Raw genomic sequence first — 115,471 nt, forward strand, 5'->3', positions numbered from 1 at the left:
GCTAGGTGTTTGGAAGGGGCCTTGGAGGTCTTCTAGTCCAACCTTGGCAACTTTTAAGACTTGTGGACTTCAACTCCCAGAGTTCCTCAGCCAGCAAAGCTGGCTGAGGAACTCTGGGAGTTGAAGTCCACAAGTCTTAAAAGTTGCCAAGGTTAGAGACCCCAAGTTGACAAGGTTGGAGACCCCTATTCTAGTCCAACCCACCCTGCTCAGGCAGGACACCCTGTACAGGTAGTCCTCGACTGACAACAGTTCCCTTTAGTGACCAAAGTTACACTGAAAAAAAGGGATGTGACCCTTTTCCACACTTAACGACCGTGGCAGGATCCCCGCCGTCGTGCGATTCACATTGGGATGCTCGACAACCGACTCTCACATTTATTTATTTATTTATTTATTTATTTATTACATGTATTTATATGCCGCCATTCTCCCGAAGGACTCAGGGCGGAGAACACAAGTTAAGAAAGAAGTACAGTAAAATCCCATTTTAAACCAAATAACTAATTAATAGTAAACAATAAAACCCGGAATCAGAGTCAGATTTATGACAGTTTTCGGGGTTCCCCAACACCACCCACCCCGGGGGTCCTGTGATCATCACCTTTTGCGACCTTCCGACCAGCAGAAAAATCGATGGGGGAAAAGCAGATTCGCTTAACAACCAAGTGTGACTTAAGGCAGTGATGGCTAGAGCCTTGGTGGCGCAGCAGACTAAAGCGCTGTTAACACCAGCTGCCTGCAATTACTGCGAGTTCAAATCTCACCAGGCTCAAGGTTGGCTCAGCCTTTTCCATCCTTCCGAGGGAGGTAAAATGAGGACCCGGATTGTGGGGGCAATAAGATGACTTTGTATAAAAAAAGAACACCACTTAGGGGGGCCCCCGAAAGCCCTACTAAGCAGGTATATACAAAACGTATGAAGGCTATTGCTTAACGCATTGTAAGCCGCCCTGAGTCTCTGGAGAAGGGTGGCATATAAATCGAACCAATAAATAAATAAATAACCTTTTCTGGACTGAGTGCCCAAAGCACGCGTGCGCGCAAATGCACACTCAACCCCCCAAAATGCAATGCACACAAGGCCCCCATGCATACGCCCCGCCCCCAGGCGCATGCACATGTGGGGACCCCCGCATGTGCCCCGCCCCTGCCCCTTGCTCGTGCATACCCCTTGCATGTCCTCCACCCCCATGCATGCGTGGCAGAGACCTGAAGACCAGCTGGCCAGTGGGAGGTAACCGTGTATGTGCAGTGGAACTGAACTGGGGCGACGGCTTGCGTGCCATCAGAGAGGGCGCTGCGTGACACCTCTGGCATGCGTGCCATCAGAGAGGGCGCTGCGTGACACCTCTGGCATGCGTGCCATAGGTTCGCCATCACGGGACTAAGATTAACAGCTGCCATGATTCACTTAACAAATTGTGTTTGAGAAAAAATCGTAAAACGGGGTTTTTAATTTCTCGGCCACTTAAATGATGGGCTCGGTTGTGGTTGTTAGTTGAGGATTTCCGGTACCATCTCAAATCTGGACATTCTCTCCTTAAAAAAAAAAATTATGTTTTGAAGACAGGCCACGAACATGATGGAATGAATCCCATTGTGGTGCTTCTCAACCTTGGGAAGCTCAAGAATTCCCCAAGCATTGAAGTCTAGACAAGATGTCTCCCAACTTTCAACAGTTCATTTAGTGATCTATGCACCTACAGCGGCACTGAAAAAAATGACTTGTGACTGTTTTTCATACTTATGACCATTGTAGCATCCCCATGGTCCCAGGATGGTCATTCATGACTTATGGACTGTTCTTTGGAAGGACAGATCCTGAAACTGAAGCGCAAATATTGTGGCCACCAAATGAGAAGAGGGAGCTCCTTGGAAAGGATCCTGATGTTGGAAAAGACAGAAGGCAGAAGGAGAAGGGGGCGGCAGAGGATGGGATGTTTTTAAGAGCCTCGGTGGTGCAGCGGACTAAGTGCTGTTAAGTGCTAGCACTTAGCTGCCTGCAATTAGTGCGAGTTCAAATCTCACCAGGCTCAAGATTTGACTCAGCCTTCCATCCTTTCGAGGTAGGTAAATTGAGGACCCGGATTGTGGGGGCAATAAGCCAGCTTTGTATTGAACAACACCGCTAAGGGGGGGTGCGAAAGCCCTAATAAGCAGGTATATACATAAAAGTATGCAGGCTATTGCTATAATGCATTGTAAGCCGCCCTGAGTCTACGGAGAAGGGTGGCATATCAATTGGACTAATAAATAAATAATAATAATAAAATAAATAAATAGTGTCATCGGTGGAATGAACGTGAATTTGGGCAAACTGGGAGACAGAGGAGGACATGGGGGACCCTGGAGTGCTATGGTCCATGGGATTTCGAAGAGTCAGACTGAACAACAACAGTATAAGAAACTCCATGCATCATGTACATTTTCTAATCCATTGTAATTTAAATAAATACTTTTGCATGTAGAAAACATAAGCACCACCTTTACATACATACATACATACATACACACACATACATACATACATACATACATACACACACACACACACACACATACATATATATATGGAAGGGACCTTGGAGGTCTTCTAGTCCATCCCCATGCTCAAGCAGGAGACCCTATACCCGTGATGGTGAACCTATGGCATGCATGCCACAGATGGCACTTGGAGGCATATTGGTGGACATGTGAGCTCAGCTCCACCAGCTGATTTTCGGGCCATCTGGGCCCACCGGAAGTAGGGAAACAAGCTGTTTCCTGCCTCCGGAGGGCCTGGGGGATGGGTGGGGAAGGCCCGTATTTCACTTTCCCCAGGCTCGAGAACCTTTCTAGGAGCCTGGGGAGGGCACCTTCCCCAGCCCCCTGGAAGCCCTCCAGAGGCCAGAAATGGCCCATTTGCCGGGAGAGCAAAAAACGGACCTACTAGGCCCACCGTGCCCTCACATGCCAAAAGCAGAGTGCGGGGGGGGGGGGTCGCATGCACATGCACAGGGGGCAGGGCACATGGAATTATGTGTGTGGGCACACGCGTGCGCAACCCCCCCTCCCCCGTGTTCACCTTGCTTTTGGCACATGATGGCAAAAAGCTTATAGCCATCACTGCCCTATACCATTTCAGAGAAGTGGCTGGCCAGTCTCTTAAAAACCTCCAGTGATGAAGCACCTACAACTTCTGAAGGCAACTTCCGTTCCACTGGTCAATCGTTCTCACTATTCTGAAGTTTCTCCTTAATTCCAGGTTGGTTTTCTCCTTGATTAGTTTCCATCCGTTGCTTCTTGTCCTGCTTTTAGGTCCTTTGGAGAAAAGGTTGAACCCCCCCCCCCTTTGTGGCAGCCTCTCAAATACTGAAATACTGTTGTCATGTCTCCCATAGTCCTTTTCTCTAAACCAGCCAAAGCCAAATCCTGCATCTGTCCCTCATATGTTTTAGTCTCCAGGCCTTTAATCATTTTATTTGATCATCTTGCACTTTTTCCAATATCTCAACATCCTTTTTGTAGCATGGTGACCAAAACTGGATGCATTATTCAAGGTGTGGCCTTACTAAGGCTGGTACAACTTAATTCTAGGCTCAATGATGGTCCTAAGTTGAAGTTTACCTGTATTGTATAAATAGTTGTATGCAAAAAAGGGAGAGAATCACTTCCCAGATTGCAGGATCCAGAAGGATGGTTTAATCTACGTGTAGCAAGATTTTACTTGAACAATGGAAAGATTTAACTAAGGACTTAGTAAATCTGTTTTTTTCCCCCCTTTTCTTTGATAATGTACGCATTTTTATTTTTGCACTTTATTCTTTTTGTGTTTTTTAAAATCACTCTTTAAAAAACAAATAATAAATTTAAAAACCTTATGGATTAAATGTACCGTGAAGGCCAGGTTCAATTTTCATGCAAAGCACTAAGCAAGAAACTTTTTTAGGAAACTGCAACGCAGCATGCTAAATAAAACAAAATAAGCTATCAAGGTTAACTGGATTCAGTCCTGGATTCCTAAATTATGGCTGATTAAATAGCAACGGCACCCAACTCACCCCAGCTGCTTCGTGGGAGAAAACTCAACACTGCTCCACAATGAAAGGGCAACACACGTCTTTACAAAAACCAAAATAATTTTTATTCACTTTTGCAGATGTCTGTCTCGACACGACAATTTGCAAACATGCTAAGGCTATAAAATGTCCAGCTGGACAAAAACCAACAAACATGCAGTGCTGACCGATCGAAACAGCTATTACAAGACTTGACCATGCCCGTCTGGGCTACCAGTCCCATACAACACAGATGGTGTACAGTAACCATGGTAACGTACAACACAGGACCAGCAACCTGAGGTAGGCCTCTTTACAATTAGAAAATGAAATTTCCTACACCAGTGTCAAAACCTGATCAGGTGCCTGCTAAAAGCTGCAAGATGCTGAGGATGTAATAATTCCATTAACGAGTATGCAAGAGCAACATTTTGTGCACATACAGTCGGGTGAATGAATAACGATTTAAAAAATATCAAAGTGTCTGGAGAACTTTCCAAAATAAACGCTAATATCTCAAAAGTCTGCATCTCGGCAGAGAAACGCCGTAGGAAGTAGCAGGGGCCAGTCTAAAAAAAAAGATTTAGCTGCTACAGCTTGGGAATAATGCTGTACGCCAGGGGAAAAGGATCTGTGGACTTTAAAACTCCCAGAATTCCCCAGGCGATACGGCTGGCTGAGGAATTCTGGGAGTTTGAAAGTCCACAAGTCTGAAAAGTTGCCCACTTTGGAGATCCCTGCTGTAGGCCTGCTTAGCAAAATGGGAGTGGCTTGACTGCGTCGGATGAATTAACAGCCGGCCACTGACCGTGTCATTGTGTGAACCCAGGTGAATGCACTGGGTTCAAAGGTACCTGAGTTTTGTGATGGCCCTTCACTTCCTGATAAAGTATTTGCTAACGAAATCACCCCAAGCGAGTGGAATGTTAAACCCCTCCAGGGCACAGTACCATGAGAAACCGTGTCTCCTATCTAACGATTGTCAAGGATCTTGACTGCTGTCTTGTCGGGGCCCACATGCCTTACGTAGGAATGATGAAAATGGGAGAGGGAGGGAGAGTCACACAAAACTTTCATTTCCGCCCAGAAGTTGGGATGGGAGTGGGGAACAGCACCAGGGAGAGTCCAGTGCAGCCTGGCCCAAAGCCAGGTTCCCAACCCCAATAAAACGGTACAAAAAAAAAAAAAATTAGGATAGAAAAGAATATGCACTGGTTATTAACCACAGCGCTCATTTTAATATAAAATAAACAGCTTACATTTCCACTGTAAATATAGGCTATGTACAGAATTCTGTATAGATATAGCTACATGTATAAAGCTTCAATATAGGCCTCTGGATACATTTATAACGTGGCTCCCTGAGCCATCTTGTAGAGTGCATTTAATAGCAAAAAAATTAATAAGAAGAGTACGAAATAAATACCGTAATAAAAACTATGAAAAATCTTCCTTACAGTGCTTTTTTTTCTTTTCAAAAAAAAAAAAAAAGAAAACTCAATCCTGACTCACGATCCTAAACAAAAAAAAAAAAATATTGAAAGGTGAAAAGACAACCTGCTTGAAAGACATGAAAATGGAGGGAGGAACGTCCCTGCCACAGGCAGAGAAGGATTACACTCCATATTAAAGTGACTTTGCCCTGAATTTTAGCCCTTTACAGCAACCTTGTTTTCTGCAGCAGCAAACATGGCGTAGAAGCGGGAATTGTCATTGGACAGAAGAGCAGCCGGAGTGTCGAATTCCATCACCTGAAACAAATGGGAAGAGGAAGTGCATGAAATGCAGTACCCTGTAGGAGTAAATACATTTTAGAAAGATCCTGGTTAAGACCTTGTTGACAAGGAAGACTGCTTCAGTGCTGACTATGAATTGAACCAAATTATCTTGAAAGAAATTTCATGAGAGCGGAAGAGTTTTGCCACCCATTGAGTGTCTCCTGGGTCCCAGTTTCTATGGTAATTTGTAGAAGAAAAAGAAGTTCGCAACTCGCTCACCTGTCCTTGCATCAGTACCATGATCCGGTCAGAGCCCAGAACCGTATGCAAACGATGAGCGATGGTCAGCATGGTGCAGTTTGCAAAGGCTTCTCTGATCGTCTCTTGGATCAGCGAATCGGTCTCGGAGTCCATAGCAGCCGTCGCTTCATCCAGGATTAAGATCTGTGGAACACAGCATGAGCCTCATTAAAAACATAGCAACCAACCCTTTTCCTGGGCTTCTTCCACTATGACTAAAAGATAGTAGAATACAAAATGAAAGGCTTAAAATGTTGAAAGTATGCAAAGGGGCTGAGTGGGGGCATCATAGAATACAGTTCCTCTCGTTTATCTAATGAAAGCTTAATTGTGCTCAGTTGTCCGGCATCGATCTTGGCCATCCAGTTAAGACCTGGATTCTTTGTTTCAAACCTGATTGCGATAATTACTCAATTCATCACTCACCTTACAACGTCGCAACAAGGCTCTGGCGATGCAAAGCAATTGCCTCTCCCCAACAGAGAAATTTTCCCCATTTTCCATCACTTCGGATTCAAGTTTCATGGGCAGCTGAGAAATCTAAGTTGAGAACAAAGCAACAGAACAAGGTCAAATGGTGTGGTTCTAAACCAGAGGTGGGGAACGATGTCCCATTCATGACTTATGGACTTCAACTCCCAGAATTCCTGAGCCAGCCATACGGGAGTTACAAGTCCACAAGTCATAAAAGAGTCATCGTTCGTTCCCCACTCCTGTTCTAAACCAAGGTCTCCAAACTTCGCAGCTTTAAGACTTGTGGACTTAAATTCCCACAATTCCCCAGCCAACATGACTGGCTGAGGAATTCTGGGAGTTGAAGTCCACAAATTTTAAAAGTTCCCAAGTTTGGAGAGCCCTGCTCTAAACGCTTCCAGATGCTCCATCATCTTTTCGGAATCCACCCATTACGAACTTGCGCCAAAGACAAAATGAACTTCCAAGAGATAAAATCCTTTCCACCAGTGGTGGGAACAGCATACATGCTGATTTGTCAACAAGAATCAAAACAACAAGACACCTAAAGCCCCCTTATAGACGCTCAGAATCACCATATAGGATGGTAGACATAGAGATAAAAGTTTAATAACTATAAATAAATAAATAAATAAAAATTAATTAATTAAAATAATAATTAAAAACAACTATCCCAGAAACTTGAATATACGGATTCTTCTTTCTGTCCCCTCCTTGTCCTCTTCCAACCTGTGGAAATTACAGACAGTCCTCAATGTACGACCACAGTCAAGACTTGCAACTCCCATAGCTAAGTGATTCAGTCATTAAGTGAGTCATGCCCAGGGGTGAAATGCTACCGGTTCGCTCCTTTATTTTACTACCGGATGAACCGGTAGTAAAATAAAGCTACCGGTTTGGGCAAACCCGTAGTTTAAAAAAGCTACCGGTTCGTCTGAACCGGTATTTCCGATGATCAGCTGTGCCGCGCGGTTCTAGCGAAGCTAAATCGCACGGCACAGCTGTTCCCCTCCCCCCGTTTTACTTATCTAGTGAAGTCTTCTTTTTCCGCACTAAGCGTGCATTTGGTGTGTAGTGTGCATGTGCGCGCAGTGTGCTTTTGGTGCGCACCAAACATGCGTGGGTAGCAAACCGGTGGCGATCTGAGGGGGATTTTTCACCACAGGTCATGCCTATTTTACAATCTTTTTCCCGTGATTGTTAAGCGAATCATGCAGTTGTTAAGCAAATCCGACTTCTTCCATTGATTTTGCCTATCAGAAACAGGCTGGAAAGGTTGCAAATTGTGATCATGGGGCCCAGGGACCCTGAAAACATTGTAAATACCTGCCAATTGCCAAACACCCAAATCACAATCACGCTGTTGTGACTCTGACCCCCGACCTGTCTTATCGGAGGGAAAAGGCTCCGAAAGTGAAGGAGAGGAGTTGGTCAGGCCTCCCTCTCCAGGACCCTCCTCTCTGGCAATGCCTCAGGTGTCTCCCGAAGGAGAAGAGATTGGCCAGGAGCCAGGTATCGCCGAGCAGATGCAGTCAGACAGTGACGAAGATAAGTCTTGGCTGGATCCACGCCAGCGTCGGAGAGACAAGTGCACGCAGCAGAAAAGGAGGCATGCCAGAGATTAAGCTGAGTCACTGGACCACACCCCACAGGGGATAAAAGGGGGTGTGGTGGCCATTCAGGCTCTGTGACGGACAAAACTAAACAACTAGCAAGTCGCATTGTATCTCTGAAACTACATTATCTGCCTGCCTTGGATTTAATACGGACTGGACTTGACAATTCTGTGGCTTTGTGTATTTGTTTTGGTTCTCTGTGAGTAAAGTTCTTGGCAAGCAGCTACTAGGTTGCTGCCAATCCTGTTATCGAAGGAATTTATTGTCTGCAAGTTTTATTTAACTCCTGGCTGACTGTTTGTGTGCGTATGTGAGACGGGGACAGAACACACACGACCTTGAGGATGCTGTGGAGGTCATAAGTACAAGGCCCAGTCATAAGCCACTTTTTTTCAGCTCCACTGTAACTTCAGATAGTTACTAAATGAATTGTCATAAATCAAGGACTACCTGTATTCCCTGATTAGCCCAGCAGTTTTCTGTGAAAAGTTGGGCAAGAACTTGCAGTTATGAAACAGTGGAGTACTGGAACAGAAAGGAATTTAACTATCAATCCTTGTTACTTACACAGTCTTTCATGTGAGTCCTTTCCAAAGTCTCCCAGATTTGCTCTTCGCTGTATTGCGCGAAAGGATCCAAATTGGATCTAAAGAAGCCAAAATATAATAGCAAATCATTACCCATTTCCATCAAAATATAATCCATGGAAACGAAACATTCTTCAAGGGCAATTCTATCTTCGTAGGGAGCAGCAAAAAGGAGGAGGAGGAGAAGCAAGTACAGAATGGTTAGTTAAATCATGAAGTTACTTTGACTGGAATTGCACACTCTGAGCACACGTTGGCTAGGGAGTCCTGGGAATGGAAGTCCACACACCTTAAAAGTTGTCAAGGTTGAGAAACACCCTTATCAGCCTGTTGCACGAACAGTTTATAAACAAGAACAACTAATGGTCAATAAAGTGAATCTATTCTGGTCTAGCAAATTGTGGCTTAGCACGGATCTGTGAAGCCAGTTTCTGAATTACTTTTCCCAGTAAACTCATTTTCATAATGACTAACAAGAGGCAGTCCCTTCTCTCTCTCTTTCTCTCTCTCTCTCTTCCTTTCTATCTCTCTCTCCTTCTTTCTCTCTCTCTCTTTCTCCCTCCCTCTCACTTTTCTGTTATACCAACCCAGTGGTGAAATCCAATTTTTTTTACTACTGGTTCTGTGGACGTGGTGTGGCTTGGTGGGTATGGCAGGGGAAGGATACTGCAAAATCTCCATTCCCACCCCACTCCAGGGGAAGGATACTGCAAAATCCCCATTCGCTCCCCACTCCTGGGGGAAGGATATTGCAAAATCTCCATTCCCATTCCACTCTGGGGCCAGCCAGAGGTGGTATTTGCTGGTTCTCCTAACTACTCAAAATTTCCGCTACCAGTTCTCTGAACTGCTCAAACTTTCCGCTACCTGACAGAACCTGTCAGAACCTGCTGGATTTCACCCCTGTACCAACCTCACAGTGCCACTGAAGAGGACTGGCTCCTGGGGGATTATGGAAAGCTTGCTCCGAAGATCTGCCAAGCCAATGTCACTGATTTTCACTCCATCAATTTTAATGCAGCCCCCTGACAGTTCCACCAAGCGAAAGAGAGCCATTCCTAAAGAGGATTTTCCTGGGGGGGGGGGAGGGGGGGAAACCAAGGAAGATCGTAGTTAGCCGTCATGTTGAGGAACATGCAAGATTAGCCTATATACACCGTGAGTGGAAAACAATGGCCAGTTTTATGACTTGTGGACTTCAACTCCCAGAATTCCTGAGCCAGTATGGCTGGCTCAGGAATTCTGGGAGTTGAAGTCCACAACTCATAAAACTGGCCATCGTTCCCCACCCCTTCTATATAATCTTTAGCAACTCTTTAGCAGCTGTTTCAAAAAAGAAGGTTAAAGAGAGATCCAACCTAGAAATAAAGAGGAATTTTCTGACAGTGAGAACGGATGCTACAAAGATTTTAACTCTGAAAAATGGTCACAAGTCACTTTTTTCAGTGCCGTTGTACTTTTGAACAGTCACTAAATGGGACTGTTGTAAGTTGAGGACTACCTGTCTTGATCATGTTGCCTTCTAGAACCTCGCTCACCTTTCTTAAAGACCAATTCTGTAGTAATCGTTAAGCAAATACCACAGTCATTAAACATATTGTTTGTTGATGGCCAGTTTTGCCAAAAACTGGAAGTAAATGCCGTTTTTTGCCAAAAACACTGTAAAACATGGCCACGTGACCAAACAATCATAAATGTGGACCAGTTGAGTGCCTAAAAGTGGTCACATGATCACAATGGGGGAGGGGGTTTTAGCTGTCAGAAATTCAGAACCAGATTGTAAATACCCTTGGGGAAGTCTGTCATAACTTGACAGTCACAACTCAAGGACTGTCTGTATTCACACTGAAGGCCCATCTGCTCACTGGATAAATGCCCCGTCACATCAAGACTACCAAACCAAGGAATGTTTTTAAGGATATACTTCAATGAGGAATCTTAAGCAATACTTGTGCACTGACTGAACAGACATATACCCTTGCTAAGTCACCCCCATCTTCGTAAAACCTACTTTGGCACAGAAAATATAGTTTCAATTTGGAAATTAGGTGGTGTTTTTTTTTTTACTTCTAATCCCCACAAGGTGGCTCCAGCGAGCTTTTAAAACATCTAAACAGGAGCAGCTAGAGCAGTGATGGCTAACCTTTTTGTCATTGCGTGCCAGGAGAGAGGGGGCGGGGGAGGGTCGCGTGCGCACGTGCCCACGTGCATGTGCACGCAACCCCACCCACCCACGCTCCTGGCACGATGGCCTCGTAGGCCCGTTTTTCTTTCTTACCTGGTTCCAGATCCTCTCTATGCATCTGGGAAGGGAGAAAACAGCCTTTCCCACTCCCTTGAAGGCCCTACGGAGGCTGAAAGGGCCCATTTCCCAACTCTTGGTGGGACAGGAAGTGACATTTTTTGCTGTCCCCAGCCTCCAGAACCTCTCTAGGAGTCTCTGGAGGCTGGGAACAGGAAAAAACATCACTTCCTGTCCCCCCGGGAGTCGGGAAATGGGCCCTTTCAGCCTCCGTAGGGCCTCCAAGGAAGTGGGAAAGGCTGTTTTTGCCCTTCCCAGATGCATAGAAAGGATCTGGAGCCAGGTAAGAAAGAAAAACGGGCCTTCCCCAGGCCCTCCAGAGGCAGGAAACAGCCTGTTTCCCTACTTCTGGTGGGCCCAGAAGGCCCAAAAATCAGCTGGCCGGCGCGCGCATGCGCCCCAGAGCTGAGCTGGCGTGCCCACTAATATGGCTCCGCGTGCCACCTGTGGCACACGTGCCATAGGTTCGCCATCACGGAGCTAGAACAAGGGTCTCCAACCTTGGCAACTTTTAAGACTTGTGGACTTCAACTCCCAGAATTCCTCAGCCAGCTGAGGAGTTGAAGCCCACAAGTCTTAAAAGTTGCCAAGGTTGGAGACCCCTGAGCTAGAGCAACCCGAGCCTTACCTGAGCCAGTTCTCCCCACAATTCCGATCTTCTCCTTGGGTTTGATGGTGAAGCATACTTTTTTGAGGACAAGTGGAAGGTTCTCGCGATACCGCATTTCTGCATTTTCAAAGCGAATTTCTCCTTCGTGGGGCCAGTCTGGAAGGGGAGCCTTATTCTTGATGCGAGCTGGAGCCTCCAGGGAAAGAGTCTTGGAATCACAAGAGAGAGAAGAGAAAAGATGTCAACTACGGGCAGCATTCTAGGAACAATTAACAGACTTGGAAGGGGCCCTGGAAGTCTTTTAGTCCTGCTCAGTAGGAAACCCTATATCCTTTCAGACAAAAGATTGTGCAATCTCTTCTTAAAAACCTCCAGTGATGGAGCATCCACAAATTCTGGTGGCAAGCTGTTCCACTGATTAATTGTCCTCACTGGAAATTTCTTCTTAATTCTAGGTTGCTTCTCTCCTTGATTAGTTTCCATCTGTTGCTTCTTGTCCTGCCTTCAGGTACTTTGGAGAATAAGTTGGGCCCCTCTTCTCTGGGACAACTATTGGAAGACTGCTACCATATCACCCCTAGTCCTTCTTTTCACTAAGCCATATCTAATTCCTGCATCTGTTCCTCATATGTTTTATCCTCCAGCCCCCTAATCATCTTTGTTGCTCTTCTCTGCACTCTTTCTAGAGTCTCAACATCTTTTTTTATATTGTGGTAACTGGATGCAATATTCCAAGTGTGGTCTTATAAAGTGGTGCGTAACAGTTCACGTGATCTTGCTTCTATCCCTCTATTAATGCAGTCTAGAACCACGTTGGCTTTTTGGGCAGCTGCCACACACTGCTGGCTCATACTTAAATGATTGTCCGCTAAGGACTCCAAGATCCCTCTCACAGCTACTGCTATTGAGTCAGGTACCACCTTCTTAACAGACTAAAGTTAGAAGTCTTATACAATCAACATCAGGAAGCCTCAAAGGGAACTAACGTTTACAGATTAGGCAGCTATTTATGGAATGCTTCAGGGGAGAAGTGGGGAGAAGTTGCCCTAGAGCAGTGCCCCCCAATCTTGGGCACCAGGAACCAATTCCATGGAGAAAGTTTTTCCACAGACCAGAGGGGGCAGGGCTTTGCATGCTGCCTGCATCCCGCGGATGGGGTTTCACTTGTTTATGCGGACCGGCTGCTGACATGGTGCTGGTCCATGGATCGGGGGCAAGGGGGTGGGGTTGGAGACCGCTACCTAGAGCAACATCCTAGCTATCACCTTGCTGGACGAACCAGCATGTATTGGGAGCCAACTACTGATTATTTCTCATTATTTCTTGATTTTTTTTTTCAGCACAGTTAACCCCACACATTGTCAACTTGCAAAGCTTTCAAGTTGCCATGAGCAGGAGGGAGGGAGAACTGATAGAGCTGATTGATTTCCCTAACTGAAGCTACATTCCATACATACTTTCTTACCGCAACCAGAAGGAGGGTGTTGGATTTCACAGCCAGCCAAAGTGGTTAATTGGAGAATGTGATTTATGACATGGCCAGAGAGGAGGGGAGAGACAGGGTCATAGGGGAACGTAAATCTACGTGGGATTAGTTCTAACTGCATCCGAATATTGCCGAAATGGTGCTCCTAAATGACTGTATTTCTTTTGAAGTTTGGCTCATAGCTCATGAATTAATTAGGGCATCTTTTGAAAACTTCACACACATAATAGCCCAAACTATCTTTCTCTCACAAAAGGTATCCATCTTGTCGATCATTGTCTCATCTGTGAGATGTTAGCCTAGTATTAAGATTATGGGAGTAAATTCTTTTAGGAATTTGAGGAACATTTCAGATTTTTACACCATAACTGTTGATGGTACTCATTGTCTTTTTGATTTTTTATCTTTAATTTTGTGCACTGCTGGAGACTTCTATTATTGGACGGTTTAAGAATATACTGCAGAAATCCAATGGAACTCAGCAGCAGGAACAGGGGGCATCTTTCTAGAGGCAGGACACCAGAGAAAATATTGGGCAATGGGCAGAATGTTTAAATACCTTGATGTAGTGGTCAATTCTTTCCACAGATGTAAAGCGGGCCTCCGTCTCTGAAGCCAGCCTGACGGTAAACTGGAACAGTCCCGTTAACTGAGAAGGAGACAAATCGCTGTTACTTGCAGCACTACAATACATTAACCAATTTATTAGCTGTGAAAACTTCAGAGTGATTCTCTATGGCAGGAGTCCCCAACCCTCAACCCCCCAGCCTGTGGATCAGCATCGGGCCACGGCATGCCAGAAACCGGTCCGCGCAAACAAGCGAAGCCCCATCCCCAGGATCCAGGCAGCATACGAAACCACGGCCCCCTCCAATCCGTGGAAAAACCTCTTTCCACACAACCGGTGCCCAAAAGGTTGGCAGCCTCTGCTCTATAGAATAACTTGATCCCAGTGAGGGCGGTTAAGTGAGGCTTTCTCATGAACCACACCGCTATAGGAAGGAAAGGAGTGCCATAAAATTCAAGGCTTTCCATTCCTTGTTAGTGGTCCAGTTCCATTAAGTTACCTCCATGCAGAAAAACAAGCACCAACAAAAACCATTATTAATTGTATTCAGTTTACCGCCTCCTGTGACACACCATTATCTCTCCAGTTGTAAGTGCCAATTCTCTTCCAAAGAAGCCATTTTAATAAGCGATGCTCATAAATGTTCCACAGTATTATCACTACATATTTTCAGTGTCATACGACTTGGGTGGACAGAGGAGCAAGCAGACTGGTGCTACTTGTTAGTCTCTTTAGGTAGTCCTCACTTTATGACCATGACCACTTTATGCCATAACCATAACGGGCAGACCAAGCCTGCCCATTATGATTGTAAATTGTAAAGATTACGTCTATTATTGGACAGATTAAGAATACTGCAGAAATCTATAAAGTTGTTGTTAAAAGTATATAACATAACATTGTAAAGATTTTATGACCTTTTTTGTGAGCGAACCCATAGCTTGCCATGGGTTTGTTTCCGCTGAAAACTGGCAGTGAATTGTGAATTGTCAGTTTTCAGCCAGTTGTTAAAACGTGGTCACATGATCACAAGAAACTGCAAATGGTTGTAAATGCTGCCCGTTTGCCAAGTGCCCGGTGCAGTCCTACGACTGCCGGTGTGCGTTTGTGTGGAGCTCCAACCGTCATAAGTACCCCCTAGGTAAGTCCATCATAACTTTAACCGGTTGCTAAGCGACTGGTCATAAGTCAAGGACTATTGTAATATAAAATCAATTCAACTATCTATTTTGGATTGGGCCTGGCTGCTCTGTTCTTCCAAAACAGAGTACCAAAATGCAACTTTGCTTTGACATACAAGAGATTTTATTTATTTATTTATTTATTTATTTATTTATTCATTCATTCATTCATTCATTCATTCATTCATTCATTCATTCATTCATTCATTCATTCATTCATTCATTCAATTTATATGCCGCCCCTCTCCGAAGACCCAGGGCAGCTCACAATACACTCAAAAAATCACTATAAAAAGACATTGAAAGATTAAAACCATTAAAAACATTAAAAACTCATTCACACCATTCATGGCCAGATCTCGCCGGATTGCAAGAATGAGATCAACGGCCCCAGGCCTGCTGGAAAAGCCAGGTCTTCACCGCTTTTCGGAAGGCCAATAGGGTGGGGATGGTCTGGACCTCAGGAGGTAACTGGTTCCAGAGAGCCGGGGCCGCCACAGAGAAGGCCCTCCCCCGCGGGCCCACCAGCCGGCATTGTTTAGCTGACGGGACCCGGAGGAGACCAACTCTGTGGGATCTTACCGGTCGCTGGGAGCTATGCGGTAGAAGGCGGTCTCGAAGATAACCTGGCCCTGAGCCATGTAGGGCTTTAAAGGTAATAACCAACACCTTGAATTGTGACTGGAGACCAATAGGGAGCCAGTGCAGCTCGCGGAGAATTGGTGTAATGTGGGTGTATCTAGGTGAACCCACGACAGCTCGCGCAGCTGCGTTCTGGACCAACTGTAGTCTCCAAACACTTTTCAAGGGTAGCCCCATGTAGAGCGCGTTGCAATAATCTAACCGTGAGGTGACAAGGGCAATTGAGGCACGGTGGCATGGTGCAGTACTGCAAGTTACTTCTGCTGACTTTCAGCTGTCTGCAATTTGGCAGTTCAAATCTCACCAGGCTCAAGGCTGATTCAGCCTACCACCCTTCCAAGGTGGGTAAAATGAGGATCCAGATTTTTGGGGGCAAGAGGCTGGCTCTGAAAACCGTTTAGAGAGGGCTGTAATAGCACTGTGAAGTGGTATATAAGTCTAAGTGTTATGGCTTATTCACCTGAACAGCATAGGAGATGGCGAGCCCAGCGTAAGCCGGCGGGATCTGGCCGTGCATGAAGACGATCATTAAGCCAGTGACTGTGATGAGGGCAATGCTGACAATATCCAGCCTGACAGCCAGCCAGCGCATCGCACAGCTGAACAAGTAGACGGGCGCCTGGTTATTATCCAGCAGTTGCTGGTATCTACAAGAAAGAGAAAATATTTACAATTAAAATACAGATTGTCTTTGACTTATAAGATTTTGTTGAGTGACAACACCGGAAAAAGCGACCTACAACCATTTTTCACATTCAATGATTGTTGCAGCATTCCCCGTGGTCACGTGATCAAAATTGCTTGGCAACCAGCCTGTATTTACGACGGTTGCAGTGTCCCGGGGTTATGTGATCACTTTTGTGACCTTCTGACAAGCAAAGTCAATGGGGAAAGCCAGAGTCACTCAACAACCGTTATCACTAACTTAACAACTGTAGTGATTCACTTAACAAAAAAGAAAGGTCGTAAAATGGGGCCGAACTCACTTAACAACTGTCTTACTTAGCAATGGAAGTTTTGGCCTCAATTGTGATCGTAAGTTGAGGACAACCTGTATTTCATTTTTAGCCTGAATTGGAGGAGAAATTTCACAAAACACGATTCAGGTGACTGCTAGCAAGTTCAGATAGCAGCATGTGAACCAATTCATCTGAAATATTAAACCCAAATTGTAGCTTACTATTTCTGGATCGGTGTGGTACATGAACTTGCATTCTGAGTGAATTCAGCCACTAAGGCTTGTGCAGTAAACCCAACCTTAAAAAAAAATCCTGGTGTTCTGCCCCAGCTACGGACCCCAAAGAACGCAGCACACACAAAGTTTGTACAAAACTTAATTTACTAAAATAACTCAGTCTTTTTCAAAACAAAGGCTGTTAATAAACTTTCTTAACAGCCTACAAGAAACCAAAGATAAAGTAATCACAATCTTACGAAGGTTGGCAGAAAGCCCAGAAGCAATTTGCAGAGAATCCAGACGCGAAGTAGAGTGAACTAAAGTTGTTCCCTACAACTTGCTTCAGTCGTCATCCTTCCTTAAATAGGCTAGGGGAGTGGCCAATTACCCCCAAGCCTTACTCTCAAGGAGACCTCCTCCTGAGGAGCCACTCCTGCCTTTTGGCAGCTCTACACGCCCGTGCATCGAGAAGAGGCTCCTCCTCTTCGTCGTCTTCACTTAAAGGAGCTTCTGGAGGTTCTGAAGGCCCTGGATGAATCCCTGCCTCTGGCACCACATCTTCTCCAGCCTCCTCATTGTCTGACTCGGGTGCCAGCTGCACAGGCTGCTGGCGCAACACCACACCAGCCTCCTTGCTGTCAGAATCAGCTACAATCCGCACAGGCCGCTGACAGGCCACAACACCTGGCTTATCTGTCTTGTAGCAGCTCAGACTGAATGTCAGAGAAGAAACAGAGTACTAACTTGTATAGGAATTCCTCTCCTTTATTGTAGGCATGGATGGTAGAGAGACCTTGAATGCTTGAAGTGATGTGAGAAAGAAATGGAGACTGCGTTATGTTGTCCAGTCGTTTCAACTCCCGAATGAAGACTCTGCGTACAAAAAATATACAACCAGCTTACAGTAAAGAGGTCTAACAAAATGATGAGAATAACAAGCCCTTTGATGCTTTTAGGCAGCCCGAATTGGGTTTAGAAGCAGTTTCCACCAACTTATGGAAGACGCTCAAGGCTAACGATGCCTTAAAATGATGCAGAACAATTGCTGCTCTTACCTAGACACAACATGGAGAATGGTGAAAAGAACGACGAGGGGCCCCACTGCCATTAGGAACCAGGGGAAGACACCAGAGATCACTCCCACACAGAAGAACACTAGGATGACATTCTGGATGAACATTTCAGCTTGAAAAGGCAGGCGGACATCGACTGAAAGAGATGGACAGACACATCAGATTAGGATAGACTTGTTCTGTCCCCGTCTCACACGCACACACACCAACAGACGTCCAAGAGTTAAAAACCAAACCAGCCGACAAAATCGTTTTCCTTATGATAACGGAACTTGGCAGCAACCTAGTGGCTGCCTGCCAAGAGTTTATTACTCACGAAGAGATAATGTCTCTCCGCTTCTGGTACATCAAAGTAAAATGTTCAATAATTACAGAGTAAATCAAGTCCAAATATAATCCAGCAAAGTCTATAGCAAGTCCGGCAATGCAGAATGGCGTGGAAGCTTTCAGCTTTCAGCTTTGTTCGTCACAAGGCTTGACAGGCCACCACGCTCCCTTTTATACCCTGTGGGGTGTGGTCCAGTGACTCAGCCTAATCTCAGGCACACCTTTTCTTCTGTTGCGCGCGCTTATCTCTGCGACGCTGTCGAGGATCCAGCCAAGACTCATTACTCTCATCACTGTCCACCTGTGGCTGTGTGGATGTGCTTGGCCCCGGCCCTATCTCTTGCCCTTCGGCGGACACCGAAGGCATTGCCAGAGAGGAGGGTCCTGGAGAGGGAGGCCTTGCCAACTCCTCTCCTTCACTCTCGGAGTCCTCACCTGCCGATGACACAGGCTCAGGTAATGGAGCCACAACAAGACTAAAATTCTCACCAACGTGAACAACAGAGAGAGCGAGGTTAAGTGCAATGGTGAAGATGCTGGCCTAGAAACCAGGAGTCTTTGAAATCTAGGTCTCCCCTAGACCTGAAAACCACTGGGTGACTTTGGGGCAATCACCAGGAGAGTCTTGAGTTCTAGTTCTAGTCCCACCTTAGCCATGAAAGCTGGTTAGGTAACTTTGGACCAATCACTAGGAAACTTTGAGTTCTAGTCCCGCCTTAGACATGAGAGCCAGTCACTCTCTCTCAGCTCAACCCACATCACAAGGTTGTTGTTGTGGGGAAAAAGGAGTATTAGGTATGTTTCCCATCTTTAGTTACGTATATAAAAGTGGGATAAAATATAACAGTAATATTTATTTATTTTATTATTTATTTTATTAATTTAATTTGTATACCGCCCTTCTCCCAAAAGGGACTCAGGGCGATGAACAGCCAAAATTAAAAATACATACAATACAAAAGTTAAGATAATTAAAAAGAATTAATTCATTGGCTTCCCAATTTAAAACCCCCAAGTCTATAAAATTTAAAATCCCAATTAAGAACCATTTAGGCTAGGCCGGCTTGGTGGAATAAAAACGTCTTCAGGGCCTTACGGAAGGTCCGGAGGTCCGGGATCAGTCGTATTCCGGGAGGCAGCTCGTTCCATAGGGCGGGTGCCCACACAGAGAAGGCTCTCCCCCTGGGGGCCGCCAGCCGACATTGCCTGACCGACAGCACCCTGAGGAGGCCCTCTCTGTGAGAGCGTATTGGCCGGTGGGAGGTTATCGGTAGCAGCAGGCGGTCTCGCAAATATCCTGGCCCTAAGCCATGGAGCGCTTTAAAGATAATATCCTATACATATACACAATACGGGCTGGTGGGGATGGACAATACCTTGTCATGGTCTCTCCTGTCCAGCCCAGGAGAGATTCAGGTAAGGCCAGCACAGGTAACATTCACTCAGGGCTCTCCTACTCGATAACAGCAGTTATCAATTTGTCTGTTCAGAACTGTAAATGAGTCGTGTTCCATTCTGTGGCCCTTTTTGACATTGTTAAGTCAATCACTGAAATGAATTATGCAGCCATGAAAGGAAATCTGGTTTCCCCCACTGACTTTGCTTGTAAGAAGCTCCCTTCCATATGCGTCCTGCAACCATCCGCACGTATTTACAATGGCTGCAGCATCCTGCAATTATCGTAAATATATGCCTGTTGTCAAGCATTCAAAGTTTGATCACCCGACTGTGGCAGGGGTGAAATGCTACTGGTTCCCTCCAGTTCGGGCAAACCGATAGTGATAAAAACCACCGGTTCAGGTGAACCGGTAGTAAAAAAAGCTACTGGTTTGGTTGAATTTCGGGAGAACCGGTAGTTTAAAAAAGTTACGATCCAACAATCAGCTGTGCCGGGCGGTTTAGTTTTGCTAGAAACTAAACCTTGCTTTCTAGCTAAGCTAAACTATGTGGCACAGCTGATCCCCCCCCCACCCCCCGCTGTTCTACTTACCTTCCCAAGCCTCCTTTTGGCGCGTACTGCCCATGCTAATTACCGAACTGGTAGATTTTTAAACATGCAGCGCACATTTGGTGCACATGCATACACACTTGGCACGTGGCGCACATGCGCAGCCAGCAAACCGGTTAAGATTTCACCACTGGATTGTGGGGATGCCACGATGGTCATAAGTGTGAAAATCAGTCATAAGTAGTCAGTCACTTTTTTCAGTGCTGTTATAACTTTGAAGTCATTAAATGAATAAGTCAAAGACTACCTGTGTAAGCACCAACAGGTTATTAAATGAGAGTTTATTACCTTCATCCATATCTTTAGAGAACCTATTGAGAATCCGCCCCGTAGGTGTGGTGTCAAAAAACTTCATTGGACTACGAAGAATCCGCCGGAAGAGTTCGTCGTGCAGCCTGGACGAGGCCCGCAATGTCCCCTGTAATGATCATAGAAGAGGACCGTTGGAACCAGGCACTCAAGAGTTTTAAGAGAAAGTTCACAAATGACTAGAAGGGACTGCAGGCCCCAGGAAGGATTACTACACTACAAATGTCTTTCACCATATTTCTGAGATATGAAACTATGTCTATTGTCCGGAATAAAAGAGTGGGAACAAGAGATAAGAATTATTTTGTTAACAGAATAACAGAGTTGGAAGGGCCCTTGGAAGTCTTCTTGTCCAACTCCCTGCTCAACAGGAAACCTTATAGCATTGCAGACAAAAGGGCTGTCCAATTTCTTCTTAAAAACCTCCAGTGTTGGAGCAGCCACAACTTCTGGAGATAAGTCATTCCACTGATCAATTGTTCCAACCGTCAGGAAATTTCTCCTTAGTTCTCGGTTGCTTCTCTCCTTGATGAGTTTCCATCTATTGCTTCTTGTCCTGCCTTCAGGTGCTTTGGAGAATAGGTTGACTCCCTCTTCTTTGTGGCAGTTCCTTAGATATTGGAAGACTGCTTTCATGTCACCCCCTAGTCCTTCTTTTCACTAGACTAGACTTACCCCATTCCTGCAACCGTTCTTCGTGTTTTATCCTCCAGTCCCCTAATCATCTTTTTTGCTCTTCTCTGCACTTTATCATAGAGCCTTAACATCTTTTTGACATTGGGGCGACCAAAACTGGATGCAGTAATTACAAATGTGGTCTTACCAAGGCATTAAAAAGCAGTACCAACACTTCACGTGATCTTGATTCTATCCCTCTGTTAATGCAGCCTGGGACTGTGTCGTTCTCTCCTCTTTACACAAATACCTACTGTCAGATCTGTGTATTCTGCCATTCTTCAGGGGAAGGGGATTTTTAATTACCTTCTTTACTTATTACTTTCTTTTCTATGTATCCTGTATCCTGCAATATATTGATTTATAACCTTTAGCCTGGCACCTAAGCGCCCTGGCATTTTCTGCACTTTTTGGGGAATGTAAGGAGAGGGAGGGCCACGTGGGATGCATTGCTCGAGAGCCAGCAGAGGATGACCCTGAGAAAATTCCCTTATCATTTTCTCAGAGCAATAACATCTTCGCACCTGTGGATTGGCTGAATCCACACTGGACTGTTGGGAGGGGTTTCCAATTCCTTTATTCTAACTGTACGGTCTGAGGGCCCCTCAGAGCCTGCTTTCTTTTTTGCCCTGCTATCACCTCTATTCAATAAAAGGTTTCTTTTGAAATGCCAAGTTTCAAGAGCCTTTACTTTCTTGAATAAGAGGGAGAGGCCGGGCCTTACACCTACCTTGACAAAGGCAATGCCACGAACCGCCTTCAGAATCAGCATGACTCCCATGGAGAGTGCATAAATGCCAGCATAGTAACGCATATGAGGGTTATCCTTCATACTGTCGCTCACCACGGTTTCATTCCCCAACAACAAAGTAGTGTTCTGAGTTTGTTTAAAAAAAAAAAAAGTGAGTTTCACGATTAAGATAGAAATGGGATACACATTGGCCCAGTTCATAGATACAGCTAAGGAATCCTCACATACCTTGTTCATGATTTTGCCTGAATAGAGGTGGTCCTTGGCTTACAACCATTTGTTTAGTGAACGTTCGAAGTTACAACAAAACTGAAAAAAAGTGACTTACGGCTGCTTTTCACACAACCACTGCAGAATCCCCAGGGTTATCGGATCAAAAATTTAGGCGCTTGGCAACTGACTCATATTTATGAGGATTGCAGTGTCTCGGGATCACATGATCTCCTTTTGTGACCTTCTCACAAGCAAAGTCTTTTGGGGGTTTTTAAAGGGATTTTATTGGGTTTTTTTATATTTGTATATTTATTTATTTATTTTTATTTATTTATTTATTTTCAATTTATATACCGCCCTTCTCCCTGAGGACTCAGGGCGGTGCACAGCCAGAATTAAAAACATGAAATACAAATATTAAAAACAATTAAAATCTATATAAATTTGGCCCAAAATTTAAAAAACCACAAACCAATTAAACATTTAAAAATTTAAAAAATTTCTTCCTAAGCCAACCCGGCTTTATTAAGGTCATAAAAAGGGGCAAAACTCCTTGGTAGTACAGTGGTCTAAAGCACCCTGTTATTAAGACCAGCTGCCTGCAATTACTGCAGGTTCGAATCTCGCCAAGGCTCAAGGTTGACTCAGCCTTCCATCCTTTCTAAGGTAGGTGAAATGAGGACCCAGTTTGTGGGGGCAATAAGCTGACTTTGTATAAATATACAAAAGGATGAAGACTATTGCTTAACGCACTGTAAGCCACCCTGAGTCTCCGGAGAAGGGCGGCATATAAATCATATTAAAAAAATAAAATAAAATAGGAAAAGCAGATTCGCTTAATAAAGCTTTTTCTTGTTTGTTTAAAATGCTTTTTAAATTTTTAATGGTAATATATTTTATGAACAGTAAGCTGCCCAGAGTCATTGACAAGAGATGGGCGGCCACAGAAATCGAATAAATAAATAAATGTGACTATAATATTGCCCTATCTTACAAGGTTGATGCAAATATTACAACATTTACAGCATGTTTTGAAGGTCAAAACATGCTGTAAATGCAAAGAAAACTCTGTCACGCTGAGCAGCAGTAAAGTTTGCTACACATTTGTAACATTACTAACATTCCTGTGCAACCTACTTTTCCTGACACCTATTCATGTTTATTTGTTCAGTTGGAATGAAGACATCATGACAGGGATGAGGAGGTGGGGGCATCAAGTTGCAGAGATAAATAAAAACAGATCGTCAAGAGCCCACTGCCTTGTGCAGAAAATGAATGTGACTGTTTAAGTGAACAACATGGTACACACTGTTCCTGTGCACAGCATGGCACACACTAATTGTCCCCGTGTAAATGTGACCAGACCACATGATACCAGCATATTCTACAGGCGATGTGCAGATGGCCTTACTGTTCAGGCCATCTTCCAGCTGAGGACGCAACCTATTACCAGGGCTATAAAAAGGAAGCTTAGCTTTCATCTTGGGTGTTTGTTCGAATGATTTGCAAAGCAAAATAGCCCTTGCAAAATAGCAAGGGAAAAAAAATTTCTGAAAGATTGCTTTAAGCAATAATGACGAGGAAATTTCTACCACTGGGCTTTGCCTGTTTGGTCAGGGAACATTTAATTAGTCAATAAAATTTACTGGGTCTGTTACGCAGTACTCTCAGTTTTCTTAGGAAGGGGGGTTTTTTTGGATCACAAAGAGAAATCTTTACAGATGGTCCTTGATTTATGAGCACAATTGGGGCCAGAATTTTGTTGTAAGTTGTTGTAGTTGTAAATCAAGTTGGACACTGCTTATGGCAGTCATTAAATGAATCACTTGGTCACTGAGCAAATTGCGCAGTTGTTATACAAATCCAACTTCCCCAATGCCTTTTGCCAGAAATCAGCAAAAAAGATCACAATTCGTGATCACATGATCTCAAGATTCTACAACCTGTCATAAAACACGAATTGGCTGCCAAGCATCAGAATTGTGACCATGAGACCTCAGTGGTGGTGTAACAATTGTAAATGTGAGTACAAGGCCTTAAGACACTGTAACTTCCCTTGTTAAATGAGCAGTCGTAAATCGAGAACTGCCTGTAAAGCATTCACTTATAGGCTTTTTTGTCCTGATGTTCACTGATGTGCACTGAACCAGAATAACAGCGGGAAGGGATCCTGAAAGTCTTCTAGTCCTACCACCTGCTGAAGCAGAAAACCCTACACAGGTGTCCTCAACGTACAATCACAACTGAGCCCAAAATTTCTGTTGCTAAGTGAGACATTGTGAGTTTTGCCCCTTTTTAATGACCTTTCTTGATACAGCTCTTAAGTGATGCAGTTATTAAATTAGTAACAAGTTAAGTGAATCTGGTTTCCTTCATTGACTTAGCTTGTTAGAAGGTAGGAGGCCTGGGGACAATGCAGCTGTCATAAGTATGAGTCAGTTGCCAAGTGTCTCAATTTTGATCAAGTGACCATGGGGATGCTGCAAACGATTGCAAGTGTTTAAAATGGTCATAAGTTACTTTTTCAGTGCCGTTGTAATGTCAAACGGTCACTAAACGAACTGTTTTAAGTTGAGGACTACTGGTACCATTTCAGACAAATGATTGTCCAATCTCTTCTTAAAAACCTCAAGTGTTGGGGCACCCACAACTTCTGGAGGCAAGTTGTTCCACTGATTACTAGCTCCAGAATATCAGAATCATTAGAACCAGAATACTAGCTTGGGCATACTGTTAACTTTTGCACTGTTTGTTTGTTTATTATTTATTTATTTATTGGTTCGATTTATATGCCGCCCTTCTCTGGAGACTCAGGGCGGCTTACAATGCGTTAAGCAATAGCCTTCATACTTTTGTATATACCTGCTTAGTAGGGTTTTTGGCCCCCCCAAGCAGTGTTCTTTTTTATACAAAGTCAGCTTATTGCCCCCACAATCCGGGTCCTCATTTTACCTCCCTCGGAAGGATGGAAGGCTGAGTCAACCTTGAGCCTGGTGAGATCTGAACTCGCAGTAATTGCAGGCAGCTGGCAGCTAAGGGCTAGAACCAAGGCTCTTTTCTCTTTGTTGAATGACAGTTAACACACGTGAATAATAATAATAATATCAATATTATTTGCTTCCTTATTTACAAACAGAACAATGATCTTGGAACTTCCCTTAAACCAAGAGCCACTCTTTTTCTGCAGCAGCCCCTGCTCTATGGAACATCCTCCCTTCGGAGATTGGGATTATCCCGACCCTGTTCGCCTTTCGTAAACATGGCTGTGCTCCCGAGCCTGGGAAGCCACATGCGCCAAGGGCCCCTCCCACTGGCTATAGTCTTAACGGGCCAGATGTCTTACTCCTGTGTGTACTTCGAATTAGATACTTTAATGTTTTCTTACTGATCTTAATGGTTTTTTTTTACTGTTTTATTGGTTTAAATGTTTGAATTTTTAATAGTAATATAGCGGTACCGGTAAAGGTAAAGGTTCCCCTCGCACATATGTGCAAGTCGTTCCTGACTCTAGGGGGCGGTGATCATCTCCGTTTCAAAGCCAAAGAGCCAGTGCTGTCCGAAGACGTCTCCGTGGTCATGTGTCCGGCATGACTCAACGCCAAAGGCGCACGGAACGCTGTTACCTTCCTGCCAAAGGTGGTCCCTATTTTACTACCTGCATTTTTTACATGCTTTAAAACTGCTAGGTTGGCAGAAGCTGGGACAAGTAACGGGAGCTCACCCCGTTACGCGGCACTCAGGATTGGAATCGCTGAACTGTTGACCTTTTGATTGACAAGCTCAGCGTCTTAGCCACTGAGCCACCATGTCCCTTGTGGTATCAGTACTTATCCTTAATTGGTTCCAGGAGGTGCAATGTGTACTAAAAAGGACGAGTACCAAACAAACCATGTGACTTCCCATGTGACCCTCTGTTTCCGCCAGGAAGGGCTTCCTATATATCCCTTTTCTTATGTCAGCAACCTTCCCCGCATGGCCGATTTCCTATCCGCCCTCTGCGGCTGTTCCCCACATCAAGTGCCAAACCAATGAGGAGTACCGGGACAACATTTTCACGTCAAAATGCGTCGAGTACCAAATTCGACGAATTTTGAAACAGCCGAGTACTGAGGTCCCACTGTATATGTTTTGAATTGTAAGCCACCTGGAGTCTTTTACTGAGGTGGACAGCTATAGGAATCAAAGTAATAAATAAATTCGAAGATACTGGTTGCTCTTACCCCACTGCCTTCCTTGATCCAGTAGCTCAGCCACCAGTTGCTGAAGGCCGTACTGCCCACATTCAATATGAAGAGCGTCATGATGGTCAGGAAAGCGACGGGGCCTCCAGCTGCTTGGATGTAGACCCAATAAACGGACCAGGGGACAGAGCCTTTGCCTTTCTCTTCCATCTGCATCAGCTGAACTAAAGCACAGGGATGGGCAGAGGAGGAGGTTAAGCAGAGAGAATTCAACAAATCCAATCTATACTAAATACAGGTATTCCTCGACTTAGGACCAAAATTTCCACTGCTAAGCAAGCCAGTTGCTAAAAGAGCTTTGTTCCCATTTTACAACCCTTCTTGCCACAGTCACTGCAGTTGTTAGGTGAATCATGTGGTCACTAAATAAATCTGGCTTCTCCCATTGACTCTGCATGTCGGAAGCCAGCTGGGAAGGTCCCAAATGATGATCATATGACTTTGGGACAGTGACACCATCATAAATACAATGCCAGGTGCCCAAATTTTGATCATATGGCCACGGGGATGCTCCAACAGTTGCAAGTGTGAAAACCCATCATAAGTCACTTTTTTCAATGCCGTTGTAACTTTGAATAATCATTAAATGAATGATTGTAAGTCGAAGACTACCTGTACACAGCTAAATAATGACAGGTAGTCCTTGACTGACGACCTCAATTGAGCCCAACATTTTTATTGCTAAGCGAGACATTCGTTAAGTGAGTTTTGCCCCATTTTATGACCTTTCTTGCCACAGTTGTTAAGTGGATCACTGCAGTTGTTCAATTAATAACATGGTTGTTAAGTGAATCTGGATTCCCCATTGACTTTGCTTGTTAGAAGGTTGCAAAAGGGTATGACCCCGGGACACTGCAGCCGTCATAAATATGAGCCAAGCATCTGCATTTTGATCACATGACTATGGGGATGCTACAGTGGTTCATAAGTGTGAAAAACGGTCATAAGTCACTTTTTTCAGTGCCGTTATAACTTTGAATGATCACTAATTGAACCGTTGTAAGTTGAGGACTACCTGTATTATGCAAAGTTCCCTGAGAACATTTTAGGTACCTAGGCAGCATTCAAATGTAGCCAACCAAAATCTGTAAATAGGCTAGAATTAAACTCTGGTTAAATTTTCCTACACGTGACTTAAATTATCCTAAACTCTTGCCTAGATTACTTTGCTCAACTTGAAGACAAAAATGCACGCCATTTCAAAATTAGCACTGGTCTTTGTGGCTAAAGGAAAGGCAAGAACTAATGTAAGCTTAGACCCACGAAGATCATCTGGAACCTAAGGCCTTGTTAACAGAATACCTGCATGCACACAAGTTGGGTAGGAGTTAAATTTGTATTTTTTTTGGATGACAAGCTGTACCTTCTTCCTTCTTAACTACTTTCTCTTTCTTCACAGATCCCGTCTTGGTGCCTTTCTCTGGGAGTCTTTTCAATGAACTGTTTGCAGTCTTCTTTAGGTTAACCTGCAAAAAGAGTCAGGAGGTAAATCAGATTCAGCCTACCTCACCTTTGCAAGGAAAATATCATAAGCACGTTCGCCCAGGAAAGGGAAAAAAAGCCCTGGTTAAAGTCTCCATAAAGGGATGTCCCATATGCTAGGTGTTTCTTCTTCAGGTTCTGACCAGCTCTGGAGAACCAGTAGCGGAAATTTTGAGTAGTTCGGAGAACCGGTAAATACCACCTCTGACTGGCCCCACCCCCATCTATTCTCTGCCTCCCGAGTCCCAGCTGATCAGGAGGAAATGGGGATTTTGCAGTAACCTTCCCCTGCCACGCCCACCAAGCCATGCCATGCCCACAGAACCAGTAATAAAAAATTTTGAATCCCACCACTGGGACCTGTATGCTAGGATTGGACAACCATTTCTCTGAAATGATATAATGGGTCTCTCGCTTGAGCAGGGGGTTGGACTAGAACAGGGGTGGGCAATTGTGGCTCTTTTACAACCTGTGGACTTCAACTCCCTGTGGAATTCTGGGAGTTGAAGTCCACAGGTTGGAAAAGGGTCACAATTGCCCACCCCTGGACTAGAAGACTTCCAAGGTCCATTCCAACTCTATTATTCTGTTATTCTAACCACCATTTTAAAGACTGACGTCAATAGAAACTTCCCTCTTTCTGCCAGCCACCAAGTAGAAACATGAATCATGTTATATATATATATATATATTTTTAAATTTGATTTATATGCCGCCCTTCTCTGGAGACTCAGGGCAGCTTACAATGCGTTAAGCAATAGCCTTCATCCTTTTCTATATTTTTATACAAAGTCATCTTATTGCCCCCACAAACTGGGTCCTCATTTAACCTACCTTAGAAAGGATGGAAGGCTGAGTCAACCTTGAGCCTGGTAAGATTCGAACCTGCAGTAATTGCAGGCAGCTGTGTTAATAACAGGGTGCTTTAAACCACTGTACTACCAAGGCTCTTAAGTAGTTGTTTATTGTAAATTTGTACTGCGAGGTGCACGACAGCAGGAACTAAGTAAAGGAGTAAAACAAAGAAGTCAATATCATTACCCAAACTAGGTAACATCAGTCTGATGATGTTATCTAGGTTGGGTAATGAAACATCTGAAAACATCTGCAAGAAAACAACCAAGCTCAGAGAGCACCTCATGTCAACCCTGAGCTACGAATATTCTCCTTTATTGAGATTAATATCAGGAATCTGGCTGGTGATTCACAGAAGTCAGAAGTTTACCCAGCCTTCATCTTGGCAGATTGTCCTAGTATGTGGAGACCTACGTGGTTCAGAAGACATATTACAAGCTGACACAATAATTTTGCTATTACATGAATGGCTTGTAACAAATAATAAGTTATTTGGTCTTTAGGATAATTTACACACGACTTTATTTTTCCTTAGGGCAAGAACCGTAGCACCGAAATAAATACCTCAATGTGTGGCGTTTCTCCCAGCTGCAAGCTATTGAAGATGGCTGCATAGTCGCCGTTCAGATTCATCAAGTCTTCATGGCTACCCCTCTCAGTGATGCAACCTTCCTTCATGAAAATCACCTCATCGCAATCCACAAGATACTAATAAAAAAGAAGAGGAACACTCATGGTGAGGTGGAGAGATCATTCGACCAAAAATTTAAAAAAATAAAAATAAATTAAAAATTCATAAATAAATAAAAGAAAACAGGAAAAAAAACTCTCAAAGGGCAGACTCAAGAGGCCAGTAAGTCTTCTTCTGCCGTCAGTTTTCTCCGTTTCTATTCATTTGTTCATTTGCCACCCATTCATCATGCAAGTCTTGACAGTACAGTGGTTTAGTGCACCCTGTCATTAACACAGCTGCCTGCAATTTCTGCTGGTTCGAATCTCTCCAAGGCTCAAGGTTGACTCAGCCTTCCATCCTTTCTAAGGTAGGTGAAATGAGGACCCAGTTTGTGGGGGCAATAAGCTGACTTTGTATAAATATATACAAAAGAATGAAGGCTATTGCTTAATGCATTGTAAGCCGCCCTGAGTCTCCGGAGAAGGGCGGCATATAAATCAAATTTAAAAAAAAAAAAAAAAGTCTCATGAGCCATGATATTTCCTCTTCCTAAATTCCCTCCATTTTCATTTTTCTTTACACTAGTCACTATCACAACCCTGTAAGGCAGATGAGATTAATCACACATTTGATTATGTGCAGAAGCAATGATTGCTTCAATTTATCTTGGGCCAGCTTTCTGTCTCTTTAGCAGAGAATCTCAGGCCTCTTAAATAAGCCATTAGATTTGTCTAAACATGGAAGCACCCAGTCCTGTAACCTCTCTTCACGTGGAAAAATTATTTCCACCCCATAGTAATTTGGATATAAGCCGTCCATACAGGTAGACTTCAACGTACAACCACAATTGAGCCCAGAATTTCCACTAAGCAAGGCAGTCATTAAATGAGTACAGCCCCATTTTACAACCTTTCTTGCCACAGTTGTCAAGTGAATCATTGGGGATAAAGCAAATCTAGTTTCCCTCACTGACTTTGCTTGTCAGAAGCCAGCTGGGAAGGTTAAAAATGGTGATCACAGTACTCCAGGACACTGCAACTGTCATAAATAGATGCCAGTTGGAAAGCATTCAAATTTTGATCACATGACCATGGGGATGCTGTAACAGTCATAAGTATGAAAACTGATTGTAAGTCACTTTTTATCAGTGTCGTAACTTCAAATGGTCACTAAATGAATAGCTGTAAGTGGAGGACTACCTGTACGAAGTGAAAATGCGGGATATACACTTTTATATATCAGTTAACAAATTGCTTGCTTTTCCTTCTCACTCTTGGCTGCTGTTGACTCTCAAATACACTTAGGCTAAAATCCTCTGTATTTTTATTTCTTCTGTGAGGTTGAAACCCAATGAGGTTGATTAAATTAAGAGTTACTCTGGACACTCTCAGCGTACCTGGAGCTGGTGTGTGATGAAAAGAACTGTTTTGGACTTCAGGTGCTTCCGGATTGCACTGTTGAAGATGTGGTTTCCAACATGGGCATCCAAGGCACTCAAAGGATCATCGAGGATGAAAATGCTCTTGTGGCTGTACAGCGCACGGGCAAGGCTGATCCGTTGGCGCTGCCCCCCACTCAAGTTTGCACCCCGGTCACCAATCTAAATAAAACATGCCTTGTTCAAATATTTGTTTGGCCATCGGTTAAGGCACAGTAGACCTTCTTCATTCCTTATTTATCAATTCTGTCCTTTGTCCAAAACTCAAAGCAGGATTCCAATAATTCAGCAGAATTCAAATAGCTGTAACTTACCGGAAACCATTTACTGAATTTGATAGCAAAGATTCAAAGCTAAAACTCCTACAGAATCAAACTATCTAGCACTGTAACCTATTGTTTACTTAAGGAATGTGTGTTTAGGGAATTTTTGAGACAAATATATTTGAAAACAACAGAAACATAAAATATAATTGACAGAAACAGCAGATGCCTATTTAAAAAACAGCAACTATAATCACTGGATGGGCATCCAACTCATTTCAATGCAGTTACATAATTTTGCAATTCAACTGAAATGAGAAGCAAGAAGTGCATCCAAGGCAACATTCAGTAGTATTTGACCAATTATTAGAAAGTCTCTTCGACTACCTTCTGACCCTAAGAAATTAGCAAATGAAATGGAAACCACCCTTCTAAAAAAGCAGAAAGGAATAAAATGAAGATTTCAAACACATTTAGGGCAGGAATGTTTTTTACTACCCAAAATCTCCAAAGATGGAGTTGGCCCTTGCTTCTTTGGGAGAAAATTGTACAATTTGGGTGCTGCCATTCAAAAAGTGCTTTATAATATTTCCATCAATTGAATTCAACTTGAAACAACAAACAGAACCTGCTCTTTCCAGAAAATAATCTTTCCTTAGCAGTAAATACCTTACCAAACTCACCCCTCATTTAAGGTACCTACCTTTTTGTATCAAGAGAAACATAATTTATTTACGAATTTGGAAATCAGCCATCTCTCACACACAGCAGTTGACAAAGCACTTAATTTTGAGATTCCTCTCCTCAAAGTGCAACAGGACATGCCCTAATTATTATTTTGTGAAATAACTCTAAGAGAAAGAGTGGCAAAACCTGGGGGTGGCGTTAAAAGAGGGATCAGTCTAGAATCCCTACATAGCCACAAACCAATTAGACCTGTTTACCTTGCCATGTCATTAATGGTTTCGTGTGTTAATGTGGGGCAGGAAAGACCAAATCCACACGTGAAGGTCCAATTAAATTAATGTATAGTTAGTCATGCCTGTGTGCTAAAATCTTCTCAACTAATGGTCACTACCTGCTTGGAGTCAAATAAGAGTCAAGGGAATTAACTTCCCTTGAATTCCCTTGACTCTTATTTGACTCCAAGCAGGTACTGACCATTAGTTGAGAAGATTTCAGCACACAGGTATGACTAGCTAGACGTTAATTTCATTGGGCCTTCACGTGTGGACTTGGTCTTTCCTGCCCCACATTAACACATGAAACCATTAATGACATGGCAAGGTAAACAGGTCTCATATTTTAGAGTCTGATTACATATTGAGTAGTTAAGGTGTAATGAAGTTAACAAGCAAAGCTGTTTATCAACCCCTAAGCCTGTCAGACATTTTCCCTCTACAGAGGGGTCTCCTAGAATTGGGCAGCTGATGCATTCAAGCAAGGTTCTTACCTCAGTCAGATCCCCATTTGGCAGGATAGCCAGATCAGGTCGGAGACAGCAATCATTCAACACCATATTGTACCTAAATATATATATATATATGTATATGTATAGATGGCTATACGTATTTTTAAAAAGCAGTGAACAGACCCCTTCCAAGTTAATTGGGACTAAGTCTGCCCCCATAGCATTTTCCCAGGGTCTGTTTAAAGAAAGACATATTTAGGAAATCTATCTCAGACACATGTCAGCCCGATTGGGACATTTAGAAATTTATCTGGTTTTGCCCCAGGTTGAATTGTGACTGTTAGGCCAATTAACTAATTGCTTTGAAATAGATACATGACTGGCGAGCACAACAATGGGCAACAAAGACAGTGATTGGCTCAAAACTGACTTGTAACATCAGTTGCATTTTCGATGATGTAATATCAGGCTGGCTCTTACATAATGCTGTATTATAATTTTGTATAACGTGCATTTCTCCTCCATCCACTTTAAGTGGCCGGAGAGGAAAATTCCTGCCAAGTTTCACTCTGACTTTTGTGTGGGGGTGTGTGTTAATGTCATCTCCTGCCGACTGCCTGGACAGCTCTCTGCAGTTTCTCTTGGCAAAACTTTTTCAAGAAGCTTGCCCTTACCTTCTTTCTAGGCTGAGGGAGAGGGACTGGCCAAGGTCACCCAAAAGAGGCCTGGAACTCAACAGTCTCATGGTTTCTAGCCAGTTGTCTTAACTATCGCACCAAACTCTTTCTCATTGGATTCTAATTTAATATTTACTCTTTTTATTTCTTAGGGGCTTATATTAAACATGGCAACAATTCTGCAAGGCAGGCTGGGCTGAGAGAGAATGACTGAGCCACAGTCAGGGGTTTCTGTGGTTCAGAGTCAGGGTGGATTTGATTTAAATCGAGCTGATTTAAATCACAATTTAAATCATGATTAAATCACTAGTAAAAAGGCTTGATTTAAATCAACTCGATTTAAATCATAATTTTTAAAGAGCAGCTGTCATCTCTGCTACTCCTTTGACCCACTGTTGACTCACCAATAGTCCCAGTGTTGCCGAATATACAGCCTCATGCTACATAACTCAGCTCCGTTTCATGCTGAATAAACTAAATTATTTATGTATCTTAAATAGAAAACTATCTTACGATAGATTTTTACCCCAAAAGTTTTTTATTAAAATAAATTCGATAAAAATAAAAAAAATCCAATTTAAATTAAAAAAATCCAATTTAAATTTTAAAAAATCTGATTTTTTTGATTTTTTAAAAAAAGTCATTGATTTTTATCCACCCTGTTCAGAGTCCACTTCACCCTCAATTTCCTTGCTCCCAATCCAATACCTCTACACTACATTATTTCTCACTGATTTTTCAGTGATTCCTACCAAGTTCTTATCTGTGCCCAAAAAATAATGTTTGAAAAGCACTCTCCATTTTGTGAAGAGGTTCTGGCTTAGTAAGCAGGCTAAAACCACAACTCCTGTGATGTAGTGAAATAATAAGCCAGGGGTTAGGGAAAACCGGGGTTTAAAGACTTTCTCCCAGTTGGGAAGAACGGAAGATATGTGGCTCCAGTGCTCAGTTCAAGCTCACCAGGTCTCACGTAAAGGTAAAGGATTCCCCTGCCAGTTGTGTCCGACTCTAAAGGGCAGTGCTCATCCCTGTTTCTTAGTTGAGGGAACCAGTGTTGTCCGAAGACACTTCCGTGGTCATGTGGCCAGCATGATTATACACCAAGGTGCACGGAACATTGTTATCTTCCCACTGAAGTGGTACCTACTTATCTATTCGCATTTGCATGCTTTCAAATTGCTAGGTGGGCAGGAGCTGGGGCAAGGAACAGGAGCTCACCCCGTCCTGGAGGCTCGGGGCTCGAACCCAGGCTGTCAGCTTTCCAGTGGACAGGTTCAGCGTTTGTAACCACTGAGCTATCATACCCCTAAGTCTCATGTACTTAATACTAAATCATAGCTTTGTGTTATAAAAGGCCTGGACCAATGGTGAAATGTAAAATTTGTTACTACCGGTTCTGTGGGCGTGGCTTGGTGGGGGAGGGGGTAATGTGACTGGGTGGGTGTGGCCAACTTTTTTTTTTTTTACTTTTAAAAGCATTTTTACTACAACCTTAAGAGGTTGCAGGAAAAAGTGCTTTTAGAAGCCTCTGACGATCAGGCAACTCAGCTGGGATCGCCAGAGGCTTTTAAAGGCATTTTTTTTTTTCCAGAACCTCTTCGGCCATAAAATGCTTTTAAAAGCCTCTGATGATCCCAGCTGAGCCACGCGATCATCAGAGGCTTTTTTTTTTTTTACTTTTAAAAGCATTTTTTCGGCCAAAGAGGTTGTAGAAAAAATGCTTTTAAAAGTAAAAAAAAAAAGGTCTCTGATGATCGCGTGGCTCAGCTGGGATCATCAGAGGCTTTTAAAAGCATTTTTTCGGCCGAAGAGGTTGTAGAAAAAATGCTTTTAAAAGTAAAAAAAAAAAAGTCTCTGATGATCGCGTGGCTCAGCTGGGCATGGGGGGGGAGGGCAGGGATTTTTACTACCGGTTCTCCGAACCACCCGCCTCCCATCGCTACCGGATCGGGCGATCCAGTCCGAACCGGGAGCATTTCACCCCTGGCCTGGACCAATGTTTTATTTCAGTGCAACCAATGAAGATTACTTCCCACAGTAAGGGAAGTGCGGACAGGAAATCACAGGCTTGTTACCAGTTGTAAACTATCCAACCAGAACAGCTGCGAGGCCGGTTCAGGACTAGCCTCCACCCATCAGCCTTTCCCCACCTGTATCCCGAGAGAAACCCCAGCAGACTGACCTTTCTTCTTCAAGCTCCTTCCCAAAAAGGATGTTGTCTCTAAGCGTGGAATTTAGAATCCAGGCCTGTTGGGCCACATAAGCAAAGTTGCCATCCACAGCAATGCTGCCTTCCAATAATGTCATCTGAAACAACAGCAACAGGCCTGTCAAAGATACTGCCTTATCAACAAAGGATACGAGCAGTGGTGAAATCCAATTTTTTTTACTACCGGTTCTGTGGGCGTGGCTTGGTGGGGCTTGGTGGGCGTGGCAGGGGAAGGATACTGCAAAATCTCCATTCCCTCCCTACTCCAGGGGAAGGATACTGCAAAATCCCCATTCCCTCCCCACTCTTGGGTGAAGGATATTACAAAATCTCCATTCCCACCCCATTCTGGGGCCAGCCAGAGGTGGTATTTGCCGGTTCTCCGAACTGCTCAAAATTTCCGCTACCAGTTCTCCAGAACCTGTCAGAACCTGCTGGATTTCACCCCTGGATACAAGCCTTATCATCAATAAAGGAGAATATTTGTAGCTCAGAGGGCTCCTTGGTGCTCTCTGAGCTAGGTTGTCTTCTTGTTTCATTACCAAACTAATAATGAAGTGCTAAAAAAACATCCGCAAGAAAACAACCAAGCTCAGAGAGCACCAAGGACCCCTCAAAGTCTTCTAAATTCCCGCCCCTCCCTCTCAAGACTCTTCTTTCCCTCACCCACCTCCCACTTCTGGAGATAGGCCAAACTGTCACATCCCGGAAGACATTCTTGCAAAGCCTCATCTTTACAGCCCACTCTAAGCCCAATAAAACGGTGGAGGATTAGATATCTGGGGATAGGTTGTTCCACTGAAGGAGGCCGTCACAAATAAAGCCTACATATTGTCTCCTGCACATGGCCTTCCTTCAAAGAAATGATTGGTGAAGCCCTGTCTCAGCCCAAAGAGCAAGCTTGGAGATGCTCTAAAACTTGCACCACAGGCCAAGAAGACATCCAGTTCCCTGTATATGGTACTATCAGGCACCTCCTCTGCCTGGACAGAGACTTCCCCAATCAAGATGAGGGATAGCAATGGATGAGCCACCTGAGCCTTCGGTTGATGCTCCCACACTTGTGTGAATGACTCGCAAGAAAGCAAGAAGTCATGGCTTGGGACCAGGTTGTTTGAAGGATCAGTTACATCTACTCAACACACCGGAGAGGAGGGCCAGGGTATGTTATGGGTCCCTTCTCTTAAGAAGGTCCATCTAGTGGGACCAGGAAGAAAGGCCTTCTCCATGGTGGCTCCCTCCTTGAGGAACGTCATCCCTGTGGAAAGAAGCCTGGCCTCCAACTTGATACTCTTTCAAAAGGCCCCGAAGACACAATTTTGGACCCAAGGGTGATAGGGGAGCCAATCAAGGGGTTGGTTTTATTGTTGTCACCAGGGGGAATGAGACTTTCTTGGATTTTGTTTTGGGGTTTTTATTTCTGTAAAAGACCTGGAGTCACCACAAGGGAGTTGGGAAGCCATATAAGTGTTCTTCATAAATAAAGCCTCTCCTAGAGTAGAGTAGGCGGGCTGGTCACATGCCAGGTGTAACTGTGCACACTAAGACAGTAGAATTTTAAATAATGTTGCTACCAGATGCTGGAAACTGCTGGAAACCCCTTTGCAATCTGGTCTTTACAATTTAAAGGGAAGGTAACTTCTCTGTGCTATCAAGTCTTGGAAGAAGGGAGAATTTCACAACGGAATGCAATCGGTTATGCCTGCCAAACAGCACGGGGGGGGGGGGGAGGAAAGCAAACTGATTTGCTGTCCACTTTAACAAAAGGATAACAACAAATCTAAAGTAGATTTTTTTTAAATGTCATTTTCTATCAAGTCCTGAGAACCCAAAAGACACTCCGGTCGCAATGTCTCTTCCTGATTTCACTGGACAGGAAAATTCAATCCAGAAAAAGATGGTCAATGAGCGTAACATTTTTGTCACAGTCAATGGGATAACAAAAGAAAGAAGAACCAACAACTTAGAAAAATAGGTTTTTAAAAGACCAGTGGTATCTCACCTGTCCCAAAATGGCTGAAATGAGTGAGGTTTTCCCACTCCCCACGCTGCCACATATCCCAACAAGTTTCCCCTGGATTGGATCAGCAAAAGGAGAAGAAAAATTAGTACATGACAAAGCACCACAAGAAAGTAATGCTATTTACCACCCAATTATTTAATAAACATTAAACAAAATCCAATTATTATACATAATATTAATGGATGAGGGTATTGTTTCCTGCAGCCCTGAGCATAAAGTGTTTTTCCCCCCCTCAGATGACCAGCAGCCAATGTCTCTTTGAAAGAAAAAATGCACTAAATGGATAGCAAAATACTGTGGAGATTTCCTCAGTCTTCTTGCCCTCAAGCAAGCTGATTGCCAAAGGAATCGATTTGAACTTTTCCTTTATCAAACTTGTGACTTGAGTTTTTTGAAGTCACGTAGAACAGCCATCTTTGCATAAATAAATACATGAAAATGCAGCTGCCGAATATTATCAGAACTAATCTGAGGTAAAATTGTTGCTCCAGCGTATCTCTGCTGCGTGCCCAACGTTCCAGAAGATTATTTAGTTCATGTATTTATATGCCGCCCTTCTCCAGAAGGACTTAGTTTTTAAGTCCTTCTGGAGAAGGACAAGTTAAAAACATGTACAACAAAATCCCATTTTAAACCAAATTAACTAATAAATAATCAGAGTCAGCCAAGCCTTGAACAGCCAAGATAAATATTTCATTGTGCTGAAAATAGTTTCACAACACAAAAAGGGCAAACTTGTCCTTAGATAACCTAGGATTATGTGTCTCTGCCAGTCTTTCCTTCAGCTGGCAAATAGCTGGCTCTGGTTAGTTTAGGCCATAGTACACGTAGTTCTCGACTTACGACCACAACTGATCGTGAAATTTCTCTTGCTAAGCGAGACAGTTGACAAGTGAGTTTTGCCCCATTTTATGACCTTTCTTGCCACGGTTCTTCAGCGAATCTCTGCAATTAACTTAGGAACACGGTTGTTAAGTGAATCTAGCTTCCGCATGACCCCATCCTAAATATGAGCCAGTTATCACGCATTGTTGTGGCCCGTCAGTGGCCTGTGCAGCTAATAGCTGATTCCGACAGCGAGGAGGCTGGTGTGGTGCTGCACCAGCAGCCTGTGCAGCTGGCACTTGAGTCGGACAATGAGGAGGCTGGAGAAGATGTGGTGCCAGAGGTAGGGATTCAGCCAAGGCCTTCAGAACCTCCAGAAGCTCCCTTAAGTGAAGAGGACGAAGAGGAGGAGCCTCTTCTCGATGCACAGGTGCACAGAGTTGCCAAAAGGCAGGAGTGGCTCTTCAGGAGGAGGTCTCCTCAAGAGTAAGGCTTGGGGCTAATTGGCCACTCCCTTAGCCTATTCTTAAGGAGGAAGGCCGACTGAAGCAATTTGCAGGGAACAACTTCGTTCACATACCTTTGTGTCTTGTCTTGCTTATCTTATCAGCTTCCTGCAAATTGCTTCTGGGCATTCTGCCAACCACAGTAAGTTTTCAGTTATTATTCTTTGAATTCTTGGCGGCTGTTAATGCAGTTAATTAACAGCCGTTGTTGTAAAACACTGGTTTATTTAGCAAACTAAGGTTTGAACGGACTTTGTATGTGCTGCGTTCTTTGGGATCCGTAGCTGGGGCAGAACAAGCATCTGATTTTTGATCACCTGGCTGTGCAAATGTTGCAATGATTCTAAGTCTGGAAAATGGTGATAAGTCACTTTTTCAGTGCTGCTGTAACTGTGAACAGTCATTAAATGAATAATAGTGTATCATGCAATGCCCACCATTACTTCCAGAGGCATCCATTCATAAACAACCCATTCAAAGGCTGACAATAAGCAAGTGTATCCGTGTTTAGGCACTAAATAGAAGTCCTTGACAGTTCATTTAGTGACCATTCAAAGTTAAAACAGCACTGAAAAAAGTGGCTTATGACCATTCTTCACACTTACGACCATTGCAGCAACCCCACGATCACATGATCAACATAAGGATGCTTGGCAACTGATTCATATTTATGACGGTTGCAGTGTCGCAGGGTCATTTGATCACTTTTTGTGACCTTCTGACAAGCCAAGTCAATGGGAAAGCCAGATTCATTTAACGACCGTGTTACTAACTTAACAACTGCAGCAATTCACTTAACAACTGTGGCAAGAAAGATCGTAAATTGGGGCAAAATTCACTTAACGAATGTTTCTCTTCACAACAAATATTTTGGGTTCAATTGTGGTCGTATGGCAAAGACTACCGGTACGTTAACAGTTGTCTATGGCTGCAACTGGCCAGGGAAGGGAAGGAGTCAGCGGGGTCATTCCACCCTTAGCAAGAAGTCCAAGCGAACACAATGTGCTAATGCACTGCAGTGCGTATCAAATGACTCTCATTACTCTCTTTAAATACATAGCAGTCAACAGAACACTAAAAATAAAAGAGGAACACAGCAACAAAAATCAATTCAAACAGAACCAGAAAAGGAAAACAAAACTGCTCCTCTCAACACAAAATACGTAATTTGGATACAGGTAGTCCTCAAATTACAACCATTTGTTTAGCAAGTGTTCAAATTACAACAGAAAAATTGAAAAATGTGACTTACCACCCGTCCTTGCAATTACGAGCATTGCTAGCATCCCAATGATCACATGAACAAAATTTGAGCCCTTGGCAACCAACATGTTATTTACGACAGGTGGAGCATCCCGCAGTCATGTGATCGACATTTGCGACCTATCCAGGCTTCTGACATGCAAATTGAATTGGGGAAGCCGGATTCACTTAATAACCACGATTCACTTAACTGCAATGATTCGCTTAACAACTGTGACAAAAAACGGTTGTAAAATCTGGCACACCTCAATAACCACCTTGGTTAACAATGGAAATTCTGGCCCCAATTGTGGTTGTAAGTCGAGGACTACCTGCATATACAAATGCCTTTGTAATTTGAATGCAATATCTTAAAATTTCATATCCAACTTGATATTCCGAAGACCTTTGTAGAGGAAGGAATCTATTTTGTTCACATTAAAAAAATGGAAGACAAATGGTTATAAAACAATATTTAACTATTTGTTTCATTGCTTTGAAATACCAGTGATTTCCTACCGGTCCCCAATGGGTAGGAAATTTCTAGCATTTCTTACAGTTCATAAATCTAGCAGCTAGCAAAACAAATTGGAATTGATCTCTTGCATTATTGATTTGATTTGATTTGATTTGATTTGATTTGATTTGATTTGATTTGATTTGATTTGATTTGTATACCACCCTTCTCCAGCAGGACTCAGGGCGGTGAACAGCCGAGATAAAACAGAGCATAAAAAATTTAAAAAACAGTTTAAAAGGTAATTAAATAATTTCCGCCCAGAATTTAAAACAACCCAATTTAAAACCAATTTCAAATTAAAACCGAAACGGTTTTTCTCTAGACTGTTGCTTTTTCAACATATCAATAGAAGGAAATGGCATTCCTTTAGTTTATATGACTCCCTTGGGTTATGGAGAGTCCTAGAATCATCCCACAAGATCCTCTGTGCGGCAACGGTCTGCAGATAGCTTCAGGAGCTGTGCTTCGAAGCAGCTTGTGAGCCGACAGCTGGGGATCGGGGCTGCAATCACTTCGTTGTTGAAAAAGCAGCCATTTTGGGGGGGAGGGTGGAATTAGCACCATGCCACTTTCTAACTGAGAGAGAGAGAGAGGGAGGGAGGGAGGGAGGGAGGGAGGGAGGGAGGGAGGGAGGGAGGAAGGAAGGAAGGAAAGAAAGAAAGAAAGAAAGAAAGAAAGGAAAGGGAAGGAAGGAAGGAAGGAAGGAAGGAAGGAAGGAAGGAAGGAAGGAAGGAAGGAAAGAAAGAAAGAAAGAAAGAAAGAAAGAAAGAAAGAAAGAAAGAAAGAAAGAAAGAAAGAAAGAAAGAAAGAAAGAGGTACAGGGAGAGAGAGAGAGAGAGATAGGGAGAGGAGGGAAGTACTTCCTCACCTTCTCAATTTCCAGGTCAATGTTGTAAAGGACCTTCTGCAGCCGGACATTCGCAAGCTGGATGCGCTGGTTCTCCTCCTCGGGGCTCGGGGGGTCATCGCTGTCCACCAAAAGATGGCCCTTTTGCTCAGTGAACACGGTCTGCCGTCCCTCGCGTTGCTGCAGCTTCCTCTTGTCTTTCGTGCTCATGGCCGTCTTGCCTTTTTTCATTTTAGGGGTCATCTTGGGTGAGCTCTGGACACTAGCATGGGAGGATTCCCAGGCTAAGGTGGCATTTGTCATCTGTATGGCTGCGTGAGGACTGGCTGGTTTTTTCTTTACCATATGAACCTCTTCCATTAGAAACAAACTCTGATAGGAGTTGTGAGAGAGGTGCAAAGATGAGACACCTGGTCAAGACTGAGGGGGGGACAAAGTCTACGGCACACTCACGCAGCAAAACACATCAGGCTATACAGTGCGAGGAAGCTGAAGAGCAAAAGGTAGCTCATTAGTGAAAACTAACGCCAGATCCTTCAGAAGGATCTGGTTGACCCACGAATGCAGTGGTCCTCAGACAGAGAGACGCCAAGACTCATTTGGCAGGTGAGAAAATTTTGCTCGCCAGAAACGCCACCAGCTTAAACGGGTGAGAGCGTTGCTCAACCCAGGTTCAAAAAAAAAAAAAAAAAGCTCAATTCTCTGCTGTACAAAAAGCAGGCACTTTTGGACTCGGACTGTGTGTTATCACTGATGACCAAACAGCATCGTAATTAAAACCAGAGCCTCTATGTCACGTTTTCCACTGCATCCGTCTTTCAAAAATATTCTGCAGTATTTGTTCAACAGTTTACACAGAAAAACCAAAATACAGTTTGAGTTAGTTAAACAAGTATTTCCAAAGAGATTTATTTCTTTAATGACTTCCATCCCCTCCCCCCACCACCCCAGAATAATTATGGGACTGGCACTGAAATGATCCACCGATAAGCAAACTATAAGCCTATGTCTTAAGAGATAACATTACTGCTTTTCTCTGAAGGATTCCTCTTTCCAAACCTTCTTTTAACTAAGATTTAGCATCCTGCATATTTCAAAATGATAGTGCTGTTGTCGCCAAGAATAATAAAATTATTCCACTGGCCTAAAGATTTGCTTGCTTGATGGAATTCCTGGGTATTCAAATGACAGACCTAAAAGCAATTTACAGTTCAAAGCATATATACAATGCCTTCATGCAACCTCAGGTAGATACTTCTGCTGAGAACATAGTTCTATGGTGAAAAAAAGTTGGACATTAGCTAGTTTAAGCACAGTAATAGAGGAACTGCAAACATTCAGAAACCGAGAGAGAGAGAGAAAATGAAAATTAAAGAACGCATCTCAGTTGGGCTGCTCTCAATATTTTCCAGGTTACGTTTTGAAATGCACTTTAAAAGTAACTGTGACAAGAATGAAGCCCAACAGCCAGACTAGCTTTCCATCTGAATGAACTATACATGCTAAAATCTTCAGCAATTCACAAGAGTTCTCTTGTAGACAAGCAAATATGGAAAACTTAAAAAAAGAAAGAAAATCACTGCCAAGGAATTTGACACTGTAAGCTATCATAAGACATGCTGTAGGTTGCATTCTATGAGTTTCTGCATGCGTGTGTATCATGCTTATTATCATGCTCTAAATTTATTTAAATCCTGCAATCCTATTCTCTCTTTGACTTGGCAGTCAACGGAATGCAATTAATGACTAACGTTAGCGATGTTAGTATTATACAGCTAAATGGGCACTTTGGCAAACTTTCACCAAGTAAAATTTCAGGGTGTTTAGCTCATGCTCCTTGTGGTGAGAATAGAGCGATGAAGGTAGCAAGAGATTTAATATGTATTTTAGAATATGCAAAAGGACCCAACCAAGTAGTAAAATACGGCAAGGCAAAGATGACTTACTTTAAATCTATCAGCCGCAACAGAAGCTTCAGACAAGGACTTCACAGAAAACGGGGTGACTTTCAAAGCAAAAGTCATGGAATTGAACACTGTCACCACTGTAAACGCCTGAAACACAGGTGGAAAGAAGCATTTTTGACTGCAGCAGCAATAAGAAGCCCTGTGTAAATCCAAGAATTTATAGCTAATCGGCAACCGTGACAGCATTCTTTCAGGTTTAAATTACCTGGGCTGCTGTGAGATCATAGCCGAGGATCATATGAACAGAGAAAGTTACCACACTAGCTATTACTACAACGATAGGTGCCACTCCCACAGTGATGCTCTGGAAGTATCCTGCACGCTCCAGAATTTTGTGTTCTTCCTCTCTGATTTCTAGGAAGAGGAGACAAAGTGATTAGCAGAAGATTAAGTTAATTACCAAGTTAACTGTGGTTTTGTCATCTGCAGGAACCACACACTTACAGCAGACTAAAATGAAAATGCAAAAGGGAGCATGATTTATACATTTTAAAAGATTGGCCCTCCCTGGCTACAAAAATGCAAGCTCAGTTTTATCCTATGATTAGTTATGCAAATGTAACAACAGTAGAAAAGCCAAAGAAATCTTGATGAGGATTCTGTCATCCAGGTAGAATTGTCTGAAAGTTGACTCATGGCAACTGGATTCATTTTCTTGTTGGTTTGAGATGTTTCACTGCCCGTCCAAGAAGTAAAACTTCTCAAACCAACAAGAAAATACTGGTAGTCCTTCGCTTACAACAGTTCATTTAGTGACTGTTCACAGTTGCAACGGCACTGAAAAAAAAATGACGTATGACCATTTTTCACATTTTCACACTTTTTCATGACCATTGCAGCATCCCCATAATCACGTGATTTAAAAAAAAGGAGGCAACTGGCTCATATTTATGACGGTTGCAGAATCCATGGGTCACATGATCACATTTTGTAACAAGCAAAGTCAAAAGGGAAGCCAGATTCACAGCCCTGTTGCTAACTTAGCAACTGCAGTGATTCACTTAACGGTGGCAAGAAAGGTCATAAAATGGGGCAAAATCCAATAACGATCATGCTTAGCCACAAAAACTTTGGGGTCAATTGTGGTCGTAAGTCAAGGACTACCTGTACGTCCAGTTGCCATGACTCAACTTTTAGACAATTCTACCTAGATGACTTGAGAATCTTCATTGACATATTGCCAAGCACTTTGGGAAAGAAACCATGAAGTTGGTGAAAAAACATTCCTAAGAATTTTAGGAACTGGCGCATTGCAAGAATTCTCTGCCTACTCAAGATTCCCCTAACCAACTTGTTGAGACGGAAGAAGCTACTTGGATGGCCAGCAAAACATCTCAAACCAGCCAGAAAATAAGTCCAGTTGCCATGACTCAACTTTCACACAAACAAATCTCCCTTGTGCATACCCAGTATCTGCAGCAGCAACTTTTATATGCCATTTCACTGTTCAAAGAGGAAGCAAAAGAAAGACTTGTGGATGAGACAGTAAAGAAATAATTAAAAACTCACTTTGAACGGTCTGTGAGAAGGCTTTCACCCAAGCATACATTTTAATGAATTTAATATAGTTAAGCACTTCATTCATTTTCTGGACCCGTTCATCAGTTACAGCCACACATTTCCTTCTGAAATAAGCTGTAAAGCGGGATGCAAACATCTGGAATCGAAAGAAAGATAGTATCAGCATACAGAAGGTGCAGACTCCTTCAGCCAACACTCCACTAAACAACTAATTCCCACAACACTGTCAAACTATTTACTAAGACTGTATTACTATTATTCTTCTCATCCTTCCTATTACCTATCTCTTCCCAGTTATGACTATAACCATGTTGCTTGTATTTTTACGATTTATATTGCTATTTGTTTCCTAGTATGATTTGATTGCTTATTAGTAACCTATGACTATCACTAAGTGTTGTTTCTTTTTTTCTTTTCTTTTCTTTTTTTTTTTTGATCTTTTTATTTTATTGGTTTTTTTCAAACAACTTTTTTTTTGGTTTTATTTATTAAACAAACCAGCTCGACCACCTTTTAAAAACTTAACGCTTCCTATTTCAAACTCAGGGGAGCAGACAGACAGGAGAGGAGGCAGGCTGCCAGGCACGCCTCCCCCTACTCCCATAAATAGAAGAGGGGAGAGGCAAGACCTCACATGTTCATATTTATATATATTTACACTCCACACTTTAGAGCAGCTCCCTCCCCACTTCGGATCAAGAGGCAACGCAGCCCCTCCTAGAAAAATATAAACTCAGGTGAAACCAAAGGAAATAAGCAAAAATACATTCAGCTGGGAGCCTCCCCAAATCCTGATCCTTGCCCCCCCAAATTACACTCCGAGTATCCCACTAAGAGTCTAAACACCCCTAACAGAGAGGACAAATGCAGTGTGCCCCCTCCCCACATAAACAGAAAAGGAGTTAAGGAGACACCTCCATCTTTAGGATACATCAACCGAGAGGAGGGAGGAGCTCCAGCAAAGAGCCCTTCCCTTCCCCCACCAAAAAAATCATTCTGAGGAGAGGATGTCAAAACCAAATCCAAAGGGGAGGGAGAAGTATTCTGGGCTAGATGAACGTATTTTTTTTTTCCTTTTATGTATACTGAGAGCATATGCACCAAAGACAAATTCTTTGTGTGTCCAATCACACTTGGCCAATAAAGAACTCAAAAGCATCCTCTATCTAATGAATTAGCTAATAGCTTAGAACGGTGTTTCTCATCCACATTCTCAATCACAATAATTTTTGTATGGACTTCAACTCCCAGAATTCCTCAGCCAGCATCCTAGTTAGGGAAGTTTGAAATATTCAAATATTTCATATACCGTATTTTTCGGAGTATAAAATGCACTGTCCCGTCCCCCCACAAAAGAGGGTGGAAATGTTGGTGCGTCTTATACACCGAATACAGCCATTTTTGGCCTTCCAAAGCTCCACCTCGCTCATCCCATTTTTGCAAAAAAATTGGCCCATTTTTCGCAAAAACGGGGCACGCAGAGGGTTTGGGAGGCCTGCAGAGTGCTCTTGGGGGCTGGGGAGGGCAAAAATGTTTTTATTTTTTCTTACTTACTTCTTCGAAATCTTGGTGGGTCTTATACACTGGTGCGTCTTATAGTCCGAAAAATACAGTATTCACAATATATTAGCCCCTGTTTCAATACTCAACAGAGTTGCAATCCAATAGTGATTTGGCTTTTAAGCGGATAGTTTTCTACTCACCATTGCGGGATAGAAGAGGATGAAAACAGCTGAACCTAGGAAGCCTGTTGGTCCAAGAATTACAACGTTGTAAACCATGCCAAGAATGGCAATGATAGGACCTCCAGCCAACAAGCTACCCACAGCTGCAGCTTCGAACATTCGCTGGCCATCATTGGAGCACATATTTATGAGCTGAAATATACACAGTGCAAATCAGAAATGATCAAGGGCATAGGACAGAAAGCAATCATAGATTGGCTGTCATCTCTGTTGTTTTGACTGAACAGATACAGGAAAGAGAAGCAGTGTACAGGTAGTCCTCAACTTACAACCACAACTGAGCCCAAAATTTCTCTTGTTAAGCGAGACAGTCGGCAAGTGAATTTTGCCCCATTTTACAACCTTTCTTGCCATGAATCACTGCAGTTGTTAAATTAGAGACACAGCTGTTAAGTGAATCTGGCTTCCCTCTTGACTTTGCTTGTCAGAAGTTTGCAAAAGGTGATCACATGACCCCAGGACACTGCAACCGACATAAATAGGAGCCAGTTGCCAAGCGTCCAAATTTTGATCATGTGGCCGTGAGGATGTTGCAATGGTTGTGAGTGTGAAAAATGGTCATAAGCCACTTTTTTCAGTGTTGTAACTTCGAACGGTCATTAAACGAACTGTTGTAGGTCAAGGACTATCTGTATGCCGTTGTATTTGTATATGGCCCCTTGAGAGCTAATATGCAATGGAAAGGTAGGGTATCAATTTAACCATTGATAAAACGAGACCCACTGTCAGGAGCATTCATTGGGTTTGAAACACAGAAGTCTCTATCATTGCTACTGAAGGAAATGAATAATAAGGTTACTCTTTTATAAAAGTGTTTTAATGTATTAAAAAGCTGTGATGTCCTTACTGTTGGAAACTGACCACAAATTGTAATTAGTAGAGACAACGTGTTATGACTTGCTAAAAGCTCCCTTGGAGACAGGAACCTACGCCTTGGGCAAAACCACTATCAGTAAATGTAAACATGATAAGATTAGTTGTTATGGGGCAGGAAATGTCAAGATGACCCTTTAAAGTGTAAAACGACTTGAAGAATGATTTAGGAGAATAAAGGGGAGTTGGGAGGGATTCTTAGGCATGGCGTGCATTGTGTAGGAGTATAAAATGTGTAGCTTGAAAACTGCTTTTTGCGCTCTTTGAACTCAACCCATTTGGGAAGGGTCTAAGAGGCCGCGCTTGCAACCGCTTTTTATTTCTCTTCATTTTATCTCCAATCAACCTTTGATTTTGTGAACCAGACTTGTTTATGAATTGTGAGGATTAAAATATCTGGGTCTTGTATCTCACACTACTTTTAATAGAAGAATCATGTCAACTAATGACCAAAACTCTACATGGGCTCCCCTTGAAGAGCACCCGGAGGCTCCAACTGGTCCAGAATGCGGCCGCGGGGTGATTACGGGAGCGACATGGTGCTCCCATATAAACCTCTCCTGCGCGAGCTGCACTGGCTCCCGGTGGTCTTCCGGGTGCGCTTCAAGGTGTTGGTTCTCACCTTTAAAGCGCTCCATGGCTTAGGGCCAGGGTATTTACGAGACCGCCTTCTGCTACCGATAGCCTCCCACCGGCCAATACGCTCTCACAGAGAGGGCCTCCTCAGGGTGCCGTCAATCAAGCAATATCGGCTGGCGGCCGTCAGGGGGAGAGCCTTCTCTGTGGGGGCACCCACCCTCTGGAATGAGCTTCCTCCCGGAATACGACTGATCCCGGATCTCCGCACTTTCCGTAAGACTCTGAAGACGTTTTTATTTCAGCGAGCCGACCTAGCCTAATTAGGTTTTTTATGGGTTAGTTTTTAATTGTATAGCTTTGGGATTTTAAATTGGGGGCCGATTGATTTAATTTATTTTAGCTATCTTAACTTTTATATTGTATGTATTTTAATTTCGGCTGTTCACCGCCCTGAGTCCCTAGGGGGAGAAGGGCGGTATATAAATTCAAATATATATAAATAAATAAATAAATAAATAAATAAATAAATAAATAAATAAATAAATAAATAAAACTAAATTGGCACTAGATAAGGGTCAATGGAATTCACAGGGGTCTGAATTTAAGTCTTTGGTGGCAACGCAATAACTCCAAACTGATGACACCTTTAATCCTGCCTTCCAGTTCAGCCTGTCCTTCTCCTACATCCACCACCATTTCAACTTACCTCGCCCAAAGATTTCTCCTTGATATTTTTCAGTCTGAGTATTTTCTTGAAAACCATTGTAAGGATAGCTCCACGCAGCCTGACCCCAGTGCGATAGTTTAAAGCCCACGTTAACGCCAAAGACCAGGAACGCACTACTTCTGTTATTAAGAGGCCCAAAATTAACAACAGGCTGTACTGTAGGTTGGGTTCCATTTGCTGAGTGTATTCAAGAAGATGTTTCACCATAAACGCCTACAGGGAGAAAGGCAATACTGCATGAGCATCCTAGCGTGTCAGGGGCACCATTCAATTTTTTTTATGTTAAGTTAGAAAAAAGGAGCTATTTGACTTTCAGGTTGGAATTTTTATCATTAATCAGAAGATTTCCAAGAAGTAGGAACAGCAGGTATTAACAGCCTGCTGAGTCTCCAAAAGGGAATCAAATTTATCAGGCAATGCGCAATAATTTGAAATCTCCCAATTCTTTACGCTGCCCCATTGCTGCTCCTTCACACATTGTCTAACTTAACATAAACCTTAGAGTTAGCTGAAACAATTCATCATCGCTGTCAATTTTATAATGTGTACTTTATGAAAAAACTGAGCATATTACAAACATAACACCTTTTTATTCTTTCTTTCAAACGTGCTTATTTGAGAAAAAGGAACAAATGTACCTACAGTTGAACTGGGGAAGAGTGTGAGAAGGACATTTTGCAAAACATTCCTGAAAATTAAACATCAGCAGTTTAAAAGTAAAGAAAAGGACAAGCAGAAAAAGAAAAATCAAATTAGGCGATACCAATTTTAAAAAATAAAAAACCCACCAGCCCTCAACCCTTATTCCCCCCTCCCACCTCAGCCTCCCTCCTTTTAAAGACAAAAACAATTTTACCTCAGGAATCACAATTTCAAACCACCACCTGCAAAAAGAGAAAAACAGCTCCCAAGCCACAAACCCTCCATTCATGTGCATTGGCCAAAAGGACAGTGCAGTCCATTACGACTCAGATTCATGAGCAATATTAAGTACTAATAAATGGGAAGCAGAAAACTTTTTATTTGCAAAAAAACCCAGTAGCATCTTATGAAAAGTGAGTAGTAGCATGTCACAAACACTGTACAAAAGAAAAGAAAGGTACGGTGGAAGAACGTACAATCGGCATGCACAACAAAAGATTACACAAGGCCTGAATCCAATTCGAGCTTCCAACACAAAATTGAGCTCACATTTTGCAAAGACACAAAAAAACTAAATATTACAAGAAAAAGCAGGACCAGTGTTTGTTCACAAAGTCCAGGGAACAGGGAAACATTGGAGGAGTTGATGATCTCCAAGGCCAGATGTGTTTCCTCCTTTTGGTTTAACACGGCTTTGCTAGGTGGAAGATTTTTCAGCTGGGCATTTCCAACAATAAAGACATCTACACATTCCGGAGCTTAAGGTTCTTTAATCAAAGGCAAGAAGGACCGTCGCCCACCACAAAAATACGAAAGGATGGAGACGCTTGGGGTGGATTTCCGGAGTCTGTAGGAAGTCCCCACGGCTACAACTGGCTTTGCAAATCAATGTTCTGGACAATAATGGGTGCGAGCCCAGGCTTCTCAAGCAAGGAGCAGAAGCTCAGGATCAAGTTAAAAAGTGAAGGCAAGGACCACAAACAAGTCCCAAAGTGGCCAATTCTGAATTTCCAACTGAGAACTTTCTCGGTAGGATTCCTCCCCCGAGTTTTCATGTGCACATGTCAACAGCCGGACGTCCATCATGTGCCAAAAGAGGTCCAAAAAAGGACAAAACAAGCAAAAAAATAAAATAAAAAGGACCTCAAGCAAATCTCTGATCACAGTACAGGAGGCTCAGATTCCACGGTCACACTATGCCAGCTTGTTCCTCCGTTGCTTGACTTTACTTTCTCTCCATGCGAGACACAACTGGCTATTTTGTATGGTCGATGCTATTTAGCAACAAGATAGTCGGCTTCGGGATCCAATCCATCAACTGAAATCAAGTCACTGGCAGCGTGAATAACCTTCTGGTGCTCTACTTTCATAACCTATGACCCCACATGCTGACAAGGGCTGCCAATGTTTTCTCCCAAACCCACTTGATACAGGAAGAAATAGGGATAATATTTGCACACTCTCTTCTACCATAATAACTAGAAAGTAAGAGATTTCCAGGGAAGGACAACAAGGTGGCTTAGGGGTTTTTTTGTTTTGTTTTGTTATAGATGAAAAAAAAAAAAAAGTAGTGGCAGAAAGATTAAAAGGGAAAAAGAAACAATATATGCAATCTTAAAAACATTGTTCTGGTTAAAATCATGAAGAGAACAACCGGCATATTGTTTCCATTTAAAAACATACAGTATCCCCAAGTTAGCAGAAGCGTAGGAAATTCTCCCTGAAAACTATTCCTGAAATTATTCATGAAAACTACGTATTAATGGTAGTAGCTGCCCTAAGTTAGCCTGGCTGTCGTAAACATTCCCACAAATAAACATCACCTTACCTTCCATCTTGGCGTTTTGGATTCTGCCCAGCTTGACTGTCTCATTCTGATCGCAGAATACAGCCATCCTGGAAATTCTAAAGAACAGCTTCTGTCATTGGCTCCACTACAGAGAAAACTCTCCCCGATTCACATCCAGCCTTTTAGAGCCGAAAACAAGCTGCGGCTGGAATGAACTTGGGAAGAGTGGGAGGCTTGCCTTAAATGGCTCTCCCCACCAGTCCCCCCCACCCCCAGCCCACTTCTCCCATTCCACAATGCCCCCTGCAAAAGAGACCTTGGAGCATCCTTCACTCAATGCTTTTCAACGATAAATTCAGTGTCCCATGGAAGCCAAGGCAAGGTTTGAAAAAGGTTGCCCTGCTTGACCTGTTCAGCAAATCTATGGGGGTGTCTCCTTTTTTCTTTTTCTTTTTTTTTTATGAACCTCATGCTGATTCTGAGGGCTGTTTAAAAAAAAAAAAATCTAAGTTGCCTCGGTAGGTTGTAGGGCAAACCAGATAGCAGACAAGAAGTTCCTGAAGCTACTTTACTTAAAAAAGGGGACAGAATGTTTTGCAAGTATGGCTACACAAGGAGCTTATGAACACTTTGGGCTTTAGGCATTATTAACACCAAGGATTTCAAGAACCTCACTAGAACTACAGGTTTTTGGACCTTCAGGTGTGAATGGTGGTTTGGGGGGAAAAAAAACCACCCTAAAAAATTAATTTTTATTTATGAATGCAGAGGTAAGTCAAATTTCTTCTTTGATCCATTCCACATGCATCCAGTGGAGGATGCATACAAATAACTGCACGTATCCCAATTCAGGACAGACTGCCTGCTACTTCTTCCTTCTTGTCCTGTGTTTCAGATGGGTTGAAACTGTGCAAAACAAAGATGACAATTCAGTTGCCTGCTCACTCTCTCTGCTAGGCGTTAAGGGAGCATCCACGGGGCTCTGTAGTGAAACAATGACAGAAGCTCTTCTTGGGGGAACTGGTTCTGTTAAAACCTCATTCTTATTAATAGCATATCCAGTGAAACGGCTCGTGAGAGCTTTCATTCCCATTACAACAACAGTAACAAAGACTGAGAAACACAATTTACTTCCTTCTTAAATAAGAAATGCAAGCAAACGTTTCAGATTTAAGGATGGGATAGGATTGGGTGTTTTTTTTTTTTAAGAGACAGAAGACAAAACTGTTTCAACATTAACCTCAGCTGTACTTACCCACAGCACTGAACCTTCCCGTTTATCAGCAAACTGAAATGTGTACTACAAAGCAATAACACTGCTCCTACTCCTCAAGGGAAATTTGTAGAGAATAGATTTAGTCAAGATGTCAAAGAGTAAATTTGGCACAGCAGGTGCAACAAACAGGCGAAAAGAAAATGCTGTGAATATGAAGACCTAGGTTACACGCTCTTCCTCATCAACCAACATTGCTAGAAGCAGATCTAATCATGCCACTGGTACCTGCCCAACTGTGTTTTCACACGTTGAACAACGCTAGCTCTATAAACTCCTACGAACCCTGGTTCCTAAGGACCTTAAAACGTAACGTGTCACCACCATTCAGTTCCACTTCTTCGAAAGAGAGAGCCAAACAAATAACATGACTTTATTCATAGATAACTGTAGATGTAGCCCAGGAAAGTTCTTTGCCCTCCCCTCTCCAACTATAGCCATTGAAAACAAGCAATAAAACTTTAGGCCGCACAAAAAGCAATAAAAAGAGAGAAAGGGGCAGAAGGGAGGGAGGGAAAGAGAAGTAGAATGGGAGGGAGGGAGGGAGGGAGGGAGGGAGGGAGGGAGGGAGGAAGGAAGGAAGGAAGGAAGGAAGGAAGGAAGGAAGGAAGGAAGGAAGGAAGGAAGGAAGGAAAGGAGGGCTTGAAAGTCTTAGGATTCCTGCAGCTGGAAGACCTATTTCTTCTCTGCAAGCTGCAAGGCATGGTTCTAACTAATCACAACATCTAGGAAATTCTCTGCGATGTAACCTGAACACATTAGCACTGGCTGCAGGATAGAGGCCAGTCTGGATGCAAGATAAAGGATGGATTGTACTTACTGGTCCACTGAAGCCGGCAAGTTGTGTGATCATTAAACACGCAATGGAAATGATGAGCCTAGTGCGACAGAAGTTCCAGATGACTTTACAAAGGGAGGCATCGTCTGGCCCACACTCATGTACCTCTTGGTGCCAAAGTCTTTCCAATCTGGAAGAACATAAAACCACGTATTTTATTTGTTTTATTGGTTCGATTTATATGCCGCCCTTCTCCGGAGACTCAGGGCGGCTTACAATGCATTAAGCAATAGCCGTCATACTTTTGTATATACCTGCTTAGTAGGGCTTTCGCCCCCACCCCCCAAGTGGTGTTCTTTTTTATACAAAGTCAGCTTATTCTTTTATTTATTTATTTATTTTTATTCAAATTTGTATACCGCCTTTCTCCTGGTGGACTCAGGGCGGTGCACAGCCAAGTAAAAAACATCCAATACAAAATTTAAAAATTTAAAAGAATTATACCCTTTGGCCAAAAATTAAGAACCTTACGACTAAAACCCATTAAACAATTAAAAATCTAATATCTCATTGCCCCCACAATCCGGGTCCTCATTTTATCTACCTCGGAAGGATGGAAGGCTGAGTCAACCTTGAGCCTGGTGAGATTCGAACTCGCAGTAATTGCAGGCAGCTGGCAGCTAAGTGCTACTTTAACAGCACTTTAATCCGCTGCGCCACCAAGGCTCCTTGGTGGCACATACAGTACATCCAAGCAATCTACCTACCTACCTAGAGGCCAGGAAATATGCATTTTCCTTGCTGTAATTTTCTGAGTATAAGACGCACTTTTCCCCCCACTAAAAGAGGGTGGAAATGTTGGTGCGTTTTATACACCGGTGTGTCTTATAGTCCAAAAAAAACCACAGTATTTTTAAAAAATCAAATATTATTTTTTTAAAAAGAGGATTACCTTTTTCTAAGAATAAGGTGTTTTAATAATATTAATATATGTACTATTATTAATAGTACTTAATACTATTGGCTCCCGCGTGAGGCAATCTGCGCTGTGATTGGTTGCTGTGGGTGTGGAGGGGAGTTTCTCTTTTTTCCCGCCTTTTTTCTTGTGTGTGCTCTGTATGCTGTTTGCAATTTACCTCATGATGCTCCTATTTGCCTGACTATCTTGTCTGCTGCAAATAGAGATGCTGAATATATTTATTGATATAAAACCACAAGTTCGTGTCAGCATCTCTGACATCATTTGGACACCTGCTGCATAATTTCCCTGACAATTAACCTGGACCAAGTCTAGTCATAGACTACCTGTATATGTCCACTGTTGTGCAAGAAACCCCTTGACAAATATCTTAACATATCACAAATGGTTAAATTTAATAGCTGGAGCAGTGGGATTGGGACACAGTAAAAAAAAAAAAATAGCCTAATTCCTTCTGTTTGCCCCCCTTGCTTTAGTTATGAAAATAAAAATGATCTATGCTGGATGTTATCCTGTGGTCTTTAGCAGAACCTCATTCCTTCAACCCAGGGGTGAAATGTAAAATTTGTTACTACCGGTTCTTTGGCCATGGCTTGGTGGGAGGGGGGTAATGTGACTGGGTGGGCGTAGCCAACTTTTTTTTTTTTTTTTTACTTTTAAAACCATTTTTTTTACAACCTCTTGAAGAGGTTGTTTTAAAAATGCTTTTAAAAGCCTCTAACGATCAGGCAACTCAGCTGGGATCGTCAGAGCCTTTTAAAAGCATTTTTTCTACAATCTCTTCTACTGAAGAGGTTGTAGAAAAAATGCTTTTAAAAGCCTCTGACGATCCCAGCTGAGCCTCGCGATCATCACAGGCTTTTTTTTTCTTTTAAAAGAATTTTTTTAGCCGAAGAGGTTGTAGAAAAAATGCTTTTAAAAGCCTCTGACGATCCCAGCTGAGCCTCACGATCATCAGAGGCTTTTTTAATTACTTTTAAAAGCATTTTTTCAGCCAAAGAGGTTGTAGAAAAAATGCTTTTAAAAGACTCTGATGATCCCAGCTGAGCCTCGCGATCATCAGAGGCTTTTTTTTTTACTTTTAAAAGCATTTTTTCAGCCAAAGAGGTTGTAGAAAAAATGCTTTTAAAAATTAAAAAAAAAGCCTCTGATGATTGCGCGACTCAGCTGGGCATGGGGGGGGGCAGGCATGTTTGTTACCGGTTCTCCCACCCACCCACCACCATCGCTACCAGATCGGGCGATCCTGTCCAAACCAGGAGCATTTCACCCCTGCTTCAACCTTATTTTTACTACCTAGCAGTATTCTAATTTCTTGATGTTAAGGCAGGGGATTGAGAGTGCATCCCGTGCCTTTCTGCTCAAGAGAGATCATGGGATGACTGGAAAATAAGCTTTAAATGCAGGAAAAATGGGGGGAAGAAAAAAAATCAAACAAGAGCTGGTTTGGAACAGGTGCAAATGGTGCTGCCATCTCTATTTCAACCCTAAGGCTTGAAATTCCAAACCTGTCTTTAAAGCTTAACTATTAATCGGATTAGGGATGCGAACGTGCCAAAGGAGTAAACAAACCAAGAATTGCAGAGTTTAATCTAGGAAGACTAGTTCTTTAAGAGACTATTGTAGCATGTTAATTTCCAACTTTACTTTCAATTACACAACAACAGGTAATCCTTACAACCATCATTGAGCCTGGCAGTTATGGCCTCGAAGGTTGTAAAGCAGGTCACTCATGTGACTGACCTCATTTTATGGCCTTTTCTTGCAGCAGCAGCAGCAAACCCATTGTCCTGTTTGCCCGAATATTTGTTTGATGTAAAATATATTTATTTATATACAACTGCAAGTTCGTGTCAGCGTCCCTGACTTCCATTTGGGCACCTGCTGCGCAATTTCCCTGACAAGGAAGATATATAGGTAGTCCTCGACTTATAACCACAACTGAGCCCCAAATGTCTGTTGCTAAGCAAGACAGGGGTTAAGCGAATTTTGCCCCGTTTGACAATCTTCCTCGCCACAGTTGTTAAGGGAATCATTGCAATCGTTAAGTTAGTAACACGGTTGTTAAGTGAATCTGGCTTCCCCATGGACTTTGCTTGTCAGACGGTTGCAAAAGGGGATCTCATGGCCCCAGGACACTGCAACCGTCATAAATATGAATCAGTTGCCAAACATCTGAATTTTGATCACGTGACCATGGGGATGCTGCAACGGTCATAAGTGTGAAAAAACGGTCTTGTCGCTTTTTTCAATGCCATTGTGACTTCGGTCATTATTTGAATGGTTGTAAATCGAGGACTACCTGTAAGGGTGTATGGAGAAGGGAGAGCGAAGAAGGGAAGGGAGGTAGATTGCAACAGAGAAACACAAGCCTCATTGTAAGAGAAGAACCAGTTCTAGGTGTAAATATACATATTCATTGTTATAAAGCAGTAAGGGTTTAAATCAGTTATTTTAAAAAAAACATTTTCTGGGAAGGGGTGATTTTTTTTGGCTAGACAGCATGAAAGGAGCATTAGCGACAGGATGTTGGTTAATTTAGGAATGACTATTTACAAAGAAATAGGGATGCAGTGGCTCAGTGGCTAAGATGCTGAGCTTGTCAATTGAAAGGTCGGCAGTTCAATAGTTCGAATCCCTAGTGCCGCGTAACGGGGTGAGCTCCCGTGACTTGTCCCAGCTTCTGCCAACCTAGCAGTTCGAAAGCAGGTAAAAAATGCAAGTAGAAAAACAGGGACCACCTTTGGTGGGAAGGTAAGAATGTTCCGTGCGCCTTTGGCATTGAGTCATGCCGGCCACATGACCACGGAGGCGTCTTTAGACAGCGCTGGCTCTTCAGCTTTGAACCCGAGATGAGCACTCCCTCCTAGAGTCGGGAACAACTAGCACGTCTGTGCGAGGGGAACCTTTACCTTTATTTACAAAGAAAAAGGCAAGATTGAAGGTGTAACGGAACTTGGCCATTTTATGCTAGACTGAGACAGACCTTCCTAGGGTTGCAAAAAAAGAGGGACTGAGGAGGAGAAATCAAAATTGTGTTGCCGAGGGAAAATTAAGGAGAGGAGGAGACTAGAGGAGAAATACTTTAAAAAGCGGCAGCAGAAAATGGTACCGGTAGTCCTTGACTTACGACCACAATCAAGTCCAAAAATTCTGTTGCTAAGTGAGACATTTGTTAAGTGAGCTTTGCTCTATTTTAGATCTTTTTCACCACCGTCGTTAAGTGAATCACTGCAGCTGTTAAGTTAGTAACAGGGTTCTTAAGTGAATCTGGCTTCCCCATTGACTTTGCTTGTCACAAGGTCGCAAAAGGAGATCACATGACCCCGGACGACTGCAACTATCGTAAATATGAGCCAGTTGCCAAGTATCTGAATTTGGATCACGTGATCATGGGAATGCTGTGACCATCATAAGTGTGAAAAACAGTCATAAGTGTGAAAAACAGCCATAAGTCACTTTTTTCAGTGCCGTTATAACTTCAAAAAGTCACTAAACAAACTATTGTAAGTAGAGGACTACCAGTATTTTTGAAAGGAGTGCCTGGAGTGGAAGGAAGAGGCAGATACAGTTAGAGTTGATCAAATCCTTACTAAGGAACGTATATGTCGCGGATGTTAAACCTAAGAAAATGGCAACATGGATTAAGAAAGCAACAGGAGACGTAGGATGGACTCAGGGAGATCAGGGAGAAGATGCACCTTGTCAGAATATTCATGACTGGGAAGACATGGTAACAAGATCAGCCAGGGCCTGGTGGCTCAGCAGACTGAGCATTGTGATTAACACCAGCTGTCTGCAATTACTGTAAGTTCGAATCTCACCAGGCTCAAGGTTGACTCAGCCTTCCATCCTTTCTAAGGTAGGTAAATTGAGGACCCAGATTGTGGGGGCAATAAGCTGACTTTGTATAAATATACAAAAGTATGAAGGCTATTGCTTAACGCATTGTAAGCCGCCCTGAGTCTCCGGAGAAGGGCGGCATATGAACCAAATTTTTTTTAAAAATGAATAAGCATGGCAACAGATCAGCCAATGGGAGCTAAAACAGTTTGGAGTCTGGGCGTGGCTCAGCTCTGAGTCTGTGCAGAGAATTGAAACTGAAACTGAAACTAAGCAGTCTGTGCATGCTGTCTGCTCTGCTGAAATGAAACTAACTGTTCTCTCCTGCCTTGTGTTCTGCCTGTAACTTTTGCCACATTGAAGAATCAACTATTGGTATTGTAAATACTTCATCTGTTATTATGTATATAAAGAAGTTAAGGAATCCAGCTGAATCAGTTATCTGTGTGTGCTCCTGGATTTGATTTTTGCAAGAAACTCTGATACACCTTTTGAATGCAGGTGTGCAGACAAGTAAAAAAAGATCTTGACACCCTGGAAAAAAGGAAACCTGCATGCCAACTGCCCAGATTTATGAAGGGGAAAATGGAATTTAATTACGGGAGTTCCCGTATACAAGTCTCTGAGCTGGTATAAAGTGGTCCTTGGGGGAAGAGGTTAATTGGTAGCATTGCAAGCATTCCATTACCTTCTACAGTTCACCTCCGAAGACTCGTGAGTCGACAAAGGCCACACGTCTTGAATCAGCAGTTCTCCTTTCTTGTAGGCTAGTCTTGCCAAAGGAGAAAGCCAAGAAAATGTCATATAGGAAAATAAACCAGCATTGTCAATTGGGTGCCGGTGCCTAAAAGAATAGGAAGAAAGAGAAAACATTAAAGGCAGAAATATGCATTTTGTTATAGCAGATGTCCGAGATAAAACTATATCAACGTTTCTCAACCGTGGCGACTTTTAAGATGTGTGGCCTTCAACTCCCAGAATTCCCCCCATCAAGGTTGAGAAACACTGGTAGGCAGGCAGTCCTCCACTTACAACAGTTCACTGAGTGACAATTCGAAGTTACAACAGCATTGAAAAAAAGTGACTTATGACCATTTTCCACACTTAAGATTGTGGTAACATCCCCATGGTCACGGGATTTACATTTGGATTGCTTGACAATTGGCTCACATTTATGATGGTTGCAATGTCCTGGGGTCATGTGATCACCTTTCGCGACCTTCCGACAAGCCAAGTCCTTGACTTACGAACACATTTTTTTTTTGCCCGGCGTTTCTTTTGCTAAGCGAGACAATTGTTTCAGTGCCGTTTTAAGTTTGAATGGTCGCTAAAATCAATTGTTGTAAATTGAGGACTGCCTGTATTTTGAAATAAAATTTCTGTTGTTTTTCCCACAGACCTCCATTCAGCTAGGCATTCTTGGTTAAAAACCAGCTGCCTCTTACAGCTCACTTAAAGAAAGCCATACTTGGAAGTAGTCCGGATGGGTTTCATCAGATTGAGGCCATAGTGATATTTCCCTTTGGGATGTTCTTCATCCAGCACTCGTAGGTGAGAATCTGCGGAGCTCTCCAAAGGAAGACCTTCCACCCGGGCGGCTGTTTCCAAGGCATCTTGGCAATCCACCTGCTTGAGAGAGAGAAAGTGCAGAGTTAAACCTCAGGTATTATTACTGAAAAAGCTGGCTATGTCCCCAAGATTTTATTTGAAACTGTTCTGACTCAGCCTTAGCAGAAACAATAAACAGACTCCTTGTCCCCCCGCCAAAAAAAACCCTCTTTATTTACCGTATTTTTCAGAGTATAAGACGCACCGGAGTATAAGGCTCACCTACCTTTTTTGGTGAGGAAAAGAAGAAAAAGAAATCTCCCTCTGCCTCTGAGCAATTTTGCCTCCTTACAGCAAACAGCCTGCTTTACTTTCAGTTTCGTTTTCTGCATAGCTTGATTAGCACAAGGAAAAAAAAAATCTGCTCCAGTAATTTACCTCCTTGCAGTAAGCAGCAGAGCCCTGCGCAAAACAGCTGAGAGCTAATCAGCTTAGAGTCGGGAGGCCGATCCAATCAACTTGTGCTAATTAGGCTGTCCTGAAGCTGAAAAGAGCTGTTTTTTCTTGCTGTTTGCTTGCAAGGAGGTAACTGCTGCGAGGCAGAGGCCAAAGGGTGGGGGCCAGTGGGTGGGCAGGGCTACATTCGGTGTATAAGACGCACCTAAATTTTCACCCCCTTTTAGAGGGGAAAAAGATGCATCTTATACTCCGAAAAATACGGTAGCTCCTGTGAATTAATGACATTCACACACCAAAAAGTCCAGGCAATAATCCTTCAAAGTGTTAACAGCAGTAACCAGCCTTATCAGTTCCTTGAGATAATCGCCAGGCCGAGCTGCAAGTCTGTAAATTAAGTTCTGGCAAGCAGTCTCTGAGGCATGAACTACAAAAGAAATCCAAATGGTTGTCTCCTGCAACCACCCCTCCCTTTTCCTTCTATTTATTCCCCAGCCAGGGAGGGGCCATTCAGTGTCCTCAGTTGTTCTCCTCTCCTAACAGTTCTACACATGCGTGCATCTGGAACAGGCCCCAGCTATTCTTCCTCCCCACTTATCTCCGTCTCCAAAGACAGCTGGGAAATGTCGGACACAGAGCATCCATCAGAGCCCTCCCCAGACTCCAGGACTGGCCCAAGTTCCTCCCCAACCTCCTCATCATCCGAGTCTGCCACCAGCTTCGCTGGCAGCTGGCGGGCCACAACAGAATCCTAAAAAGCACAAAGAATTCAGATCCAAACACTAGTACTTCCAAACTGATTGATTAGCAACATTTCCAGGCTAGCTCCATCTCAAAGGACCCTGGGAAACAAACAGCTAAATTCAAAATTACCTGCAAGTTCCTTTAGAGGTACCTCCAATCAACCTGTGGCAAAAATATGATAGGATGGGACTCCTCACTTGCTTTCAGAATACAAAGTGTTGGCTGCAGGTACTTTCTCTCTATTTCGCATTTACGACTGGTTTGCCAAGCACATCACAATCGCGGGATTACCATTTGCAAACTTCTCTGCCGGCTTCCCCAGAAAATCAATGGGGAAGCCAGCAGGAAAAGTTGCAAGAGGAGGAAATGGAGAAGAGCGGAATCCTTCGCAGACTGAAGGATTGTTCAGGATTTCAGTTCCGTTTCTGCAGCCCCTGAAGGATTTCCCCTCCGAAGGGAAATCAGGAAATAAAAAGGAGAGGGGATACTCTTTGGCAAGCTGCCAGAAGAGAGCTGAAATCCCAAAGGTTTCAGCTCCATTCCTGCAGGCTCCCAAAGGCTTTCTCCTCCATGAACAAAGTGGAGTAGAAATCTTTCAGCGGGCTACCGGAACATTTCAGAACAAAAAGGCTACATCCCAGGAGGATTTCATTTCCACACAGAGCTGAAACCTTTGAGCAGGCAGCCATTTCATTCTCAAAGAGCTGCCTGTCCAGATGACTTCAGCTCCATGGGGAACTGAAATCCTTTGGCAGGCAGCTTTTTCGATCCATCCACTAAACGATCTGGACGATCTCTTAATAACCACAATCAGCAGTTCTGGGATTGCAGTCATTGACTGAAGCAGTCACATGGGCCTCTCGCTTAAGGACTGCTTCACTCAGTGATTGAGATTCCAGTCCCAATTGTAGTTGTAAATCAAGGACTACCTGTAATGACCTCTGATTCAAACCCTGGATTAGACAGTTGTTAAGTTAAATTTGCATATTAATGCCACTTACTCCACCCCACAAGTATATCTTAAAGGTATTCCTAGTTTGCATGAGATCGATCTGCTCTGAGTAATTTGGAGAGAATATATCTACTCCGGATTGATAATGCAAAGAAAAAAAACAGAGTTAGCTTTGTTTCTTAAAAACAACAGGGCCCTTTTTGTATTTGAATCATTTTCTGGATAAGCGGAAAGACCTTTTCTATAAATCTTAATTATACAGTATGCTTGGAGTAGCAAAAAAATAAGGAGTCTGGTAGCATCTTTTCTGACTAGCTTCCCCATTTTATTAACAAACCCCACTCCTTACTACCAGCACTGATGATGTTACCTAATTTGGGTAATGAAACCTCTGCAAGAAAACAACCAAGCTCAGAGAGGACCCCACCGTTCAACCGCGAGCTACAAATATTCTCCTTTTATTGGTGTGTTTTATTATCAGCCATGAGTTTCTTTGAGCTGCACAAAAGCTGATGCATTTTAATAAAACCTGCTAGCTGGAAAAAATGCTACCAGGCTCCTTTTCCAGGTTTCTATGGTTATTTATAAGTTATGCTAAACAGCACTAGCGTTCATGACGGCTGAACGATGAGGTGATAATTTCTTGCACTTTTCTAATTCCTTGGAAAAATATATTCCTCAAAGAGGATGTCAAAAAAAAAAAAAAAATAGAGGGGAAGGAAGGAAGAGAGATGTCACAGAAAAGTTGAAGGATATTCCTGATTTCTTGGAAGCAAGAAGGAAGTTTTCCACTGAGCTCATCAGAGTTTTCTGACTTCCCACTCTAGCCTACAGCACTGATATATCCCGGGAGATTTCCTATTTCAGGGCTAGCTAGCTTTGTTTAGTTTTAGGAGATCAATTAAGGCCAACTAAGGATTACCACCTACCAAGATATTTATTTCAGAGCCTTGCATTCAGGAAACCTTCAGTTCTTTTTGGTTTGTTGGTTTGGTTGTTTCCCCGAAAATAAGACATCCCCTGATAATAAGCCCAATCAGGCTTTTGAGCACATGTGCTAAAATAAGCCCCCCCCCTGAAAATAAGCCCCCCCCCAAATATTTAAACGCAGGCGCAGCCGATCCCCGCCATTTCCTCTGGTTAGGGTTAGGGAGACAGAGCTGGAAATCAGATAAGATGGCAAGAGGAGCCCCATCTTGTTCCACTCGCCACAAAATAATAAGACCTCCCTGAAAATAAGGCCAAGCACTAATTTCGGGGTTCAAAAAAATATAAGACAGGGTCTTATTTTCGGGAAAACCCGGTACTTAATCTTGACAAGTGACCTCGACTGACAAACATGGATTGAAATAGGAAGGGAAAAAAAATTACTGTTGTTCATAAATCTCTGCAACAGATTAAATTAAAGAAGTGTCTCCACCAATTAAGTCAATGGGAACTTCCCAAAATTGAAGCAGAACTTTGAATTAACTTATTTTTCAGAGTATAAGACGCACTTTTCCCCCCCCCTAAAAGAGGGTGGGAAAGTTGGTGCACCTTATACACCGAATACAGCCTTTTTTGGCCTCCCGAAGCCCCACCCTGCCCATCCCATTTTTGTGAAAAATAGGACCGTTTTTGATAAAAACGGGCCCACAGAGTGCTCCTGGGGGCCGGGGAGAGCAAAAACTTTTTTTTTCTTACTTATCTCTTCAAAATCTTGGTGCATCTTATAGTCTGAAAAATACGGTAACCTATCATTGGGTTATAATCCTATTATAACCCAATGATAGCAAAAATTTATTTATTTATTTATTTTATTATCCATATTTCTATGCCGCCCACTCTCCAAGGACTCTGGGCGGCTTACACCAAAGACAGTATACTAAATAGCATATTACCCCCCAACAATTTGGGTCCTCATTCTACCCACCTCGGAAGGATGGAAGGCTGAGTCAACCTTGAGCCGATGAGTTTTGATCTGCTGATCTGCTGAACTAGCAGTCAGCTGAAGTAGCTGCACTACTGCACTCTAACCACTGTGCCACCTCGGCTCTTAAAATCACTTAGCAATGTTTTAACAATGGAAATTTTGGGCTCCATTGTGGTCATAAGTCAAGGACTACCTTTAAAAACGGTCTTGCCAAAAGACAAGGGAACCAAAACAGCATGAAAAAAGAAAAAAGAAAAAGGCCAGACCTGTGTTGCCTCAAATTATATATATATATATATATATGATTTGTAAGTAGACCGCATACTGAAATGCTTGTGTTGTAAAAGTAAACTTCCTTCTAATAAATATTATACTAGTCAGAACTCTGAAACATTTCTATTTTCCATTCATTCTTTATTGTTCAGAGTGCCAGAAGGAAAATCTGACATCCTTACAGTTTCTTGGAAACAGGCGCACCAAAAAAGCTTAATAATAACTTCTGGAAATTTTTTTAAAATTCCCCAGGCCTAGAGGTCAAAGGTCAACAATACAATCTGCAACCCAGAATCCTGTATTGCAATTCCTTTCGTCGCAACCATCGCATTGTCTCTTCCAGTTAATCATATTAAAAGGATCTCCAATCTCCAAGTGCAAAATATCAGGCTCTGTTAACAGGCAGAGGATGTCTTTTTTAAAAAAAAATCTTTTTCAAGGTTGTTCTGCCATTTGACCCAGAGAGACAGCAACAGACAAAGTTTCTCATCCTCTGTACCAGATGATTTGAAGGTCGCATGCAGGCACTTTATGCCAAAGGCTACTCATCTTCTGAAACAATATTAAGAAAAATGTGCCTGCTGAAGATATTGTACAGCAGGGGTCTCCAACCTTGGCCACTTTAAGCCTGGCGGACTTCAACTCCCAGAATTCCCCAGCCATCCCTCCAATTTGCCACGGGTAGCCCTCGATTTACACTAGTTCATTCAGTGACCGAAGTTATAACGGCACTGAAAAACGTTTTCTACGCTCACGACCACTGCAGCAACAACCCCGTGGTCACATGATCAAAACTCAAGGCACTTGGTACCGGACTCGTATTTATGACGGTTGTCGTATCCCAGGAGTCATGTGTTCACCTTTCGTGACCGTCTGACAAGCAAAGTCAACGGAGAAGCCACATTCACTTCACAGTCGCGTTATTAACGTAAACAGCTTTCGTGACTCACTTAACAACGGAGGCCAGAAAGGTCGTAAAGCAGGGCAAAATTCACTTAACAACTGTCCCGCTTACCAACAGAAAGTTTGGGCTCAATATCAGTTATAAGCCGAGGACCACCTGTACTGTCCATAAAACAAAATTGAAAATAGCACTGCAGACAGAAATGGAAACACCTTGTAAAAATGGGAACAGGAGAAGCAGCACTTGTGAACTGGACTAACAAGCTATATAGAGTCACGGTGGCGCAGTGGTTAGAATGCAGTATTGCAGGCTAATTCTGCCGATTGCCCATTGTCAGCAGTTCGTGTTCTGCCCCAGCTACGGACCCCAAAGAACGCAGCACACACACAGTCTGTACAAACCTTAGTTTACTAAATTAAATCAGTCTTTTTCAAACAAAGGCTGTTAATTAACTTTCTTAACAGCCTACAAGAATCCAAAGAATAAATAATCATAATCTTACTATGGTTGGCAGAAAGCCCAGAAGCAATTTGCAGAGAACTAAGATCAGGACGCGAAGGAGAGTGAACAAAGTTGTTCCCTGCAAATTGCTTCAGTCGGCCTTCCTCCTTAAATAGGCTAAGGGAGTGGCCAATTAGCCCCAAGCCTTACTCTCGAGGAGACCTCCTCCTGAGGAGCCACTCCTGCCTTTTGGCAGCTCTGCGCCCCCATGCATCGAGAAGAGGCTCCTCCTCTTCTTCCTCTTCACTTATGGAAGCTTCTGGAGGTTCTGAAGGCCCTGGCTGAATCCCCGCCTCTGGCACCACATCTTCTCCAGCCTCCTCATTGTCCGACTCGAGTGGCAGCTGCACAGGCTGCTGGCGCAGCACCACACCAGCCTCCTCGCTGTCGGAATCAGCTACTAGCTGCACAGGCCACTGACGGGTCACAACAGTTCGGCAGTTCGAATCTCACCAGCTCAAGGTTTAAATCAGCCTTCCATCCTTTCCGAGGTCAGTAAAACGAGGACCCAGATTAGGGGTGGGGGGCAAGAGGCTGACTCTGTAAACCACTTAGAGTGGACTGTAAAGCACTGTGAAGCGCTATATAAGTCTAAGAGCTATTGCTATCCCATGCCAGCCCTCAATGAATCACTCTTTGTAATTCAGCAATGAAAAAATCTTTCCAATCTGGTCTGCAGACTTTCCAAGCCTGAGAAGCATCAAATTCCTCCTCAGTGAGATTGCTCATCTCTGCTCAGGAATAGCTGATTACTGGGGAGCATCTCAGGGCTTGCCACATACCTCTGAGGCACATAAACAGTAGTCCTCGACTTACGACTGTAATGGAGCCTGCCCATTACAGACATAATTCATCACGGTTGTAAAGTCAGTGGTCATGTGACTGGTTTTATGATTTATTTATTTTTTTGAGGTGGTCATTAAATGAATGCAACACTCGTCAAACAAACTCATGGCTTGTTATGATCTGGTTTCACAGAAAAGGAGCCACGGTGGCGCAGTGGTTAGAGTGCAGAAGTGCAGGTTACTTCTGCGGACTGCCGGCTGCCTGCAATTTGGCAGTTCAAATCTCACCAGGCTCAAGGTTGACTCAGCCTTCCATCCTTCCGAGGTCGGTAAAATGAGAACCTAAATTGTTGGGGGCAAGAGGCTGACTCTGTAAACCGCTTAGAGAGGTCTGTAAAGTTAAGTGCTATTGCTAAAAGCAGAAATGCCAGTTTTGGGAAAAATAAGTCATAAAACAGAGTCAGTGCGACATTGCAAATGCCGAATTTGCGGCATGGTTGCTGTGTGTGTGTTTGAAACGATGGAACTGCGAATCTGGCTCATAAGTAAGGGTAGTTCTCGACTTATGACCACAATCGAGCCCCAAATTAATGTTGCCAAGTGAAACATTTGAGTTTCCCCCCATTTTACGACCTCTCTTGCCACAGTTGTTAAGAGAATCACTGCAATTATTAAGTTAGTAACACACTTGTAAAGCGAATCTGGCTTCCCCATTGACTTTGCTTGTCAGAAGGTCGCAAAAACGGATCGCATGACCTTGGGACACTGCAACCGTCATAAATATGAACCAACTGCCAAGTATCCGAATTTTGATCACATGACTATGCGGGATGCTGCAATGGTCGTGTGAAAGACAGTCGTAAGTCACTTTTTTCAGTACCGTTATAACTTTGAACGGTCACTAAATGAAATCGAGGACTTCCTGTACCTTGTAGATTACCAGGATGAGCCCGAGGGAGGGGTCAAAGGTGTCATCAGTCTCGAGTCCCTTCATGCTCACAAGAGATCTAAATCGAGACCATCTTGAATTCCTTTAACTCTTATCTACCGCCAATTTGCTTTTGACCGTTAGTAGTTCAGATTCGTATAGAGAGCTTTAGTGCACAATAAACCTATATAGCCTATATAATTCATCTGAACTGTCTGGGCTCCTGACACCACCCCCAGGTTGGGCCATCAGAACTTCCAACAGCTGCATAGTGACCAGTCATAACTAGAGGACTGACTACCTTTATTGTTTCCAGAAAAGGAAATTTGATTTTAATAGGTTGACTCAGCCTTCCCTCCTTCCGAGGTGGGTAAAATGAGGACCCAGATTGTTGGGGGCAATATGCTATTTAGTATACTGTCGATTGTTGTAAGCCACCCAGAGTCCTCGGAGAGTGGGCGGCATAGAAATATTATTATTATTATTATTATTATTATTATTATTATTATTATTATTATTATTATATTAAGCTCTTAATATTATTACGGGTGGTTTACATAAGCAATTATGCCCATTTTCTTCCTGAATGAGGATCTTAATTCAAACTGAAATCAGTGAATTAAACTATCAATCAAGGGAAAATTAAATATAATTGCTTATGTGAACTATTTATAGCAAAAGGAACAGTAATGTAACCAGATGCTAAGTGGCTTGTTATTAAATCACAACACAGTGTCCTCGCTGGCACCAATTTAGCCTCCATCCTAGCTACTTTTAATTATGCTTATTTTATTTATTCAATTCCTACCCCACCTTTCTATTCAGCCATCTTAACGTCTACAAAAATGCTCCAACAACTCCATTCTCTTCTTGCATTCAGCTCACTTGTGAGCACCATGTGAATTTCAGCAGGTAGAGCAGGACATAGAAAAGATGACCAAATTTCATTTATAAACATTTCAAATGAAATGACTTCCACCAGTATCCTGTAACCGGATCCCTCTTAAATAGCTAAAAAGGTGGGGGTTTTTTCCCCAAAAGGTAATTGGACTTTATTTTTTTCCTTTTCTTTTTTTTCCTTTAAAGAACATTTTGCTTCTCATCTTAGAAGCTTCTTCTGTTCTGAATGAGCTCATCCAGCTTCTTGGATGAGAAGCAAAACGTTTTCAAAGGAAAAGGAAAATAAAGCGAAAGTGCAATTTTTGAAAAAATAATTCTTTTCCCACCAAGTGTCGAGATTCTGCTCGTCCCATTAGCAAGCAGTACTTCTATTAAAGACCAGTCCTTCTTGCTACGGGCTGAAAAGACAGGATGAGCACAAAATCAGAACACCAAGAAGAAAAGCACAAGGAACAAACACATCCAGAGACAGGGTCCTGTCCAGATGCAGGTTAGCATGTAAGGCTGCATCTCCTTCTATTACAAGACCTACAGGTAGTCCTTGAGTTATGACCGTAATGGAACTTACCCATCTTGACCATAACTTGTGACCAACCTGATTTTAGGGCCTATTTTTAGCGGCCTATACCCAATGCAGCTGGGCTCCATCACAAAGACCATGATATCAGGAGCAGGGCTTAACTGGACCAGCTTGTTGTGGCTCCATTGCCTGAGCCTGGGCTATCGACAGATGCAGACTCTGACAGTGAGGGAGAGGAGTTGGCAAGGCCTCCCTCTCCAGGACCCTCCTCTCTGGCAATGCCTCTGGAGGACACCAAAGGCCAAAAAATAGGCCCAGAGCCAAGCACGTCCCCGCATCCACAGGTGGACAGCGATGAAGGAGATAAGTGCTGGCTGGACCCTTGGCAGAGGCGCAGGGAGAAGCATGTGCAGCAGAGGTGAAGGCGTGCCAAAGATTAGCTGAGTCACTGGACCACACCCCACAGGGTATAAATGTGGGTGTGGTGGCCGGTTCAGTTTGTGACGAGCAAAAACTAGAAATAATCTATGATCTCTGCGTTACTGGACTTCTGCCTGCCTTGTCGGACTGCATTTGGACTAATCCTTGTATTGCGGAAACTTTGCCTGCTTTAGCGGAATGCTTGCAGTCTAATCTTTGTTTTGTGTGAGTAAAGTCTGAATTGGCAGCTAGCCACTGGGTTGCTGCCAGCTTTATCTTCAAAGATTTTGTCATGTGGTTTATTAACTCCGGGCCATCTGTGGGGGTGCGTGTGTGGGACGGGGACAGAACACAGCTCAGCATGTATCCTGAAATCCCAAAGGAGAAGGAATCTTAGGCAATTCACTGCCCATGACTTTGTTCTGACCTAGGCTTCCTTAAAAAGCATGAAGCAGAGTCTTGGTCCTGGCAAAACCCCTTTCATTTACACGACTGTGAATTCCTTTCATTCACAGTCAGCAAGGCTTGGCAAACAGTCTTTCAAAGGAATATTTATCAACACAGACCTTATCTCGCTTGGAAAGCTGCCATGTAATAGTTTCCAAATGCAGTGCAAGGCAAAACTTGGTACAGTCTCTTAAGAGTCATGAACAGAACTTTCCACTCTTGAAACGACCAAATTGTTTCCTGCAAAAGCCCACTTCCCGTTCACTCCTCTTTTGTTTCCTATGGGTGGGGCCAATCACCTCCAAGGTATGGCTTTACTTCCAAGTCAACCCTGCTGTCTTAGCTTTTCTTGTCTTCTGGCAGCTCTGCGCATGTGCACACTGGGAATGGGCTCCAGCTGTTCCTCTGCCTCACTGCTATCTAGCTCCCTCTCTGCCTTCGATGCAGAGCCCCCGTCCGAGCTTTCCCCAGCCCCCAGGACTGGCCCATGTCCCTCCCCAACCTTCTCACTGTCCGACTCTGCTGTCAGTTTTGCTGGCTGCCAGCAGGCCGCAACAGACTTGGACTCTGCCAGCTAATTCAGGAAGGGAAAATATTAGGTGAAGGGAAGGTGGTCGGCTGATAAAGAGTATTCTTCCTATGCCATCCTGGCCACCCCAACACAGAAGTACATGTTCAAAACTGTCCGATTGCCAGGTGGGCGCCATCCACCTCTTTGCCTTCTACCAGGAAGTCTGTCAACTGTTCAGTTGGCGAATCCAGAGAAAGCAACTCCTGAGACATTAGTTTACCAAGAGTATAAAACTTTACCGAATGAACCATATTGGCACAGAAGCAGCAAAACCAGCTCTGGGATTCCCGCGCAAAAGCAAGCATAGTTCATTCCACCTTTTCCCTACGGGCCACCCACAGTCCAAAATGTCTACCAATCACCCCTGTTCATTTTGTTAGGGGAAACAGCCAGACATACCAGGACATCTGCCCGGTGTGTCCTTGAGATGCCAGCAATATCCCACGGTGCCAACAGATGCTTGAATACCGTTCTCCCAACCTGGCATTACACACAAACACACACACCCTGTTATTGTCAAGCTGCCAGAGCAGGAAAAATGTAGGTGAAAGTGAGTATCGGTCCTCACAGAGTCATCTGGCTGGCAACACCAACAGATTATGAACTCCCTCATGCCAAAACTCCATGATCGATGTCAAGGCAGCATTTTAGTTCAGGATTGAATTCTGGATAAATTTTACCAGCAACTAGCTTGGCAGCGAGAAGCAGGCTTCTGAGACCAAAAGGACCACCCAGGATGAACCAGATACACTGCGCAAGGAAAGGACTTAAGCCAAGTTGAATGCACCGAAAATTAACTTTAGGTCCTTGCAGCTTAAAAACAAGGATTGCCTCCCTGTAAGCAATGCTGTGGTGGGTGCTAAAATTTGCCAAATAGCAGCTGCTTAATTAAAGGCTACGATGCAGCTCAACATCACCGGCTATCTCCAAAAACAGCAGCTAACTACTTCCCATAACACTGGGAGTAATTTCTGCTGAGTCACAAATTCTCAGGAAGTCCAACAATACCAGAAAACAAGGGGAAAATACTAAAGGCTGGCTTGCCAAGAATTTGGAACTGTGGCCCACAGTTCTTCATTATGTGGCAATATTTCCACATTTATAGTAGGGTATTAGCCACCACAATGTGCTAATCACAATTGCAAGTATTAAAAAGGAACAAAGCACTGAAAAAAGTGACTTATGACCATTTTTCACACTTATGACCTTTGCAGTCATGTGTTTCAAATTCAGATTCTTGACACCTGGTTCATATTTATGACGTTTGCAGTCTCCGGCGGTCATGTGATCCCGTTTTGGGACTTTCTGACTAAGCAAAGTCAACGGGGAAGCCAAATTCACTTAACATCCACGTTACTGATTTAACAACTGCAGTGATTCACTTAACAACTGTGGCAAGAAAAGCCGTAAAATGGGGAGAAAAATTCACTGAACAAGTTTCTCACTTAGCAACGTAAATTTTGGGGCTCAATTGTGGTCGTAAGTGGAGGGCTACCTGTGACATTCATTATCCCCAGCAAAAAAAGGTTTCTGAATTTTCCCCTGCGGCTAATTATACAGAATTAGTTCTTACACAATCAGCCGATCATCAAAAGCTTAATCAACAAGCAGAACAATATATACCCTCCCTCAACTCTATTGTTCTAAAAATATGATTTCCTATATTCTGATCATTTTAAAAGATTAAAATGGTTACAGATTAAAATGATTATGAAACATTGTGCAGCCAGCTCAGTTTTTTTTTTTTTTTTCTTTTACCCCGTGACTGCTAATTTTGCTTTCAAATCCTTGGTCAAGGACTTGGTTAAAAAAAAAAATCCTTTGAAACTTCTAAGAAACGAAGTCGTACTGAACACACCTCTACTCATATTTGTTGACACTGCAAAGAACTCTAAAAAAAAAAACAGCGAGGCAGAAATTACTTTGGCAGCATTAAAAGTTTACCTATTTACCTATCCTAGGGGCAATACTTTCATTAGGCTGACTCCAAGTTCACATCAATATGTGAGCCCTTGCCATTTTTCTTTTTTTCTCTCTCTCTCCCAGCCAGCTGGATGCTATAAAAAGCAGCCTTCAGGGGTAAAAGGTTTAATTTGCTTGCTGAGATCATGAAATTTGCAAAGTCAAGGCTGGATGATAAAATGGAATGAGAGTCAAATTTGCAAACTGGGCTTCCCATTGGCTGTGGTATTTATGTTGCTTTTAGAAGAGATCCTGCAGCAGCAGAAGAAGAAGAGAATAAGGCCCTTCCCTCACCTATTTTATGCTATTCGCCAGAAGAACTGCTTCATATGCATTTTAATGAGATTCCCATTATCCAGTTTTTATTTACTTTTTATAGGTAACTAAAGGTGTAATACTCCTTACTCCTCTTTTTCTCCGTAACAAGCCTCATTGATGGATTGGCCGAAAGTCACCCAGCTGGCTTTGATACCTAAAGCAGGATTAAAAGTCTACGGAGATTCTCACTCATCCAAATCTGAAGAGCTGAAGAAGCTTCTTGGATGAGAAACGAAACACCTTCCAAGGAAAATCAAAAAGTTGCCTCTTTAAAAAGCAGGATTAGAACTCAGTCTCCTGGCGATTGGTCTAAAGTCGCCAAGATGGCTTCCATGCCTAAAGCGGGACTAGAACTCACCATCTTCTGGTGATTGGCCCAAACTCACCCAATTGTCTTTATTGTCTTGGTTACTTAGCCAGTACCCTAATCACTACCCCAAACTGGCTTACTGATATTTTATCAAAGCAATTTGATAAACAGAAATAAAGGTAACCCAACCTATAATTTCCTGAATTTCTCTGTCTATTCCATGAAGTTCTTTTTATATAATTTTTTTATATAACTTTTTATATAAAGTTCTTTTATATAATTGTCCATATACTGGTTAGAACAGGGGTGGGCAACTGTGGCCCTTTTACAACCTGTGGACTTCAACTCCCAGAATTCCAACTCCCAGACACCTTGGCTGTCTCAGGAATTCTGGGAGTTGAAGTCCACAGGTTGTAAAAGGGCCACAGTTGCCCACCCCTGGGTTAGAAGAACGTAAAGGTTTTTTTTTTTAAATAGCATAGTAACATGATCAGAACCACACAATTTGTAACATTCTAAAATTTTATCTTGTGTCACTACTATTTGCTTTAGTTCCTAGGACTCCCAAGGAAATATCAGATTGGTTTAGTATAGCACTTTTTAGCATTAAATATTATCTATTGCCTAATCCTAAAATCTACTAAGATAAATTATTCCTTTTCATTCTTCTTTGGTATGAGGGAAGCGTTTCTCAAAATCTTTCTTTTAAATCTCTGAATTGGCCATTTGTGTGTGTGGAGAAGGGGAGTGTTCAGTTTGTGCCTTGATTTTTTTTGCTTCCCTTAATTTTTTCACTCTGAAGGAAATACCGGTATATTTGCTAGTAGCTTCATTATAGTCACTAACTATGCAAAGTTCCAAAGGTGCTTTTTCAAGAGACAACTGGACTTTCTTGCTTTTTCCTTTTGAAGACATTTCACTTCTCCTCCAAGAAGCTTCTTCAGCTCTGACAGGATAGTTGTTGTGGCTCCGTTACCTGAGCCTGTGTCATCAGCAGGAGAGGACTCCGAGAGTGAAGGAGAGGAGTTGGCAAGGCCTCCCTCTCCAGGACCCTCCTCTCTGGCAATGCCTTCGGTGTCCGCCGAAGGTCAAGAGATAGGCCCGGGGCCAAGCACGTCCACGCAGCCACAGCTGGACAGTAATGAGGGAGATGAGTATTGGCTGGATCCTCGGCAGTGTTGCAGAGATAAGCGCGCGCAACAGAAGAAGAGGCGTGCCCGAGATTAAGCTGAGTCACTGGACCACACCCCACAGGGGATAAAAGGGGGTGAGGTGGCCATTCAGACTCTGTGACGGACAAAACTAACTACTATCGAGTCACATTGCATCTTTGGAAACAACATTATCTGCCTTGGATTTAATTACGGACTGGACTTGACAATTCTTGAACTGTGTGTATCTTGTTTATGAGTAAAGTTCTTGGCAAGCAGCTACTGGGTTGCTGCCAATCCTCTTATCGAAAGAATTTGTTGTCTGCCAGTTTATTTAACCCCCGGCTGTCTGTTTGTGTGCGTGTGTGAGACAGGGACAGAACAATAGTGGGGAATGGAAGGATTTATACTCCTTGCAGACAGCTGGTCATTTGCATCCTTTTATAACGTCCTTGAAGCACTTGGAGGTTTATCTGTGTCCTCAGGGTCACCTGAGTGGTGCTCCTGGTTCTGTAGTCTACAATTTTTTCTTCTGGAAATTCAATCCTACTCCAACCATTCAAAGGATGTTCATCCCAAATAGTATAGCTAAAAGTCTGTAGAGATTCTCAGTCACCCAGAGATACACAGATAAAGCTCCAAGTGCTTCAAGGACCCTCTAAGAGGATGCAAATGACCAGCTGTCTGCAAGGAATATAAATCCTTCCATTCCCCACCATCCAGTCAGAGCTGAAGAAGCTTCTTGGATGAGAAGCAAAACGTCTTCAAAAGGAAAAAACAAGGAAGTCCAGTTGCCTCCTGAAAAAGCACCTTTGGGACAACCACGACCTGGATGATGGATAATCTCTACAGACTTTTAACTATGCAAAGCAAAAAAAAAGAAATCTGAATTTTAGATCCTTCCTGGACATACTTCCAGAGCAATCAATCTTTAATAAATACAGTCTCCTTTTCACTGATTGGCATTTAAAGCATGAAGCCGATTACGCTCTATAATTATAATAGAAGGTCATGCGTTCATTATTTATATAACACAGAATTATATCAATTACATTATGCAATTTGGGTCAAGTGCTGGTGTCAGAGACAGTGTGGTTAAGAGTTATAGTGTTAAGACTGAGCCTGGATAGCTCAGCAGACTAATGCATTGCAATTTAACTCCAGCTGTCTGCAATTAGTAAGTTCGAATCTTGCCAGGCTCAAGGTCGACTCAGCCTTCCATCCTTTCTAAGGTAGGTAAATTGAGGACCCAGTTTGTGGGGGCAATAAGCTGACTTTGTAAAAATATACAAAAGTATGAAGGCTATTGCTTAACGCATTGTAAGCCGCCCTGAGTCTCCGGAGAAGGGCGGCATATAAATCAAATTTAAAAAAAAGGACTAGCTAGGACGACTCTGCCTTTATATACTTCAGGTCCTTGGGATGATTCTTCTTCCTCAGCACGACTTATTCCACGGGGTTCCTGTTTTTGGGGTAACATGAAGGATGATCCCCCAGCTGCCTTGAGCTAATGGATAAATGCGCTTTAAAAAGTAGTCATTGCTACATACCTTGTATTTCTCTGGCCGGAACTTGATCCCATCTTGTCGTCCACGTTGATTCAGGCTAGTTCTCTCCCTGATATTTCTATACCCAGGACTGGGTATCACGTACTCTTTCCCTAGATCGATATCTTTCATCTTTTTCTGTAAACGCCAGGGTTAACAAATATACTTGCCACTCAGAAAACTCTGGGGGGGGAAAAAAACAAAAGAGAAAAAAAAGAAGAAATAATACGTGAGAACAGCTGCTGCTCTCTATCTCTTCCTTCTTAAACGGATGTCCTGAACGGGGTTGGGTTACAGTTTTGTAACCCGATTCCCAAATACGGCCTTTCTACTGTACTTCCACTCGTCCTGGTAGAAGGGATGCTGTATCAGATGAATTCCTGTAACCGTGACCCCAGATAATCCCAACACGAGGAAAAACAGGCTCTTCGTCCTAACTTTGCCTAAGAAATTGCAAGCGGTTACTTCAGTTCTGTGCTATGGCAGCTTTTCTCAGCAGACTTAAAGGTACATCCTCTAGAAATAGTAATCTACGTTATTTGGCAAACACAGAGATCAACAATCATCTGTGATCTGATTCAGGGAAGAACTCCTTAAAGACCATGAAGTTTAGAAAAAAAAAAAAAAGAACGTAATTGCATTTTTGAAAATGGAGCTGTTTACAGTCTTTGGGGATGGGGAGAAAAAGAACAGAGTAACAGAGTTGGAAGGGACCTTGGAGGTCCTCTAGTCCAACCCCCTGCTCAAGCAGGAGACCCTATACCCGTGATGGCGAATCTATGGCACGCGTGCCAGAGGTGGCACGCAGAGCCCTCTCTCACCATTGCCAGCTGCTCTTCTGGTTTCCAGCGTGGCGGCCACCTGGTCTTTGCGGGTGCCGCCAGGGCTGGATTTTCCTATAGGCTAACTAGGCTTCAGCCTAGGGCCTCAAGATCAAGAGGGGCCTACATTCAAATTGTTAGCAAAATTAAAATTACACTTTCACTATAGGTGAAAGGGCCTCATAAGTGGAATAGCCTAGGGCCTCTTTTCATCTAAATCCGGCCCTGGGTGTCGGAGTGCCGGAAAATGGTCAATAAACAGGCCATTTTTAGGCCGTTTTCCAGGCCATTTTCAGGCTGTTTTGGGGACATTTTTGGACTGTTTTCAGGCCGCTTTTTGTGCCATTTTCTGAAAACACCACAAAAATGGTCCAAAAAACAGCCTGAAAAAGGCCTGAAAAGGGCCCTCAGAATGGCCGAAATAGGTCATTTCTTGGGCTGTTTTCAGGCCGTTTTTCGGGCCAAAAACTGCCCAAAAAAACTGCCTGAAAACAGCCTGAAAAAACGGCCTGAAAATGGCTCAAAAAAACAGCCACAAAATAGGCATGTGCACGCCGGCCAGCTGTTCTTCGGGTTTCCGGCGCTCTGGCGCAAGCACACACACATATGCGTTCCGGTTTGGGCATTTGGTGCCAAAAATGTTCGCCATTACTGCCCTATAGCATTCCGGATAAATGGCTGTCCAGTTTCTTCTTGAAAACCTCCAGTAATGGAGCACCCAAAACTCCTGGAGGTCTGTCCTTCCACTGGTTCATTGTTTTCACTGTCAGGAAATTTCTCCTCAGTTCTAGGTTGGATCTCTCCTTAGTTCATTAAGGAGTAAGAAACAAGACTTGTTTCTTGTCTTACTTTCTGGTGCTTTGAAAAATGGTTTGGTCCCCCTCTTCTTTGTGGCAGCCCCTCAGATACCACTGCTACCATGTCACCCCTGGTCCTTCTGTTCATTAGAGCAGAGACACCCAATTACTGCAATCTCTGGAAGGAGCAATTTTGTGAAGCAAAACTATCCATACAACTGGGTTACTTAAGAGTTTTTCAATAGGCAAAATGGAAAAGGGGCGCTTGTATCTACGGGACCGCCTACTACCACCAATAGCCTCCCACCGGCCGGTACGCTCTCATAGAGAGGGGCTCCTCCGGGTGCCGTCGGCCAAACAATGTCGACTGGCGGCCCCTAGGGGGAGAGCCTTCTCTGTGGGGTCACCCACTATCTGGAACAAGCTCCCGCTGGAGATACGGAGGATCCCGGATCTGCGCACCTTCCGCCACGCTCTTAAGACCTTTTTATTCCACCAGGCAGGCCTAATTTTTTCCCTCTTTTTAATTATGCAAATTTTAATCGGTTTTTAAAATGATTGGGGTGTTTTAATCTGTCTGGGCCAAATTGTTTAATTCAATTTTACTTTGTTTTTAAATTTTGTATCTATGTATTTTTACTGTTTGGCTGTTCACCGCCCTGAGTCCTTCAGGAGTAGGGCGGTATATAAATCAAATAAAGTAAGTAAAGTAAAGTAGAGCCTTGGTAGTACAGGGATTTAAGGCACCCTGTTATTAAGCTGGTTATTAAGACCAGCTGCCTGCAATTACTGCAGGGTTCGAATCTCGCCAAGGCTCAAGGTTGACTCAGCCTTCCATCCTTTCTAAGGTAGGTAAATTGAGGACCCAGTTGTGGGGGCAATAAGCTGACTTTGTATAAATATACAAAAGGATGAAGGCTATTGCTGAGCACATTGTAAGCCGCCCTGAGTCTTCGGAGAAGGGCGGCATATAAATCAAATTAAAAAAAAAAAAAAAAAGTAAGTAAGTAAGTAAGATTAGCCATAAATGCCTGAATTGTTGAGAAATGCTGTGCAGCTCAAAAATCGACAGCCCCTGCATTGTCTTTGTTCTTGTTGCATTAAGTGACAACGCTTTACATTAATGATCCATCAATTCCATTTCATTTGTCCAATTACAAGTACCTCAGACACATCTTTGTAAGAGACAAACAGTCACAGGGAGCTCACTGTGTTAAATGCAGCCTGTCTCTGGATTGTCTAGACCTAATAGATAACATTAAAGTCAAAATAAGGGCTCCCTAGTGTCAGTGGTTTTTTCCCCTCTTGTGCGACTTTTATCTTTCTTTATCTTTCTTTTCCTTAGGTCAAATCACCCTGCCTTGTATCTTCCACGTCACCCCGTGCTGTTGCCTTTTGTGTTTTATGCCTCACTACAACAGAAGGAGAGGGGGAAAAAAATATATTCTCAGGCTGCATGATTCAGCAAAATTCTGTCACGGTGATGGCAAGTTCCTCTTTCTGCAAATAACAAAAAGGCTTTGCAAACGTTTTAAATCCCTCCTTTTAAAACCGTTAGGGAGAGAGCCATTATCGTTAAGATGCCAGTTACTACAACAGACCATTTCGCTGGCAATTTGATGAAGTCATTCTGTACTCTTCACGCCACACGGGTTTATGTCTCCTTCCGTTCCCCTCCCTGGTGGCAGGAGATGCCTTCCTTACATAATGGCTTGGCATCGAGCAGAAAGGCCTCGGCGAGGCAACTCCTGCCTGCCTGCCTGCTGCTTTCATTCATTCCCTTGTTTGCAGCACCCTCTGTAGGGCCCATCTGCAAATAATCGCCCGGCAATCTCTGTCTCCAAGCATCCTTTCAGGATCCGGGAGACGAGAACCGGTAGGCCAGAGAGGCTGAGGTGACCTATCGCTCACCTGTTTCCAGGCAGCTTTTGCAACGGGGGGGGGGGAGAACAACCACCAAGAAACCAAGGGGGGGGGCTTTCCAACCCGTCAATCCGCTCTTCCACCCTTGTTTTTTAGGGGTGGTGTTTTTTTTTTTAACTCCTTCCAGGCATACTTTTAACTATTTTCACATATTTCCAGGCAAAGGGAATTGGACAGGCCTCTCCCCCCCCCCCAAAATACATCTTGATATGCTAGACTGAGGGAGATGGGTTGTTAATAGGTGAGATGATAGATGGATGGGTGGGTGGGTGGATGATGGAGAGATGTAGGTAGGTAGGTAGACAGAGAGAGAGGTAGAGAGAGAGAAAGGGAGGTAGAGGTAGAGGTAGAGAGAGAGAGGGAGGGAGGGAGGGAGGGAGGGAGGGAGAGAGGGAGAGGTAGAGAAATAGATAGACATCCTGTTTCCCCCAAAATAAGACATACCCTGGTAAGGCCAAGCGCTTATTTCAGGGTTCAAAAAAATGTAAGAGAGGGTCTTATTTTTGGGGAAACAAGATAGATAGATAGATAGATAGATAGATAGATAGATAGATAGATAGATGAAGGTAGGTAGGTAGGTAGGTAGGTAGGTAAGTAGACAGAGAGAGGGAGACAGAGACAGACAGACATAGAGACAGGCAAAGATAGAGACAGACAGAGAAATGTAGAGACAGAGATGATAGATAACGAGAGAGAGAAAGAAAGAGAGAAAGAGAAAGAGCGAGAGAAAGAGATGTAGAGACAGAGATGATAGATAACAAGAGAGAAAGAGAGAAATAGCGAGAGAGAAAGAGAAAAAGAGAGAGATGTAGAGAGAGATAGATAACGAGACAAAGAGAAACAGAGAGTGAGAAAAAGAGAGAGAAAGAGAGACGTAGAGACAGAGATGATAGATAACAAGAAAGAGAGAAAGAGCAAGAAAAAGAAAGAAAGAGAGAGAGACGTAGAGACAGAAATGATAGATAACAAGAAAGAAAGAGCGAGAGAAAGAAAGAGTGAGAGAAAGAGAGAGAGAAAGAGAAAAAGAGCAAGAGAAAGAAAGAGAGAGAGAGAGAGAAAGAGATGATAGATAACGAGAGAAAGAGAAAGAGAGAAATAATTCTGTTGTAATCAGGCCTCTCCTGCAGAGGTGGCATCCACCCGAGCGGGGGTTCGGGGGGGTCACTTGGAGCCCGGCGGGCGGTGCAAGAAAGGGACCCCCACCTCCCCCCCTTTCCCCATTCAGGCCTCCCCTTCCCCCGCCCAGCTCTTTGCAAAGGGGAAAAGGGGAGGGGGCATGCCTCGGCTTGCAAAACCTCCACGGCCTCCCTCCCTCCCTCCCTCCCCATCTTCAACAAAGGCAGCTTTGGCTTTGGCTGCGGATGATGGGCGCTGGAGTCCAAAATCCTTGCAAAGCCGGGGAGGGGGGAGGGCTTTGTTAGGGCAAGCCGGTGAAAGCGCTCCTCCCCCCTCTCCCCGGCCAAGGCAGCCCCCCCCCACCTTCTCGATCACATCCCCCTTTAGCTCCTCTGGGACGCCCCCTCCTCACTAAGGAGCCCCCTCCCCTCCCTCCGTCCCTCCCCTCTTTCCCGACCCTGCCCGGGCTTCACCGCGGGGAGCGACAGCCCCCCCCCCGGAGCCGAGTCGCGCAGGCGCCCCCCACCCTACCTGCTCGGCGGCGGCGGAGGAAGCAGCAGCAGCAGCAGCCAGGCAGAAAGACCTTCAAGCGGCTCCTCTGTCGCAACCCGTCGCAGTGCGCCTGCGCGGGCATCCTTGGGCGAGCACAAACGGAAGGCCGCCTCCGCTTCTCGCTGGACGCTCCCGGGAACCGTAGTCCGCGCCCTCTGCGAGGGTCTCGGCGACGCCCGGAGGGAGAACTACGTCTCCCATAAGGCCCTCGGAGCAGCCGGCTCCTTTGCATATTAGCCCCGCCCTCCCCCCTCCTCCTCCTCCTCCCCACCACCGGCTTTGGCCGCTTTGCCTTCCGAATCGCCGGTGCTGCGTTGCCCACCGGCTCTGCCGGGTGGTCCCTTTGATCATCCCGGGCATGTGCGCCCCAAACCTTGGGTCACGTGCACGGTGGGGATTGAGGGGGCGTCATATATATATTATGTATGTATGTATGTATATGTAATGTATGTATGTATGTATATGTGTGTGTGTGTATATACATATACATACATATATATACATATGCATACATACATATATACATATACATACATGCATACATATACATATACATACATGCATACATATACATGCATGCATACATATGCATACATACATATATACATATACATACATGCATACATATACATGCATGCATACATATACATGCATGCATACATATACATACACAGATATATACATATACATATATACATACATATATATACATACATACTTATATACATATACATACATGTATATATACATATACATGTACATGTACATATACATATACATATACATATACATATACATATACATATACATATACATATACATATACATATATATATATATATATATATATATATATATATATATATATATATATACACATACATTGCTCCTGGAAGCACGAAGCCGAGAACACCAGCCTGAAGATGAAACGTCGCCAAGACACTTCCAATTTTACGTGGGAGAAGACCCGAATAACCAAAGACCTATATACATACATATATATACATATACATATATATATATACATATACATACATATATACATATATATATACATATACATACATATATGCATACATATACATATATATACATATACATACATATTTGTTTTCTGAGGTTTTCGCGGGTGTTTGTATGTAGGTCTTTGGTTATTCGGGCTTTCTCCCGCGTAAAATTGGAGGTTTCTTGGCAACGTTTCGACGAAGTCTCATTCGTCATCTTCAGGCTGGTGTCTTCGGCTTCGTGCTAGGATCACACACACACTGCGATCACACACATTGCTCCTAGAAGCACGAAGCCGAAGACACCAGCCTGAAGATGATGAATGAGACTTCATCGAAATGTTGCCAAGAAACCTCCAATTTTACGCGGGAGAAAACCCGAATAACCAAAGACCTACATACATACATATATATATAGATACATATAAATGTGTTTGTCTCTGTGTTTTCGTAGATTTTCACGGGTACAGGTATGCAAGTCTTGGTGTATTCGGGTCTTCTCCCGTGTAACATTGAGAGCACTTTGGCAACATTTCGGCAGAATCATCAGGCTTATGCAAGGGATCTTGTGCAGCAACTGCCGTTACTATTTCAAATCTGATGCTACCAGATGAAATAAAGCAGACTACCAGCACCAGATTTGAAATAGCATGTGGGAGGGAGCAGACTGCATCCCTTTCGCCTTTCAGCTCCAATCCAGGAGCCCTCAAGCAGTCGCATTCACGACAAACCATTTTAGACCAAATATTTGGTACGAAATATAAATTTGATAACACAGACACACACAAACACACACATAAAGTTTATTGTCATTGTACTTATATACATAGTATACCCATACAACTCATACCCATACCTTATCCAAGGACCGCTGCCCTTCCTTCATCTGTTTTAGTTTAATTTATCAAATTGATATAGTCGCCCATATCATGAAAGTGACACTGAGCGGCTTCTTCTCCGGTAATATTGGACTGCAAATTAGGGTATACAAAACCTTTGCTAGACCGATTCTCGAATACAGCTCATCTGTCTGGAACCCACACTGCATATCGGACATTAATACAATTGAATGATTGTAGTCCAGAAATATTTCACGAGAAGAGTCCTCCACTCCTCTGCTCGCAACAGAATCCCTTATGCCACCAGGCTTCAAATTTTAAGCTTAAGACAACCTAGAATTACGACGCCTTCGGTCTGACCTAAGCGCAGGACACAAAATTATCTGCTACAATGTCCTACCTGTCAATGACTACTTCAGCTTCAACCGCAATAATACACGAGCACACAATAGATACAAACTCAAGGTAAACCGCTCCAAACTTGATTGCAGAACATACGACCTCAGCAACAGAGTGGTCAATACCTGGAATACATTACCCGACTCTGGTTTCTTCCCCAAACCCCAAAAACATTAACCTTAGACTGTCTACTGTTAACCTCACCCCATTCCTGTAATTCCCATAAGCGCACCAGCTTGCCTTCCCTCCCTGTCCTAATATCTGCTTTTATTCGTATCCATTTCCTGTATTTATAATCATGTTTATATTTATATCTGTTATCTTATACATGTTTGACAAACTAAATAAATTAAATGAATAAATAATAGACTGGCCTGACTGGTCTAGTGAAGAGAAGGGGAGACAGGATAGCATCTTCCAATATTTGAGGGGTTGCCACAGAGAGGAGGGGGGGGGTCAAGCTATTTTCCAAGGCACCTGAAGACCAGACAAGGAAGGATGGATGGAAACTGATCAAGGAGAGATTCAACCTAGAAATAAGGAGAAATTTTCTGACGGTGAGGACAATCAACCCATGGAAATAGAAGAGCCTTGGTGGCGCAGCTGCTGTTAAAAAACTGCTGTTAAAGTAGCACTTAGCTGCCAGCTGCCTGCAATTACTGCGAGTTCAATTCTCACCAGGCTCAAGGTTGACTCAGCCTTCCATCCTTTCGAGGTAGGTAAAATGAGGACCCTAACCCTAACTCTAACCCTGCAAGGTCCCTTCCAACTCTTAATCTGTAATCTAAATCAGGAGTCTCCAACCTTGGCAACTTTAAGACTTGAGGAGTTCAACTCTGGGAAGTCTTAAAGTTACTAAGGTTGGCGACCCCTGATCTAAACAGACAATACAGGTTGTCCTTGAGTTACAACAGTTCATTTAGGGACCGTTCAAAGTTACAGCGGCCCTGAAAAAAAAGTGATTTATGACCGTTTTTCACGCTTACTTGACTGTCGCGTGATCAAAATTTGGATGTTCGGCAATGGGTTCATGTTTAGGACGATGGTGTTGCCCTAGGGTGGCGTAATCACCTTTTTGCGACCTGCTGACAATCAAAATAGGAGCCTTGGTGGAGCAGCGGACTAAAGCGCTGTTAAATAGCACTTAGTTGCCAGCTGCCTGCAATTATTGCGAGTTCGAATCTCACCAGGCTCAAGGTTGACTCAGCCTTCCATCCTTCCGAGGGAGGTAAAATGAGGACCCAGATTGTGGGGGCAATAGGCTGACTTTGTATAAAAAAGAACACCGCTTTGGGGGGGGGGGCGAAAGCCCTACTAAGCAGGTATATACAAAAGTATGAAGGCTATTGCTTAACGCATTGTAAGCCGCCCTGAGTCTCTGGAGAAGGGCGGCATATAAATCAAACCAATAAATAAATAAATAAATAAATCAAAGTCAATAGGGAAGCCAGATTCACTCAACAACCATGTCCCTAACTTAACATCTGCAGCGATTCACTTACCAACTTGCAGTAAGAAAGGTCGTAAAATGGGGCAAAACTCACCTGGCAACTGTCTCACTTAGCAACATAAATTTGGGGCTCAATTCTGATCGTACAACAAGGACTACCTGTATTTAATTTCTGGATGATTTTTCTGGTTTTTTTTGTCTTGTTTTATAATTTTAAAATTATACGCTGCCCAGAGTCACTCGGTTGAGTCAGGGGATGTGGGGGTGGGGGCTGTAGAAATTGGATAAATAAATCAGTAATCTTGCTAGATGGATACTGTATTTTGGATGTACACAAAGGAAAACTGTGGTGCAATTGGAGATCTCAGTTTTGGAGTACAGCTCCCTGTACAATAGATGCAGTTACCTGACCTTTATCCCATTTGATTTTTGGCCGTGTTAAAACAACAGGTTTGATCTGGTTCCTGTAAGCCTATCTTGCAAAATAAAGTGTACCCATAAACAAGCCAATTAACCTGGTCCATTACATTATACAGTTTGTTGAACAAAACACACACACACACACACACACACACACAATTAACGAAGTTAACTTTAATCAAGATTAACACATTGTGGGAACGATGGAACTTCGCTGGATCGAGTTAAGTGAGTTGTAGCAGGTACTGTAGTAAGTGTTTAGTCCCATGGACTCCCACGTTGTATAAACAGAGGCATAGAATCCAAATCACGTGAAGTATTAGCATCGTTTTACAAAACCTTAGTAAGGCCACACCTGGAATACTGCACCCAGTTTTGGTCAATACTGTTGGAAGAAATATCCTTCTGGGTTCAATTCCAAGTGGGGAAAAAGACACTGGAAACATGGAGACTGCTTGGAAAGATGATTTAATGGTGGACAGCAGGGCCACATGGTTTGAGTTCCTGAGCAGAAAAATGGGCAGAGATGCTGAGAGTCCCTGGGTTTTATACCTTCTGAGCTTTGAACTTCCTGAGGCACAGGAAGAGTATCCTGACTGGTTGCTGTCGGAGGTCGTAGCTAGCCTTGCTGGTTGATTTAATCTCCCCAGGTGCCATGTGGTGAGTTTCTGTTGCTAGATGGGTCCTATTGTATTGCAGATGATGGTCCGTTGACAAAGGTGGGGAGGGAGGCAGGAAGGTGGAAGCTGCTTTGTCTTTAAAACATATTTCTCATCCGGGGAAATATAATATTCTGCCTTTCTTGATATTTCCTAAAATATTTCATTCTTCTAGGAGAGGGGTGGGTGCTAACTTCCTACACTACGTTACCAAAAAAAAAAATGTGGAGACTTTGGAAAAAGTACAGAGAAGAGCAACAAGAATTACTAAAGTCCTGGAGACTTATGTCTGTTTCTTGACATACCTCAAAAAGTTGACAACATGTGAAAATCCATTGCTGGAAATCAAAATGACGAATACAGTAAGAAGAAAGGATTCTTGCTTTCCTGGTTTCTGGAGTTTGAAGACCTGCAGATGAATTAGGCAGGATTTCAGCAGGTGCCAATGCTGACCTGACCCTAAAGATAAAGGTAAAGATTTCCCTCGCACATATGCGCTAGTCGTTCCTGACTCTAAGGGGCGGTGCTCATCTCTGTCCGAAGACGTCTCCGTGGTCATGTGGCCAGCATGAGTAAATGGCAAAGGCGCACGGAAACCTGTTCCTTTCCCATCAAAGGTGGTCCCTATTTTTCTACTTACATTTTTTACGTGCTTTCTGCTGTGTCTCGGCGGCGACCCGGCAACGGGGACGCTGCCTGGTGATTGGTTAAGGGGCGGGGCTGACAATAACGCGGGAGTTTAGAGTTATCTGATTGGTTATAGGACCGACGGCTCGGGTATAAAAGAGCTGTCAGCCCCTGACAAAGCGTTCTCTGTTTGGTTGGTTTAAGTTGTTAATAATAAAGAGTTCTCTTGCTTGCTTCTCTCGCCTCATGTGTGAAGTTAGTGGAATCCAACACTGGCGACGAGGATGGGATTGATCAGATAACTCTAAACTCCCGCGTTATTGTCAGCCCCGCCCCTTAACCAATCACCAGGCAGCATCCCCGTTGCCGGGTCGCCGCCGAGACACAGCACTTTCGAACTGCTAGGTTGGCAGAAGGTGGGACAAGTCATGGGAGCTCTCCCCATTATGCGGCACTAAGGATTCAAACCACTGAACTGCCGACCTTTCAATCAACAAGCTCAGCGTCTTAACCACTGAGCCACCGCGTCCCTTAAAACCTGACCCTAAAGGAGCTCAAATATAAGCCAACATGGACTAGGTTAGTAAGTTAAGGAAAAACCACTATGGAACCTGAGGGCTGAAGGCTAAATTATGGAGTTGAACAAGCGTCCTAGCCATAGTTTTCTACAATGCAAAAATACAGGAAGCCCTCAACTTACAACCAGAACTGAGCCCAAAATTTCTGTTGCTAAGTGAAAACGTTTGTTAAGTGAATTTTGCCCCATTTTACTTGTCTTGCCACAGTTGTTAAGTGAATCACACTGCAGTTGTTAAGTGAGTAACACGGTTGTTAAGCAAATCCGGCTTCCCCATAAACTGTGCTTGTAAGAAAGTGGTAAACAAGGGATCTCATGACCTTGAGACCGTGCAACCGTCATAAATATGAATTAGTTGCCAAGCATGTGACCACGAGGATGCTGCAACAGTTGTAAGTGTGAAAAAATGGTCGAAAATCACTGTTTTCAGTGAACCGTCACTGAATGAGCCTGGATAGCTCAACGGACAGAGCACTGTAATTTAACACCAGCTGTCTGCAATTAAAGTAAGATCGAATCTTGCCAGGCTCAAGGTCGACTCAGCCTTCCATCCTTTCTAAGGTAGGTAAATTGAGGACCCAGTTTGTGGGGGCAATAAGCTGACTTTGTATAAAAAAATATACAAAAGTATGAAGGCTATTGCTTAACGCACTGTAAGCCGCCCTGAATCTCCGGAGAAGGGCGGCATATAAATCAAATTTTTTTAAAAAATGAACTGTTGTAAATCGAGGATGACCTGTAATCCGCTTTATAGAAAAATATATGGATGTGTCCATGAATTCATCAATGGTTGAGGTCAACGTGATAGAGATTTTATCAATATTGGTCAGGGCAAAAAAGAGAAGAATTCACACCGTCCACCATTATTCTCTTGTTAGGAACTTCCCGATTGTCTGATTCATGAACCACACTGGGATTAACTTCTAAACAACTGTGCCGAGATTGTGGTTCAGTGTTGTGTGCTATTCCCACGCCCTCGAGTCCAAGTTCCCACACCACAATGCCGCCCTGCAAAATCCATTGCAAATGCTTAATAACAGGCTGATAGAAAGGGTTGCAAAATAGTATCTACGGTAGGAACCAAACCACAGAGAATCTAAATTATAGTAAGAGACTTGTTATAACCTTAAGCACAGATTCACCGGGCGAATTTAACACCCTACCAAACAGAGTGCTTGCGCGATTAGCAGAAGAACTTATTTAGCACGTTCAGCCTGAAATCACACATTAGTTAGTTAGTTATTAGTCAAACATGTATAAGATAACAGATACAAGTATAAACATGATTATGAATACAGGAAATGGATACGAATAAATGGGGACAGTAGGACAGGGAGGGAAGGCAAGCTGGTGCCCTTATGGGAATTATAGGAATGGGGTGAGGTCAACAGTAGACAGTCTAAGGTTAAAGTTTTGGGGGGTTGGATATGTAACAATAGAGTCAGATAGTGCATTCCAGGCATTGACCACTCTGTTGCTGAAGTCGTATTTCTGCAATCAAGTTTGGAGAGGTTTACCTTAAGTTTGTATCTATTGTATGCTCGTGTATTATTGTGGTTGAAGCTGAAGTAGTTATTGACAGGTAGGACGTTGTAGCAGATAATTTTGTGTACTGCACTTAGGTCAGACCGAAGGCGGCGTAGTTCTAAGTTGTCCAAGCCCAAAATTTGAAGCCTGGTGGCATAAGGGATTCTGTTGCGAGCAGAGGAGTGGAGGACTCTTCTCATGAAACACCTCTGGACTCTCTCAATTGTATTAATGTCCGATATACAGTGCAGATTCCAGGCAGACGAGGTGTATTCAAGAATTGGTCTAGCAAAGTTTTTGTATGCCCTAGTTTGCAGTCCAATAGTACCAGAGAAGAAGCTTCGCAAGATTAGGTAATGCCTTTTTGGCAATGCTGTCACAGTGGGCTCTGGCGCTTAGACCATTCGAGATGAGTACTCCAAGGTCCTTGGCAGAGTGAGGGTCGTCTACAAGGTCGTAATCGCCCAGCTTGTATTTTGTGTTCTGAATTCTAGTTTCACCTTTGGCACAAATGCCAGCTGGGTGACTTTGGGCCAATCACCAGGAGACGGGGAGTTCTAGTCTCACCTTTGGCATGAATGCCAGTTGTATAATTTTGGGCCTCTCACCAGGAGATGGGGAATTCTAGTTTCACCTTTGGCACGAATGCCAGCTGGGTGACTTTGGGCCAGTCCGTCTCTCTCTCCCTCAGCCCAACCCACCTCACAGGTTATCGTTGTGAGGTAAAATAGGAGGAGGAAGGAAAAACCAGTGTGTTTTGTCGCCTTGAGTTATTTATAAAACTAATAGGCGGGATAAAAATAAATAAATAAAACAAATTGCCTCTGTTATCTGATCATTTCTGTCTTTTCTACTCTGTTTGCTTCTGGCCTCTCCAGTGGAATAAGGGCTCCTGTTTGTCCATTCATGCTAAATTAAGAACAGTTATGCCAAACGCGACCCCCTTGCCAAACAATAGCTGGAAGTCTTCACTGCAAGGATTAAATCAGGCCTCTTCTTCTGAAAGAATTTCACGATTAGAAGCGTGGAATTTGCCAATTTAAACTGGTCGGGCTGGAATTTTCTGGTTGACGGGAAGATTTTCCACCAAACAAATGTGGGCATATTTCTCTCTTACGAAAAACACAGGAGCAGGAGGAGACTTTTTCAGCCAGCAAACATAAAAAACGTTAATGGTTGGAAATAAATACACAGTGACTCACGGAGATAGAATAGAATAGAATAGAATAGAATAGAATAGAATAGAATAGAATAGAATAGAATAGAATAGAATAGAATAGAATAGAATATAGAAAATGAATGGAACGGAACGGAACGGAACGGAACGGAACGGAACGGAACAGAACAGAACAGAATAGAATAGAATAGAATATAGAAAATGAATGGAATGGAATGGAATGGAATGGAATAGAATAGAATAGAATAGAATAGAATAGAATAGAATAGAATAGAATAGAATAGAATATAGAAAATGAATGGAATGGAATGGAATGGAATGGAATGGAATAGAATAGAATAGAATAGAATATAGAAAATGAATGGAATGGAATGGAATGGAATAGAATATAGAAAATGAATAGAATAGAATAGAATAGAATAGAATAGAATAGAATAGAATAGAATAGAATAGAATAGAATATAGAAAATGAATGGAATGGAATAGAATAGAATAGAATAGAATAGAATAGAATAGAATAGAATGGAATGGAATGGAATGGAATGGAATGGAATGGAATAGAATAGAATAGAACAGAATAGAATAGAATAGAATAGAATAGAATAGAATAGAGAAAATGAATGGAATGGAATGGAATGGAATAGAATATAGAAAATGAATAGAATAGAATAGAATAGAATAGAATAGAATAGAATAGAATAGAATAGAATAGAATAGAATAGAATAGAATATAGAAAATGAATGGAATGGAATAGAATAGAATAGAATAGTGGTGGCGGACCTTTTACTCACCGAGTGCCGAACAGGTCCGTGCTTCATGCGCTTTGTACGCGCGTGTGCCATCCATGCGGCTTTCCCCCCATTCGCTGCACTTGCAACTTTGCACCGTCTGTGCATGCACACACCTTTCGCGCGTCCCCATCTGCGCTCTGCATGCAACCACCCCCTCTGCGCATGCGCAGCTTTCACGCGGGCACCCCACCGTGTGCTGCGCATGCAATCACACCATCTGTGGGTACGCGTGCTGCGCACCAGTACTCTCGTGCATGCGCAAACATGCACGCATGTGCAGGGGAGCTCCAAAGAGCAGCTGGGTCCCCTGAATTGCGTGCATGCGCACTGGAGGCTTGAACACCAGCTGGGGCGGGCACGCATGCACAGCTGCTGGTGAGTTGGGCGACAGCTTGTGGGCCTGGAAAAATGGCTCTGCGTGCCACTTCTGGCATGCGTGCCATAGTTTCACCATCATGGCTCTATACCGCAGTGGTGAAATCTAAAATTTGTTACTACCGGTTCTGTGGGCGTGGCTTGGGGGGGTAATGTGACTGGGTGGGCGTGGCTAATTTTTTTTAAAAAAAAACTTTTAAAACCATTTTTTCTACAACCTCTTCGGCGAAGAAGTTGTAAAAAAATGCTTTCAAAAGGCTCTGACGATCTCAGCTGAGTTGCCTGATCGGTAGAGGCTTTTTTTTTCTTTTAAAAGTCTCTGCTGATCAGGCAACTCAGCTGGGATCGTCAGAGGCTTTTAAAAGAAAAAAAGGGTTTTTTTCTTTTAAAAGCCTTTGACGATCCCAGCTAAGCCGCACAATCATCAGAGGCTTTTTTTTTTTTTACTTTTAAAAGCATTTTTTCGGCCGAAGAGGTTGTAGAAAAAATGCTTTTAAAAGTAAAAAAAAAGCCTCTGATGATTGCAGGGCTCAGCTGGGCATGGGGGGGGGGCAGGGATTTTTGCTACCGGTTCTCCGTACCACGTGCCACCATTGCTACCGAATCAGGCGATCTGGTCCAAACTGGGAGCATTTCACCCCTGCTATACCATCAGGTTCTTTTGATTGTTAGAAAAATGTCTGATGGAAGAAGCATCCTGACTTTTGTTCTGAATCCATGAAAGTTAATATCTTTGATTTCGTAGATAGACACCAGTCTGGATTTGTGCAAGCTCCAGAAATCAACTTAAAGATAGGAAAGATTACTCCGGAGGACAAGTGCTGGCTGTTGATAGAGTGTGCCACCTGCCCACTCTACCTGCAACCCAGGCACCCAACTGGCTAGACCCACATCTGGTTGGCTAATTAGTGGTGAATTAATTATTTGCCATCTCATTAAGAGTTCAGAATGGAATACATTACTCTTTCACCTGTACACGTAGTCCTTGACTTGCGACCACAATTGAGCCCCAAATGTTTGTGGTTAAGCGAGACAGTTGTTAAGTGCCCCGTTTTACGACCTTCCTTGCCACAGTTGTTAAGGGAATCACTGCGGTTGTTAAGTTAGTCACACGGTTGTTAAGCGAATCTGGCCTCCCCATTGACTTTGCTTATCAGAAGTCCGCAAAAGGGAACACTGATCCAGAAACACTGCCACCGTCGTAAGTATGAGTCAGTTGCCAAGTGTCCGAACTTTTATCAGGTGACCATGGGGATGCTGCAACTGTTGAAAGTGTGAAAAATGTTCATAAGTCACTTTTTGTTCAGCACCATTGTAACTTCAAATGGTCACTAAATGAATGGTTGTAAGTTGAGGCACAACTCCAACTCTCTGAGACTTATTGGGCTGAAAGAAAGTGAATGGCTCAAGGCTTCCAAGGGACCTTCCTTGATCTTGACTGATGTCCCCAAGGTGCTTTTTCTGGAGGCAATTGGACTTTCTTGTTTTTTTTCTTTTGAAGACGTTTCGCTTCTCATCCAAGAAGCTTCTTCAGTTCTGACTGGATGGTGGGGAATGGAAGGATTTATATTCCTTGTAGACAGCTGGTCATTTGCCTCCTTTTAGAGAGTCATTGAAGCACCTGGAGGTTTACCTGTGACCTCGGGGGTCACCTGAGTGGTGCAAATGGTTGTTGTAGTCTGCAATTTTTCCTCTGGAAATCCATTCCTACTCCCACACCATTCAAAGGGTATTCATCCCAAATAGTATAGCTAAAAGTACAAGGAACCAGGAGCACCACTCAGGTGACCCTGAGGACACAGATAAACCTCTAAGTGCTTCAACAACCCTCTAAAACAGGGGTCTCCAACCTTGGCAACTTTAAGACTTGTGGACTTCAACTCCCAGAGTTCCTCAGCCAGCAGCTCTTCGCATGTGTGCACTAGGAACAGGCTCCTCCTGTTCCTCTGCCTCTCTACTGTCAGCCTCTGGAGGCTCCGGAGTCCGTGCATCACTCCCAGATGGCCCTGGCCCCATCTCTGCCTCCGACGCAGAGCCCTCGTCCGGGCCTTCCCCAGCCTCCAGGACTGGCCCATGTTCCTCCCCAGCCTCCTCATTGTCCGACTCCGCTGCCAGCTCTGCAGACTGCTGGTAGACCACAACACGCATCAGGGTTGTGTTTGACCTCGGGGAGGAGGACCAGGGGGGCCATGGCCAGCTTGATGACACTCATCGAGGCTCCGTTTTGGGCTGCGACAGCCTCCTGCAGCCCTCTGCCGGCGAAAACGGAGCTGGGGAGAGTTGCGTGTGTCCCCCCCCTGAGCTCCCTTTTCGCTGGCAGAGGCACCATGGGCCGGTCCTTCGCTCTTTCCAGGGTGTTTGACAACCCTGAGTTAAATGATAATTCACCATGAATGTGACTCAGCATTTTGAAACTGCCCGCACTTTGATACTGTCCTCTGGTGTAATCCATAATACACGTCCATACTATACACCTGTCCTCTCACCTGAAGCCACACCTCAATTTACCTGATGAAATTTCCAGTTTAACTGCGATTATACTGTTATCTCTGTTGCAATGCTTTTACCTGCAGTTTCACAATCTTATTTTTTTCATTTGGCAATAACTGTTTTGCCCACAAGCCACCCCTGTCGGGAGGAATTCGTGCACTGACATCATAGTACAGAGGCTACTGTAGCTTCCCAAGGTCAACCAGGGCTTTCGTGGAAGTGTTGGGACTTGTGAGGATTCCACAATACGCTTCTGGCTTATAGAACAAATGGCCACACTCAGTTGTGGGTTTCAGAATGCAACATCTGCTGAACAAACGAACATGGGGAGAGGGGAACACTAGCTTGTCTTCCTGAAGCCAAAACTTGTAGGTTGTAGGAGGTTTCATGTCTATATTTGTAAAAATAATAAAGGTGGGATAGAAAGAAAGAATGGAAAGGAAGGAAGGAAGGAAAAAGAGAGAGAGAGAGAGAAAGAAAGAGAGAGAGAAAGAGAAAGAAAGAAAGAAAGAAAGAAATAAAGAGAAAGAGGGAGGGAGGGGATGGGGAGGGAGGAGAGGGGAGGAGAGGGAAGGGGAGGGGAAAGAAAGAAAGAAAGAGAGAGAGAAAGAAAGAAGGAAAGAAAGAAAGAGAGAAAGAAAGAAAGAGAAGGAAGGAAAGAAGGAAAGAAAGAAAAAGAAAGAAAGAAAGAAAGAGGGAGGGAGGGAGGGAGGCCAGAGGAGGGGAGGGGAAGGGTAGGGAGGGGAAGGAAAGAAAAAGAAAGAGGCAGGAGGGAGGGAATGGGGAGGGAGGGGAGGGGAGGGGAGGGGAAAGAAAGAAAGAGAGAGAGAAAGAAGGAAAGAAAGAGAGAAAAGAAAGAAAGAAGGAAGGAAAGGAAAGAAAGAAAGAAAGAGAAAGAAAAAGAAAGAAAGAAAGAAAGAGGGAGGGAGGGAGGGAGGCTAGAGGAGGGGCGGGGAGGGGAAGGGAGGGGATGGGAAAGAAAGAAAGAGGGAAGGAGGGAGAGAGGGGAGGGGAAAGAAAGAAAGAAGAAAAAGAATGAAAGAACGAAAGAAAGAGAAAGAAAGAAAGAAAGAAAGAAAGAAAGAAAGAAAGAAAGAAATTGTAATGTACGTCTGTAATTATGTTTACTGTAAAGAAGGTATTCCGCAATCAACAGAGCAGAATGTCCGCAGTAAAGTTCTCATTTTATGAACGTTTTTTTTTTTTAAAAAATATGGCTATTAAAATAAATTACTGCAGTATAATCGCGGACACCTTCATCCGAGGGTCAGAAAAACCAAGATGGCACCTGTGCCAACCCAGCGAATCTTCCCCGCTTTCTTATGAGGTAAATAAAAGGGGGCGGGGTTTCAATTACATGGCTGTGGCAGCCAATTAGCATTTTATATCCCACCTCTCCCCTCCCTACAAACATCACTGATTGGATGCCTTCATAGTGTTCATTTCCTACCTGATAGGAAAGGGAAAAATTGCGGGTTGGGATACCTGAAAACTAAGGATCACTAGCAATTTGCAGGGTTGTTTTTTTTTTTGCAGGGAAGGCAAGCAGCCAAACTGGTTATCTCGGCCTATAATGTTGACTTTGGCGTGTCTTATAGCCCTGTTAATCTTAAGGGTTGTTTGGTGCATCCGGCAAAATTATTAGCGGAGCTCATTCACCATGCCTAAGTATGTCAGTGGAAGGCCTAACAGATATATTCTCACAACATGCTGAGTTTGGTTAACCGTACACCTGGTCCAAAGAACCATTCATTTAGTGACCGTTCGAAGCCTGACTAGATGGCTCAGTGGCTAAGACACTGAGCTTGTTGATCAGAAAGTTCGGCTGTTCGGCGGTTAGAATCCCTAGTACAGCTCCTGCGTGAGCAAGGGGTTGGACTAGATGACCTCCGAGGTCCCTTCCTGTTGCTGTTACTGAAGTTGCAATGGCACTGAAAAAAGGGACTTATGACCGTTTTTCACACTTACGACCGTTGCGGCATCCCCCACAGTCACAGGATCAAAAATTCGGATGCTTGGCAACTGGTTCATATTTATGACGGTTGCAGTGTTCCCGGGGTTATGTCATTCATTACCTTTTGCGACCCACTGACAAACAAAGTCAGTGAAGGACGCCGGATTCATTTCACAGCCAACTGAGCCACTGTAGTGTGTTCTGCCCCAGCTACCCTGCTATATCAAAAGCAGGGGAAAAAATGAAGGGGCATAAAAGTGCATTTATCACGTTTTTCTTACAACATTTAGCTGAACTCTGCCTTGTTTATCATTATTTTAGGTAGTAAAACCTCATTATTCAGGTTAAATTGCCGTGTTGGCACTTTGTGATAAATAAGTGGGTTTTGGATTGCAGTTTGGGCAACTCAGTCTCTAAAAGGTTCGCCATCACTGGCCCTATAGAATTTGGAAGCTTTCTGTGCACGACTTTTATCATTTTTAGGCTCTCTCTTTTTGTGCTCCTTTCCACTTTGTCTTTGGCATATTTGTTGTCCCTGCCTTATTCTCCTCTCCCTTTTTTCTCCTTCCGCCCTTCTACTTCTTCTCCCCCTTGCAAACATCTCAGCCAGATGCAGCTGGAGGAATTTCTCTCTGCTTCCCCTCCGCGTGACACGAAGCCCGTTTTGCTCGTTACTGTGGTAAATAAGCTTCAGTACCCACATATAGTTACTTCAGTTCACTTTGAAAAGAGGAAGGAAGACGAGAAAGAGAACAGATGCCAAGGGGTATTGTGATGAAAAGGTTCTCTACTCCATGGAGATTCATGTCTCTTTCTAATCTAGAGCTAACCAAGGGCTAAACTGGAATTTGCTTCCATCAGACTAGAACAGTGATGGCTAACCTTTTTGCCGTTGTGTGCCAAAAGCGGGGGTAGGGCGGGGGGGTCATGTGCGTGTGTGCCCACACCCATAATTCAATGTGCCCCGCCCCCTGTGCATGTGCGTGCAACCCCTCCATTCTCCCCCCGGCTTTTGGCACGTGATGGCACAATGGGCTCTGTAGGCCCGTTTTTGCCCTCCCCAGGCTCCAATGTTGTGGAATGATGAGTACAAAGCAACATTCCTAGGTCAGCCAGAGACAGTTTTATTGCGCAAGGTTCAGAGCCAGTTTTTACATGAAGCTTTGAACAAGGAGAGAACTCTGTTACAACGGTTTTATACACTTCTAAGACAAAGGATTCTGTTAACTCAGCAGTTTATATGGTCATATACATTTGTTATATTTAATTGACATTTCCTAATCACTAAAGTTTTACATTATCCTTGCCAAACAATCATAATTCTTTTGTAAATTACTGGAGCATAGATTCAAATTATCTTCTGTTGATAGACGATTTATAGCTCATGTGGATCCCCTTGACCTAACCAACCTTTAAGCTGTATGTCATTAGAATGTTCCTTTCTTCTGACAACTTAGAGGCCTCCTAAAGGTATCAAAAGGATTTTGGCTGAGTTTGTACTTTTTCCAACCGGATGCATTTTCAGCTTTTTAGTATAGAGTGAATAGAAAGTTATCCAGTGGTCATCTATCAGAGCCCGCTTCATTTACATTACCAAAGGCTTTCTAGGAGCTTGGGGAGGGCAAAAATGGCCTTCCCCACCCACCTGGAGGCCCTCCGGATGCCGGAAACAGCCCGTTTCCCAACTTCCAGTGGGCCTGGAAGGCCCGAAAATCAGTTGGTTGGAGCGTGCATGCGCGCTGGAGCTGAGCTAGGGCAACGCTCGCGTGCCCACAGATATGGCTCCATAGCGTGCCATAGGTTCGCCATCACGGGACTAGAAGATCTCTAAGGTCCCCTCCAACTTAGTCTGGATTCTGGCGATAGCCATCCAGATGCTTCCAGATTGGAGCTTTGTTAAAACATGGTGGGATGAGCTATTAATGGCTTCCCCTTCTTAACGGCAGTTCACTACTTCCTGAATTGCAAAAAATATATATCTTCAATTCCGTTACTATGGAGCAATACAAACAAAAAACAACAACATCCTTGTTATTCTTCATTTTAAGAACGTCCAGAATGTGTCTGGTTAGGCACAGTGGGAGCTTGTTCTGCCCCAGCTACGGACCCCAAAGAATGCAGCACACACAAAGTCTGTACAAATCTTAGTTTACTAAATCCAATCAGTCTTTTTCACACAAAGCCTGTTAATTAACTTTCTTAACAGCCTACAAGAATCCAAAGAATAAATAATCGTAATCTTACTAGGGTTGGCAGAAAGCCCAGAAGCAATTTGCAGGAAGATGATAAGAGAACTAAGATCAAGACGTGAAGGAGAGTGAACGAAGTTGTTCCCTGCAAATTGCCTCAGTCGTCGTCCTTCCTTAAATAAGCTAAGGGAGTGGCCAATTAGCTCCAAGCCTTACTCTCGAGGAGACCTCCTCCCGAGGAGCCACTCCTGCCTTTTGGCAGCTCTGCGCGCCCGTGCATCGAGAAGAGGCTCCTCCTCTTCGTCCTCTTCACTTATGGGAGCTTCTGGAGGTTCTGAAGGCCCTGGCGGAATCCCCACCTCTGGCACCACATCTTCTCCAGCCTCCTCATTGTCTGACTCGAGTGCCAGCTGCACAGGCTGCTGATGCAGCACCACACCAGCCTCCTCACTGTTGGAATCAGCTATTAGCTGCACAGGCCGTTGACGGGCCACAACAGAGCTACAGATAGTCCTCAAGTTATGAACCAAAAATTTCCATTGCTAAACAAGACAGTTTAACAGAATAACAGAGTTATTGGAAGGGACCTTGGAGGTCTTTTAGTCCAAACCCCTGCTCTGATTTAATGACTTTTCTTGCCACAGTTATTAAGTGAACCGCTGCAGTTGTTAAATTAGGAACGAGGTTGTTAAGTGAATCTGGCTTCCCCCCTTGAATTTGCTGGTCAAAAAGTCGCAAAAGGTGATCAAATGACTCAGGGAGACTGCAACCGTCATAAATACGAGTCAGTTGCCAAGCGTTTGAATTTTCATCACGTGACTACAGGGCTGCTGCAAGGGGCGTAAACAGTGGTGGGTTCCTCCCGGTTCGGTCCGGTTCGGCCGAGCCGGTAGCGGTGACGATATGACGTCACCGAACCGGTTCTCCCCCCCGCCCTCCCACCCCCCCCACACGTTATTCTTACCTTTTATTTGGCCCCACCCCCAATCTATTGCTGCCTCCTAATTCCCAGCTGATGACTAGAGGGAAAAAAACTGTTTAAACTCTTGCCGCGGGGCTTCAAAGGGCCGTCCCACAGCTGATCAGTGTTAAAAGCAAACAAATGAGTCGAGGACTGTGCGAGAACTGGTCGTAAGTACGAGGACCTTCCAGAAATGACTCTGACCAGCTAGCCACGCCCACCTAGCCACATGACCTCCAAGCCCCACCCACAAAATAAGCCACGCCCACAGAACCAGTAGTAAAAAAATTTAGAACCTACCCCTGGTCGCAAGTGTGAAAAAAGAGTCATCAGTCGCTTTTCAGTGCTGTTGTAACTTCGAACGGTCACTAAACAAAACGTTTGTAAGCCGAGGATTACCTGTACTGAATACCGACCTTGATGGATTCTTAACCTGAATCAACTTCAGGGTTCATCTTATTGTGTTTCTGAGGACATTGGATTTCAGCCATATTTCCTAGACCCGTGATGGCGAACCTCTGGCATGCAGGGCCCTCTCTGCAGACACGCAAGCAGAGGTGGGTTTCAGCCGGTTCTGACCAGTTCTGGAGAACCGGTAGCAGAAATTTTGAGTAGTTTGGAGAACCGGTAGTAAAAATTCTGACTGGCCCCGCCCCCATCTATTCTCTGCCTCCCAAGTCCCAGCTGATCGGGAGGAAATGGGGATTTTGCAGTATCCTTCCCCCGGAGTGGGGTGGGAATGGAGATTTTACAGTATCCTTCCCCTGCCACGCCCACCAAGCCACACTCACAGAACCGGTAGTAAAAAATTTTGAAACCCACCACTGCACGCGAGCCATCGCCCAGCTCAGCTGCACTGCACATGCGCGTGTGCCTCCCGCTGGCAAGCTGATTTTCGGGATGTGTGGGAGTGGTGTGTATGCGAGAGACGTGCGCACTTGTGCAGGGGGTCACGTGCACATGTGCGGGCGGGGGTCACAAGTGCATGTGTGGGGGGTGGGGGAATGCAGTGCGCCCCCACACGGCCCGTTTTTGGGCCCAGGAGGCTGCAGGAGGCCTACTAGGCCCAAAATGAGGGGGCAGGGATGGTCGCGCATGCGTGCATAGGGGGGCAAGGGGAGTGGGGGGCATGTGCGTATGCGCAGGGGGTGCGCATTGCATTATGGGTGCCAGCACACGCACACGCTAGCGCATGACAAGAAAAAGCCATCACTGTCCTAGATGGTCAATCAATGTATGTAGTACCCTGTTTCCCCCGAAAATAAGACATCCCCTGATAATAAGCCCAATCACGCTTTTGAGCGCATGCGCTCAAATAAGCCTCCCCCCGAAAATAAGCCCTCCCCGAAAATATTTAAACGTAGAGCTGGAAATCAGGTAAGACAGCCATCTTGCTCCACACGCCCCAAAATAATAAGACCTCCCTGAAAATAAGGCCAAGCGCTTATTTCAGGGTTCAAAAAAATATAAGACAGGGTCTTATTTTCGGGGAAAGACGGTAGATTTGTGACAATGTAATCTTGATTCAATAAGTCCCTTTTTTTCTCCATTGCAGTTACTCTTGTTATTTACTGAGACCTATTTCACTGCACAAATACAGAACAGAGGTCACATTCTCCGTTTTCCTAGAATTAGGTAACTATAGTGTAGATCAATTTATGTAGGCAGTTTTGTTGTTGTTGTGGTGGTGGTAGTAGTAATAGCAAATATGCAATTCATACCTATTGCAAAACCATGGTTTACACAACCTCTTCCTAATTCTGGGCTCTCTGAGTTGCATTTCTGATTTCCCGTCCACAGGCCGGTCTTCAACATTAAGGTGATGAGGGCTAGAAAAGAAAGTAAAAATCAGGATTGCTCGAATACCACTTTGGAAAATACTAAATTGAAAATGAATACAACAATAGAGAGAGAATGGAGAGGGATAGAGGAGAGGAGAGAGGACAGAGAGAGAGGGAAAGAAGAAAGGGAAAAGGAGAGGAAGAAAGAGAGGGGAAACAAGAGTAGGAGAGAATGTTAGAAGGGAGGAAGAAGGGAGGTGTGTGGGGAAAGGAAGGGGAAGGAGAGAAGGAGAAGGAGAGGAGGAAAGAAGAAAGCAGAAGAGTAGATGGAAGAAGGGAGGGAAAGGAAAGAGGAGAGGGAGAAGAAGGATTGTTGTAAAACAAGGGAGATGAAATGGTAGAAGAGCAACCCCGAATATATTTAAATTGTTTAGAATGAAGATTATATTAGTATGAAAGTTAAAAGAAAATATGTATGTTAGATAAGAAACTGTACATTTAAGAAATGTTAATGGGAGGGGGGAATAAAAAACTTTTTAAAAAAAGATAATGTGGGCTAGAATTCATAAATCTGGAAGGAACCAGGAATGGGATGACAAATTTAGCAAAGTCGAGATAATCTCTGTTAGATACAGATAGTCCTTGACTTACAACAATTTGTTGAACGATTGTTTGAAGTCACAATGGTCCTGAAAAAGAGACTTATAACAATTTTTTATATTTTACAACTTGCAACCTCTCCGTAGTCACGTGACCAAATTTGGCTGCTTTGGCAGTCGGTCTGCATTTCTGACGGTGGCTATGTCCCTGGGGTCATGGGAACCCCTTTTTGCAACTTTCTGACCAGTGGTGGGATTCAGCCAGTTCACACCGATTCGGGAGAACCGGTTGTTAACTTTCTAAGCAGTTCGGAGAACCGGTTGTTGGAAGAAATCTTATCTTGTTTCTTTTCCACTTTACAGGGCTAATCCTGTAAGGAACTTAAACATTCTGGTGTTGTTTCTAGCCTAATCTTCATCGCCCTGCTTACAGAAACTGCTTCTCTGGTGAACCCTTATTACATTGTAACAGATAAGGCGAAGCGCCCATCGACGTGAGTGACTTTGAGTTGGCCACGCCCACACAGTCACATGACCACCAGGCCACGCCTACCCAGCTGGTCATTAGGGCAGAGAACCAGTTGTTAAATTATTTGAATCCCACCACTGCTTCTGACCCACAAAGTCAACGGGGAAGCCAGATCCATTTAACCACCGTGCTACTAACTTAACAACTGCAGTGATTCACTTAGCGACGGTGGCAAGAAAGGTCGTACCATGAGGAAAATAAATTTAGTGAACAATTGTCTCCCTTATCAACAGAAATGTTGGGCTCAGTTACGGTCATAAATCAAGGACTACCTGAATCCAGAAGGAACAGGGTGGGGGTGGGATGACAAGAGTTAGCAAGGCTGGGATAATCTCTTTAGATAATTGTGTTTCTCTGCCTTGTAATTTAGGACAAAGTCTAAGATGGAAACTGGACATGTTTACATGTAAAAAAAAATGATAATCTGAGGGGCTCTTGGTGCAGTGGTGAAATCTAAAATTGGTTACTACCAGTTCTGTGGGCATGGCTTGGGGGGGGTAATGTGACTGGGTGGGTGTGGCCAATTTTTTTTTAACTTAAAATTTCAGTGAAGAGGTTGTAAAAAAAATGCTTTCAAAAGGCTCTGACAATCCCAGCTGAGTTGCCTGATCGGCAGAGGCTTTAAAAAAAAAAAGCCTCTGCCAATCAGGCAACTCAGCTGGGATCGTCAGAGGCATTTAAAAGAAAAAAAGGGTTTTTTCTTTTAAAAGCCTTTGAAGATCCCAGCTGAGCCGCGCGATCATCAGAGGCTTTTTTTTTTTACTTTTAAAAGCATTTTTTGGCTGAAGAGGTTTGTGAGGCTCAGCTGGGCATGTGGGGGGGACAGGGATTTTTGCTACCAGTTCTCCGAACCACCCACCTCCATCGCTACCGGTTCGGGCAATCCGATCCGAACTGGGAACATTTCACCCCTGAATTAAGGGAGAAAGAACATTGACAAAGCCCCCACTCCCTAAAATAGACATGGACTTACACACAACAGTTGAGCCCAAAATTTCAGTTGCTAAGTTATTAAGTGAATTTTGTGACATTTTACGACTTTTCTTGCCAGGGTTGTTAAGTGAATCACTGCAGTTGTTAAGTTAGCAACACGGTGGTTAAGTGAGTCTGGCTTCCCCGTTGACTTTGCTTGTCCGAAGCTCACAAAAGGTGATCACATGACCCAGGGAGACTGCAATCGTCATAAATATGAGTCTGTTGCAGTGTCCTCAGGCCATGGGATCACCGTTTGCGACTTTTGGCCAAGCAAAGTTGATGGGGAAGCCAGATTCAATTAACAGTCGTGTCCCTAACTTAACAACTGCAGTGATTCACTTAACAACTATGGCGAGAAAGGTCGTAAATGGGGCAAAACTCGCTTAACAAATGTATCATTGTACTATTAAAAGGTAAAGGTTCCCCTTGCACATATGTGCTAGTCGTTCCCGACTCTAGGGGGCGTTGCTCATCTCCGTTTCAAAGCTGAAGAGTCAGCGCTGTCCGAAGACGTCTCCATGGTCATGTGGCCGGCATGACTCAACGCCAAAGGTGCACGGAATGCTGTTCCCTTCCCACCAAAGGTGGTCCCTATTTTTCTACTTGCATTTTTTACCTGCTTTCTAACTGCTAGGTTGGCAGAAGCTGGGACAAGTCACGGGAACTCACCCCGTTACGCGGCACTAGGGACTCAAACCACTGAACTGCCGACCTTTCAATCGACAAGCTAAGCATTTTAGCCACTGAGCCATCATTTCCCTTTGTATCACTTAGCAACATAAATTTTGGGCTCCATTGTGGCCATAAGTCAAGGGCACAGTGGTTACAATGCAGTACTGAAGGCTACTTTTGCTGATTGACGGCTGCCAGCAATTTGGCAGTTCGAATCTCACCAGGCTCAAGATTGACTCAGTCTCCCATCCTCCCGCGGTGGGTAAAAATGAGGACTCAGATTGTTTGGGGGCAAATATGCTGACTCTGTAAACCACTTAGAGAGAGCTGTAAAGCACTGTGAAGCAGTATATAAGTCTAAGGACTATTGCTATTGCTATGATTCCATGATCACAACTTGCACACGGTCACTCACGCCCTTGTCACCTCCCGGCTGGACTATTGTAATTCTCTCTACATGGGGCTCCCCTTGAAGAGCACTCGGAGGCTCCAACTGGTCCAGAATGCGGCCGCGCAGGTGGTTATGGGTGCAACTCGTTGTGCCCGCGTGACACCCCTCCTGTGCGAGCTGCACTGGCTCCCAGTGGTCTTCCGGGTGCGATTCAAGGTGTTGGTTACCACCTTTAAAGCGCTCCATGGCATAGACCCGGGTACCTTCGAGACCGTCTTCTGCCACCAATAGCCTCCCACCGACCAGTCCGTTCCCACAGAGAGGGTCTCCTCCGGGTGCCATCGGCCAAGTTATGTCAGCTGGCGACACCCAGGGGGAGGGCCTTCTCTGTGGGAGCCCCAGCCCTGTGGAATGAACTGCCCCCGGAAATACGTAAGATCTCCGACCTCCAGATGTTTCGCTGCGCACTGAAGACCCTGTTGTTCCGCCAGGCCGGGCTATCAACATAATGATTTTAAATTGGGGTATTTTAAATTTTTGGGGTTTTAAACCGGCCAAATCTATTTAATTATTTTAACTTTTAATCATTGTTGTGTCTTGTGTTTTTAAATTGGCTGTATACCGCCCTGAGTCCTTCGGGAGAAGGGCGGTATAGAAATAAAATTATTATTATTATTATTATTATTATTGTTGTTGTTGTTGTTGTTGTTGTTGTTGTTGTCAAAATGATTATTTAAATCGACTTCTACAGGCAGCCCTTGACTTACAACAATTCAGGGACCATTCGTAGTTACAATGCAGTGGCCTGGTGGTTAGAATGCAGTAGTGCAGGCTACTTCTGCTGACTGCCAGCAATTAGGCAGTTCGAATCTCACCAGGCTCAAGGTTGGCTCAGCCTTCCCTCCTTCTGAGGTCGGTAAAATGAGGACCCAGCTTGTTGGGGGCAATATGTTGACGCTTAGAGTGGGCTATAAAGCACTGTGAAGTGGTATATAAGTCTAAGGACTATTACTATTGCTATGATTCCATGATCACAACTTGTCAAAATGATTATTTAAATCAACTTCTACAGGTAGTTCTTGACTTACAACAATTCAGGGACCATTCTTAGTTATAATGCGGTGGCCTAGTGGTTAGAATGCAGTACTGCAGGCTACTTCTGCTGACTGCCAGCAATTAGGCAGTTCGAATCTCACCAGGCTCAAGGTTGGCTCAGCCTTCCATCCTTCTGAGGTCGGTAATCATGGTTAAGCAAAGCATTAGTGAAGCTGGTGTGTGAATCAGGCAAAAGATCAAGATCACTCTACGCTTAGCCCACAGTGATAGAAATACTTTCCCACATCAATCATCTCCTTGTTGTGGGTGAGGTAGGTGTGTTTCACTTTGATGACTCAGCTAGCATCACGAAGCAAATTTCAATTTCCCTTAGGAAGCCATTTCATTTCACCTTAATTTCTCCTTTGGCAGAGCCCTTAAAAGAGGTGTGTTGCTGGGTGTAAATCCCCTTAAATTGAAATACGCTTCGAAAACTTTGCTTATAAACTGGTTTTTCTCCAAGTTTCCTTCTTTTCGGCAACCGAGCTTGGGATCCCTTTAGCGTTGGGCTGATCTTCTGATCTTCAGGCCAGTGCAATTTGGGGCTGCCTAAGAATCAAATCCCGATCACAAAAAGTGTCAACGGAGATTCTCAATCATCCAGGTCGTGATTGTCCCAAAGGTGCTTTTCTAAAAAGCAACTAGGGCTTGGTGTTTTTTTCCGCCTTGAAAACATTTCGCTTCTCATGCAAGAAGCTTCTCCCGTTCCGTTCCTTCATCCATGAGAAGCGAAATGTTTTCAAGGGAAAAAAAAAAACAGGAAAGTTCAGTTGGCTTTTGGAAAAGGACCTTGTTGTGGCCCGTCAGCGGCCTTTGCGGATTGTAGCTGATTCTGACAGCGAGGAGGCTGGTGTCGTGATGCGTCAGCAGGCTGTGCAGCTGGCACTCGAGTCGGACAGTGAGGAGGCTGGAGAAGATGTGGTGCCAGAGGCGGGGATTCAGCCAGGGCCTTCAGAACCTCCAGAAGCTCCCATAAGTGAAGAGGAAGAAGAGGAGGAGCCTCTTCTCAATGCACAGGCGCGCAGGAGCTGCCAAAAGACAGGAGTGGCTCCTCAGGAGGAGGTCTCCTTGAGAGTAAGGCTTGCGGCTAATTGGCCACTCCCTTAGCCTATTTAAGGAAGAACGCCGACTGAAACAAGTTGCAGGGAACAACTTTAGTTCACTCTACTTCGCGTCTGGATTTTCTGCACATTGCTTCTGGGCTTTCTGCCAACCTTCGTAAGATTGTGATTACTTCATCTTTGGTTTCTTGTAGGCTGTTAAGAAAGTTTATTTACAGCCTTTGTTTGAAAAAGACTGAGTTATTTTAGTAAATTAAGTTTTGTATAAACTTTGTGCGTGCTCTGTTCTTTGGGATCCATAGCTGGGGCAGAACAAACCTTTGGGACAAATCACAGAAAGTATTTTTTTTAAAAAAACATCCATTGCATTGGAGCAGGGGTGAAATCCAGCAGGTTCTGGAGAACCGGTAGCGGAAATTTTGAGCAGTTCGGAGAACCGGCAAATGCCACCTCTGGCTGGCCCCAGAGTGGGGTGGGAATGGAGATTTTGCAATATCCTTCCCCCAGGAGTGGGGAGGGAATGGGGACTTTGCAGTATCCTTCCCCTGCCACGCCCACCAAGCCACGCCCACAGAACCGGTAGTACAAAAAATTGGATTTCACCACTGCATTGGAGGTTTTAAAGAAGAGATTGGACAACCACTTTTCTGAACTGGTATAAGGTTTCCTGCTTGAGCAGAGGATTGGACCAGAAGGCTCCAAAGTCCCTTCCAACTCTATTACTCTGTCTTCTATGTCTCGTTTAATGAAGAGAAGGACTAAGGGAGACATGATAGCAGTGTTATGATATCTCAGGGGCTGCCAAAAAGTAGAGGGAGTCAAGCTATTCTCCAAAGCCCCTGAAGGCAGGAGAAGAAGCAGTGGGTGGAAATTAGTCAAGGAGAGAAGCAACCTAGAACTAAGGAGAAATTTCCTGACAGTGAGAACAATTCATCAGTGGAACAACTTGTCTCCAGAAGTTTCCTCCAACACTGGAGGTTTTTAAGAAGAGCTTGGACAACCATGTCTGCAATGGTATAGGTTCTTCTGCGTGAGCAATGGGTTGGACTAGAAGGTCCCTTCAAACTCTGTTATTCGGTAATGTTCTATGATAGTAAGCACAATCAGCTTACAGCAGAACAGAGCCTTGGTAGCGCAGCAGACTAAAGCACTGTTAAGTAACACCAGCTGCCTGCAATTACTGCAAGTTCGAATCTCACCAGGCTCAAGGTTGACTCAGCCTTCCATCCTTTCGAGGGAGGTAAAATGAGGACCCGGTTTGTGGGGGCAATAAGCTGACTTTGCATAAAAAAGAACACCGCTTGGGGGGGGGGGGGCGAAAGCCCTACTAAGCAGGTATATACAAAAGTATGAAGGCTGTTGCTTAACGCATTGTAAGCCGCCCTGAGTCTCCGGAAAAGGACGGCATATAAATCGAACCAATAAATAAATAAATAAATAAATAAATAAATAAATAAATAAATAAATAAACAGTGTGTTACTCTGCCTAGAATTCTTTGGATGCACAATTGGGAGATCGTTGCCTGTTGATCAGGATACTTCGGTAGATTCCTGCACTGGATTCTAGATGACCTTGAAGCTGCCTTCCAACTGATGCATTCAATCATTCTCTGATTCTGCAAGTCACTGAGGTGTCCATAGTTACTGATCTAAACTCCAGAGACTTCCCTTCCTTCATGCTGCCCTCGTGTGACCCAGAGAAGAAGAAAGAGAAATCTTCTTCGGCTCAATAGCACAGGCTGCGTAAGAATGAGGCAATTTTAATCCAGGTAATTATTTTAGAATATAGAATAGAATAACAGAGTTGGAAGGGACCTTGGAGGTCTTCTAGTCCAACCCTCTGCTTAGGCAGGAAACCCTGCACCACTTCAGACAAATGATTATCCAATTTCTTCTTAAAAACTTCCAGTGTTGGAGCATTCACAACTTCTGGAGGCAAGTCGTTCCACTGATTACTTGTTCTAACTGTCAGGAAATTTCTCCTTAGTTCTAGGTTGCTTCTCTTTCTCTCTCTCTCTTTCTTTTTTTGATTTATATGCCGCCCTTCTCCGGAGACTCAGGGCAGCTTACAATGCGCTCAGCAATAGCCTTCATCCTTTTGTATATTCATACAAAGTCAGTTTATTGCCCCCACAACTGGGTCCTCAATTTACCTACCTTAGAAAGGATGGAAGGCTGAGTCAACCTTGAGCCTGGCGAGATTCAAACCTGCAGTAATTGCAGGCAGCTGGTCTTAATAACAGGGTGCTTTAAACCACTGTACTACCAAGGCTCCTTGATTAGTTTCCACCCATGGCTTCTTGTCCTGCCCTCAGGTGCTTTGGAGAATAGCTTGACTCCCTCTTCTTTGGGGCAGCCCCTGAGATACCTATTGTCAGGAGATCAATTTGACAATTGCCCAGAGCTGGCAGGATTTCTGAACAACAAGCATTGATCAGGAGGGAATTATAGATACTGTTCATTTGTTTTTTAAAATCCTGCACACAAGGGAATGGCAAATTCTCAAAATTTGCCATCTTCAAGGTTAATGCTATCCCATCAGGCTTTTGGACGAGTAGAAAAGGGTTTGCATATTACACATTGTGTTCAGGTGGGACGGTGGGAATGTTGACTGGGGGTTATGAGAGTAGACACCAAACATATCTAGAAGGCATCGCGTCGGGGAAAGCTGCTCTAGAAAAACTTGGTCATGTTCGTTTGTGAAAAATTGTCAAAAAGGGTGGTTGGACGTGCCCAGGTTGGTTCAGACAGAGCCAATCTTTTACCCAGGAATGGGAAACATAATAAAAGAGTTGGAAGGGATGATGGAGCTCTTCAGCCCCCTCCTCAAGCATGAGACCTTATACCATTTTGGATAAATGGCTGTCCAGTCTCTTCTTAAAAACCTCCAGTGATGAAGCACTCGCAACTTTTGGAGGCAATTTGTTCCACTGATTAATTGTTAGGAAATTTCTCCTTAGTTCTAGGTTGGTTCTCTTTTTGATTGGAATGGAATGGAATGGAATGGAATGGAATGGAATAGAATAGAATAGAATAGAATAGAATAGAATAGAATAGAATAGAATAGAATAGAATAGAATAGAATAGATATTGGAATGGAATGGAATGGAATGGAATAGAATAGAATAGAATAGAATAGATATTGGAATGGAATGGAATGGAATAGAATAGAATAGAATAGAATAGAATAGAATAGAATAGAATAGAATAGAATAGATATTGGAATGGAATGGAATGGAACGGAACGGAACAGAACAGAATAGAATAGAATAGAATAGAATAGAATAGAATAGAATAGAATAGAATAGAATAGATATTGGAATGGAATAGAATAGAATAGAATAGAATAGAATAGAATAGAATAGAATAGAATAGATATTGGAATGGAATGGAATGGAATGGAATAGGATAGGATAGGATAGGATAGGATAGGATAGGATAGGATAGAATAGAATAGAATAGAATAGAATAGAATAGAATAGAATAGAATAGAATAGAATAGATATTGGAATGGAATGGAATGGAATAGAATAGATATTGGAATGGAATGGAATGGAATGGAATAGGATAGGATAGGATAGGATAGGATAGGATAGAACAGAACAGAACAGAACAGAACAGAACAGAATAGAATAGAATAGAATAGAATAGAATAGAATAGATATTGGAATGGAATGGAATGGAATGGAATGGAATAGAATAGAATAGAATAGAATAGAATAGAATAGAATAGAATAGAATAGAATAGAATAGAATAGATATTGGAATGGAATGGAATGGAATAGAATAGAATAGAATAGAATAGAATAGAATAGAATAGATATTGGAATGGAATGGAATGGAATGGAATAGTATAGAATAGAATGGAATAGAATAGAATAGATATTGGAATGGAATGGAATGGAATGGAATAGTATAGAATAGAATGGAATAGAATAGAATAGATATTGGAATGGAATGGAATGGAATGGAATGGAATGGAATGGAATGGAATGGAATGGAATAGAATAGAATAGAATAGAATAGAATAGAATAGAATAGAATAGAATAGAATAGATATTGGAATGGAATGGAATGGAATAGAGTAGAGTAGAGTAGAATAGAATAGAATAGAATAGAATAGAATAGAATAGAATAGAATAGAATAGAATAGAATAGAATAGAATAGAATAGAATAGATATTGGAATGGAATGGAATGGAATGGAATAGTATAGAATAGAATAGAATAGAATAGAATAGATATTGGAATGGAATGGAATGGAATGGAATAGTATAGAATAGAATAGAATAGAATAGAATAGAATAGAATAGATATTGGAATGGAATGGAATGGAATGGAATGGAATGGAATGGAATAGAATAGAATAGAATAGAATAGAATAGAATAGAATAGAATAGAATAGAATAGAATAGAATAGATATTGGAATGGAATGGAATGGAATAGAGTAGAGTAGAGTAGAATAGAATAGAATAGAATAGAATAGAATAGAATAGAATAGAATAGAATAGAATAGAATAGAATAGATATTGGAATGGAATGGAATGGAATAGAGTAGAGTAGAGTAGAGTAGAATAGAATAGAATAGAATAGAATAGAATAGAATAGAATAGAATAGAATAGAATAGAATAGAATAGAATAGAATAGAATCCCAAGGTCAAAGACAACCCTGATGCGGCCCTCAATGAAATCGAGTTTGACTCCCCTGGTTCAGTGGAACAAGCATATATAGTCCCATATTTTCTATTTTTGGAGCTAGAAATCTGGAATTTTGTTTAATATAATTGTGTAAGCTTTTCCCAACTGGTGTCCTTATGCATTGGACTCGAGCACAATCTCTAGCCAACACTGTCGATTATCCTAGTTGAAATTTGGGGAGGTGATAAAACTTCATTTACTGGAAGTGTTTAAGCGGGAGGGGTGGGGGTGTCCAACCTTAGCAACTTTTAAGACCTGTGGACTTCAAACTGCCAGAATTCCCCAGCCAGCCAGTTGAAGTCCACAATTCTTAAAGTTGCTAAGGTCAGATACTCCTGGTTTAAGCAGAGGCTGGACAGCCATTTATTGGAGATGGTCTAGAACTGGCTTCCCACACCTGGCTGAGGGTTGGTCTTACGTAATTAAGAGGTCCCTCCAACCTCTACAGTCTAGATTTTATAATAAATTAATTAAAGTCCAAAGCAAGTAGGAGACAACTGATTAGGAACGTCTGATTTAATCTGTAAACCAAACGTCAGTAGAGATTCTCAGTCATCCAAGGTCACCGCTGTCCCAAAGGTGCTTTTTCAGGAGGAAACTGGAGTTTCTTGTTGTTTTTTTTCTATGAAAAGGTTTCTAAAGGTAAACCAACCCAAACTTTGAACTAGATGGTGCTATAGCGCTGACCTGTGGTGAGTCAGGGAATTGCTCATGAGAAAGCCAAACTGGAAAGTACAGTCAATTTCGTTAATAATTCCTAATGTTTTGCCCTGTCCTGCCTGGTTAGGTGACTCATCAATTACGGTCACAATAATTAGATGATAATTTGTTGGACAGATGGTGAAACCTTGATGGTACAGTGGTCTACGCACCCTGTTATTAACACAGCTGCCTGCAATTTACTGCTGGTTCGAATCTCTCCAAGGCTCAAGGTTGACTCAGCCTTCCATCCTTTCTAAGGTAGGTGAAATGAGGACCCAAATTGTGGGGGCAATAAGCTGACTTTGTATAAATATACGAAAGGATGAAGGCTATTGCTTAGCGCATTGTAAGCCGCCCTGAGTCTCCGGACAAGGGCGGCATATAAATCAAATTTTAAAAAAAAAACAACGTTTCAGCTCATGAGTGATGGTTGTAATGTTTAGACATGCTTGGAGAGTTTATTTATTTATTTATTTTATTAGTTCAATTTATATGCTGCCCTTTTCCGGAAACTCAGGGCGGCTTACAATGCGTTAAGCGATAGCCTTCATACTTTTGTATATACCTGCTTAGTAGGGCTTTCGCCCCCCTCCCCCTAAGTGGTGTTCTTTTTTATACAAAGTCAGTTTATTGCCCCCACAATCCGGGTCCTCATTTTACCTACCTCGGAAGGATGGAAGGCTGAGTCAACCTTGAGCCTGGTGAGATTCGAACTTGCAGTAATTGCAGGCAGCTGGTGCTAGTTAACAGCACTTAAGTCTGCTGCGCCACCAAGGCCACCAAGAGTTTGGCTTAGTGCAATGTGCAAATGAGCCAAATAGAATCAGAATCAGAACAGAGCTGGGAGGGACCTTGGAGGTCTTCTAGTCCATCCCCCTGCTCAAACAGGAGATCCTATACCATTCCAGACAAGTGACAGTCCAGTCTATTCTTAAAAACCTCCAATGATGAAGCACCCACAATGTCTGGACTGGAGGCAAGTTGTTCCACTGGTTAATTGTCCTCACTGTTAGGAAGTTTCTCCTTAATTCCAGGTTGCTTCTCTCCTTGATTACTTACCATCCATTGTTTTTTTGTCCTGCCCTTCGTTGCTTTGGAAAATAAGGCGACCTCCTCCTCTTTGTGACAACCTCTCAAATACTGGAATATTGCTATCATGTCCCCACTCGTCCTTCTTTTCTCTAGACTGGCCAAACCTAAATCCTGCAACCATTCTTCATATGTTTTAGCCTCCAGGCCTTTGATCGTCTTAGTTGCTCTTCTTTGCACTTTTTCCAAAGTCTCAACATCTTTTTTGAAATGTGGTGACCAAAACGGGATGCAATATTCCAGGTGTGGTCTTATTACGGCTTTACAAAGCGGCACTAATACCTAGGACAGTGATGGCTAACCTTTTTGCCATCGCGTGCCAGGAAGGGGTTGGGGTTGGGGATGCTCACACCCATAATTCTATACGCCCTGCCCTGCGCATATGTGCGCGACCCCCCTCTCCCCCCAGCTGCTGGCACGTGATGGCCCGGTAGGCCCGTTTTTCTTTCTCACCTGGCTCCAGAGCCTCTCTATGCATCTGGGGAGGGTGAAAACAGCCTTCCCCACCCCCTCAGAGGCCCTCCAGAGGCAGGAAACAGCCTGTTTCCCTATTTCTGGTGGGCCTGGAAGGCCTGAAAATCAGCTGGCCGGAGCTGAGCTGGCGTGCCAGGCGACATGGCTCCGTGTGCCGCCTGTGGCACGCGTGCCATAGGTCCGCCATCACAGACCTAGGAAGAGCCCTAGTTGGAAGCCGGACAACCTGCACCAAGACAAATTCCTTGTGTGTCCAATCACACCTGGCCAATAAAGAATTCTATCCTATTCTATTCTGAAGACATGCCCGAGTTGCAGAAGTAGAGAAAGCTGCTATTGGCTTGAAAAGAATTTTCTATTTGTTTGCTGTCAGTCTCTTTCATCATGCCAGATCGGTTTCCAAGGAAGCAACGCAGGAATAAATTTCAAGGCCAACAAGATTAATCTCTACGGCAAACTCAGGACTTCCTGGAACTATTACTCAATGACCTGTTCAGTGGAATGTATTTATTTACTCTGATTTCAGTGCTGCTCAATTCTAGCATGACTGGAACGCAGCTTATAGGAACAGCAGGCAGGTAGTCCTCGTCTTACGACCATAATGGAGCCCCAAATTTTTGTTCCTAAGTGAGACATTTGTTAAGAGACATTTGCCCCAATTTTACGACCTTTCTTGCCACGGTTGTTAAGTGAATCACTGCAGTTGTTAATTAGTAAGATGTTTGTAGGGGGATGCGGTGGCTCAGTGGCTAAGACACTGAGCTTGTCGATCGAAAGGTTGGCAGTTCAGCGGTTCGAATCCCTAGTGCTGTATTAATGAGGTGAGCTCCTATTACTTGTCCCAGCTTCTGCCAACCTAGCAGTTCGAAAGCACGTCAAAAATGCAAGTAGAAAAATAGGGACCACCTTTGATGGGAAGGGAACAGCGTTCCATGCACCTTTGGCGTTGAGTCATGCTGGCCACATGACCACAGAGACGTCTTCGGACAGCGCTGGCTCTTCGGCTTTGAAACGGAGATGAGTACCGCCCCCTAGAGTCGGGAACAACTAGCACATATGTGCCAGGGGAAACTTTACCTTACCTTTTTAAGATGTTTGTAAAGTGAATCTAGCCTTCCTCATCGACTTTGCTTGTCTCAAGGTTACAAAACGGGATTGCATGACCTCGGGATAGTTCAACCATCATAAGTATGAACCAGTTGCCAAGGGTCTGAATTTTGATCACGTGACGTGACCATGGGGATGTTGCAAAGGTGTAAGGGTGAAAAATGGCCGTAAGTCACTTTTTCAGTGCCATTGTACCTTTGAAGGGTCCCTACATGAACTGTTGTAAGTCGAGGACTACTTGTATAAAAACTTAAATCAAAAGGCATATAAACACCAGCAATCAGATGTGTTGCTTGTATTGATAAATTATATAAAAGGTAAAGGTAAAGGTTCTTCTGGTACATATGTGCTAGTGGGAGAGCTTCACTCACCCGCCCGGACATCATCAAATACGATCTGCACATGTTCAGAGGGGCGCACACATGAGCGAAGGTACGTGCATGCGCGAGTGAATCAGTAGCAAAGGTAAGTGAAACCCACCCCTGAATGGAATGGAGTGGAGTGGAGTGGAGTGGAGTGGAATGGAATAGTAGAGAATGGAATGGAATGGAATGGAGTGGAGTGGAGTGGAGTGGAATGGAATAGTAGAGAATGGAATGGAATGGAATGGAGTGGAGTGGAGTGGAGTGGAGTGGAGTGGAGTGGAATGGAGTGGAATGGAGTGGAATGGAATGGAGTGGAATAGAATAGTAGAGAATGGAATGGAATGGAGTGGAGTGGTGTGGAATAGAGTGGAATAGAAATGGAATGGAATAGAATAGTAGAGAATAGAACGGAATGGAGTGGAATGGAATGGAGCGGAGTAGAATAATAGAGAATAGAATGGAATGGAATGGAGTGGAGTGGTGTGGAATAGAGTGGAATAGAAATGGAATGGAATAGAATAGTAGAGAATAGAATGGAATGGAATGGAATGGAGTGGAGTGGAGTGGAGTGGAATGGAATGGAGTGGAATGGAATGGAATAGCATAGTAGAGAATAGAACAGAATGGAATGGAGTGGAGTGGAATAGAATCAGTGGGGGTTGCTCCCAGTTCGCACCAGTTCTATAGAACCGGTAGTAAAACTGGCAGGAGGCTCTGCCCACCAACCCCGACGTCATCAAAATGCTCCTGGGCATGCGCAGAAGAGCGTGCATGTGGCCCCGTTGCGAACCGGTAGTAAAGGTAAGTAGAACCCACCCCTGAATGGAATGGTATAGAACAGAACAGAACAGAACAGAACAGAACAGCAGAGTTGGAAGGGATCTTAAAGGCCTTCTAGTCCAACCCCCTGAAGGCAAACCGTTCCACTGGTTAATTGTTCTTTCCCTTTTACGTGTAGCTGTAGGATGTTCTTGGTTAAGTTTGTCCCCTTACAGAGACATTGGTCTGTCTTTTCATGACTGTGTGGGAATTCAAAGAGCTGCTGTCTCAAAGCACCTGGGAAACAGCTGGAGCAAGAATGTTGCAGCCAGCAGCAAAAGTTGGCCTCAAATAATTATACCTAATGAGCATGTGGAACTCTGTCTGAGCTTAATTGCTGTCCTAGATCACAGGACGTCTCCTGCTTGATGTTGGCTTTTACACAGCACATTAAAAGGCATTGTTGCAATTATCCTGTGTGGTCCTTTCACCAAACTTTGTGCTATATTGGCTGAACCAGTGGTGGGTTGCCCCCGGTTCGGACCGGTTCGCAAGAACCGGTAGTAAAACCAGCAGGAGGCTCCGCCCACCGTTCCGGATGTCGTCATCGGCGATCTGTGCATGCATTGCGAACCGGTAGTAAAGGTAAGTAGAACCCACCCCTGGGCTGAGCCCAAAGAAACCATGGGGGAGCAGGGGTTTGAAATCAGGATCTGTAACCTCCAACAAAATTTGCCCCAATTTCAGGAATCTCTAGGTGAGTGCCATTTCACATTTATTTATTTATTTATTTATTTATTTATTTATTTATTTATTTATTCATTCATTCATTCATTCATTCATTCATTCATTCATTCATTCATTCTATACTGCCTTTCTCCCATAGGACTCAAGGTGGTGTACAGTCAAGAAAAATATAGACACACAAACATAAAATTGCTAATTAAAATTGTTATTATAACATAGTTTGACCCAATTAAATAGAACTTAAAATTAGATAACATTTTAAAAACATTCACATGTTCATATGTTTAGCCCCGCCTGTTGGAACATCAGGGTTTTGAGGGCACGGCGGAAAGCACGGAGATCAGGGATATTTCGTATCTCCGGGGGCAGTTCATTCCAAAGGGTTGGAGCCCTCATAGAGAAGGCCCTCCCCCTGGGAGTCGCCAGTCGGCATAATTTGACTGACGGTACCCTGAGTAGTCCCTCCCTGTGAGAACGAACTGGTCGGTGGGAGGCTATTGGCGGCAAAAGACGGTCTCGTAGGTACCCAGGTCCTAAGCCATGGAGCGCTTTAAAGGTGATAACTAACACCTTGAATCGCACCCGGAAGACCACCGGGAGCCATTTAGAGAGCACAACTTGCCTCAAAGTTATAGATTTGTGT

At 43.5% G+C, this 115,471-nt stretch overlaps 1 protein-coding gene and 1 long non-coding RNA gene across 5 annotated transcripts; one reads left to right on the forward strand and one right to left on the reverse strand.

Moving 5' to 3' along the window:
- Positions 1–4,103: 4,103 nt before the first annotated feature.
- ABCC5 (ATP binding cassette subfamily C member 5) lies at positions 4,104–80,562 on the reverse strand. 4 transcript variants are annotated; one of them, XM_060684962.2, is made up of 30 exons: positions 80,323–80,562; positions 75,138–75,317; positions 59,454–59,611; positions 58,674–58,829; positions 53,206–53,353; positions 48,661–48,894; positions 46,461–46,634; positions 44,746–44,893; positions 43,442–43,590; positions 43,216–43,323; positions 41,291–41,641; positions 37,309–37,380; positions 35,280–35,404; positions 32,463–32,535; positions 30,705–30,908; positions 29,200–29,343; positions 27,662–27,764; positions 26,278–26,462; positions 21,824–21,970; positions 20,398–20,527; positions 17,757–17,910; positions 17,446–17,574; positions 15,985–16,171; positions 13,693–13,782; positions 11,666–11,855; positions 9,649–9,808; positions 8,716–8,794; positions 6,485–6,598; positions 6,038–6,202; positions 4,104–5,791 (listed from the first exon to the last, which is right to left on the reverse strand). In XM_060684962.2, exons 2-30 carry the CDS (start codon positions 75,264–75,266, stop codon positions 5,690–5,692), a joined length of 4,308 nt encoding a protein of 1,435 aa, XP_060540945.2. In that variant the 5' UTR covers positions 75,267–75,317; positions 80,323–80,562; the 3' UTR covers positions 4,104–5,689. The 4 variants fall into 4 exon arrangements, with proteins under 4 accessions (XP_060540945.2, XP_060540944.2, XP_087728181.1 ...); XM_060684961.2 differs by having other exon boundaries at positions 59,454–59,614; XM_087872055.1 differs by lacking the exons at positions 53,206–53,353; positions 58,674–58,829; positions 59,454–59,611; positions 75,138–75,317; positions 80,323–80,562 and adding an exon at positions 49,324–49,456.
- Positions 27,694–29,367, forward strand: LOC117656336 (uncharacterized). Its single transcript, XR_004588934.2, has 2 exons — positions 27,694–27,783; positions 29,171–29,367. It is a non-coding gene; the product is annotated as an uncharacterized LOC117656336 (long non-coding RNA).
- Positions 80,563–115,471: the final 34,909 nt, after the last annotated feature.

The sequence above is a fragment of the Pantherophis guttatus genome, chromosome 6 (genome assembly GCF_059756535.1).
Source record: "Pantherophis guttatus breed Tessera chromosome 6, ASM5975653v1, whole genome shotgun sequence".
In the NCBI taxonomy this organism is placed as follows: Eukaryota; Metazoa; Chordata; class Lepidosauria; order Squamata; family Colubridae; genus Pantherophis; species Pantherophis guttatus.

What these genes read in the sequence shown, in the direction of transcription:
- ABCC5 (XM_060684961.2), bottom strand. Translation starts at nt 75,266, where the DNA reads ATGAAAGATATCGATCTAGGGAAAGAGTACGTGATACCCAGTCCTGGG. An exon ending in TCGGAGGTGAACTGTAGAAG is followed by an intron (nt 53,354 to 58,673) that starts GTAATGGAATGC and finishes ATGTTCTTCCAG; the next exon opens with ATTGGAAAGACTTTGGCACC. An exon ending in TGTGGGGAGAACTGGCTCAG is followed by an intron (nt 9,809 to 11,665) that starts GTAAGGCTCGGG and finishes CCCCCCCCCCAG; the next exon opens with GAAAATCCTCTTTAGGAATG.